The sequence below is a fragment of the Gambusia affinis genome, linkage group LG05 (genome assembly GCF_019740435.1).
Source record: "Gambusia affinis linkage group LG05, SWU_Gaff_1.0, whole genome shotgun sequence".
NCBI classification, from domain to species: Eukaryota; Metazoa; Chordata; class Actinopteri; order Cyprinodontiformes; family Poeciliidae; genus Gambusia; species Gambusia affinis.
Window position 1 is genome coordinate 31,804,472 of NC_057872.1, and position 118,372 is coordinate 31,922,843.

The 118,372-nt window shown below is 48.2% G+C and overlaps 15 protein-coding genes and 1 long non-coding RNA gene across 39 annotated transcripts in view; 10 read left to right on the forward strand and 6 right to left on the reverse strand.

Moving 5' to 3' along the window:
• The window catches only part of pi4kb (phosphatidylinositol 4-kinase, catalytic, beta), an 8,427-nt gene extending 8,366 nt beyond the window's left edge, over window positions 1-61 (forward strand). For all 3 annotated transcript variants that reach the window (XM_044116633.1, XM_044116630.1, XM_044116632.1), the window contains one exon: window positions 1-61. This exon is cut by the window's left edge and continues 433 nt beyond it. The gene's annotated coding sequence lies outside the window, so the exon portion shown is untranslated.
• A 642-nt stretch (window positions 62-703) lies between these two features.
• Window positions 704-15,022, forward strand: myo1eb (myosin IEb). 3 transcript variants are annotated; one of them, XM_044116628.1, is made up of 27 exons: window positions 705-914; window positions 2,203-2,340; window positions 2,432-2,521; window positions 3,509-3,603; window positions 3,673-3,760; window positions 4,200-4,289; window positions 4,444-4,575; window positions 4,648-4,782; window positions 4,852-4,984; window positions 5,089-5,285; window positions 5,356-5,436; window positions 8,659-8,745; window positions 8,829-8,915; window positions 8,989-9,156; window positions 9,232-9,317; window positions 9,575-9,656; window positions 9,732-9,937; window positions 10,011-10,155; window positions 10,248-10,362; window positions 10,433-10,602; window positions 10,886-11,031; window positions 11,113-11,259; window positions 11,388-11,542; window positions 11,621-11,695; window positions 11,794-11,983; window positions 12,078-12,241; window positions 14,364-15,022. In XM_044116628.1, exons 1-27 carry the CDS (start codon window positions 912-914, stop codon window positions 14,438-14,440), a joined length of 3,282 nt encoding a protein of 1,093 aa, XP_043972563.1. In that variant the 5' UTR covers window positions 705-911; the 3' UTR covers window positions 14,441-15,022. The 3 variants fall into 3 exon arrangements, 2 of the variants coding, with proteins under 2 accessions (XP_043972563.1, XP_043972564.1); XM_044116629.1 differs by having other exon boundaries at window positions 11,830-11,983; XR_006370611.1 differs by lacking the exon at window positions 14,364-15,022 and having other exon boundaries at window positions 704-914; window positions 11,834-11,983; window positions 12,078-12,216.
• Window positions 15,023-16,442: 1,420 nt separating this feature from the next.
• Window positions 16,443-19,702, forward strand: prune (prune exopolyphosphatase). Its single transcript, XM_044116642.1, has 9 exons — window positions 16,443-17,059; window positions 17,597-17,704; window positions 17,807-18,009; window positions 18,146-18,330; window positions 18,431-18,589; window positions 18,656-18,747; window positions 18,833-18,991; window positions 19,147-19,237; window positions 19,309-19,702. Exons 1-9 carry the CDS (start codon window positions 17,021-17,023, stop codon window positions 19,515-19,517), a joined length of 1,245 nt encoding a protein of 414 aa, XP_043972577.1. The 5' UTR covers window positions 16,443-17,020; the 3' UTR covers window positions 19,518-19,702.
• A 207-nt stretch (window positions 19,703-19,909) lies between these two features.
• Window positions 19,910-24,928, forward strand: bnipl (BCL2 interacting protein like). Its single transcript, XM_044116648.1, has 10 exons — window positions 19,910-20,660; window positions 21,733-21,813; window positions 22,044-22,093; window positions 22,177-22,398; window positions 22,469-22,651; window positions 22,852-22,954; window positions 23,040-23,171; window positions 23,243-23,329; window positions 23,805-23,903; window positions 24,465-24,928. The coding sequence occupies exons 1-10, from the start codon at window positions 20,617-20,619 to the stop codon at window positions 24,487-24,489; spliced, it is 1,026 nt and encodes a 341-aa protein (XP_043972583.1). The 5' UTR covers window positions 19,910-20,616; the 3' UTR covers window positions 24,490-24,928.
• A 3,740-nt stretch (window positions 24,929-28,668) lies between these two features.
• On the forward strand, window positions 28,669-30,955 carry LOC122830894 (thioredoxin-interacting protein-like). The gene is made up of 7 exons (XM_044116660.1): window positions 28,669-29,001; window positions 29,070-29,145; window positions 29,273-29,420; window positions 29,575-29,787; window positions 29,865-30,011; window positions 30,207-30,491; window positions 30,578-30,955. Exons 1-7 carry the CDS (start codon window positions 28,752-28,754, stop codon window positions 30,614-30,616), a joined length of 1,158 nt encoding a protein of 385 aa, XP_043972595.1. The 5' UTR covers window positions 28,669-28,751; the 3' UTR covers window positions 30,617-30,955.
• A 972-nt stretch (window positions 30,956-31,927) lies between these two features.
• Window positions 31,928-34,593, forward strand: LOC122830896. Its single transcript, XR_006370612.1, has 3 exons — window positions 31,928-32,225; window positions 33,037-33,127; window positions 33,369-34,593. It is a non-coding gene; the product is annotated as an uncharacterized LOC122830896 (long non-coding RNA).
• A 140-nt stretch (window positions 34,594-34,733) lies between these two features.
• On the reverse strand, window positions 34,734-43,727 carry polr3glb (RNA polymerase III subunit GL b). 2 transcript variants are annotated; one of them, XM_044116662.1, is made up of 8 exons: window positions 43,703-43,727; window positions 36,370-36,531; window positions 36,099-36,228; window positions 35,947-36,015; window positions 35,644-35,697; window positions 35,475-35,566; window positions 35,298-35,405; window positions 34,734-34,938 (listed from the first exon to the last, which is right to left on the reverse strand). In XM_044116662.1, the coding sequence occupies exons 2-8, from the start codon at window positions 36,475-36,477 to the stop codon at window positions 34,852-34,854; spliced, it is 648 nt and encodes a 215-aa protein (XP_043972597.1). In that variant the 5' UTR covers window positions 36,478-36,531; window positions 43,703-43,727; the 3' UTR covers window positions 34,734-34,851. The 2 variants fall into 2 exon arrangements, with proteins under 2 accessions (XP_043972597.1, XP_043972596.1); XM_044116661.1 differs by lacking the exon at window positions 43,703-43,727 and adding an exon at window positions 37,809-37,953.
• Window positions 38,536-52,520, forward strand: LOC122830893 (immunoglobulin superfamily DCC subclass member 3-like). Of its 2 annotated transcripts, XM_044116659.1 has the most exons (15): window positions 38,623-38,734; window positions 42,970-43,065; window positions 43,163-43,468; window positions 43,544-43,688; window positions 43,764-43,894; window positions 43,990-44,127; window positions 44,204-44,362; window positions 46,296-46,461; window positions 46,535-46,785; window positions 46,859-47,023; window positions 47,113-47,301; window positions 47,425-47,532; window positions 47,606-47,729; window positions 47,816-47,915; window positions 50,417-52,520. In XM_044116659.1, the coding sequence occupies exons 3-15, from the start codon at window positions 43,195-43,197 to the stop codon at window positions 50,489-50,491; spliced, it is 2,025 nt and encodes a 674-aa protein (XP_043972594.1). In that variant the 5' UTR covers window positions 38,623-38,734; window positions 42,970-43,065; window positions 43,163-43,194; the 3' UTR covers window positions 50,492-52,520. The 2 variants fall into 2 exon arrangements, with proteins under 2 accessions (XP_043972593.1, XP_043972594.1); XM_044116658.1 differs by lacking the exon at window positions 42,970-43,065 and having other exon boundaries at window positions 38,536-38,734.
• A 2,752-nt stretch (window positions 52,521-55,272) lies between these two features.
• Window positions 55,273-61,646, reverse strand: gnrhr3 (gonadotropin releasing hormone receptor 3). Of its 7 annotated transcripts, none has more exons than XM_044116685.1 (4): window positions 61,572-61,646; window positions 59,178-59,703; window positions 55,944-56,145; window positions 55,273-55,797 (listed from the first exon to the last, which is right to left on the reverse strand). In XM_044116685.1, the coding sequence occupies exons 1-4, from the start codon at window positions 61,634-61,636 to the stop codon at window positions 55,400-55,402; spliced, it is 1,191 nt and encodes a 396-aa protein (XP_043972620.1). In that variant the 5' UTR covers window positions 61,637-61,646; the 3' UTR covers window positions 55,273-55,399. The 7 variants fall into 7 exon arrangements, with proteins under 7 accessions (XP_043972620.1, XP_043972619.1, XP_043972621.1 ...); XM_044116684.1 differs by having other exon boundaries at window positions 55,273-55,800; XM_044116686.1 differs by lacking the exon at window positions 61,572-61,646 and adding an exon at window positions 60,653-61,091 and having other exon boundaries at window positions 55,273-55,800.
• On the reverse strand, window positions 61,585-66,973 carry LOC122830901 (tetratricopeptide repeat protein 24). Of its 5 annotated transcripts, XM_044116673.1 has the most exons (15): window positions 66,298-66,386; window positions 64,293-64,501; window positions 63,859-64,191; window positions 63,527-63,728; window positions 63,252-63,458; window positions 62,992-63,120; window positions 62,775-62,896; window positions 62,570-62,677; window positions 62,415-62,485; window positions 62,275-62,345; window positions 62,130-62,205; window positions 62,014-62,042; window positions 61,887-61,926; window positions 61,756-61,802; window positions 61,585-61,674 (listed from the first exon to the last, which is right to left on the reverse strand). In XM_044116673.1, the coding sequence occupies exons 1-15, from the start codon at window positions 66,332-66,334 to the stop codon at window positions 61,667-61,669; spliced, it is 1,689 nt and encodes a 562-aa protein (XP_043972608.1). In that variant the 5' UTR covers window positions 66,335-66,386; the 3' UTR covers window positions 61,585-61,666. The 5 variants fall into 5 exon arrangements, with proteins under 5 accessions (XP_043972608.1, XP_043972611.1, XP_043972609.1 ...); XM_044116676.1 differs by lacking the exon at window positions 66,298-66,386 and adding an exon at window positions 66,885-66,973 and having other exon boundaries at window positions 61,673-61,802; XM_044116674.1 differs by lacking the exon at window positions 66,298-66,386 and adding an exon at window positions 66,730-66,869 and having other exon boundaries at window positions 61,673-61,802.
• A 150-nt stretch (window positions 66,974-67,123) lies between these two features.
• iqgap3 (IQ motif containing GTPase activating protein 3) lies at window positions 67,124-82,660 on the forward strand. Of its 2 annotated transcripts, none has more exons than XM_044116664.1 (38): window positions 67,124-67,291; window positions 70,111-70,198; window positions 70,277-70,433; window positions 71,757-71,834; window positions 71,917-71,993; window positions 72,537-72,604; window positions 72,733-72,846; window positions 72,917-73,095; window positions 73,173-73,251; window positions 73,691-73,854; window positions 73,938-74,025; window positions 74,092-74,255; window positions 74,338-74,498; window positions 74,581-74,696; window positions 74,772-74,935; window positions 75,007-75,097; window positions 75,175-75,342; window positions 75,412-75,554; window positions 76,043-76,213; window positions 76,287-76,370; window positions 76,829-76,900; window positions 76,996-77,065; window positions 77,443-77,651; window positions 77,710-77,862; window positions 78,035-78,198; window positions 78,280-78,504; window positions 78,571-78,711; window positions 78,829-78,913; window positions 79,144-79,376; window positions 79,451-79,583; window positions 80,177-80,279; window positions 80,422-80,545; window positions 80,617-80,704; window positions 80,779-80,991; window positions 81,059-81,222; window positions 81,291-81,416; window positions 81,487-81,595; window positions 81,871-82,660. In XM_044116664.1, the coding sequence occupies exons 2-38, from the start codon at window positions 70,134-70,136 to the stop codon at window positions 81,982-81,984; spliced, it is 4,857 nt and encodes a 1,618-aa protein (XP_043972599.1). In that variant the 5' UTR covers window positions 67,124-67,291; window positions 70,111-70,133; the 3' UTR covers window positions 81,985-82,660. The 2 variants fall into 2 exon arrangements, with proteins under 2 accessions (XP_043972599.1, XP_043972598.1); XM_044116663.1 differs by having other exon boundaries at window positions 67,128-67,304.
• An 18-nt stretch (window positions 82,661-82,678) lies between these two features.
• Window positions 82,679-92,713, reverse strand: LOC122830902 (ankyrin repeat domain-containing protein 34A). 5 transcript variants are annotated; one of them, XM_044116677.1, is made up of 4 exons: window positions 92,557-92,713; window positions 92,167-92,217; window positions 92,051-92,089; window positions 82,679-86,613 (listed from the first exon to the last, which is right to left on the reverse strand). In XM_044116677.1, the coding sequence occupies exon 4, from the start codon at window positions 86,534-86,536 to the stop codon at window positions 84,941-84,943; it is 1,596 nt and encodes a 531-aa protein (XP_043972612.1). In that variant the 5' UTR covers window positions 86,537-86,613; window positions 92,051-92,089; window positions 92,167-92,217; window positions 92,557-92,713; the 3' UTR covers window positions 82,679-84,940. The 5 variants fall into 5 exon arrangements, with proteins under 5 accessions (XP_043972612.1, XP_043972616.1, XP_043972615.1 ...); XM_044116681.1 differs by lacking the exons at window positions 92,051-92,089; window positions 92,167-92,217; window positions 92,557-92,713 and adding an exon at window positions 88,803-88,823; XM_044116680.1 differs by lacking the exons at window positions 92,051-92,089; window positions 92,167-92,217; window positions 92,557-92,713 and adding an exon at window positions 87,590-87,670.
• Window positions 88,736-93,103, forward strand: pnp4b (purine nucleoside phosphorylase 4b). The gene is made up of 7 exons (XM_044116696.1): window positions 88,736-88,874; window positions 89,017-89,189; window positions 89,791-89,894; window positions 90,103-90,278; window positions 90,349-90,533; window positions 92,720-92,799; window positions 92,900-93,103. The coding sequence occupies exons 1-7, from the start codon at window positions 88,852-88,854 to the stop codon at window positions 93,035-93,037; spliced, it is 879 nt and encodes a 292-aa protein (XP_043972631.1). The 5' UTR covers window positions 88,736-88,851; the 3' UTR covers window positions 93,038-93,103.
• An 82-nt stretch (window positions 93,104-93,185) lies between these two features.
• Window positions 93,186-98,892, reverse strand: decr1 (2,4-dienoyl CoA reductase 1, mitochondrial). 2 transcript variants are annotated; one of them, XM_044116695.1, is made up of 10 exons: window positions 98,754-98,892; window positions 97,104-97,300; window positions 96,975-97,032; window positions 96,817-96,903; window positions 96,584-96,731; window positions 96,419-96,518; window positions 96,276-96,348; window positions 95,964-96,110; window positions 95,424-95,486; window positions 93,186-93,402 (listed from the first exon to the last, which is right to left on the reverse strand). In XM_044116695.1, exons 2-10 carry the CDS (start codon window positions 97,223-97,225, stop codon window positions 93,343-93,345), a joined length of 858 nt encoding a protein of 285 aa, XP_043972630.1. In that variant the 5' UTR covers window positions 97,226-97,300; window positions 98,754-98,892; the 3' UTR covers window positions 93,186-93,342. The 2 variants fall into 2 exon arrangements, with proteins under 2 accessions (XP_043972630.1, XP_043972629.1); XM_044116694.1 differs by lacking the exon at window positions 98,754-98,892 and adding an exon at window positions 98,550-98,657.
• Window positions 98,848-100,528, forward strand: pmvk (phosphomevalonate kinase). Its single transcript, XM_044116699.1, has 5 exons — window positions 98,848-99,049; window positions 99,366-99,429; window positions 99,499-99,651; window positions 99,750-99,879; window positions 99,958-100,528. The coding sequence occupies exons 1-5, from the start codon at window positions 98,955-98,957 to the stop codon at window positions 100,110-100,112; spliced, it is 597 nt and encodes a 198-aa protein (XP_043972634.1). The 5' UTR covers window positions 98,848-98,954; the 3' UTR covers window positions 100,113-100,528.
• Window positions 100,529-100,893: 365 nt separating this feature from the next.
• LOC122830909 (tropomyosin alpha-4 chain-like) lies at window positions 100,894-114,160 on the reverse strand. Of its 2 annotated transcripts, none has more exons than XM_044116698.1 (9): window positions 113,965-114,160; window positions 110,540-110,683; window positions 108,363-108,496; window positions 107,633-107,750; window positions 102,851-102,921; window positions 102,317-102,392; window positions 101,750-101,812; window positions 101,572-101,641; window positions 100,894-101,425 (listed from the first exon to the last, which is right to left on the reverse strand). In XM_044116698.1, the coding sequence occupies exons 2-9, from the start codon at window positions 110,672-110,674 to the stop codon at window positions 101,343-101,345; spliced, it is 750 nt and encodes a 249-aa protein (XP_043972633.1). In that variant the 5' UTR covers window positions 110,675-110,683; window positions 113,965-114,160; the 3' UTR covers window positions 100,894-101,342. The 2 variants fall into 2 exon arrangements, with proteins under 2 accessions (XP_043972633.1, XP_043972632.1); XM_044116697.1 differs by lacking the exon at window positions 102,317-102,392 and adding an exon at window positions 102,040-102,115 and having other exon boundaries at window positions 113,965-114,144.
• Between the last annotated feature and the right edge of the window lie 4,212 nt (window positions 114,161-118,372).

Here is a 118,372-nt window from a genome sequence, read left to right on the forward strand (position 1 = left end):
ACTGTGAAATGTGAGCAGGTGGTTTTCAGGTATGAATGTCAATAAAAGCAGCCGGTGTCCACCTGCAGCACTCCTGTGTCCTGATTCACCTGAACGCACCTGGACCAGGTGACCTCTGACCTCCAGAGTAACTGGATCAGTTCATGAATGAATCATCTGAACTGCAGAAGAGAATCAAAGCACTGAATCAGTTCACTGAGCGAACAATTCTGGTGTAGGTTCTGTTTGTAACTGGGTTAGCAAAATAAAGGTTTCCATAGCAACACATCGTTGGTGAAGACTGACCTGCAGCATGATACCATCACTACCGAACCGCCCGCAGCTGATGGACCCAAAAGGACCGGTTCTGGTTCCACGAACCCCAATCCATTGGACCGCTGGACTTCATTCTGGTTCTGGTTCTGAGTGTACCTCACTTCCTGCTCTAATCAAGTCGCAACCCGATTCTGATGTTACCCGGTGGTTAATGGATCAAGCAGAACCAGCACTCCAGGTTCTGGTGGTTCTGAATCCAGCAAATGATTCTCCATCCAGAGCCGAACTCTGAAGGTTCTGGTTCCTGCTGCTGCTCTTCCGGTTCAGACCACCGGGTGGCAGCAGAGCGCCGCCACGCAGCGCTGAGACTCAGTTACCCAGAGTTCCCCGGGGCTGGGAGGGGCGGGGCCTACCTGTCCACACCTGCAGACAATCTGAAGACTGAAGGAAGAAACGGCGAGCCGCGGGAGAAGGCGGCATGTTGAGAGGGAACTGAATCGAACCGAATCGAACCGGAGGGTTTCGACCTGCAGCGAGCCGGTCCAAGTCCTGACTGGTTCCACCGGACCCACTTGGAGCCGCCAAGATCCAGCCGGATCCTTCTGGACCCAGATTTCTCAACTCTGATCTGAAGCAGGAAGTGGAGAAGCAGAAAAATGGTGAGTTCACGGACCGCAGATAAATCCAGGAAAACAGAACCACACTGAGGTTCTGGTTCTGAGTCCAATTGGCTTGGATGAACTGATCCCTGATCAGTACCAAACAAACTTAGAGAGAACAGATTATTCTACTGGGTCTGAAAAACTGAACTAGATTCTGGGAATAAAAAATGTAATAAAAATTAAAATATAGTTGAAATGATTTACATCAGAAACTCTGGGCTGAATAAAATCTGTTTGTTTACAGTTTGAGTTGTAAATTAGTTTTGTATCCAAACCGACCAATCAGAGAGCAGCTGGCAGGCGGTGGGCGTCGGCTTATCGGCCAAGTTCAATTGGGAAGATTAAAGGAAAATGTCTGCTGCTGATTGTTCCTGTAAACATGATAGTTTACTTGGAGAGTAAACATGTAAACAATCAGGCCTCGCATTTTCTGCTTAATCTCAGCTGATCCTGGGTTATTTCACACACCCACACACACACACACACACACACACACTCTCTGACACGCAGCAGCTCTGCATGTCCTCGCAGGACTCTGGAATGCAGCAGGGATGCAGCCGCAGCCCGCGGGGCCTCAGGCGTCCTGGGGCCCCGCGGCAGGTGGGGCCGGTGACATCACGCTTTAATTACTTATAAAGCAGTCAATCAGAGAGTGATGGTTCTGGACAGGCTGTTCATCTCCATGGAAACGGGTTACAGCGACGCTACAGAGCAATAGAAACTAAAACCGAACCGGGCCATGTGACTCTCAGCCAATCAGAGTCCAGATCCTCTGGAAGCAACTGGTTTCTTATTGGTGACATCATCATAAGCCTCATGTGGGCGACAGAGTGTGGATGCCGCTGAACCCTTTGCTTGGACCGCTCAGCACCAGAACCTTTTAGCTGAGCTCCTTGTTCTCTGGATGTTTCAAACAAAGATGCACAAATATGAAATCCTGAGAGTCTGGGCATCATGGTTCAGCTCAGCGGAATAAGCATTAGCTTCAGCTAAATACCATGTTTATATATCGTATTAGCATTAGCTTCAGCTAAATACCATGTTTATATAGCGTATTAGCATTAGCTTCAGCTAAATACCATGTTTATATAGCGTATTAGCTAGCTACAGCTAAATACCAGGTTTACATAGCGTATTAGCGTTAGCTTCTGCTAAATACTGCCTTGGTATAATGCTTTAGTGTTAGCACTGTTAAAGTGTTTGATTAGCACCTCCAGGTTGGTAAAGCTAATGGCATCCTCCTTTGCATTCCTGGTAAAGTTTTGTTGACCCTTGACCCCACCAGGGCAGCAAGGAGCGGTACCACTGGCAGGCCCAGAACGTCAAGGTGAGCGGAGTGGACGACATGGTTCTGCTGTCCAAGATCAACGAGGACGCCATCACCGACAACCTGAAGAAGAGATACATGGACGACTACATCTTCGTATCCTCTGTCCACACACACACACACACACACACACACATTCACACACTCTAACAAGTTCTGGTTTAGCTCCTTGACCCAGTTGTGTCAGACTTACATCGGGCCGGTTCTGATCTCAGTGAACCCGTTCAAACAGCTGCCGTACTTCACAGAGAGAGAGGTGGAGATGTACCAGGGAGCGGTGAGACACGGAGAGACACATAGAGACTTGGAGACATAGAGAGACTTTGAGACACGGAGAGACTTGGAAACAGCGAGAGACTTGGCGACACGGAGAGACTTGGAGACATGAAGAGACTTTGAGACACGGAGAGACTTGGAGACATGAAGAGACTTTGAGACACGGAGAGACTTGGAGACAGCAAGAGACTTGGCGACACGGAGAGACTTGGAGACATGGAGAGACTTGGAGACAGTGAGAGACTTGGAGACACAGAGAGACTTGGAGACATGGAGAGACTTGGAGACAGTGAGAGACTTGGAGACAGCGAGAGACTTGGCGACACGGAGAGACTTGGAGACAGCGAGAGACTTGGCGACACGGAGAGACTTGGAGACATGGAGAGACTTGGAGACACGGAGAGACTTGGAAACAGCGAGAGACTTGGAGACAGCGAGAGACTTGGCGACACGGAGAGACTTGGAGACAGCGAGAGACTTGGCGACACGGAGAGACTTGGAGACATGGAGAGACTTGGAGACATGGAGAGACTTGGAGACACGGAGAGACTTGGAGACAGCGAGAGACTTGGAGACAGTGAGAGACTTGGAGACACGGAGAGACTTGGAAACAGCGAGAGACTTGGCGACACGGAGAGACTTGGAGACAGCGAGAGACTTGGCGACACGGAGAGACTTGGAGACACGGAGAGACTTGGAGACATGTAGAGACTTGGAGACACGGAGAGACTTGGAGACAGCGAGAGACTTGGCGACACGGAGAGACTTGGAGACAGTGAGAGACTTGGAGACATGAAGAGACTTTGAGACACGGAGAGACTTGGAGACAGCAAGAGACTTGGCGACACGGAGAGACTTGGCGACACAGAGAGACTTGGCGACACGGAGAGACTTGGAGACATGGAGAGACTTGGAAACAGTGAGAGACTTGGAGACATGGAGAGACTTGGAGACAGACAGGAAGTCTCTAACTTCCACCTGTCTGCAGGCGCAGTACGAGAACCCGCCCCACATCTACGCTCTGGCCGACTGCATGTACCGGAACATGATGATTGACAGCGAGAACCAGTGCGTCATCATCAGGTGGGCGGAGCCTCTCAGTCGTCCTCAACCAGAGACGGCTGAATGTGAAACTACTTCCTGTCTCCTCAGCGGCGAGAGCGGAGCCGGGAAAACCGTCGCTGCCAAGTACATCATGAGCTACGTGTCCAAAGTGTCCGGAGGAGGAGAGAAAGTACAGGTGTGTCCTGCTGTTGCCATGGTTACAGTCACTAGAGGCAGGTATGGAGTCCAGACCGGAACCAAGACCGAATGTTTAGAAGTTTACTTTGGTGCAGCACAAAATGCTTCATAACTCAACCAAAGCTCAGATGGTTTATTCTGGTCGTTTTTAGTTTACTGACTCTGATGATGCAGCGGCGCCAGCGGTGCCAACTGGCGCCGGTCGGCATCGCTGGCTGATTGCTGCGTTGCTTTAGCTCGGCTCGCTCTGCGTCTGAGTGACGATGAAACCGATTTAGGTTTTTATCAGTTTCTCAAAATCTTTTGAGTCTGGAATCGATGTGGACGGTCAGTCAGAGACCTGGAGGAAACAGGTGGAGGCAGGTGTGGTCTGGGTCTCCATTGCTGCTGTGGACGCAGGCAGTTACCATGGTAACCAAGTTCGCTTGTCACTGCAGCGGGTCAAAGACATCATCCTGCAGTCCAACCCCCTACTGGAGGCTTTTGGTAATGCAAAGACGGTCCGCAACAACAACTCTAGCAGATTTGTGAGTACTATACTACTACACTTTAGTAGTACTATACTTTAGTAGTACTACACTTTAGTAGTACTACACTTTAGTAGTACTACACTTTAGTAGTACTACACTTTAGTAGTACTACACTTTAGTAGTACTACCAGCAGGCCTTTTGTCTGTCCAGGGAAAGTACTTTGAGATCCAGTTCAGCCGGGGCGGAGCGCCTGACGGAGGGAAAATCTCCAACTTCCTGCTGGAGAAAAGCCGAGTCGTCTCCCAGAACCCCGGAGAGAGGAACTTCCACATCTACTACCAGGTACTAACTGGTGAGGTACTTCGGTGTACTGGGACACAGGGGGGTTTATCTGTCTCTCTGTGATGATGTCAGCTTCTGGGCGGAGCCAGCGGGGAGCAGAGGGAGAACCTGGGTGTCACGACCCCGGACTACTACTTTTACCTGAACCAGTCAGGAACTTACACGGTGGAGGACGTGGACGACAGGAAGGACTTCTCCGATACCATGGTGACCACATGGACCTCCGTCCCCAGGTCTGTCTCCCCGTCTCCAGTGTAACCGTCCCTCTGTCCACAGGCCGCCATGTCCGTCGTGGGTCTGTCTCTGGACGATCAGGACTCGGTTCTGCAGATGGTGGCAGGAATCCTTCACCTGGGGAACATCGGCTTCCGGGAGGAGAACAACTACGCCGTGGTGGAGAGCCAGGACTGTAGGAGGCCCAACACAACCAAATGGAACCAATCAGAACCCGGATTCTCCTGTCCTCAGTTTGTCCTCACATTGCCGTGCCTCTTCCCCCTCTGTCCCCTCCAGTCCTGGCGTTCCCGTCCTTCCTGCTGGGAATCTCTCAGGACGGACTCTGCAACAAGCTCACCAGCCGGGTCATGGACAGCAAGTGGGGCGGCAAGACCGAGTCCATCTCCGTCACCCTGAACACGGAGCAGGCCTCCTTCTCCAGGGATGCCCTGTCCAAAGCGCTCTACACCCGCCTCTTCGACTACCTGGTGGACGTGAGTCCCAGTGTGCGTCTCGTCCTGCGGTTGTCCCTGTCCGTCTCAGCCGGTGTCTCCTGTGTCTCAGTGCGTGAACAAGGCCATGCAGAAGGAGACGGAGGAGCTCAACGTCGGAGTCCTGGACATCTACGGCTTCGAGATCTTCCAGGTAAACCAGCGTTTCTCAGCCCGTTTTGGGACAGCGCCCCCTATCCATCATCCAGGTGCTTGTCGCCCCATCAAAGAAATTGTTGGCTACTTTGCTCTGAATATCATTTTATTATTAATATTACAGTCGCTATTGTTGATGCTTTGATTTTTAAGCTTGTTTCTGTATTTATCATCAAAAATAATTTCCCAGGGAACAAAAAATAAAAATCATTTTTACAGAAGAAAAATGCAAAGAATGAAATATTCAATTTAAAATCAGCAGCCAATCAGAGAGGAAACAATATTCTTATTCTGAGACGTTTTAGTTGTTAACCCTCCTGTTGTCCTAAAATAACATTTATTGGATCTTTGGGGAATTTTAACAGAGTGGGTCCTGGAAGAACAATTAACCCCGCGCTCCTCCAAGTCGCACAGCATCCCACACTAATGACATCGGCCATTTTTGTAGTTCTAACAGCAGAGATACCATTAGCCAGCGGTACAGAAACTTTTTATTCCCACAGTATGAAAGAACTCGTTTCACAAAAAAAGCCTCAACATAAACTGTCTGAATTCAGGGTCCGCATCCTTCGAAGGACGGATTTGTAGGCCGACGGATTTGTAGGCCGACTGCGTCGTAGCGTGGCGACAAGGCCTGACTGAATTCAAAGATTCCTCCACATGCGTCCTTCTTTTCCCAAGATTTGAACAAGTCTACCTGGCTGCAGCAAACAGGAAGTGGCGGGACGGACCGCTGTCAGCCTCAGACCTGATATGGAAATGGGACCATTGCACTCCGGAAGTGAAGGGGGCGCTGTTTCCTACATCATCTACAGTCTCCCGTTTTTATTTTCCTTTGATATCAGTAATATATCTCACGTATTTAAACTTCTCTTTTATTTACTTCAGCTCAGCTCACAGTTTTTATCAAATTCTGTAGCTTTCTGTGAACTTCTAAATCTTTTCTTTCTTTCATCTATTCTGGCCTGATACCGCCTGACTGCATTGTTAGAAAAACTGCTAGTTTTAAACACTGATATTATTCAGACAGGTAACATCAGGCTGTAAAATGTTTGGTTTACTATTGAATTCATTCCTGATCAAATCGGTTTGATGGATTCAAGTTTAGCCTTCAAACATACTAGTTTAATTGAACTGTATGGCTTATCCCAGATTTGGACAGTATGATATTTAAAAATGAATAATTTGTTCTTATTTCTTATTGGTAGAAATGTGCAACACAGGTTTGAACATTTTAGAGTCAAACTAACAGATTCATTTTTTTCTATGAACAGGTTTTACTATAGAAGGTGAAAAATAACACAGACATCAGTAAAACAATGGTGGCCGTGTGAAACCTCGCTAATCCTGATCGGGTTCTAGCTCGGTCCAAATCAGTTCTGTGTTGTGTGAATAAGGACCAGAAGACAGGATGAGATGAAACAAAGTTTATCTGTCCAGAGCAGAACATGGACTGATCAGGAATCAGGTTCATCACAGCGGCAGGCCTGTCACAATAACAAATGTTACTGAGTGATTAATTGTCTCAAAAATTATTGTGATAAACAATAATATTGTTTGAAGACCTTTTTACACTGAAATAATTTAATGGAAATGATGTAATAATGTGATTTCCTGCCAAAGATAGATACACTTTATTTTCAAAAGAACATTTTACACTGGAACTGATAAAATAAACAAAACAACCAAAAATAAAATAAAATGGATTCTCAGTCTCCATTAACAAAAATGAATAAAAACACCAAAGTGTAAATAAATACTGGATTCAACCAAAAGAGTTCAGATTATGAAGTCTGTAAACCATATTGCCCTTCAGTAATCATTAGATTTAAATAGAGAAGATGGAACATCGACTACCTGATGCAATAGTTCACACTACACGTTAGTTCACTCCTACATTTTCCCCTTAAGACAATCTGAGAACGTTGATGTTCTCAGATTGTCTCTTGTGGTTTCATAACCGATCATCCTGCATCCAGCGGACATTGGAGATGATATGTGGAAACAACATTAATGTTTATAAAACATTTGGTGTAAAGAATATAGAAATGATGAGGGGAGGAGTTGGAGACAAATTGGTACCAGTTGATGAACCCGGTAACTTTTCAGCTGTTCTTCGTTAACGTGACATAAAAAGGTTCTAATGATTTTCATTCAGTCAGGACGTTACACTGACACTAGAGACACATGCACTGCAGGTAGATTGTAGTAAAGCATTGATTAATGCCTGGTTTTAAAATGAGTTAGCTGGACTTGTAACCATTATTTTGTGCCCATTGTTGGACACCACACGGCCCGATGGAACCCGATGGAACCGTTCTACCTAGGATTTCTGTGGGCTAATGTGTGATCTCTCAGGTTTTGGAAATGGGCCGACAGCTCTAAGATGGTGTAGTGTGAACTGGACATTACACTGAGGAAATGAGGAAGGGAGGGTCAGTGGAGAGCAGCGGAGTTGAACCTTTTTTCATTCAGTGTCATCAACAGAAAGAGAAAAAGGCTGGAAGAGACGATAATTAAAATGACCTCGATAGTTTTAATTTATCGTACGAGTAATCGATTTATCGTATATCACGACAGGCCTAGTTACAGCATTTCATGTTAGCATCAAGCTAACGTAACATTTTACCAGAGCGTTAACCTCAGTGAACCTCGCGGCCATTTCTCATGAACTGATGTCTGTGTTCACTATGTTTAACACTGCCAACCACCAGGAGGGGGCGCCGGTTCACCCATTTACACATGAACCCAAACTGGGAAGTAATGACAAGTGGAAACCTGTTTACAACATTAACTGTAACATCGGCAACGTGAAGTGGGGGCGGGGCCAGCTGGAGGAGGGTCTATGTAAACAGATCCCTCCAAGGATGCAGCCGACGCTAGCAGCCGACGCTAGCAGCCGACGCTAGCAGCCGACGCTAGCAGCCGACGCTAGCAGCCGACGCTAGCAGCCGACGCTAGCAGCCGACGCTAGCAGCCGACGCTAGCAGCCGACGCTAGCAGCCGACGCTAGCAGGCAGCACGTGTTCAAAAAGAAGGAGCTGATGAGTAACAGCCGGGTCGTCGCATCGTTAGCAGCTTAGCGCTACGCTATCCCTCGATCCGTGGAGAAGGAACCGACCATTGCTCAGACTTTCTTGGTGTTAGCAGAGGCTGTTGCAGCGATCGTCCTTTAACAGAACTTTCCTCAACCAGGCGCTGCTTCTTCTTCTGCTTTCAGAAAAACGGTTTTGAGCAATTCTGCATCAACTTTGTGAACGAGAAGCTGCAGCAGATCTTCATCGAGCTGACGCTGAAGGCCGAGCAGGTGAGCTGGAGAGCCGAGCACACCCGAGCCCGGTTCCGATTCCGGTTCTGATCCCGGTTCTGGTTCTGGTTCTGGTTTTGCAGGAGGAGTACATCCAGGAGGGGATCCGTTGGACCCCCATTGAGTATTTCAACAACAAGGTGGTCTGTGACCTCATCGAGTCCAAACTGGTGAGTGAAGCTCCGCCCCCAGCTGGGGCTTGGGGGCACGTGTCACTTCCTCCGTCCATCTGGTCATTCCCAGAATCCTCCTGGGGTGATGAGCGTCCTGGACGACGTCTGCGCCACGATGCACGCCAAGGGAGAGGGGGCGGACCAGACGCTGCTGCAGAAGCTGCAGGGACAGATCGGGACGCACGAACATTTCAGCAGCTGGAACCGCGGCTTCATCATCCACCACTACGCTGGCAAGGTCTGACCCCACCTGACCCCACCTGACCTGACCCCACCTGTTGCTCGCCCATCCCTCTCTCTATCTCTCTCTCAGGTGTCGTATGATGTGGTCGGGTTCTGTGAGCGGAACCGGGACGTCCTGTTCAATGACATCATCGAGTTGATGCAGAGCAGCGAGTAGTGAGTGTTGAGCTCCATCTTTTCAGGTTTACACCATGGCGCCTCCAGATGGACAGCTGCTTTAACTGCAGGTCCAGATGGTTTGGTTCTGTTCTGCCTGGTATGAATAGATCTGACCCTCAGTCAGCTGTTAACCCTTTAATGTTTAATCAACTTCCTGTCCTCTAACCTGGTCAATGTCACTTTAACCTGTGGGGCAGGAAGTTGTGACCTTTCAGAATAAGAGGTGGTTTAATCTGTGATGTGTTCGTGGTCAGTCCGTTCATCAGAGCGCTGTTCCCGGAGAACCTGGAGGTGGAAAAACGAGGCCGGCCGACCACGGCCAGCAGCAAGATCAAGGTGAGTCGGGTCCTTAGCAGTTTGTGGTGACCAGATACCAGACCGGTCCTTGACCTTTGACCTCCACTCCTCCAGAAACAGGCCAACAGTCTGGTCCAGACCCTGATGAAGTGCACGCCCCATTACATCCGGTGCATTAAGCCCAATGAGACCAAGCGGCCCCGAGACTGGGAGGAGACCCGGGTCCGGCACCAGGTGGAGTACCTGGGCCTGCGGGAGAACATCCGGGTCCGCCGGGCCGGATACGCTTACCGCCGCGTCTTCAACAAGTTCCTGCACAGGTTCTGCATCGAGCCCCACACAACCAGAACCGGCCGCTGGCTCGGTCCCTCTAACGGGTCTGGCGGTCTGCAGGTACGCCATCCTGACCAGAGAGACCTGGCCCGAGTGGCGGGGCGAGCAGCGCCAGGGCGTCCTGCACCTGCTGCGCTCCGTCAACATGGATCAGGACCAGTTCCAGCTGGGGACAGCCAAGGTCTTCATCAAAGCTCCGGAGTCGGTAAGAGATGTTCTGGTTCTGGAGGTTCTGGTTCTGCAGCAGTACTTCCTCCTCCAACACCAGCTGAAAGGTTCTGCTCTCTGTCTGTGCAGCTCTTCCTGCTGGAGGAAATGCGTGAGAGGAAATTCAACGGCTACGCCCGCGTCATCCAGAAGGCGTGGCGCAAACACATCGCCGTGCGCAAATACGTCAGGATGAGGGAGGAAGGTCCGAAGTTCTGCCTCAAACAGAGGAGTCCTGGTCCGGTTTGAGTCCTCACAGATCCTTCTTTTTCCAGCCTCAGACATTCTGCTGAACAAGAAGGAACGCCGCAAGAACAGCATCAACAGGAACTTTGTGGGCGACTACATCGGAACCGACAACCACCCTGAGATCCGGCAGTTTGTGGGTCGTCGAGAGAGGATGGACTTTGCTGACGTGGTCGTCAAGTTCGACCGACGCTTCAAGGTACGAAACTGAAGGCTCTTCCTCTCCTACGGGGTGTCATGTCCTGTGGGGCGTCACCTGCTAGGAATAATCTTCCCTCTGTAGAGCAGTTTGGAGATGACCTTTGACCTGATGACTGCTGTCGGGTCCGTCCCACCTGGATGCTTGTGCGAGTGACGGAGGTTCTCCTCTTTTTCTCCTTAAGCTCTCAGGACTTGTGTGGTCCAGATGTGCTGGTTCTGTCCCGGTTCTGCTGTTGTAACCAGATGTTCTCCGACCCGTTTTTGTTGCTGCTGTTTTGCAGACGACGAAGTGTGACCTCATCCTGACCCCAAAGTTCCTGTATCTGATTGGCCGAGAGAAGGTGAAGCAAGGTCCGGATAAGGGTCAGATCCGTGAGGTTCTGAAGAGGAAGATCCAGCTCAACCGGATCCAGTCAGTTTCTCTCAGGTAAGTGACCAGAACCAGAGGGGGAACCACCCAAGCCCAGCATCGGTTCTGATGGCTCTGGCCCGCCCGTCTGTCCGGCAGCACGCTGCAGGACGACTTCTTCATCGTCCATGAGGAAGAGTACGACAGCGTCCTGCAGAGCGTCTTCAAGACCGAGTTCCTCAGTCTGCTGGTGAAGCGGTACCAGGAGAACACGGACCGCAAGCTGGCGTTGAAGTTCAACAACCTGTGAGTACTAGAACCCCACCTGAACCTGATCAGAACCCAAACGGAACCTGATCAGAACCCAAACGGAACCTGATCAGAACCCAAACGGAACCTGATCAGAACCCAAACGGAACCTCTCCTCCATCCAGCCTGGAGTTCAAGGTGAAGAAGGGTCGCCATCTCTTCAGCTCGTCCGGCTCCAGGCAGATCCAGTTCCAGGCGGGCCAGGGAGATGAGGTGGTTCTTAAGCCCTGTGGTAAGGTTCTGCACGTCTCCATCGGGCCGGGCCTCCCAAAGAACTCCAGTAAGTTCTGACCCAGAACGTCCCCCATGACAGAACCTTCATGTCACCTCCTGATCACTTCCTCTGTCTGACCTGCAGGACCGACCCGGAAGGATAACCGCAAGAGCCGCTACATGGGTGGCCAGGCTCCGCCCACCTACCAGAACCACTCAGGTACCAGCTGCTTTCTCTGGACCAGAACCTCTCTGAAACCGGTTCTGGAATCTCTCTGAAGGATTTTGGTTCATCACTTCTTCTATTTTCTGCTGCAGTGCCTCGCAGCAGAGGGGGCGGGGCTTCCAGAGGAGGCCCCGCCCCCTCCAGAGGGTCCACCCTAAGGCAGCAGTCCAGCATGGACCAACCCACCCTGCCTCGCCTCCAGAACCCGCACCGGCCCAGCAACCAGCCGCCCCAGAACCTGGACATGGGCTTCATGAACGTCCCTGACCAGGGAGCGGCAGGGTGAGGTCCAGAACCCTCGGCGGTCAAAGGTCACCTCCAGATAGCTGCTCTGCTGCCCCCAGCGGTGACATGTGTCGGTACTCCTGGCCCGCAGGTTCCACAGGCGCCTCTCCAAGGAGGTGAAGCCGGTTCCGGGAGTGGGTCGGCCTAAACCCAAACCTCGGTCGCCGCAGTGCAAAGCTCTGTACGCCTACGACGCCCAGGACACCGACGAGTTGAGCTTCAACGCCGACGACGTCATCGAGATCCTCACTGAAGGTACGTCTGCCATGGGCTGGGTCCAGTGGAACCGCTGGTACCAGGTCCAGGCCCGGTTCACATGGTTACCCATGGTCCTGTTGCTTCCAGCCCCCATGATGCTGTGCATGAATTATGGCTGTGACTTCAGTTGCGAACCATTTGTTTACATGCTAGCAACGCGCTAACGGCTAACAGCTAACATCTGAGGCTTTGTAATACGCCAGAACATCAGCTGCTAACTACAGGGATGATGATTTGAAGAAGTGGCTCCTACGCTAGCATCTTTAGCATCATTTCTTCAGATGGCGAAACGTCGAGTCATCAGAAAAGCCATGAAGCTCTTCAGTATCTTCATAGTAATGAGGTTTTATTCAGAGAGGCGGGACACAAGTTTGTTGAGCTTAAGGCAGAGCCTAGTCAAAGCCTTAGAACTGAGTCTGGGTTTGGGTTTCAGTGCAGGGGAAGTGAACAGCAGGAGGCTAAAGCTAACAGGAGGTTATAGCTAAAGTTGAGGGTTTAAACCGGAGCCACTAACAGCTGCTTGGTTTCTCTTTTCAAGTCTTTTTGTTGCCTCATCTGTCGGGAGGCGATGGAAACGTGGAAACGACTTCGCTCATCACAGGAACTCTTCTTTTGGTTTCGGGACTCAACTTTTACTTGATGTCGCACAATAACCAAAATCAGAGATTAACATCTACAATGAATATAAACCGCAGATTATCCAGAGCAGTTTCCACGGTAGTTGTTTCCACGGTAACCTCCCAAGGTTACCCCTACAGGGTACCTGTACTGTACCCCTACAGGTATTCTTGGTTAAGAATAAGGTGGACAATAACTGGCAGCTATGGGATGTATTTAAGTCATTGCTGCTTCTAGCACCCCTACAGGTCTCAGGGTGAACTGCAGCCAGTTGCTGTGGTTCTGCAGATTCTACATAAAGCTGTTCATGGACCCGATGGTACCGACTCTGTGGTTCTGAGCTGCCAGGTAGCCGCTCCCCTCTGCACCTTTCTTCTCTCGGTCAGCAGTGAGGACCAATCAATCTGCTCGGTCAGGGTGTCAAACTCATTTTCGTTTGGGGTCAAATCAAAGCCCTGGAGGCTCTTAAAGGGCCGGTTGTGCCAGAATGTATTGAACCTGCCCATAAACTGCTAACATATCAATTCTTAAATTTTAATTTTATTGAACATCTTTTCAGTCCCTCCTGGATTTTGTGATACTTTTAATGTTTTTACAATAAAAATCAAAGTGTTTGTGATACTAATTTGGAAATATTTGAAGTATTTGCACTTATTTATGACAACTTTTTATTACTCGCCTCCTGGATCAGGGACCACAATCTGCTGTTTAGTACAAGTAAGAAAGTTTTTGACAATTTTTGAGAAAAATCTGCAATGAATTTCTAATCATGTGAAGTGTGGCGATTTGGTGATTTTACGTCAATTTCCACGGTAATTCTTAACGAAACTGGAGGGACTTATTGACATAAATTGGCATTAAACAGATAAAACCTGCATTGACTTGATTGACAGCGTAATATTTCAGCACACTTGGAGTTTAATCGCGGGCCGGATTAGTTTAGGTCGGATTTAGAACCAGATTCTGAGGTAAAATCAACAGGAAGCCCCCCTTCTCTCCCCCCCAACAGTTTCCGGTTTGGTGTTTATTGTTGTAAAATAAATATGTAAAAAGTGAGATAAAAATGAAAACCAGAGAAACAAAAGGTTTTTTTGACTACAAACATAAAGTTTTGATAAACATGCCAAATTATTTGTGTTGAATTTTGCTATGAAAATATTTGTTATGTATTTATAATATTTTTGGAATAGAACTGGTTTATCGGGATGAAATCTGTCTGATTATTTCACTGTGGTAGTTGAAGGTGTGACGGATTGTTCCTGTCGGTCACCCTGCAGTGACCATCAGGGCTGAAAACATTCCAGTTCCTCCAGTCAGGATCCATTCAGACTCAAATTAAGGCTCATCGGTGAACCCAGTTGGAAACTTCAGCAAGACACTTTCCCCGTCAACTGCACAAGAAAACAAAACCTAACAAACTGGACAGCTGTGGTTCTGATTTAGTTCTGCAGTAAATGTGAAACTGTGGTTCCGACCCGTTCCTCTGGTTCCTGTTTCGTAGATCCGTCGGGTTGGTGGTTCGGCCGGCTGCGGGGCAAAGAGGGAATGTTCCCTGGAAACTACGTGGAGAAGATCTAGACCTGGGGCTGGGGTCAGAGGTCAACCATCAGGAGACACTTGGAGTCAAACACACGATGTTCTGGTCTGTTTCGTCGGCCTGGGTCGGTTCTGAAGGGTTCCTGCTCTTGATGAGCGGCTCTGTGAAGGAGTCGTTCCATCAATGTTGACATCAGTATTAGTAGCTAGCGCCTCCTTCAGGCCCCAAAGGGTTTATCCTCATCTCAGTTTTTCTGCCTGATTAAATCATAAATTTAACTGAACCAAGTTCTGGTTCCGGTCTGGCTGATCCAGCATCCATTTAGAAACATGTTTAACGATCAGATTTACAGTCTCCTCTGTTTCATCCTTCAGTTTCGGTCTGATTCCAGACATTAATGCAGGTGGAGGTGGCACTACATTACCCAGAGTTCCTGTTGGAAGGTGCGCTGCCTTCAAGTGCTGCTGGAAATTAGACTTCTGATCAGTCCGTAATTTTTATACACTGTCTGAATATTTCATATTAGCTCATATGTTGTAAATTAATCCTTTAAAACTCAGAATAGATTTTAGATTAGAATGCGTTTTTGTGACCAACAAATTAAATAAAATATGATAAAAATCTATCGACTCTTTTTATTTGTCTGTGAAACTAAAAAAAAAAAATATTCAGCAGAATTTACTGGACGGATGTAGTCCCTGGTGCTGCCTGCAGGGGGCGCTGTGGGTCTGCAGCAGCAGGTTTGATGGTAGTCGCAGAGTTAGCCTCACACGGAGCTCAAACACCGACGCTCCTTTTCATTGCTTAGAGATTCACGAGTCGGTTGAAAATGAAAACATCCGTCTTCCTGACACTCCTGCAGGAAAACCAAAATGTTTTCTGTTCTGTGGGAAGTAGAGGTTTCTTTGGTCGTTTTCAGGTGTTGGTATATTTGCACCGTTTCCTGGAGATTCTATCATTTGTTTTTGTTTAAAATATGCAAACTTTGTAAATTCTCTGTGGACTGAGATTTAGTGATGGCCAAATGAAGCCTCATGAAGCAATGAAGCTTCCCGGTCCTTGTTTTGCCCAAAGGTTCATCACTTGATGCTTCATTCATTTCTCTCTAGTGACACCTGCTGGTGAAACTGTGACAGCCTGTCACTCAGATAGACATATTTAAAAACAATTAGTAAATGCAACATTGTCACAAAGTTTTTGTCAAACTCACGTTTAATAACAAGAGAGTCAATTAAATCCTATTTAACTAATCTTTTTTTAGTTATTAAAATAATTTGTAGTTAATCCTGGTATATGTTGACTGTTACTGGCTGTTTTCTTTTGTCATTGCCTGATTTGACAGTAAAGACATTTGATGTTTTAGTGTTCTCGGAGTGCAGCTTGTTGGGGCAGACAGTTTTCTTTGAGTTTTGATTTGCCTCATGAAAATCTAAAATTCTTCAAAAATTCTTTTTCTTGGATTTCTATTGGCTCTCTGATCTGATTCCTTATATTTTTACTCATCAGCCAGAATTTTACTTTTCCAACAGCTTTAAGTCTGTTTCTGCTGTTAGAGACTGATATATTTTTGCAGAACAAAGAAATTGTGGAAATTTCACGAAGGTGAAAATTTTAGAGGTGAAAGGTTTAATTATTATTATTTAAGAATCTTGTGAATCATCATCTCCAGTTTTCCCCTGATGTCAGATTTTTTTTCTTCTTGCTGGCTCCTTTTCAATAAAGTTTATTTGTGTAGCACAATTCAGCTGCAATCCAGTGTCAAAATGTTTTACATAATAAAAACACATAAATATAAAGTTACAAAATTGTCTCAATAATCAACCATTGAGGAAACTGGAAACAAACATTAATTTTTTATAAGTGCCTTCATCAAAATCATTAATACACATGAACTATAAAAGGTTCCTTTTATTTCGGCCACTGCTGAAGACAAATACTCCTCTGATGCGATCAAGCAGCGGCTCATCACGCTTTTATTTTGAAAACCGACACGCAAAATGAAGCAGTCACATGACCCATGCAATGCGAAGCCTCGTTTGTTGTCGGTCACGTGGTTTTCAACAAGACGACACAAGCCTCGAAGCGGGGCTTCAGATAGACCATCACTACTGAGATTCTTATTTGAAACGTTAGGGTTTGTCTGTGTCGTTTGCTCTTGTGTCGGAGGAAAAACTCTTCAGTGATGAATTCTGTGCTATTGGCCCTGGTCTCTGGAGGAATCTAATGTTTATATGTTTGACCTCTGACCTTTTGTGTTCTGGTTCTTACAACTTTATATTTTGAACATGTTTTATCTGACAAATATTAATTTGTGTACAAATATTAATGCGAGGTGACTTCCTGTTCTGAGCAGCTGGGGGTTCTGTGTCGGTCCAGTAGTTCTCCAGAATGTTCTGGTTCCTCAGAGTAAAACTGAGTGTATCTGTTTTCCGAGCCTGGAGCGAGTCAGTGAAGCCGCCCTGACCTTTCACCCTGTTCTGTGCTAACGGTCTGTTTATCCGCTCACGTTCCGGTTCGGATCCGCCGCCAGGGGAGCCCGCGTTGCCCGTTAACGGCTCGGTTCGGTCGCTTCAGCAGAACCGGAGCGGTACCGTCTGGAAGCTAACGGCTAACTGCCGCAGATGGAGGAGTTTCTGCGGAGCTGCCGGCGGACCCTGCAGGTACCGGAACCGTGCTCCGACCCAGACCCGCTGAGGTTCGGCTGAAACTGTCCAGCAGCGGTACCGGGTCGCGGCGGCTGCTTTTGTTTGATTTATTGAAATAAACCGATAAGCTGGGGTCACTTTCAAAATAAAAGTCCCGGTCATGGTTTAAAAATGAACGGAACCGGAAACTTAATGAATCCTTGAAAATTAATTGGGTAACGATTTCCTGGAGCGGTAATAAGATTCAGAGTAATGCATAAAAATAACATTAATAGTTTTTGTCATCTTGATAGATTCTTTTATAACATTTCATTCTTTTTATTTATGTTGTAGTGAGTTCAGTGTTTCATTCTTCTTCTGTGGTTTGCACTAATAACGATAACTTTGATAAATCACCAATAAATGCGACCAATCACCTGATCGGTCCAGCTCAGCTTCAGCTGAAACTTTAGACTGCATGAAGTAGGCCAGAAGATTCTAAAACCCAGGGATCACATCCGGACCAGAACCAGATTCCGTTCTGGTTCTGACTGCTGCATCTCGGTTCTGCAGGAGAACCCGGACCGGGCCGGTCCAGATGTCCATGTGGTTCTGGGGAACGAAGCCTGTGATGTGGACTCCATGGTGTCCGCCATGGCCTTTGCCTACTTCCTGTTCAAGGTTAGGAGTCGCCCAATCAGCTGCCAGGCCTCAGTGAGCCAAGGTCACCCTGTGTGTGTGTGTGTGTGTGTGTGTGTGTGTGTGTGTGTGTGTGTGTGTCAGACTGCAGGCGGTGACTCGCTGGTTCTGCCCGTGATGAACATCCGGCAGTCAGACCTGGCGCTGCGGTCCGACAGCGTGTTCCTGCTGCGCCGCGCTGCTCTGCCGCAACACCTGCTGCTGTTCCGGGATCAGCTGGACCTACGGGCGCTGCGGCGCGCTGGCCGCCTGCGGCTCAGCCTGGTGGACCACAACGTCCTGCCCAGGTGAGCTGCAGAAGGGTCACTTGATTCTGCCCAGAGACCATGAACTCATCATGACCCCAGCAGGTGCTGCAGCCGCAGGGCCCTGAACGCCTCACTTCCCCAGCTGTGTTCTGACCATCTCTCTCCTGTCCTGCAGTTCAGACGCTGACCTGGAGGGGGCAGTAGTGGAGGTGCTTGACCACCATCAGGCTGAGAGGACACCCTCTCCTACCTGCCCCGTTACCGTGGAGATGGTGGGATCCTGCGCTACGTTGGTAACCGAACGCATCATCAAGGAAGCTCCACAGATCCTGGACCAGCAGCTCGCCTTCTTACTCTATGGTACACACCTGGATACACACACCTGGATAGAGCTGCCTGAGCAGATTCTGAGGATATATCTGATTAGCACCTGTTCTGAACTATGTGTGTGTGTGAGCAGCCACAGTGGTGCTGGACTGCATCAACATGGCTGCCGCTGCAGGTAAAGTGACTCCTAAAGACAGCTGCTACGTTGCTGAACTGGAGGCGCGATTCCCCTCTCTGCCACCAAGGGGCGCTCTGTTCCAGGAGCTGCAGAAGGCCAAGTTGGACGTCTCAGGTGAGCCTCGGTGTTAGCTAGCGCTCGCAGTGTTTGCTGGTACTTAGAGCAGCGTTCTGTCCGCAGGTCTGAACACGGAGCAGATGTTGTTAAAAGACATGAAAGCTGTTTCAGGAAGTCTCAACGTCGCCGTTCCTGTTATCTACCTCAGACTGGAGGTAACACCTGAACTGAACACACAGTACATCCATACACAGCGGCAGTACTGTGTGAGTGCCAGCAGGGGGCCCTGTTGTGTTCCAGGAGCTGCTGCAGAGGGTGGAGTTGGAGGCGGAGCTTTCAGCTTTCTGTCACAAGTCTGGATTTGATTTGCTGCTGATGATGACGATCTCCTTCACTGAGAGAGAGGAGCCAATCAGAGAGCTCGCTGTGTTCAGCCACAGCAGCACCTGCAGGGAGCAGGTACCTCACGTATTCCACCCTGGAAGTATCATAGTACTATTTTAGTACTGATATGTAGTATCACTATGGGAACCTGGTAGTTGTAGTTCTCCGTCAATACTGTTGCAGTCTCTGCTGGTTGTGGTTGCCATGCCAACCATGATGCTCTCCGCCAGGTGAGCAGCTACCTGAAGCGTGCCCAGAGCCCCGCCCTTGGCCTCAGCCCCGCCCCCTGCCTCCACCCTCTGATCTCAGCGTTCCATCAAGGTGAGGCCTTCACCTGGCTCCCCAGGCAGGGGCGGAGCTTGAGGTGTGTAACATCTGTCTGTGGTTGCCAGGTAACGCTCTGGCGTCCAGGAAGAAGCTCCTCCCCCTGGTCCAGGACTTCCTGAGGGAGTGTGATGGTGGCGGTTGCCTAGGAGACACAGAGGAGGAGCCGACAGTGCCGCCCACGCCCTCGAACAGCCTGGTGGACGGCTGCCCTCTGGACGGCGGCCTGCCGTGCATCACAGCCGAGGAGCTGCGGGGCAAGTTTGATGACCTCTGACCTCACCTTTGTTACCACGGCAATGTCTCTGGAAAATGGAGATGCAGCATCAGAACACAAATTGCGGTCAAGAACCTTTTTAAACTCGCATCAATCTGGTGGGTCCAACAGAACCTACTGCATCGTTCTGTCCCAACCTCCAGAATAAAAGCCATTATTTCATGAATTAAAGAGACTTTTCAAGATAAAAGCCTTTATTTCTTCTTTTAATAACATTTTCCATTCAAATACTACAGGAAGTTTGAGTTCACCTCAGAACTCAACAACAAACAACAACAACAAAAGTCTGTGAGATCGGTTCCTTCACAATAAAAGTCTCTGACATCAGTTCCTTCACAATAAAGTCTCTGACATCAGTTCCTTCACAATAAAAGTCTCTGACATCAGTTCCTTCACAATAAAAGTCTCTGACATCAGTTCCTTCACAATAAAAGTCTCTGAAGAGGGAAGGGGGAAAAAAAACTAAAAAAGAAAACAAAACATCGGAGAAGTCATGTAAGCTTTGCAAAATGTATGTAATATCAATGTATTGATTGATCGATTAATCAATTGATCAACCTGCAGTCCCAGAACCAGGTCCAAACCTCCAGCTGAGTCAACCCCAATCCTCCTGATCTGACTGCAGAACCTCACCAGACCCAATCCGAGTGGCTCAGAACCAGAACCAACCAGAACTGCAGCATATTGTTCCGACCCAGATCCGGTTGAGCTGCAGCAGAAACCAGAACATGTTCTGGTTCTGTCTGGTCATTGCTCTTGATGTTCTGGGTCTGGAATCCAACCAGAACCAGAACATCTGAACAGGAAGTTTCCAGACCCAGATGGAGAACGGAACCAGCGGCTTTAGGACCCTGCAGCTCCTCCTGCAGCGCCTCCTGCTGATTGGTTAATGAAGCTGCAGCTGACACCCCGCCTCACCGGTCTGCAGTGACCAGGTGAGCCTGGACCAATCAGAGAGCGGCTCTGCCCTGCGATGCAGTCGGACCTGCTGGGCGAGTCAGACAGGAGAGAGAGAGGAGGAACACACACACACACACAAACACACCGGCAGCTGGCCATACATGCAGAGCAGAACACACCGTGACATCACTGTGACATCATGAGCTCCCCCGCTGGGCAGATGGACGGGACCACCGAGGACAGGTGAGCCCGGTTCTTACCGGACCGCAGCAAAACTTCAGAGTGTGTGTGTGTGTGTGTGTGTGTGTGCTTCCTGTTCCTACTCACAGAGGAAGTCATGTTTCTGTCCGGCACCGGTTCTTCCCGTCTGTCAGCGAAGGCTTCACTGGCTCAGTTCTGATCCGGTTCTGGGTCAGAGACTGGACCGGGCTGAGGAGAGAACCGGTTCTGGTCCTCAACAGAAGAACCGGGTCGGTGTAGATGATGTCACTGTTTGGAAAGTCAGCTCCTGATTGGTTCAGGGCCGGTTTACACTGCGAGCAGAACTGTGGTTTTGGACCGGCCGCTCTGCCGCTCTAACCTGGCGCCACTCTGACCCGGGTCGTTGGTTCCTTGACTCCAGAACCTGCAGAACCTTTCCAGTCCAGTGACATCCTCCACAACCGTTCCCTCTACACATCCAGTCCAGGTCCACCTGTCCTCTGACTGTCTCAGGTGTTAAGCGTTAAGCCCCTCCCCTTAACACATGTGGGTTTTTCCCAGCCGGACCCTGAAGGCAGCGCGACGGAAACAAGAAGCAGGCTCTCACCTGGCTGGGCCTCGCAGGAACAATAGGCCCCGCCCTCCTCACCTGCTCAGGTGTGTCAGTGGGAGCGGTCGGGCCGGTTCCAGGTGAGCCAGAGAAGCTTCTCACCTGGAGAACCGGACCGGGTCGGTTCCACAGAACCATCAGGTCAGGAGTGAGTCCTGGTACCGGTGGTACCGCATTTGGGTTACCTGTTCCTCTGGGGACAAATATTCTTGATGGAAGCTGAATCGGGTCGGGTCGGTCAGTGAGCTGGGTTACTGGGTCCGGTCCAGTCCAGCTAAGGTCCAGTTACTCAGATGTTATTTCCTTCCTGGTTTCATGTCTTTGGTTTTCCGTGGTTCTGGTTCTGGGTGTACTGGACCAGCAGAACCTGCCTGGATCTCCACATGTTGACCCAATTATCCAATCAGAGAAGGGACTGGACTGTTTCTTAGGAAATGGACCAATCAGAGAGCCTTCTCCGTGACATCATCAGCTGTGTGCTAACTGTGTGTTCGGCCCCTGCAGAGCGGCTGAGGAAACCCCGCGGCCCGGCAGCATCCAGGACATGGAGCTGAGGGAGGAGTGGCTGGACGACGGCTTCCCCAGGTAAGAACCAGAACCGGCCCGTTTAGTCAGCTTCAGGCCACAAGCCGAGCAAGCATGTGGTGACAGTGGGCAGGAAGAACCTTCCAACAGAACCAGAATTCAGGACGGTTCTAAGGGTTCTAATCAGCATTATTACATCAAACCATCTAGAACCTTCACTGGTTTTACTGGTCCGGGTTCTGCTGCTGTTCTGTTATGACCGGGTGGTTCTGTTCTGACCCGGTCTTCAGGCCGCTCCCGGAGGATCCCGAGGGTCCAGCAGGAGGCGCTGCAGACTCAAGTGAGTCTCTGGTTCCGGTCCAAATGGATGCCATCGATCCATTGAACCCAACTTAATCAAACCCGATCCTGACCTCTCTTTAGCCCCGCCCACCAGCCTGGTCCCGTTGGGCGGAGGCGGGGCCAAGAAGCGGCTGACGGCGCCGGCCCTCAGCGACCCGAACAGCGACAGCTTTTCGGCGGCGGCGCTGTCCGGGACGCCGGACGACTCGCTGTCGCTGGACATCAAGGTGGAGGACCTGGAGACGCCGTCCGGCAGCGAGTCAGGAACGCTGCCGGACGGCGTGCACGACCTGGAGTGGGAAGGTGAGGCGGCGGGGAGGCGGAGCTAAAGGAGCTGCTGCTCGGATGCTGACTTCTGACCTCTTCCTGACAGACGACCTGCCTGAGATGGGGAGGAGGCGGTCAGTGGGCGCGGCGGAGCCCAGCGAGGGTCTGATGGAGCTGGACCAGGTGGACCAACATGGCCGCCGGTGGAGGCGGTTCTCCATATCCGGACAGGAGTACCAGGTCAACATGAGCGTCCTGGAGCCATACCTGCAGGTCCTGTCACATGGAGGTCAGAGGTCACACATTCACCTGCAACTCATCTGTAATACATCAAACAGAGTAACTCACCTACAGCGTCTGAAACACAGGAAATACTCAGTCACTAGAACACCTGGAACAACCATGGAACACACCTGTAGCAAGCCTTGAGCGTCAGATCGATTTCTGTGTTCACCATTACAGCAAAGTGAAATTACCTGTCATTGGCAGGTTACTATGGAGACGGGATGAACGCCATAATTCTGTTTACTTCCTGTTACCTGCCAGAGAACACAGTGGAGGACTATGAGTATGTCATGGAGAACCTGTTCAGGTGTGTTTGGGTGTGGAGTCACGGAGCAGCGCGTGACAGAAGCCCACCTGGACGGACAGGTGACCCGGCTCTCGTTCTCCTGCAGGTACATTGTGGGAACGCTGGACCTGATGGTTTCAGAGAACTACCTGCTGGTCTACCTGTGCGCCATGGCTCCCAGGAACAAGTTGCCAGCCATCAAGTGGCTCCACCAGTGCTACACCTCCATTGACAGGAGGTAGGATGGATTCCTCCAGTGGGGCGGGGCGGGCGGGTGGAGCTAGCTGCTCAGCAGGTGTTTCTGTGCAGGTTGAAGAAGGACCTGAAGGGGCTGCTGGTGGTGCATCCGGCCTGGTACATCAAGGCACTGATCACACTGGTCAAACCCTTCATCAGGTCTGCAGCACACACTGGTCCCACACACACACTGGTCCCACACACACACTGGTCCCACACACACACTGGTCCCATACACACACTGGTCCCACACACACACTGGTCCCATACACACACTGGTCCCACACACACACTGGTCAAACCCTTCATCAGGTCTGCAGCACACACACTGGTCCCACACACACACTGGTCCCACACACACACTGGTCCCACACACACACTGGTCCCACACACACACTGGTCCCATACACACACTGGTCCCACACACACACTGGTCCCACACACACACTGGTCCCACACACACACTGGTCCCACACACACACTGGTCCCACACACACACTGGTCCCACACAGACTCGCAGTAAATCAGACCAAATGCAGAGAATCTCTTCAGTGAGCCAAAATTTGTCTATTACCATCTTGAGACCATGATCAGAAAACGTTTTGTGACCTCTGACCTCACCTGTTTTCCATAGTGACAAATTTAGCAGGAAGATTCGCTTCATTCAGAACCTGGAGCAGCTGTCGCAGTTCGTCCCCACAGACAGGCTGCAGATCCCAGAGGCAATCCGACAGTAAGAGCTGAAACATTCCTGAGCTAACGCTGAGCTAACACTGAGCTAACGCTGAGCTAACACTGAGCTAACGCTGAGCTAACACTGAGCTAACACTGAGCTAACACTGAGCTAACGCTGAGCTAACACTGAGCTAACGCTGAGCTAACGCTGAGCTAACACTGAGCTAACGCTGAGCTATGGTTGAGCTAACGCTGCTGCTACTCTGTTATTCTACCGTTATTCGCTCTGCTCCTGTCCTATTTTACTCTCCTTCTGCAGATCCTGAACTGATTTTTATTATTCTGTTTGTGAGCCATGAACAGAATAGCTACACGCTACTGTTTAGTGTGTAGGTCGATTTATCTCTTCTGTATCCATACTGTCCCTGTCTGCTGTTCATGTGTTCATCTATTCCTTCATTTGCTGAAGTTTTTGCAGATCTTTCTTTTAGACGTTTTATTATTTGACCTTTTTCTCTCTGTCTGATTTTTCTCCTGATGCTTAAATCGCCGATGAATCGATTTAAACTCCATGAATGGTCTGTCTCTAGTTCTTGTCTCATGTCTCCGTCCTTCACAGGTATGACGAGAAGCTGAGAAGATGACGACCTCAGATGACCTCTGACGGATCAGACCGGGTGAATGGGGAGGCAGAAGCCTAACCCTGCTGACCTTTGACCTGCTGGTTGTACAGACTGGTTTATTTATGCTGCTTTGTTTATGTTGGGAGTTTTTAAGGAACTCTTCCTGGGTCGGTTTTCCGGCTGATCTCCATGGAATTGCGTTCAGGGCTGGTCTTCATCAGCAGCTCTTCCTCCTCCTTCACCGCCTTCTCTCTACCTAACACCAACTCACTGTTTCCATGGCAACGTTTGGTCTCAGCACCACCCATAAGTTGTAGCAACCCCAACATGTGTAGTCTGGTTGATGTGGTTGGTTCTGGTCTGGATGTAGATTGGGTTTCATGCTGCAGGGGGCGGGGCATCTGTGCTGGAGGTTCCTGATTGGTTGTTCACCTGCTGCAGTAATAAAATATTTACAAGATGCCTTCGAGTTCTGTCATGTTTTACAGTGTGAACGGTGAGTCAAGGGATTGGCAAAGTCTGGAGTGGTCTGTGTTGGACCAGTCTGTGGGAGCAGTGCTCATTCCAGCAGGGGGCGTGGCTCTGGCATACAGGGGGCGTGGCTCTGTCATACAGGGGGCGTGGTTTATTCCATGTGATGAGGTAGCATTAGGGTTACAGAGGCTAATGGAGAAGAGGAGTTATAAGCTGTTTCTCCCCTCTGTTACCATGGGCAACGTTAGATTGATGCCTAACAAGATGGATGACTTAACATCGCTCTCCAGTAGCCAGAAGGAATCCCGGGAATGTAGTTTTATGTTTTTCACGGCGACATGGCTGCACCCGGACATTCCTGATCCCAATGTTTCCATCGAGGGCTACCGGACCGTTCGGGCTGAGGGGGGTTGCACCGAGAGCGGTAAGCAGAAAAGAGGCGGGCTCGCCATTCTAGTAAACAACCGTTGGTGCAACCAACCATCCTGAATGAGAAGAGGAAGGCTTTCACAGATGGCAACAGGGATGATGTGAGAGTAATTCAGAGGTGCTTCAAGACGAAGATCAGAAGAGCTAAGGAAGATTATAAGAGGAAGCTGGAGAGGAAACTCCAACAGAAAACACCAGCGAGGTCTGAGGACGATGTACTGTACTGCTACAGACATCAGCACACACAAAAACTCTGACGAATCTGAATTAATGAGCTAAAATGACATTTAATTTTGGGATTAATAAAGTATTTTTGAATTTTGAACAGGACCAGCTGAGTTGGCCCAAGCCTCCATGGGGCCCTCAGTGAAAGGTCCTTTTGGGGCCCCCTATTCCTGCTACCAATGTGGGTTTCTGCAGTCCGATGATCAGATCCTTCATTCACCTGCTATGAACGTATTGCATCTCTAGCAGTGTTGCTTACATCATATCCTGAATGCCCGCATCATATGGACACATTTATCGGCGCTGATTTCCTGAGCTTTGGGGGATCGGAGATCGGCCGATGCTTCCATGTGAAGCCGATCTCATCCACTGATCTTATCTTCCTCTGCAAAGGGTTAAAGGTCAGCTGCTGTCCTGAGAGGTTTGACTTGATCAGGTCTGAAAGTTTTCAGGTAACATTAATCCCCCTCTGTTACCAACTCAGCAACTTTCTTGCTACATTTAAAAAATCCTCCAATCAGAATCGGCAGGTCAGGACCAGATCGGCCATGAAGCTGCGATCGGTGCAGCTATACTGCAGATGGAAAACATGCACACATATTTATGACATTCTGTGAATAAATTCTTTTCTCTCAGGTGTAATTACAAGAGATAAAAATGTCATTTATACCAGGTGAGTCTTTCTCACCTGAGAATGTGGACCGGTACCGGTACCGGGCTGATTCTGAGCCTTCAGATAATTTGAAAAGAAGTTTCACGTAACTTAGAAGTTGATGTAAAAATAATGTTTGTTTTAGACACATAAATTATCTGCAGCTTAGAGCCGCTCATGATGTATTAATGCAGCCTGATGGAAAACATCTTACAATGTCAAATATTGAGAAGTTTTAATTATTGTTATCAAACGTCATGAAGCCAAAACACCTCAGAAACATTTCGGGCCGACCGGCAGAATCAACACAAAGACGCTAGCTTAAACGTTTGGCCGTTAACCGGACCGGTCATGTCGCTGCCAAGCTACGTTTCTGTTAGCAGCTCCACGATAATCTTTCTGATAATCATTATGAAGAGAAAACAAACCTTTATCTTGACTTTTAAAGTCTTGCTCCTCCCTTTCTCTCTCCCTGAAGAATAAGTCCTTTTGTGTGACATTATTTTCTAACTTTGGAGGTTTGGATGCAGCTCATGTGACCGGGGAAGCCTGACCCACCGCGGCCACCAGGGGGAACCCAAGAACAATTTATACATGCTCAAATATAGGTTATTGTAAAAGAATAAATAAATAAAGAATTAAAACTTTATAATAAAATTGTGTGTTGTTGTTGTTAATATAATCACATTAAAATCATTACTAAAAAAGTATTAATAAAAAATAATAATTTAGTCATCTTTCCCTCCATTTAGCAGAACTTTACCCTTGGGTTTACTGGCCAGGAGGATTTATTTATTTTTGCTCCTTCAGCCTGTTCGCTAGTTTGTCCGTTTCTCTGGCTGGACGATTAAAAAGCAGTCTGATGAATTTGACTGGCAGCTGATCAGAGAGCAAGATAAACAAGTACATCAAATTTCAATTAATTATTTTAACTTTTGTTTTATAATAACGATTGAAAAATTACGGAGCCCTTAACAACATGAGATCTTGTACAGAAAGAGAAACATTAATTACTATTTCAGGATTTTGATTTTGACCACTGCAAGTTAACCAAGTAGACATCCCACTGAAGTGTGACCAAATGCAGGCATGAAGAGAGAAGGGGAGGGAGTCTGCCTTTATGCTCACACCCACTCAGGTGATTAGGTCCCAGGTGTCCTCAATCCTGGGGCAGGTTCATCCTGCTACAATTTCATCAGAATGTCTACCTGTTAAATATGAGTGGTTACATCGGTGCATCAGAAAAGCGCAGTTAGTTTCATAACACTATAATATATTAATTTCTAACAATGTTTGTAAAAATAAAAGCGTTTCAGACATCCACACAAGTTTCTATTGAAATAAAACACAGACATCTGATCCCCGCAAAAAAAAAATGTTTGCACATAAATAATTTGAATGCCATCCATAGCCGCGCAACTTAGAAATTTAAGTCTTATTAAAACCCCTTTGCTTTGGATGCAGTAGCTCGATGTTTGTCTCTTACTCTGTAGTTGCGGAGTCAGAATGTCTGGGATCATGAGCGCCCCCTGCCATGAGGCCAGAGAACTGCCTGCCTCTCCTCCCATCTGTTCTCTGGTTTCTGATGCTGCTCAGCACAGGAAACACGTCACACACAGCTGGTGACAAAAACACAGAAACTTATATACATAAGCTAAATGATGGAATATCAGTTCATATATTAAATGTTTTTTAACCATTTTATTTGCAACATACAGACAGGAGGAGCATGTTCTCATAGAATAGCAGCCAGTGCAGTTAGTGAGAGGTTGATCAATCCAGGTGAGGCTCAACTGCTGCTGCGTTTCTGAGCATTTGAATGGGAAATTAAGAAAATTCAGCAAAAAAAATAATCAGAATTGGTTAAGATAAATGAAAAATAAATTCGTTATACTACAAACCACAGGGTGAAAATAGCAATCTAAATTATTTTAACATTATGACCTATGACCTATGACCCATGTCACTGACATCCATCCATTTTCTAACACCTTGTCCCGACTGAGGTCAGGAGCTGCTGCTGCCACTCCAGATTTTTTATTTTCATTTTGGCATTTTTCCTCACATCTTGCCTCCAGGTTTCTGATGCCCCTTTAGCGTCTCCTGGGGGCCACGCCCCAGACGTTTGGTTCCGTTGGTTCAGTTTGGTTCTGATGGTTCTGATGCAGGGCAGCAGCTGTTGTTGTTGACTGTAGTTCTGTTTCTATTCTCACTCTAATGATTCTCCTGCCAGCTTCTGTCCATGCGGCCTCTCTGAGCTCTGATTGGCTGAAGGTCAGGGCTGACCAATCACAGCTCTCTGTTTGTGAAAGCTCGGTCTGAACACACACTGGGCACGTGCACCCCCCCGCCCCCCATTCCCAAATACCCCACCCCTCTTCTAACTGCCCTCACACCGGGTATAAAGCTGAGCTGCCCCAGAATCGTGCAGAAACAAACCGACCCGTCTGGTTCTGATAGTTCTTCCTCCATCTTCCTCTTCCTCACCTCAGTCCGGTCGGCCATGGTTCTGTCCCCAGTCAACAAGCTCCGGGTGTTCCGGGTCGTCTTCTCTGACCCGACCAGAACCTTCTACAGCAGCGGGGACAAAGTGTCCGGCTCGGTCCAGCTGGAGGCCAGCGCCCCCTGCAGGCTGACGCGCCTGAGGGTCACAGCGGCCGGCTGCGCCCGCGTAGAGAGCCGGCGCCGCAGCCAGGAGGTGGAGTACCTGAAGTACGAGGACGAGGTCCGACTAGACCCGGTTCTGAACACAGGTGAGGAAGCTGCTGAATGGCTGCGTCTCCGAGTGTCTCCGTCCCCTAACGTCCCTCCGTGTCCCCAGATTCTGACGGCTACTTCCTGCTTCCTGCGGGGAAAACCTTCTGCTTCCAGTTCGGCTTCGAGCTTCCTCCTCCAGGGTGAGTCTCTGACCCGGACCACTTCTCTAGTTCTGTTTGGTTCTGTTTGGTTCCAATAGATCCGTTTGGTTCCATTTGGTTTTGATGGTTCTGTTTGGTTCTGATGATTCTGATGGTTCTGTTGCAGGCGGCTGGTCTCGTCCTTTAAAGGGAAGTTTGGGTCGGTGCGGTACTACGTGAGAGCAGAGCTGCACCGGCCTTCCCAGCATGCATTGCGGTGTGAGCGAGAGTTTGAAGTGGAGGAACCGCTGGACGTGAACCGACCCGACCTGCTGGTACGACCCGCACAGAGAACCAGAACCAACAGCATCTGATCCAAACGATTAGATAGAAAACTAAAGCTGTGGTTCGTGCCTCACATCCTGACCCAGATCTTCATTTTAATCCTGATCTTTCTCCTAACGCGCTGACCTCTGACCCTTTCTCCAGGCTCCAGCGGCGGCCTCCCGGCAGAAGAAGCTCACCTGCCTGTTCATCCCCGACGGCCAGGTGTCGGTCTCGGCTCAGATCGACAGGAAAGGCTTCTGCGAGGGCGAGGACATCAACATCAACGCCAAGTTCGAGAACACCTGCTCTCGGATCGTGGTGCCGAAAGCCGCCATCGTCGCCAGACACTCCTACAGCGTCAACGGGACCGCTAAGGTGAGCGAGGCCAGGTCAGAACCGACCCAGAACCTCTGGGATTCTGCTGCCAGGCTCAACTCCGGTTTCCTTCACAGATTCTGCGCCAAAAACTGACAGCGGTCCGGGGGAACCCCATCATGTCCGGCATGTGCGACATGTGGCAGGGGCGGAGCCTCCGGGTCCCAAAGCTGAAGCCCACTCTGCTCGGCTGTGACATCATCAAGGTGGACTACGCCCTCCTGGTGAGTCATCTGTGATGTCATCAGAACAGAGGGAGGGGTTCAGAAACCAGAGAAGCCTCAGGTGTTCCTCAGGGCTCCACGTTTGGCCCCTGCTAGTACCCGTTTCTGTGACGACACAGATGAATAAGAAGTGTGGCTGAACTCAGCCGTTATACAGATGACATCACAGATTACTCACACCTGTCCGCCCCCCAGGTCTACCTGCACATCCCCGGCAGTGAGAAGCTGGTGCTGGAGCTGCCTCTGGTCATCGGTACCATCCCGTTCAGCGGCGTCGGCAGCAGAACCAGCAGCATGAGCAGCCAGGACTCCGCCCCCTCCGGCCCCCCCAGCTACAACAACATCCACCAGGACCTGATTGTGGACGGACCCCGCATGCCGCTGCTGTACGACTACGATGGCGGCGACGACGACGACGACATGGGGCTCTTCATCAGGGTTCCTGAGGGGTGCTACCCCGCTCCGCCCGCCTACAGCGAGGTGAGGAACCCGAACCCGAATGCCACCCCTTCACTGCTCAGCCTGGTGGTGAGCATGTCTGACCTTTAACCTTTTGTGGTCTTCAGGTTGATGAAGATGCCGTTCACTCTCAACAGGTCTTCTGAAGGCAGACAGAAGGAGGACACTGTCCCTTTAAGTCTGAGGACAGAGACACCAAACGGATTGAAAAGACCAAAACTGATTCATCAAGGACTCAGACATATTTATACTGACCTATTTACATGACTCAGCAGTTTATGAAGATGATGACTCGGCAGTTAAAAGATGACCTGGGTGTTCCTAATGTCAAGGCAGTGTCGACTCTTTATGAAATCATGTTTATTGTTTGTAAATATTTTGGGGGGGTTTTCTACAGTAACAGGAAGTTACAATAATGTATATTTTGTAAATAATCAGATTTTTAAAAATTTTCTATTCATTGAATAAACAATAATGACATATGAATATATTTGAATCTCAGAGTTGTTAATATCTCACTCACCTCTGGTCGGACTGTGTGATCCGGTAAGTACTATAGCCCTGTCCAGTTTGGACACAGCTGTTACTGGTGATGGTTTCACATTTAGTATCGGTGATCTCGCTCCGTTAGCATTTCCGGTAGTAATAGCTTCATTACTGTGGTGTATAGGGTCCAGTGTTGGTCCGGTAACAGCTGTTTAGGGTGGCCTTGGTCCTGTCGGATTGGTGGATTTAGTACAGCAGGAAGTATAGCTCCTGTTAGCATCTCAAAAAGCATCCAGCTCTGCCCGTCTCAGCACGGCATTTATTTTTAGCTGGTTAAGGTAACATCACCAGTTAGACTGTTTGTTAGTTTTGCTGGTATAAATGACTCAAAGTGTTGTGGACAAATGTCCAGACCTCAGATTAGGTTGTTTTCCACTCCGGCTCTGGCACTGCGCTCTCTTTGCTTTTATGTAAGAAATTATCCAGATTCCCCTCACTCCCTTTTTTTAAATTACAGCCGACAATGACAGTGTGGCATTATCTAAAATTACACCAGTTAAACGCAATATGATAAACAAAAACTCAGGTAAAGTTAGCCTTCCTGTGTTTAATGGTGACCTCCATGGGTGAAAAGTATAACAAAAGATGTAGAGTTTTTAAGTAATTATGAGTTTTGGAGTACCAAAAAGAAGCAATTTCTTAGTTAATAGGAAAATAACAACATATTTGGTCCAACAAGTTGAGCTAATCGTGGACCCTATAAAGCTGCTTTACATTCATAATTATTCACCACATTATTGAGACATTTGAATGAACCAAAATCTTCTGGTGTTTCTCTTTCAAATAGAAACATATACACTTCTGGGACTGCTGCAGTTCTAGTAGTGGCTTAGCCCCACCCAGACGCATAGCTCCGCCCATAGATGTAGAAGCCTACAGGCAGTGGCGCAAGAAAGTGGGTATGCAGTGTATGCAACGCATAGGGGCGCTGTACTAGAGGGGCCACAGAAATGATGTGGGCAAATTTTTTCAACTGTTTGTGCATGTATGGAATGATCTCCTTCACCTCCCCTCCTCTCGCTCTCTCCTACCTCACAAGCCACTTCGGCAGGCGGTCCCTCCGGAACACACTGAGTTAAATTTGAATGTAGTAGTGGACTCGTCAACAGTGAGGTAAAGATTGAGTGGCAGGAAAAAACTCTGTGGGGTACAAAACAGAAAATGGGAGAGGGATAAAGATGTTGGAGGGATGAAGAAAAGCTTTTCAAGGTAAGGAATGAACAGGAGGGTTGTAAATATTCAGGTTAGCTCAAGCTAGCCTGTCAAAAAATACACATTCATCTCGTATTTAACTGTTAAATGTTGTGCCCCGTATTGAACAGATATGGACGCGATTTGTTCCGTATTTCTATAAATAGACACGCCTATCATACACATATCTACAAGAAGTGTAACAATAACGACCAAAATAAAACACAGGATATGTTAAGGTCAGCTAAATTGTCGTGGCGGGAGCTAAAGGACCCCAGAACGGTTGCCTAGAGACGGACTTTACGCCGCCGTGGTGAGCTGCTATCAAGCCGCGTCTTTCTAAAATATCCCATGAGTGGGATAACGCACATCCCAGGCTGAACAATTTCAGTGGAGTTGAATCCGGGCAAGTTAAAATAATCAATATGCTGTATCTTTGGCTCACTTGTATTTTAAAGGATGAAACAATGCCCAGTTTTTTTTGTTTCCTTCTTTTAGGCAGCAATTTATTCACATATTTGTATATTTATTATTATTAGTATTGATATTTTAATTAAAGATGAGTTGTACAAGTTTATTAGTCCTCAGTATGACTAAAAATATTGGTGATTCTTGTTCTAAGACTTGGCAGGGAGACATTTGACTCATTCATTAAATGTCTTTACTAAATATTACTACAGTGATATTTGTGACGTATCTGACGAGTCAGAACAGATGCAGTGTCCAGTCAGTAACTGTTATCCAACAAGGTCATCATTTAAATTAAAGGTTCATTTTTTACGTACTGCTGCATTTTTAAACCGTCTTAACACAAAATTCATGTCATTAGCTGTGAGGATGGAGAGAAAGAAGATAAGATGACAGAGGAAGAATCGGGACAGACAGCAGGAGGCAGCGATCGGTCTAATGCAGGAGTTCAGGTCCAGTCCTTCAGAACCATCCTGTCATTGTTAGATGTGTAACTTGGTTGTGTTTCTCTTTTGTTATAATTACACAAAATGTCTCTTATTTTTTGTTTATTTGTATTGTTCCCTACCTGACTGAAAATCTTTATCATTGTTTTAACCGTGTTACTTTAAGTGCGGAAGCCCCTCCTTTTTATTTCTTCTTCTGTGGTATTGTCTTTAAAATGTTTGCATCCCTTCAACACTCCCCCTACAGGAGAGGACTTGGAGCCGGCAGCCTGTAACAGTTGTTTTCTGATGTTGTTCTCGTCAGAATAAATCGAAAAATCATCTTTTTAAAGACAAGCCGTGTCACGGCCTGATCACTTAAAACCAGCACAACGCAGAAAGGATCCGCTTACAGATGCATCTCAACAGATCAGAACCGGCTCTGGGCCTGGTAGCGAACCGATCACCTGATCCAGGTGTTGGAGCAGTGAAGAGTGCAGTGATTTGCTTTTGGCCTTGGAGAACTTGAAGCTTAAAGCTTCCTGGTGTTTTTCTTCTCTGGTGACTGAAATTTTACCTAAATTGTCAAATAAATCATCTTTTGCAACTGGCATCAACTGTTTAGTGATTCTTACTGTCTTTGTGTTGCACCCGGTGCAGAATTTACCCTCAGTTGTGGATGGATTATAAAATAAGTAGCAGCAGATAGTTCATTCATTCATTGGTTCACTGATTCATTAAACTTGATCAGTTTTCTTCCAGAGAACATTCCAGAACTCTGAGGTTCTGTTCTGATCCATTCGAGCCAAAACAGGAACCTCAGGTCATCACAATAAAACACTTCCTGTCTCCTTCACAGTAAGAGCTCAGCGGACGGTTTGGACATGAGGACAGCAGGATATTTTTAGCAGAGACGTCCCAGCTGTCCCCGTCTCAGGTTCAACTTCTCGGAACCAGAAAAGGACGACGGGACCGTCAGAGGTTCTGGTTGATCGACCTGCAATTAAACTGTTCTGACCCGGTTCAGCTGGAACTGGACCTCCTGTTTACAGCTGTTGCCATCAGAACCTGCAACCCAACAAAACCACAGACAGAACCAGAACCACCGAGTTCTGGGTGAGCTGGAAGTGGGGCAGAAGCTGCTGAGCTGAACCGGGTTGACCGGGTTCTTCAGAACCGACATGTGCTGCACATCCACCCTCTCCCCTTTCTGCTGACCCGACCCCCAGAACCAGAACCGCCCCAGTCAGCGTCTGATTGGCGGACTGTTTGGGTCTCTGAGTCAGCGGCTCGGGTTTCCTGCAGACCAGAACCAGGGCAAAGGTCGCACACAGCAGCAGAGGGATCGGACTGGGTCCAGGTTCTGGTTCTGTCTGAAAGCAGTAGGACGGTTCCAGTCTTTGGAACCAGAACCAAATGGGCCGAGAAATGTCCAGAACTTCAGGAAACAGTCAGAACCAGCTGGAAATCCTGTACTGGTACCGACCCAGTCTAGGCAGAACCAGAACCATTTGAAACCCACCAGAACCAGCTCTGGTTCTGGTGGGTTTCAGCAGTTGTGGTGGGCCAGCAGGAAGCTTCATGGTTGGTTCCCCTGGGTCAGAAGCAGACAGATCCAATTGGGTCAGAACCATTACAAACATCACACTGATTTATTTTCAACAGCAAAAAACAATAAAAACTGTTTTTGTACAAAAACTTTAAGAACACTCCAATAAAATGGATCAGTCGGATCGGAACCAGGACCAGTTCTAGTAGACGGCTTCGTCCATGTTGTCGTCACTGTCTCCTCCGAAGTCCTCGCCGTTATCGAAGTACGACATGATGTAGTCTGTCTCCTGACACACACACACACACACACACACACACACACACACACACACACACACACACATTAGTTCATCACAGAATGTTAATAAAGCAATAATAAAATAATTCTAAAAGTTCTTGTGTAAAGTTTATTCTACTCTAAACATCTTTCAACTAAACATTATTTTTCAGAAATAAATTTAAATTTAATTGTTTGATGTTGCAGGTGAATGAAGGCTTCTGATTGGCTGCTGGGCGTCCAATCAGGAGAGCATTTGCAGCCAGACTGGATCCGGTTCCTGCCACTCTCAATATGGCCGACACGTGGCTGTAGGTAGCATGCTAGCGCTCAGGCAGGAAGTAGCTTTGGTCACATGACCTTCCTTACCTCCTCAAACTCCTCTTCATCATACTCTTCCTCAGCCTCGGCCTCCTCCTCCTTCTGTTCCTCGCCCTCCTCCTCAGAACTCTCCTGCTGCTCCTTCTTCTCCAGGGTCTGGAGGTCAAAGGTCAAAGGTCACATGGTATGCAGCCCACCCCACCTGTTCCCAGTCCAGACACTCACCTCCAGTTTGAGCAGCACCTCTTCTTTCTCTCCAACCTTCTTCTTCTTCTTCTGTCCCGACGGCGCAGCAGCCAGGCGGCTGAGCGCCGCCCCTGTGGACAAACAGCAAACTGCAGTTGCTGTCACTGGCAGGTAATCAGATTACTTCAGATGAAATCAGAGTACTGACCGTCTCTGGGTTTCCTGATTTGGACCCGTAGCTCTTTGGGGAATCTCTTCCAGTCTGAAACAAAAGCAGCAGAACCTCAGCAGGACCTCAGCTGGTTCCACCGGGTTCTGGATGACCCGGTTCATCAGAACCAATCAGTCCTGCAGGGGGAGCTGTTGGACACACCAGGGTCCAGACTGGAATGGTCTAGCAAACAGGTTCTGCCTACTTTGAGTTTCCGAACCAAGTCTGAATCGAGTCGGGTTCAGTGGACGAGAACCGAACCGAACTGAACCAAACTGTTCCTTATTGAAGGGAACTCACCTATGATCCAGTCAGTGAGGCCGTCCATCTTGTCACTCAGGTGATATTTATCTGAGTATCGCTCCACATCTGACAGGAAGTAGAGAGAGCTTTTCAGAATAAGAGCACAGCTTGGTGAGTCAGCTGTTGAATCCTGATTGGTGGGTTCTGACCTCTGTGGGCGGCGGCCGGCTGGATGAAACATGGCTGACTCCTCATGGCCACCCTGAAGTCCTGCTTCAGCGCAGTCAGGTACTCTGACTCCTCCCCGCCTGCCAGGGGGAGGGGCTTCTGCTCCATTACCTGGGAAACCGCACAGCATCAACTACAGCTCCCAGAGTGCACTGCTGCCCTCATTCTGGTTGTTTGGAGTTGGACCCGTCCAACAGAACCAGAACCACTTAAGGACAGGAGCCAGGTCAGAGGAAAGGGGGCGGAGCTTACTGGGAACACGGGTGTGGGCTGCTGCATGGCTGGAGGCAGGGAGTCGCCTCTGCTGGTTCCGACCGGGTCCAAACCCAGAGTTCTGCGGCCGCGTCCGCGACCCGCCATCGCCACCCAGACTGCTGGATCAGAACCAGAACCTGGACCGGGAAAATCTGGATCCTGAAAACACAGAGAGACAGAGCTTCAGTACCGGATTCTGACCCGACATGGTTCTGACCCAATATGAACGCACTGACTGGTCCAATCAGAACTCAGGACCGATTCTAGACCCAGATCTGAAACCAACCGGTGTTCTGTTTGCACGCGCACATCGATGCTACGTCACTACTGCTGACTCAGCAGATTTTTTATAAATCCGTCCTACCTGGTGAAGTTTTGTTTCATGTGTTTTATTTAATCGAATATTACGGTAAACTTTATTCAATTTATTTAATTCCTGGCTTTCATTAAGCTGCTGTATTACTTCATGTTTTTACTTTACATGACAGGCAGCTTGTAAATATTTTTATAAATGGCTTTAGTTTGTCGTCTGCAAAGTCGTTACTACTGTAAACAAGTCATTGGCGGTTAATCAGGACAAAATACGTTGTTTTCTGGGCTATTGTTTCTCTAAATTTGAAAATATTTTAGTTTAATTGCACTCTTTTTTTATTATTAAACTTTGCTAAATATATGTGGAACTGAAGCTGTGTAATAGCCGTGTAATATTAGTGTATATTAATCATATCCTACCATTTTAGGAACAGTGACCTGCGCAGTTCAGTGTCACATTGTGGCTGCGCTGCATTTGATAAAGTCTGTCATATTGCGGATTAATACGGGAAAAAAAAGTTACGGTGAGCTGTTGTCTGTTTAATTTAATTCCAACAAAAACGTGTTTCCCCTATCTGATACTGATTTATTCTTACAAACACCTCTGTATTTAAAATATGCTAAATACTAAAATATTTTTAACACTTCTAGTAAAAGATTAGTGCATACATCTATAGCTTTTCATTTTAAACAGGTAGGATATTCAGATGAAGGAAGTGATCATGTACATAAATTGATCCAATGCTAAGCTAATCATAACGGCTAAACTTCCACTTCAGTCACTCTAATAATGTTATCCAATATATTTAACATTAACAAGTTGCTGTAGTTTCTGTTTGTAAACATGATGGTAACACCGACAGATAGACTTAGCCATCTATCCGTGCTACTGTAGGAAAAGCGCAGATAGTGAGAACATCGGTTCTGATCTCTTTCTGATCTCACTCTAACCGAACCGGACCCTGATCCAAACTGGAGAGTTCCGAAACTGATCATGAACTGGATCTCCGGATCAGAACCTCCGAACCTTTTAAATAAAACTACAGAAGAAGTTCTCATGTCAGAATTCGAGCGGAACCTCAGTCTAAACTCTAATGGTTCGGTTCGGTTCGGTCTGTTCTGACCTTTCAGCGGGTTCTGGTTCCGGTTATAACGGATCTGGTTCCTGCAGCCGAACCTTCATCAACTTGTCCAGAACCTTTCAGAAAAAAACCCGTCCTGTTTCAGAGGTCTACTTCCTGTTTACATCCCGCCACGCTTCTTCTTCTCCTGCTGCTGCAGCCAGAGCGGCTCTCTGCCGCCACCCAGCGGCCTGCAGAGGTTCTACACTTCCTTTCTGTTTCAGAACCAGAACCAGCTTTAGTGGCCCGGTTCGTTTGGTCCGATGTTTCTCTTATAGCTCCACATAGAAGATTCAGGTTCTGATGCTGCAGAACCAGTTCAAACCCAAAACGGTTCTGGTTCAACTGGGCCTCAGCTGGGAGGCTTCACTGCTTCCTCAGAACCAGAACAGAACCAGCAGCTAAATGGATCCGACATTAAATAAGTCAAGGTTCCTCCTGCTTGGATCAGCAGAACCGGGCTGAACCAGAACTTGTGGACTGAGAGGAAGTTGAAGGATTGGATGGACTGGTTCTGACTAGCTTTAGTTTGAACCTTTTCTAGAATCTAAAGAATCTGACAGAAGCAGAGATTGGACCCGTTGGATGGTTCTGATGATCAGAACCGGTGAAACGGGTCAGAACCTCAGTGTGGTTCTGGTTCTGTTGTTCTGATGCCATAAAATAAAAACTCCTCTTTCTCCCCCTCCTTCCTTCTGTCTGACCTTTAACCCCTCCACCCCCTTACGCCCCTCCCACATCAGCCAGGCGTCTCCGGGTTCTGGTTCAGTTGGAGCCTGACTTCAGACGGAGCAGCAGCGAGGAGGCTCTGTAGTAGAACCGGGTCAGAGCCAGAGGAGAACCGGGTTCTGTAACAGGGAAGAGAAGAATCGGGAGGCTGAAGACGATGATGAAGATGTTGATGATGCTGCTGGGACTCTGCTGTTCAGGTCAGACTGTGTTTCAGAACCAAAGGTTCTGTTCACCAACCCAATGCCAACAGAACTCTGAGGTTGTGGATCTGATTCATCTTCTGGTTTACATTCCCTCATCTTCATCATTTCCTGGTTTCTTCCTGTTTGTTCTGAAGCTTTTCTGCTTCAGCCAATCAGAGCATCACATTTTTCATCTGACCAATAAAAACACAGCACTGTGGTTTAATGAAAATCTGTTTAAAAGCTGCTGAAAGGCTGATGCTTAAATCCGATCGGATCAGAACCAGAACCATCATCATCACTGTTGTTTCTCTCTCTCTTCATCTTCCCTCCATCATTCTCTCCTTTTTCTCCATTTTCTTTTGTCTTCACTCCAGTTTCTACTTTCAGGCTCCCAGTTTGATCTGCTGCTGGTCAAACTGGGAGGAACTGGTCCAGTCTAAATCAGTGTTTTCAGGTGTTTCTCTACTGCCACACCTGGATTCACTCAGTTCTTCATGGTATCGTTTGGATCAGCTGTTCTGGAGCAGAGGCTCATCTAAAGCTGCTGACTGGGGGCCCGAGGACCGGGCAGCACTGGGCTAAAGTCACCCAGTTTAACCCGACCCGGGTGACTCACCTGAACAGGAAGTGACCCGTCCAGCAGCAGACTGAAGGACATCTGTCCAGGGGGGGTAACGGGGGGGCTGTCTGGTTCTCAGGGTGCTGAAGGATTTACCCCTGGGGGGGGGTAATTGTTGGAACCGTGAAGTTCACGTTCAGAGTCGGGGGGGCGGGGCCTGGGGGGGCGGTCTCATGACCTCCTGATCTCTGGGCCCGTCTGGTGCTCAGGGTTGGGGGATGTGCAGTCAGACCCCCCCATGATGAGCCCCTCCCCCTCAGGAAGGGGGATGATGATGATGCTGGACCTTCAGCTCCATCAGAGCCCCGTTTTAACGGCGCCAGCATGTCTTCGTAAAGCGAAGCGGGAGCTGCCAGCACCGACGGCGGCGACGTCACACAGATGGAAAAGGAAAATATCTCACAGATTTTAATATTTCCATTTATTTACGGCTCATGGAAACATTCACTGTTTAATGTTAGATTTATTAGAAATAATTTAACCTTTAGAAATTTCCCAGTTATGCTTTGATACCATGGTTATTCATCACATAATAAGTTGGAAAAAATTATAAAACTTAAATTTATTACAGAATTTTAAGAGTTTTAAAGGTTTTGGGTAAAAACTTAAATCGATTCTCCAGAAAAATAAACGACTAGTTACAAAAACATCATGAAATATCAAATCCATCACTATGGCAACAACACAGTCTGGGGTTGCTGGTTCGATTCCGCATAGAAAAACACTTTGACCCATGTTACCATGTTTTCAGGTGTTTTATTCTGCAGCGACGCTTTGTGTTTTTATCAATGTATCTGTTATTATCTGGTTCTGGTTCTGGTTCTGGTCCAGAACCAGATGTGTTCAGACCAAAACCTGGATGAGGAACGGCCAGGAGGTTCTGGTGGGTCCGACAGCTGCAGGGGGATCGTGTCTGGTCTGGTTTGTTGTTCTGATTGTTTTCTTCCATGCTGGGGGGTCAGAGGTCAGTCAGCTGGGGGAGGGGTGAGCGCGGTGGGGGTGGGGGGGGGGGGGCAGACTGCAGCTGAGTTCAAGTGCAGCTTCACAGACCAACCAATCGGATGCTCCAACGGTCTGGAAGAACTTTATGAAAGTAACTTTAGTTCATTCATTCATTCATTCATTCCAGTTGATTGGTTATTGGTGCAGTGAGCTCAGCTACTTATTATGACCAGTTTAGATGTTTCTATGGAAACCAGCAGAGCATTGTTGACCCGACCAATCTGATCAGAACCTGGTTCCGCCCAGTCAGATCCGGTCCAGCTTCTGTCTTGTTCTGCCTCCTCTAGACCATCGGTTCTGGTTGGGTTCAGTTTGAAGAACCGTACCGAAATACCAACCCAGAACCTCCGGTCCTGGAGGGCCGCCGTCCTGAACCCTTTAATGTTTCTCTGCTGCTTCACCTGGACAGAATGATCCGGTCATTGAGGTTCTGGAGAACCGATCCACACCAGGAGGAGGTCATGAATCCTGCAGGACAGCGACTGGAGGACTGGAGTTTGACACCCCTGAGTCCTGAACCAATCAGGCGCCGCTTTGAAGTGGCTCAGCCAATGAGATTGCAGACATTCAGTCACCTTTAATAACGACCTCAGCCCACAGGTGGAGCTGTGACGTCACACCAGGCGGGCTGGTCACATGACATCAGGGCTGATGCTGCGTTCACACCGACCTGAAGCGTCTGACGTGCGTTAGGATGAGTGAGAAGAACCTCGCTGCAGCTAACAGGAAGGGCGGGACGAACCGCTGTCCGTCTCAGACCCTATTTGGAAATGGGACCACTGCACTCCGGAAGTGAAGGGGGCGCTATTTCCTATATTATCTGTTTCTCCCATTTATATCTGTGATATATAAACACTAGTACCTGTACTGTCACTTTAAGAGAGCGTCTTATGACATCAACACTGTCCTACCTTCAGGTGGCGCTAGACTGCCTGAGGAAAGGGGAATTCTGACTCCAGTGGACAGAAGAGCTGCATGTTAAAGGGCATTTTTATTTCTATTGTGCAGACCTCTGGCAGCAACCTGCATTAAAGAGCAACCAGCAACTCCTGTGGTCTGAACACATGGAGGTTAACCGCCTGTATAAGACCAGGTTATCAGTAAAGAACACTAATAATATACACCGGTTACATTTGCTTATTCCCGAGCCCTAAAACCTGAACCCACGACTCATTAAGTCTGCAAGCCACTTAAAAACAAACAAGCCCAGAGATGCTGATAACAATCGGACTTGATGACCGAAACTCTAAACCAGGGGTGTCAAAGTCAAATGGACGGAGGGCCAAATAAAAAATTTAGCTACAAGCCGAGGGCCGGACTGATCGAATGTTCATTGAAATTTTTTTAAATGACGCATATAGTCTAGTGAACCTAATTGAACCTACTGAAAACCTAACAAATATATTCCAATATGATCAGATAAATAAAGCAATATTTTCTTATGGCTCTGTCAGTAATCTTTAATTTTCAACAGACACAACTGAAATATTTTTAAAATATAATTGGATTGAAATACAATAAAATAAAGTGCAAAAATCTATTAATCAAAAACAACACTTTCATCAAGGAGAAGTAACATGCAGTGAAAACAAATATTAAACTTTAACTTTTAAACTTGAACTGAGTAAAAACTCTAAATATGTGATTGCACAGTAATGTTCACTTGTTTGAGGTTGAGGGTGATACTTGGTGGTGTCCCATCTTTTCCACAAGTTCATCAATGTTCGGGGTAAGGCTCTGAGCTGAGGAAATCCCCAGTTCTCAGTGTCCACCTTCCTTTTTGCCATTTTTGATGGGTATCTGAAAGTTAATTTTACAGTTATGCTGACACTGCTGTGCTAATAACCCTTCTAGACCGGACGCGTCGCCGGCGACACATCTACATTTGCAGTACCGTAATTCCGCCACACGTAGCGCTAAGTGGAAAAATTCCAACGGTTTCTGAAAGGGGAGACGTTGCACTTTCCAGCAAGTATCGGGTTAATACGGTAACTTCAAAGCTGCAGCTGCAGAGAGTGTAATTAATCCGGGGGGCACTCGTTTAATAGACGGTATATTTCGGCAATAACTTGGTGGATATTGAAAGTTCCGGTTGTTATGAATACATGGGGAAGTACATCATCTCACAGAACATTTAAAAAACTACTTACAGTTCAAATAAGGAAGATATTTTTTTCCAGATGGGGTGCCAGCTTGCGGTCTGCGGGCCGGTTCTAATAATAAATCAAGATCATCCCAGGGGCCGTAAAAAATCTTCTCACGGGCCGGATGTGGCCCGCGGGCCTTGACTCTGACATATGTGCTCTAAACAGTTCCTGTTTTTCCAGCAACAAAATGCAGCTCTCCATTGTTTATGTTTCTGTCGGTGCTGATACTGTCGCACAGAAACGGCGGTCGCTCCCCAAGACGCCGAGAGGAAATAAAATGAAATTACAAAATGAACGCAAAGTGATTTCCATGAGTAACTGTAGTCTGATTACTAGATTTGAAATAGCAACACGTTAGATTACTGGTTGCTGTCAGTAACGCGTTACTGACGTCACTGGGTGTGAGCAGCATTAGCTCCGCCCACTCCCTCGTGTGGCGATTTAAGGAGTTTGATTTTAACCCAGAGTTTTACCTGCAGGCAAGGAATGCTGACATCATCATCCTCCTCATCATCATCACCTTCATCATCACCTTCATCAGTCTCCATGGTTCTCATTCCTCAGTAGAGCCTGCAGTGAGTTGAGTTGTGCCCTGAGTTTTGCCTGCAGGCAGGCCTTATTATCACCGTGTGCTCCAGCTGAGGCCCCGCCCCTTTCCTACCTGCCCTCCAGGTGTGCTGGGAGCCTCGGAGCTCGCCTTCCTGATGGAGCCCAGGGACGTGATCGCTGTCAGGGACCGCCCCCTGATGCTGCATTGCCAGGTAGAGGGGGAGGGCCCCGTCAGCATCACCTGGAGGCATAACGGTGTTCCCATAGCAACCGGCGACAGGGCGGCGGTGCTGGCCAACGGCACGCTGCTCATCAGGAACTTCGCCAAGAGGCGAGAGAGCAACGAGTCGGACGCCGGCGAGTATGACTGCGCGGCGGAGAACCGCTACGGGTTGCTGATCAGCCGCAAGGCGCGGGCGCAGCTGGCCTGTGAGTCACACCTGCACCATGTGACATCATGCCCTACCTGCAGCACACCTGAACTGACCTGTCTCCATCCCGCAGCGCTCCCAAAATTCCTGTCCCACCCACAGTCCCTGGTGGTGGACGAAGGGGGTGTGGCCAGACTCAGCTGCCAGGTGAACGGGATTCCTGAGGCAAACATCACCTGGCAGAAGGACCGCCTCCCTCTGAGCACCGCCGACCCCAGGTGACCCTCCTTACCTGCAGCTCCTGGCAGGCGTCCAGAGCCTCGTCATAACGTTTCCCCCGGTCGTGTCTGCAGGTACACTCTGCTCCCCAACGGCGTCCTGCAGGTGACCGCCGTCCAGCGTTCCGACGGCGGTCTGTTCCGCTGCGTCGCCTCCAACATGGCCAACACGCGCTACAGCCGCGAGGCCCGGCTGTCCGTCACCGGTAAGGGAACCAGCTGAGCTCTCTACCTGATCGCTGGTTCTGGTGTCGGCAGGTCTGGGCCGTTTTATTGATGGGTTCTGATTCTGTGGGTCCAGTTGCAGGGTCCAGAACCTACAAGGAGCCTGTCATCCTCTCTGGACCTCAGAACCTCACCATCAACATCCACCAAACCGCCATCTTGGAATGCATCGCAACAGGAAACCCGCGCCCCATTGTGTCCTGGAGTCGCCTTGGTAACGCCACCATCACCTGTCAGCTCTGCTGACCTGTCTGTCAGCTCTGCTGACCTGTCCTGTCCTCCACCACCAGACGGCCGGTCCATCGGCGTGGAGGGCGTCCAGGTCTTGGGGACGGGGAACCTGATGATCTCGGATGCATCTCTGCAGCACTCCGGGGTCTACGTCTGCTCCGCCAACCGGCCCGGCAGCCGGTCCAGAAGAACTGCGCTGGGACGCCTGGTGGTGCAAGGTACATCGGATCAAACCAAGTTTAATCTGAACAGCACATTTCAGAACAAAGTCATGCAGCACAGAATCAACAATAAACCATGATATTGAGTTCCATCTTCACATTGATTATTGATTACATTTCTAATAAAACTTTAACAGTCTGGATTTAAAGGAAGTCAGTGTTTCAGCTGTTTTACAGTTTTCTGGAAGTTTGTTCCAGATTTGTGGTGCATAGATGCTGAATGCTGCTTCTCTATGTTTGGTTCTGGTTCTGGATGCAGAGCAGAACCAGAACCAGAACTTGAGAGGTCTGGAAGGTTGATACAACAGCAGCAGATCTTTGATGTGTAGTGGTTCTGATCCGTTCAGTGATTTAGAAACTAACAGGATTTAAAGTTTATTCTCTGAGCTACAGGGATCCAGTGGAGGTTCTGGAGAACTGGGTTGATGGGCTCTAACTTCCTGGTTCTGGTCAGAACTCCAGCATCAGCGTTCTGGGTAAAGAACCGACTCTGGACCTCTGGCCTCACAGACAAACTGGGCCGATCCAGAACCAATCGGATCAGACAGATTCTGAATTTAAGTTGGTGGTTTTCAGTTCTTTGTTGGAATCGGTTCCTCTCGGAGAGAGGAGCGTAGCAGCATGACTGCAGCGAGCGCTCCGCATGACCCCAGCCAGGAAAGGTTCATCTGCACAAGCTGGTACTGTTGGATCCGCCTCCCACTCCAGCAGAACCAGCAGGCTGCAACCAAAGGGTTCTGGTTCTGGTCCAGATGAAGGTCGGTTAGCTTTGCTCAGCCTGAGGTTGGGGGGTTGTGGGTTCAGAGGTCAGGCAATTAGCATGTTGATTAGCATAAGAAGAGACGCGGCGCACAATGAGGATCTGGTTCCCACAGCGGCACCGTCTGTCTCGGCAGAACCCGACCCGGTCCGACCCGCCCTGTCGCTGAGCAGAGCCTCTGATGGACCCATTTATCCTGGTTCTGTTGGGCTGCAGCAGAACCTGAGTCAGTACCACCTTCTGTTTGTCACAGAACCAGGTCGGTTCTCTGAGGCTGTCTGAAGAAATGAGGAAGATGAAGAATGCAGCATCTGGACCAGAACCAGAACCTGGACAAAACTGAACCAGTTTTCCCAGTTTGGGTCTTTATCGGAACCATCATCATCATCATCTTCATCCCTATGTGTGTGTGTGTGCGCGTGTGTGTGTCTCCATGCTTCATAGAGCATCTTTATTTCTCTGCTAGTGAACCCCCCACCCCCACAATCTGCCCTTTGACCCCTGACCCCATCCCCACCCCTTTCTTTGCATTTAAAGCCAAAGGGGCGGGGCTTCAGAACTTGTGAGTGGGGTCTCTGGGTTACCGTGACGACAGGCGGCCAGAGGCAAGACAGCACCTGTCTGTCTGCGGGGGTGCAGGGGTCAAAGGTCAAAGTGTAGTTTAAACACAGACACAAAGAAGTTCAAGTTCAGAAAGAGAGATGAGTTCACTGACGGGACGACAGCGTGGGAAATCCCAGAGAGCGGCCCCCTGATGGAGCAAAGAGGCGACTGCAGCTGCTGCTCTTCATCATCATCATCATCATCTCAGTCCCACAAAGAAAAAACTTTATATAGCAGAAAGACAGACATTTGTTTATTGTATTGCTATGGCAACCATCTCCAGTTTTATTGTCCTAACAAGCTGCAGCTCTGGAGAAACTCCTGCATCACAATCCTCTCGAAGCTGCAGGGACCCTGTTTCCAGCATACGTTTTCCTTCCACCTGACTTTCCCTCCATGCAGAAGGCGATTAAATATTCAGATGTTCTCATTATACTTATAATATTTAGTTTTTTTTCATCAGAATTTCACAGTTTGAATGAATCCTGAGGTTTCAATGAGTGGCTTGCCCTGTTACCCGCGCCCCTGCAGGAGGCTTCCTGCTAACGCTGCCGTGTCGCTCTGCAGCTCCTCCAGAGTTCGTTCAGTGGCCGCAGTCCGTCTCCCGGCCAGCAGGGGGCAGCGCCGTCTTCAGCTGCACCGCCACCGGCGTCCCCCAGCCGCACCTAATCTGGCTGAAGAACGGCAAGCTGCTGGCACCCAGCGCCAACGTCAAGCTCACCAACGCCAACACGTAAGGCTGCTGGGGCCTGAGACCGGGCCGGAACCGGGCCGGAACGGTTTCTGACCCACTCTGCCCCCTGCAGGACGCTGGCCATCACGCGCATCTCCGCAGAGGATGAGGCGATCTACCAGTGCATCGCGGAGAGCGGCGCCGGTACCAACCAAGCCAGCGCCCGGCTGGCGGTGGCCCCGGGGCCGGCGCTGCCTGAGGCGCCCACCGGGCTGCGCGCCGCCACCCTGAGCGCCACAGGTTTACGGCTCACCTGGGACCGGCCCGACCCGCTGGACGCTCGGCGGGTCATCGGATACGTGCTGCACATCCGCAGGCTGGGGGGTAAGAGCCGGGCCGGGTCAGAACCGGGCCGGACGCTTCTGTCTAGCAGGTTCTGACTCTGCTGCGTCCCCAGAACACGACGGCGCCGAGCTGCAGGAGGCCGTGGACCAGAACACCTTCAGCCACGACGTCCAGAACCTGGAGGCCGCCACCAGCTACCGTGTCTACCTGAAGGCGTATTCTGCTGAGGGCGGCAGCCCGCCGTCCGCCACCGTCACCGCCACCACACTGGGCGGAGGTACTCACCTGAGACTCACCTGAGACTCACCTGAGACCCCCCCCCCTCACCCCTGTGTTGCTTAATGTCGTTCTCTGTCTGTTCCACAGTTCCCAGTACTCCCAGTTTCTTCACCAAGGTGCTGAACCAGACAGCCATGCAGGTGTACTGGGAGCTGCCCAGTAAGCCAGGGAAGGTGGAGGGCTTCAGGCTGCAGTATCATGGGGTCTCCAACCCCGACATCCAGGGGCAGGAAGTCTTCCCAGGACACATCAACACTCACACCATCTCCAACCTGGGTGAGCAGCAGCTAATGCTACAGAGCCAGGTGTAGAAGTGGAGGCCCCGCCCCCTGATCACCTGGCCAGGGGGCCCAGGCTAACCTGCTGTGTGTGTGTGTGTGTGTGTGGGTGTGTGTGTAGAACCAGCAGCGGTTTATGAGATCCAGCTGGTGGCGTTCAATGGGAACGGAGACAGTTCGTCCGCTCGACGCCTGGTGTCTCTGGCAGAGGGCGGAGCCTCAGCAGCAGGTAGGTGGAGCCTCCAAGGCTGAAACCAGTTTGCCCAGTTTAGAAGTTAACCTGACAGCTTTGTTGCCCCCAGCTGGTGCGAGCTGTAACTGCGACCAGTCTGACCCGTCCAAGTCGACGCTGCTGGTCGGCGTCCACAGCGGCCTGGCCTGCGTCCTCTGCTGCCTGCTCTTCATCCTGCTGGCGTACAGACGCAGGTACATCATCATCATCATCATCATCATCATCATCATCTGTCTGCTTCCTCTGTCATTATGACCTGCAACTTTCTGTTTCTGTTCAGTTTTATCTGCAGAAAGGAGAGGAGCTGGGAGACTCCAGCCACCCTGGCTGCAGTGAGAGGGGCTAAAGGTCAAAGGGCGGAGAGCGTTGAGCTGAGCCAGGTGAGGAGAACACCTGAACAATTAGCTTCAGACCTGGTCACAATTATTCAGCTGAATCCAACCAGCCAATCACAACCCAGCTCTGGCACAAACATTAGCATGCGCTAATCTTCATATTTCCCATCAGCCAATAGCTGGCTTTCAGTCACGCCCCGGAAGACGCGTGAAATTCAGAGAGCAGAACCTGGCTGCAGCAAACAGGAAGGGCGGGACGGACCGGTGTCAGTCTCAGACCTCATTTGGAAATGGGACTATTGCACTCCGGAAGAGAAGGGGGCGCTATTTCGCGCTATTGCCTCCCCTTTTTATTTTCTTTTGAAATCTGTGATATATCTTTACGTTTAGGAAGGAGTTTCACTCTCAGCATGTATTTGAACAATTTGAGAATAGAACAAAACAGTTAGTAACCTACAGGTAAATGTTATCATTTAGTTTGGTTAAGAATAATTATTGCACTGTCAATAAATGATTTCTAATAGATGATCTTAGTTCCCAGAGTAACAGTAACACCTTCATGAACTCAGAGGGTCACACTGAAAAAAAAAAACAAGATGGCTGCTCTCTGCTCAAATATTTCTGCCATCTTTCATGTTATTTCATTAAACAGTTGAGACAGAGCAGTTTTTGGTTTTTACCTGTTATTGAAAGTTTTCTTAAAAGATTGTCTGTTATTCTGCAGCTCATGTGACCAAACCAGCCGAGGAGATGAAAAGTTAAAACTCAAGTTAGAACGTTAAGTTTTAACATTTTAACTCAACAACCTCTGGTTAGGTAACCCAAAGATCTCTGGGTCTCCTAAAAGAAAGAGTCTCTGAGAACAGTTCTTAAAGGTATAGCCAGTGTTTCCAGCAAAGTGGAGCTGACTGTCCAGGAACGACACAAGGAAATTAAAATTAGCCTCAGTTTCAACAGGTTGGCCATCAAGTGAAACTGGGATGACTTTCAGGTTTTGTTTATGTCATTTAATTAGCTCTACTTCCTTTAGAAAATGAAAAGGTATGTTCTTTTGTGAGGGAATTTATGTTTTATGGTTCCAGTAATGTAGTAGTAGTTTCAGGTTGGGTCAAATTTAGGATCAAAAGAAGCATTACATGGCTGTCGACTTGTTTCTGCCAGGTGAGTTGTGCTATTTTAAGTAATTAGTCTATGCTAACGATGCTACTGCTAACAACAAGCTAAGCCAGGTTATCTCTATGAGCTCGGATCTCCTGGTAAATAACTTATTGAGCTTCTAAACCAAATTCATGCTGGAGTTGTACGTTAATGTTGAGTCGTTGCTGGATTCAGGTCCAATGCAGGTCAACGATTCGCTCCAATATACAGAACCCCCCTGTAGTTCGTCTCCACACACGGGGGAACGCTTTCTGGATAGGTTGTATTTAATGTATTTAGCTTTTTTAGCACTAAAGTCCCATTGAATTAGAGTGACCAGATTTGGGTTTCTGACGGGGGGTACTTGATAACCTCCCCTCCCCCCAAAAAGATAATAATAATAATATTGTGTCTCGTTACTGACCTTATACAGTATGGAAAGCAGAGCTGCCTTCTGCTGCAGTGACGGCTGCTCTGTCTGACTTTGTCACAAAGAAATCTGTGACTTTAGCCGAAGAGCTTTCGCCTCTGGCTGCTTTCACGTGTTTTGCTGAATTCACTGCACTTGCAGGTTGTTGGCACCTTTATTTGCCACAGACACATTAGTACCTGCCTTACACGTCAAACACTCCGCCTCATAGGGATCACGACGAAAGCACGGGAATCTTTTCTTTAATTCCTTCGTAAACACTTTCGTTTAGGCATTTTTGCCGTAGAATCGGCGGACACACATGTTCTACCGCCTGTCACACTTAAGGTTTAACTAGTCTAGCGGCCGGTGTACAAGTCAACTCAGCTATCTTTACTTTTCCCACACAAACTCACACACATAATGCAACGTGATTGGATTTGGGGAGAAGGATGTGACTAATTTACCATACAAAGAAACCTGGAATGGAGTAGTGGAACGGAGTGGCAATGTAATCACAATGCACTGTAAGCTCTGTAATGTGTTTTGAGGCAGTTGACCAAAATCCCGGACAATTTTTAAATTCCCCCCGGACATTTTTTTAGGCCTGAAAAGTTGGACATGTCCGGGAAAAAGAGGACGTCTGGTCACCCTACAATGAATAAACATTATATTTTCTGTCTGGGAGTCGGCATTGAGCTAGCTGCTAACAACGTTAGTACTCTGAGTACAACCAAGCTAGGGCATAATAATCTAAAAATAACATATCTACCTCACATCTGAATGCTTTTTAAATGATATTTAAACGATGTGATTCTTGCCTGTTAGAAACTCGGCGCTGCAAACTCTGGCATTGTTAGTTTCTGTGCCGCCTGTTTTTAACCGTAGATTGTTGATCCACTCTCCTTTAGCATTAGCTTCAGCTATAATATGTGTGTTTGGTTCTGATCAGAACCATCAGCAGAACCAAGCTGATCATCACCTTTTGCTCCACCTGCAGAGATGTGACTCCGCCTCTCCTCCAGTGACCGTCATGGTCCAGTCGAGTCGATCTGCTGAATCTGGACCTGGATAACCCCCCCACCTGGACCCCCCCACCTGGATAACCCCCCCACCTGGATAACCCCCCTCCCCCACATGTACCCCCCCCCTCCGACAGCCACCTTTAAATGATGAGGCTGCAGAGACTGACCGCTCTGTTCACTACTTCTCTCACATTGAGCCAAAGCTGAGCCCCTCTGACCCGGTACCATGATGACCTGGTCACATTGACCCTGACCCCTGACCCCTGACCCGGACCGTCCTCTGGGATCAGAGTCACTTCCTGCTCAAACCAAAACCTTTTTTCTTTAGTTTGGTGTCGTTTCCGTTTGATCACCAACTGTGCCAAGTTCCCGCTGATCTGACCAGAACCAGGCCTCAGAACCACCTGAGCAGGTAGCGGACCTGCTGGGCCTCTGGGGCCAGAACCAAAGGGATTACCACGTTCTGGCCAGCAGGTGGCAGTAGAGTTCACTCTAGGTCAGAAAGTGGAGGAAGAGCTGCCCCCTCCACACCTACACCACTACCTCAGGCTTTGACCTCTGACCTCCTGCTGATCAGGCCAAGCTACCTCACAACCAAAAGCTCCATGATTGCCCCTTGACCTCTGAACTCTGAGCTGCTGCAGAGGTGAAGCAGGACAGTTTGGACACGGTGGACACGTCTCTGTGGGACGTCCTCACCGTCTCTTTATGAACACATAAAGGCGGGCGTGGCCACTTCCTGTCGGCCATGTTTCAGCGTACTTGTGCCGTGCTGGAGCCAAATATTAACACGCTGAACGGCATCCAAAGAGGAAGTTCTGACCCAGATTCAGTTTGTTTTCGCTCTGAAGAACAAAGGAACCAAAATGACGAGTTTCTATTGGACGACGAGTCCAAACAACCAAATGAGAGACAGATGGCGACACCTGCAGCTCCACCTTCACCTCTGACCTCCGAGGTTCATATGTAGAACCACAGAGGGCCTGGGAGTTCACAGAGTTAGGTTACATGTCTGTACGGTGACCCCTGACCTCCGACCCTCTATCCTCGGGGTCACATGTCCGCTCTGCCAGGAGCTTCTTGCTGCCTTGGTGTCGGTTCTGGAGTGACCCGGTTTCATGCAGAGCGAAGCCTTTAATGTCGCTAATTATTCTGGTTTTCTAGAACTTTCTTCCGTCAGCTGAGTCCAAGTTTCAGTCGCCGCCATCGGCGGCGGACAGGAAGCTCTGCCAAATTCTGCTGATGAGAAAACAATTCCCGTAGGTCCAGAACCCGACCCGTTTTTACTCTGTTTGTAGATGAAAACTGCTTCCAGCTGGAGGAGATGGACCGGAACCAGGCCCAGAACTGGAACCAGAACCTTCCAGCTGGAGCAGCTCTAGAAGTTGTAGATCATAGAGATGTGAGGCTAGAACCAATGATGAAATGCTTTAATGGTTTTCTAGTGAAGCGCGGAGCTTTAACTGATTCTGATGGAGATTTTTGTCTGTTTTGAATGAATTTTCTGGAATGTTTGAATATTTTTCTTGCTGTTGGAACAAGCAGCCATTTTTCTCTCTGTTGTTTAGACGCCAAATAAAAGTTATTCATGTAGAAACTGGACTGAAGTTCTGCTTCTTTTCACTCTGAGCCCTGTTCTGGTCGGGTCCACGTTGGCAGGATCTAATCAGATGATCTATAATAAGTAAAGTGAACATTTTTAAAACCTGAACGGACAGATCGACGTCCATAAAGAGCTTAGGTCAGGGGTCACCGACCTCTTAGAGACTGGGAGCTGCTTCCCGGGTCCAGAGGGGCAACTGGTTTGATTCAGACATAAATATTGTTGTCTCAGCCTTTATAACAATATTACATATATGTATATATGATTATATTAATGTTAGGGAATACTGACAATAGTTATCAGTAATAATTTATCATGGCAGATATGGTTCATTACCATCATGTGAGGATAGTAATGAACTACAGGAACTACAGGAGGATCAGAAGTTCTTAGTTCAGAGTTGTGAGTTTGATTCCCTGTTGGAGATTTTCTGTCTGATTCTAAATTGTCCAAAGTGACTGAGAGTCTGGATTGTTGCAGCTGCAGCTGAACATCTGGAGGCACTGAGAGATTTTCCTTTAGATACAGACAGAAAAGTTATTATTATTTTATTATCCAACCCTCTTTACTATTAACTAAACTGTGGAGAAAAAAAGTTCTTTTGTGCCAAAACATTTTGTATGTAGCACATCAGTGTGAGTCTGTGGGGGTCAAAGGTCAGCCAGAGCCTGAATCTGTTTGGTCAGATTATTTTTACTGTGAACTAAAAATGATGAGTGGAGTTTGAATCTCCTGTTGTTCTAAGATCCTGAGTTTTTTACAGTGTGCGGTTCTGTTGGGTCGCCGGTTTATTATTATTTTTTTGTGGTTTCGTGAACTGAACAGCTGACGGGTCGCCTGTTGAATAAAAATGTCCGACAGATCAGAAGGTAAAACTATCACTGACCTGCAGGAGAACAACCAGATCTCCATCATGTGAGTGTTGAACAAAAGCAGCACAAAACTAAACCACTGAAGCAGAACACACTTTGTTTTATTTTAACACAAACGATGTTAAATAATAAAGACATGGAAGTGAAGCCTATAAACCCAGTAGATCCACGTCCAGAGGAGGATGTAGATTCCAGGTCCAGGTGGTGTCAGAGTCCAGAGGAGCAGAAGGTGAAGCAACAATGTTTGATTCATTGGGGAACGTTTCCACTAGATTAAATGGTTTAACCCTCAGTTTTAGCTCCACGCTCAGGAAGAGCAGCAGAGGTCAGTTAACTGGTGACCCATCAGCTCTGCAGGTCAGGAAACATCAAAGAAACTCATAAACCGGCGACCCAACAGAACCGACCCGGTAAAAAGCTCCACCGGGATCCAAACGGCTCTTAGAACTACAGGAGGTTCAAACTCTGATCATTCAGTTTTATCTTACAGAAAAAACACCAAATAAACAAAAGCAAACTGACCAATCAGATTTAGGGTTAGGCATGACCTTTGACCCCCACAGACTCAGACGTGAGCTACGTACAAGATGTTTTGACACATAATATCTTATTTCTCCACAATTGTGTTAATTGTAAAGAGGATTCATAATAAAAATGTCAGAAATTATTATTTTCTTTTTTTACTTGAAGGAAAATGTTAAAGTAGGCAGAGAGGGAGCAGCCTGCAGGCGCCGCCGCCCTCCGATAAAACCCTGCAGGCGCCGCCGCCCTCCGATAAAACCCTGCAGGCGCCGCCGCCCTCCGATAAAACCCTGCAGGCGCCGCCGCCCTCCGATAAAACCCTGCAGGCGCCGCCGCCCTCCGATAAAACCCTGCAGGCGCCGCCGCCCTCCGATAAAACCCTGCAGGCGCCGCCGCCCTCCGATAAAACCCTGCAGGCGTGTGACTGGTTCTGAACTTTAACCATGGAAAAGAGTTTTATGCATAAAGCAATTTATTTAAAAAAATGTTATAATTTACTTTTTAAAATAATCTAAATATAAACAAATGTTATTAATTCAATGTAAAAACATTAAATTCAATAATTTCTTTGGCAGTGCTCCCCAATGACAACGGCTACTTTTAGAACTTGCTCTGCGGGCGTCCAGGGGCCCGCGGGCCCCGTGTTGGTGGCCCCTGGACTACAGACATTTGCTGTTTCTGACTCTGCGTCTCCACCTAGTGGTTGGAAGCGAAGCGTCATTCAGGTGAAATGTTTGCTACGTCAGAGCTGCGGTCTGTTTTTCTGAAGAGCTGGAAACACTTGAAGCGTTTGACAGATTGATTTTATATTTAGTATTTTCCTTAAAGGTAACCCTGACCCTTTCTAATGCGATGCTTCTAAATATGAATAAATAAAACGCTGATGGAAACATGGCTGCCGGTTAAAAACAGACATATATAAAGAATAGACGTCTCGTAGCCGATTGTCGCTGACGAGATTTAGGGCGGCCATCTTGGAGCGGTCATCCCTCCTACTTGGCTAAACCAAAACTGAGATCACATAGCAAGTAGCGCCCCCTTCAGTTCCGGAGTGCAATAGTCCCATTTCCAAATAAGGTATGAGACCGTCCCGCCCTTCCTGTTTGCTGCAGCGAGGTGAACTTGTCTTTAGTTACAAACTGCAGCAGCCCAGGTGGATAATGGGTAATGTAGTCATCACCTGCTTTACCACATCGCTGTCAGCCAATCAGAGCCTAGGGGAGGAGCCTAACCTCTACCTGATCAGAACCTGCAGGTTCTGTTTGTTCACCTCTTGTTGCAGCATTTCAACAGATTATTGATTGTTAATTACGGAGCCCCTCAGGGGATATGGAGATTTTTTCTTTTGCGTTCCCTTTGCGCACCAGAGTTAAGAAACACTGGTTTTCTTTAAATGTGTGTAACAGTTGAAATTCTAAATTGACATTTGTGACTGTATACAGAACAGACCTGCAAAGTTTATTACAATGGATGCGCGTTATAAGGATCGACACCGATGCAAGACGTAACCGACAGCATCCGGTTCAGGATTTTCAAAATAAAGGCTCCTCCAGACTCAATACAGAGAACGGACATATTTAATTATTTCTGGTCCGCGGCCCGGTACCAATTGGTCCATGGACCGGTACCGGGCCGCGGACCGGTGGTTGGTTAGTAACTATAGACTATTTACTAACTTCCTGCTCATCATGGCTCAGGGTTCATGACCAGAGCTCCCGGACAGCAGATGGCGCTGCTGGACTGCATGCCGGGTTCTCACTTCCAATTCAAAGCATCTGGCTCGTGGTTATCCGCCAATCAGAGCACAGGATTAAAGTTCAAATATTGTGACCAATCAGAATCAGAAAGACATTTTATTCAGATTCAATCTGCTGCAGAGAAACTGAGAAACCTCCAAACACGAAGGAATAAAACCAGAGAAGCAGAAAACGTCCCGTGGTTCAATTCTGGCCTGTGATTGGTCAGCGAGGCGCCGCCTGGTTTCCCTGGTGGGCGGGGCCAGGCTGCGCCTTGTCCTCTCCGCTGTGCGGACCCGGCCTGACGGATGGCGAGCGCGGCTTAGTGTGGCTCCTCGTCCGGCGGCAGAAGGCGGCCAGGTCGGCGCGGAACGATGGCGTGTAGAAGCCGTAGATGACGGGGTCGCAGCAGGTGTTCAGGTTCCCGAACACGAATAGGGCGTGGTGGACGTACTCGGGCGTGACCCGCAACATGTCGGGCTGGAACCAGTACCAGATCCCCAGCAGGTAGTACGGTGTCCAGCACACGACGAAGGACAGCACAATCACCACCGTCATCTTCAGTGTCTTCATCCGCGCCTTGGGGATGAGGTCGGTGCCGCTGCGCCGCAGGGGCGACTCACCTGCTGGCGGGGGGAGGAGCTACGTCAGGTACAATCTGTTGACAAGTGTTGCTAACGCATCTACAGGTGCATCACATTCCAGGTGTGTTTCAAAGCCATGACACCTGACGTCTCGTTGTGCTGCAGGTGGATGACAGGTGGTGTACCTTTGTGCTGCAGGTGTTGCTGGTTAATGTGCAGCAGGATGCGGCTGTAGCAGCAGCTCATCAGCAGCAGCGGCACAACGTACAGCGTGACGAAGTGGAACATGTTGTAGAGCGTTTCCTGCCAGCGGTGAGCGAAGCTGCCGTGGGACGCGCACTGCGTGAAGTCGGCCGCGTCCAGACGGATGGTTCTGAAGAGGAAGAGCTGCAGCACAAAGGGCAGAGGGAGAGATGGCTGCAGCACAAAGGGCAGAGGGAGAGAGGGCTGCAGCACAAAAAGCAGAGGGAGAGAGGGCTGCAGCACAAAAAGCAGAGGGAGAGATGGCTGCAGCACAAAGGGTAGAGGGAGAGAGGGCTGCAGCACAAAAAGCAGAGGGAGAGAGGGCTGCAGCACAAAAAGCAGAGGGAGAGAGGGCTGCAGCACAAAGGGTAGAGGAGAGAGGGCTGCAGCAGAAAAAGCAGAGGGAGAGATGGCTGCAGCACAAAAAGCAGAGGGAGAGAGGGCTGCAGCACAAAGAGCATAGGGAGAGAGGGCTGCAGCACAAAGGGCAGAGGGAGAGAGAGCTGCAGCACAAAGAGCATAGGGAGAGAAGGCTGCAGCACAAAAAGCAGAGGGAGAGAGGGCTGCAGCACAAAGGGCAGAGGGAGAGAGGGCTGCAGCACAAAGGGCAGAGGGAGAGAGAGCTGCAGCACAAAGAGCATAGGGAGAGAAGGCTGCAGCACAAAAAGCAGAGGGAGAGAGGGCTGCAGCACAAAGGGCAGAGGGAGAGAGGGCTGCAGCACAAAGGGCAGAGGGAGAGAGGGCTGCAGCACAAAAAGCAGAGGGAGAGAGGGCTGCAGCACAAAGGGCAGAGGGAGAGAGAGCTGCAGCACAAAGGGCAGAGGGAGAGAGGGCTGCAGCACAAAAAGCAGAGGGAGAGAGGGCTGCAGCACAAAGGGCTGGCTCAGCGTTTTCTGCCAGGAACCAGCAGTGAGTTTCTTTAATCCTCTGAACATTCCTGCAGGGATTTTCCGCTGCATGATTTGCTGCAGCAGCTCCCACTGCAGATCATGTGACTCACTCATCATATATTCATGTGCAGCCAATGTTCCCTCCGATCGTCTCTGCAAACACAGCCTCCCTGGCTGTGTGTTCCTCAGTGTTCTCAACAAATCTGAGAACACCGAGGAACAGTGAGAGCAGCATCACATGTTGGCGCTGCAGCCACACAGCTACTATAAATGTGGGCTTGTAGCACATGGCTTATTTATTACTTTGCTTTTATATAAGTGATCTGCCCGACTTCAAATGAAAAAAATAAAACCGTTTCTGTTCAAGAGAGTTCTGCTTTAGCCAGGTGAAAAATGAGATGTTTCACCTTTCAGACATTAAAATATTCACATTTGAACTGCCATTGTGGACTAAAACCACACTTGACATTTGAAACATAGTGCAAATTTCTTTCAAGCTACCAAAAGTTTTATCAGTATTAACAAGCATTGGACATATTAAATCCTTCACACCCAATCTCTTGGACAAAAATGTTTCTAAATGGGTTGAACAGGGGCTTACATTTCTTCATCAGTTGATCAACAGGAACAACCTTATGTCGTTTGAAGAGTTATGTAGGAATTTTCATCTCCAGAAAAGTGATTTCTTTAGATATTTACAGCTGCGCTCTGGGAAAAAGTACTAAACCCAACACCATTAGAAAACCTTCTAATCCATTACCAGAAAGGGGGAGGAGATAAAACATTAATAACAAAGTTATATAGTGTATTTCTGTCAATGAACCTTAACAAAACCACTTGGACCAAACAAAGATGGGAGGCAGAGACGATCAAAATAATCTCTGACGAGGCTGGGAGGGAGTCTGGACTGAGGCTCAGAGGTACAAACTCAAATATGTGGCGGGAATAGAAATGGAAAATTATTAGCAGATATTTCAGGATCCCAGATGTGGTTGCCAAGATGGATCCTAAAGTACCAAGCTTGTGTTGGTCCCCAATCAGACACAGATTGTTTGGTCATGCCCCAAACTTCAAAACTTTAGGTTGAGGTGTACAGAACTATAAATCATATCTTCCCAGGAGTTACACCAAAGGATGTTGCAGTTGCGTTACTTGGTATTTTACCAGATGGTTTGTAAGGACGAGCCAAAGCATTTCTGTTAAATGTCCTTTTTACAGCAGCCCTGAAATGCATCACAATCAGGTGGATGCAGCTGGAGCCTCTTTCCTACGACTTATGGGTTCAAAAAGTAAGGGAATTGTATAAAATGGAAAAGATAACCTACTCATTAAGACTTCAAAAAAACACTTTTATCCTGCGCTGGGGGCCAGCAGAGACTCTGTGGACGTAAATAAACCCAACAAGTTTGTCTCTTGGCATTTGGTGTTTAGCTATCCGCCCAAAGTGTTTCCTTATTCTGGGGTTGTATGACGATGAACCTACAATTGTGACTAAGATGTTTATTTTATGAAAAACTTCATATTGTCAACATTTGTGTCATGTACCTTTAATGCATGGTTGTATCATTGCTCTGCAAAAATAATAAAAGTCTAAGTTCTAAAAAAAAAAATTCACATTTTGCACAATGAAATGTGCGCTGCACCATTTGATGCAGTATAAATTCTTGTAAAATATTGAATTACATTTTTTCACGTCTGTCCAGGTTGATGGCCGAAATGGGTTTTCTCCGTAGGGTGGCTGGGCTCTCCCTTAGAGAGAGAAGCTCAGTCATCCAGGAGGGACTCAGAGTAGAGCCGCTGCTCCTTCACATTGAGAGGAGCCAGTTGAGGAGCATCTGGTCAGGATGCCTCCTGGTGAGGCGTTCATGTCCCACCAGGAGGAGGGGAAACCCAGGACACGCTGGAGGGACGATGTCTCTCTGCTGGCCTGGGAACGCCTTGGGATTCCCGTTCGCTTAGACATGATAAGCTGTTAGCTTTTGCATCTCTTAACGCCGCCACACTATTCTTATCTAGCTAACCTGCACGGTGCAAAATTAATGATGTTGGATTTTATTTTACACACTGCATTGAATTTCTTGTGTGCTGAGAAGGTGTGAGCAGCGCGTGTGCAAACGCGCAGCTTAGAGGGAACATGTAAGACTTCAGTCGCTACAGCGCAACAAATCTGAATCTGAAGACCAGAGCCATGCTGCAAATGAGTTTCCTGTCCAGGTGAGACAAAATGACTGCAGGTGGACGGCTACCTAAGACTAAACCTAACCCTGTCACACAGGTGCATCCTACCTGTGGGGAAGCCAGCAGCAGGCTCAGACTCCAGGCCAGCAGCAGCATACAGCGGTTCCTGTGGTGTGCGCTCAGGGCGTCCAGAGGGTGCAGGATGGCGTAATGGCGGTCCAAGCTGATGACGACCAGGATAAAAGCGGCGGCGTGCATGGCGAACAGTTTCAGGAAGCAGAGCAGCTTGCAGAGCGCCTCTCCGCCGTACCACTGCACTGTGATGTTCCACGCCGCATCCAGAGGCATCACCACAAACGTCATCATCAGGTCCGCCACCGCCAGGCTCAGCATCAAAGGCCGCAGGTGAGACGACAGCCGGCGGCCGCGGCCGCACCACACGCTGGCCAGCAGCGCCAGGTTGCTGCAGGCGGCGAACAGGAAGAGCACTGAGGTGGCGCCGACCCGGAACTGAGCAGCTCGCGTGAAACTGGGAGGCTCCCAGTCGGTGAGGAGAGGATACTGGGAGACGTTGAGAGGAGGTGGCGGTGACGCACTGGTGGGTGGAGCCAGAGATGACACGTTTCCTGACATCCTGAGGAGGAGGGGAAGAAGAGCGATGTCAGCGGATCTGGCTCAGCCCTGAACTGTGTCTGACAGGCTCAGACAGCGGGTCCACGTCGGGTTCCAGCGGTTCTGATTCGGGCGCCTGTTCTGATGGAGGCCCAATCACCTGCTGAGCTGTGATTGGACACGTTAGAGCACCTGTCCTCTGTCATCTTATCCATCAGAACCTTTTGTCCACTTCCTGTCCTCAAAGAACGCTGGCAGGCTTCCTTTTCGAAGGCGGCAGGGAACCTGAGGGTTTCCATGGTAACACCTTCTCACCTCTGAGGAGAAGTCAGGTGATGATGATGATGATGATGATGGCAGCAGAACCTTGACTACAGCCTGGTTCTGAAGATGGAGCAGGTCCAGGATCCATTCATCTCCTGCTGGGTAATCTGGTGGTGATCTGTCACCGGTCCGACCCAAATGCATCCAGATCAGACGAAGCAAAGGCGCCTCCGTCTCCACAATCAGATCGGCTTTCAGCAGCCTGATGCTATTTTTAGCTGCGGCCGCTCTGAGTTCACCATGTCGTCGTGGCAACCTGGTCACTGCATAGCAGTCGCCAACTTCTCTGACTGACTCTGGATCCGCCTCCGGGTTGGAAACGGACAGAGACAACATTTTAATCCAGATGTTTGCTTCATTCCCTCCACTTTTACCAACAGAACCGTCAGAACTCCTCGACCCGTCTGTGTGAGCCAAACTCTGAAGAATCAAACTTGATGCTTGAAGAATCAGCAGAACCTGCTGGTTCTGCTGATTCTTAGATCCGTCTCAAACTAACTGCTTAGACATCTGAGAGACAACACAGAACATCAACCTGGTGGTTCTGTTCATCTGGTGAGCAGAACCACCAGAACCAGCTGAATTCCATCACTCAGAAATTCAGCATCATCTGCATGCTTTTATTGTGAAGGAGTTGGTGTTTTTACCTGCTCAGCAGTTCTGAGTCGGTTCTGCTCCTCAGGCCCAGGTCCGGTGTTCTGCTCCTCTCCTCCTCATGTTCCCCCAGAAATCCAACCCAAACAGAACCAGCAGAACCAGGTCCGGTCCAGATAACGATCCACAGCAAGTGATTCGAAACAAAGCAGGAAAACTGGAGAGACCCGGAGACTGCAAGGGGGCGGAGCCTGAAGCTGCTGCGAGGGGGGGTCAGTGTGTGTGTGTGTGTGTGTGTGCGCGCGTTGGTGTGAGAGTGTGTAGATCTGAATCTTTAAAAACAGTCAGGTGAGACGCAGCAGGAAGAATTTGTTGATGAAGATCAATCTGTCCTCTTCCTCGTCGTCTTCCATCAGGTGTGAATGAATTAAACATCAGAACCTTCTGGGTCCAGGAAGCTGCTGACGCCTCCAGACTGTCAGCCTGAATCACTGTAAGTCACTCTGGATCAGAACCGGAACCTGGATAACAGGTTGAATTGTGAAACCAGAACCTGGTTCCGGTTCTGATCCAGATCAGATTGGATTTGAAGTGTTTATTATGAATAGTTAGTCCAGATTTAGCGTGAAACAAACCAAAATGAAATGTTTTCAGCTCAAATTGCTGCTGCTGTTATAAAATATTAACTGAAACAGGAAGTTCCTAAAAAGGTTCAATGATCTGCGCTGATTGTAAGCACAGGTAGGTGGCGCTGTCTCCAGTGGAGACAGTGGTGTATTGCAGCTGCTCCAGCCTTTAATGGGGAAAACATTCTGACAACAACACAGCGCCCCCTGGTGGCTGACCTGCTTCTAGTTTTTAGAAAATCCTTGGGGAATTAGAAAATGTAATATTTACAATAAGTCATGTCACGATACAATATTTTTATCTGACACCCAGATTCAAACCCAAGTTACCTGGTAACCTGGTTACCTGGGTGTCAGGAGATCAATCTGCAGCAGGAAGCCAAGATGGATGCAGAGCTGCATGAAGGTCATGTGAAGGTCAGTCCTGATGGTCTGACATCATCAGTCCACTGTCCAATCAGAAGACTACATCAGAGAACAGAGGCGGGACCTCCAACTGGCCTCAGGTGAACCAGACTTCCTGAGATCACCTGAACTGGAGGGGGGGGGCTCCGCCTGCTCAGGTGAAGAAGCTTCACTGAAACACAAAGTTTGTTTCATTAACTGAAAAACTTTATTGTCCTTATAAAAACTAAAAGAACAATCAGCAGATGTCAGTTACCTGTCCGTATGAGGGTTGGCTCTGTCCAACCACAGCTCACCTGGAAACACAAACCGGTAGCTCACACCTTCAGCTCCAGTCGACCTGCTCTCAGGTGTCGCAGGTGTGTAAAGTCCAGGTAACTCACCTTGCTGCAGCTCCTCTGCTGGTTCTGAGCTGAAACACAGACACAGACTTTGTGGTCACACCTGGTTTTCTACACCTGGACTTCTCAGATGAACCAATGAAACGTTGTTATCTTACAGGTGTCGTCCAGGTGTGACTCCGCCCTCTGGATCAGCCGCTGCCTGTCTACTTGAGCTCTTCTCACCTTCTGCTCCTGAGCACAATCAGGTGTAACCATAGCAACAAAAGAAAGAAAATAATAAAGGTAAAACTTTTATTTTACCTTTATTAGACTCCGCCCATTGCTCATCTAAATGCTGATTGGCTGCCAGATGTTGTGTTACGTCAAGCTTCCTGAGTTCAGAAATGAGACAGAATGAGACGCGGCGCTGAGCTCTGGGTTCCTCTGATCCAGACACTCACCTGACGTCCTGGTGACCAGGTGAGCTGTGGGGCTGGGGCGGATGTGGGTGTGGCCTGTGGGGGCGTGGCCTCTGAGGAGAGGAGAAGGGAAAACATTTACTGATTTCTAACAATATCAGAGTCAGGATGAGTGGTGCTGCAGGTGAGTTCCTCACCTGCGTCGCAGTCAGACTGAGCTGCAGAGCCGCAGTCAGACGCTCCACCAGCCGGTCCTGAACACCTTCAGCCTCCTGAGAACAACACCACCGATTGGTCACGACGATCTGCGGGCCGATCTCTGATTGGCTCAACTTCTCTCATTCAGCACATAGCTCAGATCTCAGGGTGACCTTTCACCTCCAGGTGTGACAGGTTTTCTACCTTGCAGTGAGAGAGCGCGCTCAGAGCCTGTTTGTAGAGCTCAACGGCTTTCTGCAGTTTCTTCTGCCTCAGGTAACACTCAGCCAGATGCTCACACACCTGGGCCTCAGCCAGGCGGTCGCCTGCACAGGTGGAGACACACAGGTAGCACACCTGGTCCTTCTTAACAAGCACAGGTTACACATGTATCCTTTGTTAGCACACCTCCTCTTGGTACCTGTGTCTCTGAATCCCTGTAGAGCCAGGATGAAGCTCTCTGCTGCCTCCTGCTCATCCCCCAGGTGACTGCAGGCGATGGCCAAGTTACTGAAACATCGAGCCTGATCACCACGGCAACCTTGAGAGCCTGCAGGTACACACTCCTGAACGTCACACTGAGAACAGGTAAAGGTCTATTGAGAGGTCAACTCTCAGCAGGTTAAGCTTCAAGTGTTTCACAGGAACACCTGAGTTGAATGTTTCCATGGAAACGCCCACCATAGAGCCGCGCGGCCAGCCGGTGGTGCGCCACCGCTGAACTGAAGTCGCCCGCCGCGTTAAGCGCCGCTCCCAGGTTATGCTGCACTTTGGCCAGCAGGCGGGGGCGATGAGCTGCCGGCTCCAAGGCTCGCCGGAGGCAGCTCACCGCCTCCTGGAAGCACCTGATGCGGCAGTAGGCCACGCCCACCGACAGGTACAGCTCACCTGGACAACATGAGGAGAGTTATTGATCGGCTGCTGCAGGACGTCTCTGGGTCAGGAAAGTTGATTACCCAGAATGCTCGAGTCGCTGACGCTGCTGCTCAAACTCAGACACTCTGTCAGCACCCTGCTGATGTCATCATGGTTGGACAGATCTGATTGGACCAAGTGACTTCCTGCCTCTTTAAGGGCGGCGGCTGCAGAATCCAACATGGAGGCCATTTTATAACTCTCTGCTGCGCGGAGGAAACTCTGCACCGCCTGAGGCCAGTCCTGCAGCAGACAAGACACAAAACACCTGGAAAAACACCTGGACAATACCTGGAAAAACCACAGCAACCTAATTTACAAGAAAATTGACACAAAATAGATTTTTCATCAAGTTCTGGGTTCTGGTTCTCACCCAGTCCTGGTACTCAGGTGGTTCTGTCCCAGTTCTGACCTGGGTTCTGCTGCAGCAGCGGCCCAGCTCCATGCAGGCGTCGCCCTCGCTGCCTCCGTCTCCCTGCGACCGATAAAGCTGAGCCGCCCGCAGGAAGTGGGCGGCGGCCTCCTGGTACTGCCCCAGTGCATTGTGGGCCAGCGCCGTGTTGAACTGCAGGTCCGGGAGCCGCTCAGCTTTTGGACCGGGCCGGTTCCGGCGCAGAAGGTCTAGTCCTGTCCCAGGTCGGCCCGCCTCCACGTAGGCGGCGCCCAGGTTGAAGGAGCAGGCGCGTAAAACCCGCGAGTCCTGCAGCTGGAGGCACAGGGGCAGGATGGGAAATGGAGTTCTCACATCACCAAAGGACTACAAACCGCTACACACCACCAGCCAATGGGCCAGCAGTGGAATCTCACCTGACTCACCTGTGTAGCAGCCTGCAGGGCCTGCTTGAAGTAGCGCAGGGCGTCCTGCGGCCGCCCGGCCTGCAGCGCTCTGTGGCCGGCCCACGTCCGGTCCTCCACCTCTCCTGTCTTCTTCTGCTGCCTCCTGCTGCTCCTCTTCACCTGCTCACCTGGAGGAGACGCCTCAGAAGCCATGTTGGATCTGCAGCAGGTGGGCTCACCTGGATGAGAGGAACAGATGTTTCATTCGTGGAATCTGATTCAGAACCAGAACCCAACTCAGGGCCGGCTCCAGCCTCCATGGGGCCCTGAGCCAAATCTGGTTCTGGGCCCCTCTAGCTCTGCTAACAATGTGGACCGGCTGCAGTCAGCAGTCCGATTATTAGATCATTCACACACCTGCTGTAAACTGATTGCCTCTCTGGCTGTTTACATTATATTCATTTTTAATAGGAAACATTTATTGGCCAACTGGTGGATAAACCAGTTGGTTTCTGGGAGCCGATTTCCTTCATTTTGGGGCATCGTGATCGGCTGATACTTCCATGTGAAGCTGATCTGATCTTCATCAGTAAAGGTTTATAGATCATCTCTGTCCTCTTCTGCTCTGAGGTTTGACTGACAGATCAGGTCTGAATGTTTACAGTTAACAATATTAACTTCATTGTTACCAACTCACTGACTTTATTTCTACATTTAGCAACATTTAAAAATTCATATCAGCCTAAATCCAAACCAGCAGGTCAGGCTGTTTAAAGATGGTAACCAGACAGAAACCTGCAATCGGTGCAGCTCTACACATATTCATCACATTCTTTGGTTAAATTCATTTCTCTTAAGGTAAAACAGCTAAAAATGTCATTTATACCAGGTGAGTCTTTCTCCCCTGAGAATGTGGACCGGTACCGGTACCGGACTGATTCTGAGCCTTCAAAGGATTTTAACAGAAGTTTCTCATAATTTAGAAGTTGATGTAAAAATAATGTTTGTTTTATCCACTAAATGATTTAGTTCAGCAGCAAACAACAAATCCCAACTGCAGCTCGTCATATAGCAGCTAATCATGTAGCAGCTAATCATGTAGCACCTCGTCATATAGCAGCTAATCATGTAGCACCTCGTCATGAAGCAGCTAATCATGTAGCAGCTCGTCATGTAGCAGCTAATCATGTAGCAGCTAATCATGTAGCAGCTAATCATGTAGCACCTCGTCATATAGCAGCTAATCATGTAGCAGCTAATCATGTAGCACCTCGTCATGAAGCAGCTAATCATGTAGCAGCTCGTCATGTAGCAGCTAATCATGTAGCAGCTAATCATGTAGCAGCTCTGTATCCTGACGCAAAAACATTTTACTAGACACTGTCAAACATTGACAGGTTTTAATTATTCTTATCAAACCTTATCAAACACGATTTGAAGCCAAAATACCTCAGAAACATCCAGAAAATCAACTCATTTAAAGTTTAAACTGAGTTTCACACAAACACAAAGACCCTAACATAAATGTCTGTCTGTTGAACTGGACCGGTCCAGGTGGTATGGATTAACTGGTGGCTAAATTAACTGGTTGAAACCGGTGCGCACCGCAGATGTATCTAAATTGTAGGTGGCTGTGTTGATGCCTGTTGAAAAATGCTACTTGTGTGACAAAACGGTCTTCAAAACTTTACTATAAATCCCATTTGAAGCAGATATGTTTAATGTTGCACGTGAAAATTATGTTTCACGTTGGGATGTTCTGCTCGGCAGCTCGTTACCGGCAAAGCGTGCAGTACCTACCGCGACCACCAGAGGGGCCCCAAGAGCAATTTATTTGTTTTGACCCAACTTGATGAGTCACAGCTCTAAGTGACGCGCCACAGGTGTTCACCAGGTATGAAGTTTAGCTGGCTTATATCACACTAAGGGCCAGGATGAGCTAGAAACGTCTCTGAAACACATGGCGCGCGTGGTCCAGGTGCTCCAGGTGTCACCTGTCCAGCGAAGTTATTCTCTCCCGCTGAGCTGAGCTTACCCAGTGAACGTTTGAGCCGTATTTGGGCATGCAGCATTTCTAACTGCAGCAGCCATGTTGTGCCTGGAAGACACGTACCGCCCCTTTAATGCCACCAGTCGATTTTAATCTCCTTTTATTTGTTTGTTTTCTTTGGCCTTGGATTATGCTAAACTGGATAATTATTGCTTTTATTATTTCTTTTATTTTGTCTTTGTGTTTTTATTTCTCGTATTTTACTGTTTTTTGCTAATCTATTGTTTGTGATAATAGTGCTATAAAAATAAAGATTGAATGATTGACGCAGTGCTGCTCTGATAACTGCGAACGGATTCAAAAAAGTTTTTAAAAGTATAACATTTTGTTCCTAAACACAGACATTTCCAGCCATAATAACTAACCACAGATTACCACCTGGTTAACCAGGTAACCAGATGATCACCAGAAACTCACCTGCTACTGGAGGTTAAACTTCTCACCTGGTTACAAATCGAAACTTCTTGAAATAAAGTACATCGTAAACAGCTAGCTGACATTCTATCAACACTATTAGTTTGGTTCGGTTGCTATGGTAACCGAGAAGCGTAGACATCGAAAAATTTAATTACCATTTGATCTGAGTCATTTTACGGAAAAAGAAAGGTTCTGTTTCCTGTTCTGGGGATTAATGAGGCTTTAAAATAAGTTTAAAATTCGCTTTGACAGACAACACAGAACTACACAGACCAGAATCCAACGCGGCAACCTGGTGGCCAATAGCAGAAGCGATACTATCTCTGATTGGCCCACTATGATTGGGCCAATCAGAGAGCGGCGGGAGCTTTCAAACCTCAGACAGGAAGTAGCTAGAAGCAGCAGAACCAGTGTGTGAACCAGCTCTGAGTACTGGAGCTTGTTTTTCTGATTTAAGGCTTTGCAAACACATTCGGGTCCAGTTTTATCTTCTGACCGAACCGGGAGGCGGTTTTTCACCTGCCAGAGGACAAAGAACCGGGACAACATGTCGGAACCAGCAGTAAGGAGCCGCTGTGAGTCTCTAAAAACCAGTTTTATTAATTTCTCGTCGTTCGTGCTTTATTGTTCTGTTCAAAATGTGGTTTTAGTGTTCATGGAATAACTTTATAGTTAGTCAGAGGAGGCAGAACCGAATTAATGTAGTACAATTAAAACCCAGAATCGCTGAAACACCAAGAATTAACTAAAACAGAGGGTTCTGGTCGTTCGGTTCTGGTTCTGGTTGTGGACTCATGCTGAATAGGAGCCTCTCGGACCACTGTAGTTCTATTCAAATCATGTTCTGTTGACTCATGTGTGTTCTTGATGGTGGACTGGTTCTGCTGCGTATCTGACCGCCGGTCTGGGTTGTTTAGTGTTGGAAAGTTCGGTTGTTTTCAGAGAGCCGACTCTTTTGGCACGGATCCCGATGAAGAGCCGGTTCTTTCGGCTCCCAAACGTCTCACATTTTATCATCATCTGCCTCATATTTTAGCTTTACTGGGCAAATATAAATGTTTTTTTTATGTATATAAATACATCTTTTTTGCACTCTACGTTTTATGAAAAGCTGTTTTTGACTAATTTGATGTTAGTTCTGAAAACAATCTTGCTTTTGTGTAACATTAATCTAACTATGGTTGTTGTAAACGAATATTTTATTACTCCTACAATCCATTGATTATTCTTACGATTAATCGAGTAATCAGGTAAAAATTTTGATAAAATAATATATTGGTATATTGTTGACTTCAGAAGGTCTTGACTGAAGCACACACACCACTCCTCATTAACGACAAAGTAGTGGAGGTCATTAGCAGCACTAAGTTCCTGGGGGTTCAGATTACAAACAACCTCAGCTGGACAACCCGCATCACTTCACTGGTGAAACAGGCACAGCAGCGCCTGCACTTTCTGAGACGAATGAGAAGAGCTTCCCTCCCGCCTCCCATCCTCTCCACCTTCCACAGAGGAACCATTGAGAGCTTGCTGACCAGCAGTGTGTCCATCTGGTCTGGGAGCTGCAAGTAGCTACCCTCAGACTGGAAGTCTCTGTGAAGAGTGGTGAAGACAGCTGAGAGGATCATTGGGACTCCACTCCCCCTTATCCATACCACTGCACGCAGACGCTGCTTAGACAGAGCAATCCAGATCCTCTCTGATTCTGGTTGTTCATCCAGGATCTGAACAGCCAGACTCAGAAATAACTGTCTCCCACTGGCCATCAGATTGCTCATCAAACCCATCACAAAACTGTCTGAGACTGCTTGAAAATACTAGCAATACATTATTATTTGTTTATTATGTAATTATAGGCACTCTTGTGTTTCTGTGTGTGCTCCGGTGGCCAAACGATGACATTTCATTGGCAGTTTTACTTATGTTTCATTGAGCAATTACAATAAAATAAGTCCAAGTTTATTGGGAAGGCTGTTGTGGGAGGCAGCGCTTGACACAAGGTGTTACTATCAGATATCAATATCAGTCCAATTTTTCATATTTGAGTTTCCCTAACAGTTACTTTTCTGTAATTTAGAAAATTAACCAGTAACAACAATAGCTCACTTTCTAGGTTAACCAGAAGAAAAGTTATACAAAAACCTGAAATTCAATTCAATTTAACAATAAAGAGGCAGGTTCACAAATGCGCTTATAAAAAATGTCTGTGCTCCAGCTTGTAGTTTATGTATTCATCTTCAGTCAGTTTAATAGATGAATTCTCACCTTGCCCCATACCTGTCGAGCTTTGGGTTTGAGAAAACGGGAAATGTGGAGTTGGGGCCTCGGGGCAGGCGAGCGAGCGAACATAAGAGGGGAGGAAACAAACCAGAGGACAGAAGAACGTAACAACCGGGGGAGCGATACGGGATATTTACGGCACCTTGGTGCCTCACACTCAGAAACTCATCTACAGCCACGAACCGCCACCAGGCTCATCACACCGGGATCATATGAACTTATTGTGCGGTAAAGCTGCACTTCCACTGTAACCATCAGCTGCTCGGCCGCCCGCCGTGTTCAGTCCATCAGCTCACCTGTGTAAATACCTGCAGCTCTGAACCAGCAGCTCTGGAGGAGAAAGGCTGCCGTTCTCCAGGCATGGAGCCGGTCAGTGTAAAGATGCTTATTGGTCCCCAAAAACCATGAAACCCCGAACATTATCAATAAAATCCCCACAGGCCGAATTGGAAAATTGAACGTTATGATGATAAGTTTGTTTTCGTCAACAACTCATAGGCGGAAGTGACAGCGCTGTGCAACTCAAGTAATGGGTGCGCTAAATAATAAAACATAAATTAACAAAGCTTTGAGGCAGATACATTTTCCTCAAGGAATTTTAATAATCATTCGAGGAAAACTCTGCAAACAAAAGCGTGCAGAGTATTGCACAACCATAATAATAATTCATTATGTAATACCTTTATTATATAATGAATTATTATGAAATAATAATTAAAACTTTATATGTTAAGTTTGATGTGATTTTTGTGAAGCATTTTGTGATTTTTATGAGTGAAATGTGCTGTACAAATACATTTTACTGAACTACTATAAACTGCAGCCAGACGCTGCTTTATTTAAAGGTGTCTGTCAGATTTCGGGTTTCCTCCTCACTGCTTTCTACTGACTGTGGGGATGGACTCACCTGGCCCCCCCTCTTTTCACAAAAGGTATGATGCCAAATCCTCACATGATTGGCCACAAGGCTGCTGTGCTGCCAATCAAAGCTTAGCTCTGCTGTGAGCGAGGTAGAGCCACTGAGAGTGAGAGCTGAGCATCAAAAGGAAAAAATGTCTTCTCCACTAGTCTCAGGTGTGTTTTGTTCCCTTCTCCTCCCAGATGAGCGTCTCACAGCAGAACAGATGGACGAGCAGAGGATCCAGAACGTAGCCTATCAGTACCTTTGCAGGCTGGAGGAGGCTAAAAGGTCTGTGGTCAGAACCAGAACTGGGTCTGGTGCCTCCATGCAGGGGTTTTCTCACTGGGACCTGTGTTTCCTGCCCAGGTGGATGGAGGCGTGTCTGGGGGAGGAGCTTCCTGCCCCGCTCCAGTTGGAGGAAGCGCTACGTAATGGAGTCATTCTGGCCAAACTCGGTCAGCACTTCGCCCCCACCGCCGTGCCACTGAAGAAGATCTACGACCCAGAACAGTTCCGATACCAGGTTCGGTACTGGTTTTGTTCTGGTCCGGTCCAGAGACCACAACATGATGATCTGAGGTTTTTGTGTTAATAGTTCAGCATTTTACTGTGAATGTCTTTCAACTGTGGATACAAGCATTAGCATGCTAATCCCTCAGGTCGCACACTTTTCATATTTCCCATCAGCCACTTGGATTTCAGGATGACAGCCATTTTTCAGCATGGCAGATAGCTTAGCCCTTTTATTGCCATAAAATGTTTCCCATTTTCATGGATGAACTTTATGTCACATCCTGTTTTGGTCATCCGGTTCATGAAACATTAAAGTGATAAAATGCAGCAGAATCAGAACTGGAGGACTGTTAGCTGTTAGCAAGTCTCAGACCAGGAAGGAGAAGAAGAAGAGCGACTGACATGTTAGCATTAGCCTCTGCTAAGTTTTTTAAATGTTTAGTGGCGTTAGCTACTGGTAACTTTTTATGTGTTTAGCAGTTTAGCATTAGACAAGGTAAGATTCTTGTTTGCTGATCAGTGAACTTAATTATTATTTTTTTGCCACAACTAGGTTAATTAACTTAACTTAGCCACAGCTAGCAGTAGTTGTGGCTACTGAAAGTTTTAGTGCAAACATATATTTTCCATTGCAACCATGAGAAAAGTCCACCGGAAAAATAAAAAAAATCAAGAAAATGTGTTATTTCTAAAATGTGTAGGCTATGATTTAACACCGAATGCATATATCCAAGTTTCCCCCAGAAAACCTGCTCAAGTTCTCCAGAGAAACATGATTCCTCACAGGGGTTGATGTAAAGACCCATACAGGTCATCCTGTATGGGTCATCCATACAGGAGTCCAGTTCCAGTGAAAGGAGGAGATCAACTTCAGAGATCCAGCTGCTGCAGAGGCTCCAGCCACGTGATTGGTCCGCTCTCCTGGCCCTAAATGCATAAACTATAAACTTATAAATGTATCTTTTAGGAATAACTCTGCTCAGAGCAACAGAGACGCTTGTGATCCGGCTTTAACCCTTAGTCTGCCGGAGGGGCTAGTAAAGAATGGCTGGCCGCCAAACTTAGGGTACACTGTGGGAAGCCTGTTCATCCAGTTAGCGATTTTAATGCAAAAAGTACATTTTCATGATAATGTGGCCATCTTGAATGTTTCAGTGGCTAGCTGTTTTTCATGTTTGCTAACCCCTGAGCCAGGCCAGGTGAAACATTGATCAGAAAACCCGGCTGTCATGCAGCCTCGGGTTTCTAACAAGTTCTTTGTTTCCGAATATCGGTTCCGTTCCAGAAACCGATCAGAACCGATTCCTCTAATCAATAACAATGATCTGTGCAGGCTGTGGGTCTCCAGTTTCGTCACACTGACAACATAAACCACTGGAGGAACGCCATGACGACCCTGGGCTTGCCGGCGGTCAGACAACCTTCACAGGATTGGTCGCTGCTTGGTCAGCTGATCAGCTTCACAACTCATGATTGGCTGTTCATGTTTCCAGATCTTCCATCCTGAAACTACAGACGTTTACGACAAGAAGAACATGCCCAGAGCAGTTTACTGCATCCACGCCCTCAGGTACATCTGTCTGTCTGCTCACCTGTCTGTCTGTCTGCTCACCTGTCTGTCTGTCTGCTCACCTGTCTGTCTGTCTGCTCACCTGTCTGTCTGTCTGCTCACATGTCTGTCTGTCTGCTCACCTGTCTGTCTGTCTGCTCACCTGTCTGTCTGCTCACCTGTCTGTCTGTCTGCTCACCTGTCTGTCTGTCTGCTCACCTGTCTGTCTGTCTGCTCACATGTCTGTCTGTCTGCTCACCTGTCTGTCTGTCTGCTCACCTGTCTGTCTGCTCACCTGTCTGTCTGCTCACCTGTCTGTCTGTCTGCTCACCTGTCTGTCTGTCTGCTCACATGTCTGTCTGTCTGCTCACCTGTCTGTCTGTCTGCTCACATGTCTGTCTGTCTGCTCACCTGTCTGTCTGTCTGCTCACCTGTCTGTCTGCTCACCTGTCTGTCTGCTCACCTGTCTGTCTGTCTGCTCACCTGTCTGTCTGCTCACCTGTCTGTCTGTCTGCTCACCTGTCTGTCTGTCTGCTCACCTGTCTGTCTCTCGTGTCTCTGCAGCCTCTACCTGCACAGACTCGGCTTGGCTCCTCCCATTTATGACCTCTATGGAAAAGTAAAGTTCACAGGTAAATGTTGACAGACAGGTGAGTGTTAGACTCAGGTGTGTTTTCCAGGTAGCATCAGCAGCCAGCTTGAGTCTTGGTGTATATTTGGACCAATCAGAGAGCAACGTTGGTAACATGTGACTCTGCAGATGAGGAGATCAGCAACATGGAGCTGGAGCTGGATAAATACGGGATCCAGATGCCGGCCTTCAGTAAGATCGGAGGCATCCTGGCCAACGAGCTGTCTGTGGACGAAGCCACAGGTAGGAGCGCTCCCATTGGCTGGCAGCTCTGGGGTAGAGGTACGTGTCTGACGCTGTGCTCCGCCCTCAGTGCACGCGGCCGTGGCGGCCATTAATGAGGCGGTGGCCCAGGGGGAGGTGAGCGGCACTGCGGCGGCTCTGAGGAACCCCGCGGCGCTGCTCTGCGACCTGCAGGAGGCGCTGATGGCCGCCTACCAGGAGGCGCTGTGGGAGGCCAGGAGGAGGAAGGCGCAGCAAGCGGCTCACCAGGTCAGCCGTGGTTGGTCGAAGATGAAACGCTGCCGTCCAATCGGCCGCCGGTTCTGACCTGCGTGTGTGTGTGACAGGGAGGCCGGGAGGACAGAGACATGTATGAGGAGTTCCTGAGCCGCCGGGAGATCCAGGAGCTCATCGGCGGCGTCAACGGTGAGAACATGGCAGACTGACCCGGACCGCCGTGACGGCAGGAGAGAAACAGGAAATAAAGATAACTTTGTGAAAATAAGACGATCAGGAAATTTTCAGAAAATGACAAAATCTGATATGAATAAAAACCAAGACAATTAATTTAATCTGCAGCGATTCCCCGAAAAAACAGAATCAGTGAAGCACCAACATCCACCTCCTTGTTTTTACTGCGACTTACAGCAAACAGCTGTTGACCCTTTTCTGATTTTAACTGGTTTGAATTCTTAGGGTATTTATATGAATAATTAATTACAATTAATTTAATTCAGTTCTAATTTCTGGAGTTACAAACTGGAATTAAGATTCAACTCAATAAAATCACAAAACATTTGAATTGGTCCCAACGGGGCCCCGTTGGTCCCGCAGGGCCCTCACTGGTCCTCCCTGTGTGTGGCAGTGCGGTGTGCGGTGCAGCAGGTGGACGAGGCTCTGGACGCTGCCAATGAACTCTCTCTGCTTGCTGCGCTGCAGCAGCCATGTTTGGCCCTCAGGGGCCTTCGTGGCTCCAACTGTACCTGGTACTTGGATCAGCTGCTGGAGGACCGCCAGCAGAAGGCGCTGGTATAAAACGCACTCAGACGTTCTGGGTCCAGATGTTTTGCTTACCTGTGGCTCACCGCTCTGACCTCTGACCCTTGACCTAGGACCTGGGCTCCTCGGATCCTTTGGAGCCAGCTGAGCTGCAGGAGAGCATCGCTGCTGCCAACCAGGAAGCTCAGAGCACCGCGAGACGTAAGTCCTGTTGTTGCTGGAGGAAATACCTGTCTCACCTGTCTCACCTGTCCACCTCTCTCACAGTTCTCCTGGCGGTGCAGAGCGTCAACTCGTCGCTGCGGGGAAGTGATCCCAGGCGCACCGTCAGCAGCTTGATGAACTCTGACCTCCAGCTGCCTGAAGTGTTTCCAGCTGCGGCGGCACTTTACCACCGGGAGCTGCAGCTGCTGCAGAGACGCACCACTCAGGTAGACACACCTGGATCCCACCTGGTCCAGTAGGAAGCTGCTTGGTTCTGTTGGTCCTGTAGCTTCCTGTTCTGTCCTCCAGGGGGAGTTGCACCAGGAAGAGCTGTTTGTTGCTGTGGAGATGCTGTCAGCAGTTGCTCTGACCAATCAGAGCCTAGAGGCGGGACATCTGCAGCAGTTCAGCTCCTCATTGGTCAGTCCGTCTGCAGGACTCTGTGATGTGGATAGCGCCCTCATGGACAGGTGAGAGCAGGTCGTCTACCTGCAGTGCTTCACAGCACCTGGTGATGATGATGATGATGAAGAAGAGGTCTGTGCTGGCCAGGTACATGCAGCACCTGGCAGGTGTGAAGCAGCAGGAGGGCGGAGCCATGCTCACCTGGAATCAGTTGCAGGAAGGAATAAACAGCGTGAACAGCTGCGCCGAGGACCAACACCAGCGTACGACACACACACACACACACCATGTTGATGCACCAGGGGACTTGTGTTTACCTGTGTTTACCTGTGTGACAGAGCTCCAGGCGGTCAGCCTGATAAACGAGGCGCTGATGAGAGGAGACGTCCAGCAGCTGCTGTCTGCTCTGCTGCTGCCCTCTGGTGGCCTGGAGGACGTCGTACCTGCCAACGCTTGCAGGTACCTGGCGCTGCTAACCAGCTGCAGGCACGACAAAGCCCAGGTGAGCGCACAGGTAACAGGAAACCAGTGCTTTACTGAGGGGTCCTCATCATTCTCCTTCTGTCCAATCAGATCAGCAGAGACCCAGGAGCTGAGCTGTGGTTGGCTGATATCCAGGAAGTAGTGAAGCAAGCCAATCAGCAGAGCCAGAACGCCCTGAAGCGTGAGTCCGATCAGAACCGCTCCCTCATGGCCCAGAACCTGTTGACCCACCTGTGTGGTTCTGACCCGTTCCTGCAGTGTGCCTGGCGGTGGCGGCCGCCAACCAGGCGGTGAAGGAGAACCGGGCCCAGCAGACGCTGCGGGTTCTGTCTCTGCCGGACCTGCAGCTGCGCGGCGTTCTGCCAGACTGCGCCGCGGCGTACCAGCAGGAACTAAGCAGCCGGCTGGCGGACCGGACCCGTCCAGGTGAGGCCCGTCCGGGTGAAGCCCGTCCAGGTGAGGCGTGGACTCTAGTGAAGGTTCTGCCATGTCCAGGTGCAGAGCGGAGTCCATGGGTCCAGGTCCAGCTGGACGACGGGTCGTGTTATTACTTCCACCTGAGCCGGCTGGAGGGAAGCTGGGAGGTACCTGACGGCTTCCAGAACCGCGGCCGCTTCTTGACCCGGCAGGACATGCAGGTGAAGGGGCAGGGCCTGTAGCTGCACCTGGTCAGAATAAACACCTGGACTGAGCAGGAACCAGCCCAACCCAGACAGCATGTCGCTCCACAGGGAGCTAACCCTCAAATAGGTACTAAAGTCTGAGAACAGCCGGCCGGATCTGCTGATGGAAAAGAGGCGGACCGGATCGCAGCGGTTGGACGTGTGCCATCCGGTCCGATCCGCTAGAGGGGCCAACACGATTCATGTCTAGTTTCAGAGGCTCTGAGTGGCTGGACCACCCTATCACTACTTCATTTCAGTTATGAATAATTATTGGTTCGTTCTCTGTATTGGTGAATAAGCTGATTCTACCCAGCTAGCTTAGCTGGCCTCTGCCTCCCAGAATGCTGTGCGCTTCACTAAAATTATTGAATATTCTGGATACTGATATTGATCATGTCTGATAGTTTTTGGTTTATTGCAAGGTGATTGGCTGGAGCCTGACTTGTTGTCGCCCCCTGCAGGAAGTAGTGAGCAGCGTTTCAGCATCCTACAACCGCAGCATCTTGTGGCGCAGCAGCGCCGCCCTGGTGGTCGGCCTGCAGGCGCGCTGTCGGGGCTTCCTGGTCAGGCAGCAGCTGGAGGGTCGCCGGCGCTACCTTATTGGTCAGAGCGCTGCTGTGGTCATCATCCAGGTAAGAGCTGCTGCCACTCCCATTACTATCATCTTCATCATCATCATCATCATCGCCTCTCTCTGTTCTTCAGTCTCATTGGAGGAGGTTCATCCAGCAGAGGGCGTACCGCCGCCGGCTGCAGCTCCTCTATAGGAACTGGAGGTCCGTCGTCAAGGTAACTGATGGTTTTACCACTCTGGGCCGTCACAACAGCTTCACTCAGAGACGCTCAGGTGCGACTGGGACTCACCTGGTCAGGGTTTCCTCCAGTGTATTGTAGGCCTGGCAGCCCGCCATGCTTTACTAGCCCCACCGCCAGGCTGAGCCTTTGTGTTTTTAGGAAAATAATAAAAAAATAACAACACTTTGTTTTTTGTTTTTCTAAAGCCGGATTGTTGCCCTGTTGTTCTGAGCGTTTCACTGGCAGAGCAGATTTATTTCTACAAGATAAGTTTATAGAAGATAGGTTTATAGTTTATGCATTTAAAGGTGGAGAACGGACCAATCACACTGCTGGCAACGCTTCTGGGTGTTAGCATGCGCACTGGACGCTAACGTTAGCGTGGGCTGCAAATGTTAGCGTGGGCCGCTAACTGCGCTGGACGCTAACGTTATGTGGACGCTCCTGTGCAGATCCAGGCGGTGGTGAGGATGTGGCTCGCCAGGAGGAGATTTCTGACCCGTCTCCGATTCTTCAGGCAGAATGTGAGTTTCTGACTGATACCAAACTGGTTCTGATCCAAACCTGGTGTCCAGGTGCGTGTAACGTCTCCATGGTAATGATGTGATACCTCCGACAGGTGGACTCTGTGGTGAAGATCCAGGCGTTCTTCCGGGCAAGCCGGGCCCGGAACCAGTACCGCCTGTTGGGTAGGGGTTGAACGACTTCACATTTCTTAAGGTCGATTACAACATGATAAAAGTCGAGTCGCGGTGACGTCATAACGCTTCACAACAACTTGGAGGCTTTATCAGCTAAATCCACGGCAGAATGACGCTGATCAGTTGGATGGATAGGGAGAGAGAGCCTATGCTGACATTTTCAGTTTCTCTTTGGTAAATTATTTACATTTTTATACAATTTGAGCTGTCTGATGAACTCATCTAGTTCAAATAAATTTTCTTGGAAAAATCAGTTTTGTCATGAGTTTGTGACTAGTTGATGCCACTCCTACTGCTGGCTGAGTTTACGGTGCCCGATTGGTGGAGCCGCTGACCATCACTAACTAGCTCCACCCCCTCCCCAGTGCATTCGGACACGCCCCCCCTGTCTGTGATCAGGAGGTTCCTGCGCCTGCTCGACCTTGGAGACGATGACATCAGAGAGGAGGCGGAGCTTCTGCGGGTGCGGCAGGAAGTAGTGCGGAGCATCCGTGCTAACCGGCGGCTGGAGGCCGACCTCGACCTGATGGACCTGAAGATCGGCCTGCTGGTCCGGAACCGGGCCACGCTGCAGGTGGGAGCTGTTACAGGTTCCGTCCCGCTTTGCTGGTTCTGACTCGTGCCTCCAACAGGAAGTGGTGTCCCACTGCAAGAAGCTGACCGGGAAGAACAAGGAGCACCTGTCGGACCTGATGGACATGGAGAGAAGCAAAGGGCTGAAGGCTCTGAGCCGCGACCGCAGGGAGAAACTGGAGGCCTACCAGCACCTGTTCTACCTGCTCCAGGTGAGTCCGGCCTGCTCCGCCTGCCGCAGGTGAGTCCGGCCTGCTCCGCCTGCCGCAGGTGAGTCCGGCCTGCTCCGCCTGCCGCAGGTGAGTCCGGCCTGCTCCGCCTGCCGCAGGTGAGTCCGGCCTGCTCCGCCTGCCGCAGGTGTAACGGCGTGTTGCTCTGCTCCAGACGCAGCCCCTCTACCTGGCCCATGTGATCTTCCTGATGCCGCAGAGCCGCTCCACCTGCTTCGTGGAGATGTTGGTCTTCAGCCTGTTCAACTACGGCTCCGACCGCAGAGACGCCTTCCTGCTGCTGCAGCTCTTTACTGAAGCACTCCGATATGAGATCAGGTAACCTCCTATGATGTCATCTAGCACCCGTCTTAAGGCTGTGATGTCACTCTGCACCTGAACACACCTGTGTGTTGTCAGACTGAAGGTGGAGCAGCCGCAGGAAGTGATTACCGGGAATCCCACTGTCATCAAGATGCTGGTGAACTTTTACCGGCAGGTTCGCGGTCAGAACGCTTTGCGGGATTCCCTGGGTCCGGCGCTGCAGGACGTCCTGTTGGACCAAACCCTCAGCATCAGAACCGACCCGCTGGAGGTCTACAAGACCTGGATCAATCAGACCGAGACCCAGACCGGACACAAGAGGTGAGACACCGAGTATAAGGTCATTAGGTCATAGAGGGGCTCACCTGACCGGCTCCGTCCCTTCAGCTCTCTACCCTACGAGGTTTCTGCGGAGGATGCCCTGTCCCACCCGGAAGTCCAGCGAAGAATCGACATCGCCATCATCAACCTGAAGAACTTGACGGACCGCGTCCTCAAAGCCATCACCTCCAACCTCAACAAACTCCCGTAGGTCCCCAACTTCCTGCTCTCTCCTGTCGGCGTCCACCCACAGCCTGACGTCCTGTTACTTATTGTTCTATTCAAACTGTCCGGCGATCAATCAGCAAAAGTTTCTGATGGCAGGTATGGCCTACGTTACACAGCCAAGGTTCTCCGAGACGCCTTGAAGACAAAGTTCCCTGCAGTCAGTGAGGCTGAGCTCTACAAGGTGAGTCGTACTGGAATGTTCCCAGTTTGACTGGACCCTGACTGTGCCTCTTTGGATTTAAACTGTTCAGAACTAAATAATCAAACATTCAGAACAAAATCTGGATGTTCAGCTCAGGTTGGTCTGGATTGAACCAGGCCAGAAGAATCTCAGGACACCGCTGAATTTCTAGAACAGATTTCTAGTTCTACTGTCCGTCAGTCTGAGTCTCTCCTCTAACCGGGATGCAGATTGTGGGAAACCTGGTGTACTATCGCTACATGAATCCGGCCATCGTGGCTCCGGACGGCTTCGACGTGGTGGACCGGTCGGCCGGATCCGCCCTGCGGCCGGAGCAGCGCCACATCCTGGGATCCATAGCCCGCATGCTGCAGCACGCCGCCGCCAACAAGCACTTCCATGGAGACGGCTACCACGTTCACGCCCTGAACCAGTACATCACCCAGACTCACAGCAGGTTCAGGTACAGACGCCGGCAGCCTTGGGTCAAAGGTCAGGGGAAGCGTTGCTGATTGCCGCTCATGTTCTGTTGGACAGGAAGTTCCTGCTCAGCGTCTGTGACGTTCCCGAACCAGAGGAGCGGTTCAGCATGGACGAGTTCTCTGAGCAGCTGATCGTCAACAAACCGATCGTCTACATCTCCGTCAGCGAGTTGCTCAACACTCACAAGGTGAGCCGCAGCAGAACCAAGACTCTTTGGGTCCAGAAGGTCCCTGTGGTTCCGGGGAGGCGCCATTGAGCTGACGCTAGCCTAGCCGCGGCTAGAAGGGCAGAGTGCTAGCTAGCTTTGGTGTTGCTAGTTTTCTGTGTTTGACTTTGTTCGTTTCATCTCAACGTGTTCTTGCTGCTGCCTTTCTTAAAGGGGCAGTATCATGTTTCGGACTGGGAGTGTTGCTTCGTTTTGTTTTTTCATTCATGTCGAGAAACCCTTTGGTCTCCGTGGCAACCATTTGGGTCGCCATGGAGACCATGCCTAAACACTTAGACTTAGCCTCTGAGCTGCAGTTTCCAGTCAGTCCAGGTGCAAACGGCATCATGGAGAAACATTGTTGTGATGACTTCCTGAAGGCGAAGCGTCAGAAAGAGTAGCAGCTTCTTAAAGAGACAGAGGCCCAATTTCAAGACCTTAAACTATGAAGTTGAATTTCTTTTAAAGCATGTCTTGTTTATTACACACTGGCTATAAAATGGCTCCTGGAGGATCCATACGTACCGTCGCTTTAAGACATTAAACTCCTGGACCTTCTGCCTCCGTCTCTGCAGCTGCTGCTGGAGCACCAGGAGGTTCTGTGTCCCGACCCGTTGGACCCACTGAGGCTAATCCTCAATGACCTCGGACCGGTTCCCTCCCTGCAGGAGCTCAACGGTACCGTTACCTGCTGCTGCTGTTTGGGTCTGGGTCGGGTCAGGCGGCAGCATAGTACTGTACAGTTAACCGGTCCTCCTGGGTTTGGACGTTGGACCCAGGTGTCCAGGTGTGACGAGTTTTTGGGGTTTTTGATCCTCAGGTGAGGCGTCGGCTGATCCAGGGTCAGAGTTCAGTAAGATGGAAGTTTCTCTGACTCTCACCAATAAATTTGATGTTTTTGACGACTCTTCAGACCGACCGGACGTCCGAGGACTGCTGCTCAGGTAGCTCTGCCTCACCTGTCCTGTAGGTCAGCACGTTGTTCTGTTCTGCTCACTTGTGGTTCTGGTTTCAGCACCAAGCAGCTGATCATCGACGTCATCAGGACTCAGCCAGGCGACTCTCTGAGGGACATCCTGAAAACAAAGACCTCACCTGACCAGGTGACGCTCGACTGACCGGGCGACGCTCGACTGACCGGGCGACGCTCGACTGACTGGGTTCTCTTTCCAAACAGGAAGTGTGTCACGGTTGGCTGGTGCAGCGCCGGGCGCGGCAGGACGCCCTGACGCCTGAGAAGATGAAGAGGAACCCGTCTTTGGTCGCCAACGGCAACCTGAGCCTGGAGGAGAAAAAGAGGAAGATCATACGCAGCCTCCGCCGCCTGGAGGCGCTCGGCGTTCTGCGGCCGCCGCGGGCCGAGGAGCAGCTCCTGCAGATGGTTGCCAAGGTAACAGCCTGACCAGAACCAGCCCAATCCGGTTTTGGCCCGGACTGAACCTGATCTGTCCCTCCAGGACATCCGGCAGCAGCGGGTGCGTCGCCAGCGGCGGGGGGCGGAGCTTCACAAGCTGCAGCAGACTCTGAGCCGCCTGCAGGAGAAGAGCAGCTTCCACCGCCAGCAGGTTGACTTCTACAGGCATTACATCACTTCCTGTCTGGACTACTTGACCACCGGCAGGTGAGACGACCCGCTGCGTTTCCAGAGACCCGATTGGTTCAGTGGCGTCATCGGTTGTTCTGTTGCAGCAAAGGGACCAATAGGAACGCAGCAGAGAGCCGAGGGAAGAAGAAGCTTCCTGCTCTGAGCTACAGCGCCGCCCGGCTGCAGGAGAAGGGAGTGCTGCTGGAGATCGAGGACCTGCCGGTCACACAGTGAGGCGGGACGGGGGAACGTGACATCACCATGACATCACCACCACTCTGACCTTCTGACCTCTTGCAGGTTTAGGAACGTCGTCTTCGACATCACACCTGGTCCAGAGACGGGAAGCTTCAGCATCAGCGCCCGCTTCCTGGGCGTCCAGATGGAGGACTTCCTGCTCCGATACCAGGTACCACCAGAACCGGGTCAGAACCAGAACACAGGCCAGGTCTCCCTGACATTAGGAAAACATCTCAGACACGACGATGTTTGCTCTGAATCTCTTTACGAGTTTCAACAACTATATTAACCTGAATATAGAAAACCTGAATAGCCGTTTCTGAAATATTAACTTTCGTTGTGGGATTCTTGTTGTGGGATGGTAGCAACCCAGTGCTGGTCTGCCTGGTCCTGGTTCTAGTTCATTGGGCCTACCTTGCTCCAGCTGCTGTGTTTTGTGCCCAGGACCTGCTGCAGCTGCAGTACGAGGGCGTGGCGGTGATGAAGATGTTCGATAAAGCCAAAGTCAACGTCAATCTGCTCATCTTCCTTCTCAACAAGAAGTTCTTCAAAAAATAAACCAACCAACGCTCTCTCTTCTCACTCCTATCTTTGTCTGGTGTCTCACTGCTTGTTGTCTGGAGTGAGACATCTGTTCTGCACTACTATGTTGTTTTAAATGTGCCTCAGTATGTATCAGAGTGAGGCTTCTTTTTTTACTCCTATCTCTATTATTGATGTTTGATCAGAGTGAGATGTCTGTTCTACACTATCTCTGTTTAAAATGGACCTCAGTACAGGGCTCTGTTTTACTCCAATCTATTTAAGTGTTATTTTTTTAACACTCCGTATTAGTAAACTTTAAGCAGAGTAAGTCATCTGCCCAAACACATATCTTTGTTTTAGATCATACTATATTATTTTGATCCATAGTAATACATCCCACTTTCACTGATCTTTGCACTTTAAAGTTTCCACTGGTGCTTCTGAGGACTTGATTAGAGTGAGTCATCTCCTCTTTCGTGCCTATCTGTGTAAGCTACGAGACGCTAACACTGGGTGCAAGCTGAAGCTTTATTTTGAAAATCTGATCCAGTTCCTGCACAACTGTGTGGGCGGAGCTTAGTTCAGTTGGACTGATTTCATTGGTCACTTTAGTGATGTTTACGCTTTTGAATGGTGATCTGTAACTATGATGTCACTTCCTGTCTAAAGGACCATTTTAATCTTTAATAAACGTCTTTATGTTTCTTGGTTTGTGTCTCAGCAAGTTTCTGACCCGGTGGTTGGGTTTGGGTCATTGGACTGCGATGTTCTGAAAACATTCTGTCGGTTTCCAACCCGACCCAGAAATTAGCACTTAGTTGGATGAAAGTTTTATTTTCTAATTGTTGATGTGGAAGAACCGGGTCTCTGTCCATCAGAATCTCGGTGCGTCAGGATGTCGTATTGTCAGCTTCCTGTCCTTCATCGGCCAGACAGCAACAGGAGCTCCTCTTCAGAGAACATGGAGGAGAATCAAAGTTACACCAAACATTTACAGAACCACAGCGATCAGAACCAGTACCAAGTCCTGCTGGGACAGCCAATCAGAAAACATCATTTTTTTTCTTCCATTTTTTTCTAAGTTTCTGCAGCGCTAGTGGCTCATATTTTTGCAACAGTAGGCAGACAGGAAGGAATCGAACCCGCAACGTCCGCGTCGAAGACTAAGGCCTCCTAACGCGGGGCTTGGTAACCCCCTGTGCTACCACAGCACGTCCCCAGAAAACTCAAAGCTTCTCGTACAATTTGGTCCTCACACTTTTTCCTTCCACTCAGTATTTCATCCATTACAGAAAAGTTCTGGATTAAAGTACTTTATTTATTGGTCTGATCTGATTTTCTCAGAACCTGAACTTCCGGTTTCAACTAAACCAGAACATCTACATCACAGGTATCAAACTCCAGTCGCTGTCCTGCAGGTTTTAGACGAGCCAGGAACAAAACTCTGGAATGAAATAGTTTAATGACCTCCTCCTCGTGTAGATCAGTTCTCAGAGCTCATTATTCTATTCCGGTGGTGCAGCAGAGGCTCATCTAACGGTTGCAGGACAGCGACCCTCCAGGACAGGAGTTTGACACCCTGATGCAATTTAACTGAAGCACTTCAAATATAGATTTGATATCAATCTGGAATAAGTCTGTAAAATAACAGTTAAATTTAAATTCAGTTGAATCATTAAAATACATGTCAGATTTAGTTATAGCTTAACCCAAGCTGCAGATGAAAACTGACTTGAGATCCGTGAACCTGCCAGAGACCTGTTGCTGAATCTGCTGTGACCACCAGGGGTCAGTCTTTACACATCAGCAAACTGTTAAAATGAGATCTGAGCATTTAGTTTGTGAAGCGCAGTAGGACAAAAGCGCCACCTTCAGGCTGATTTAAAGTGTAATTAACAGAAAGCAAAGCTCTGCCCCCTGACAAATTTATAAAAAAAAAAACCCCACCAAGGTGGGTGGAGCCAAGTGTGGGGATGAGGGAGGGGTTAGCATTAATACCCGCTGAGTGACATAAAGCTGGAACCAACAGGAAAAATCAACTGCAGTAGCCACCCTTCAACCTAATGAGGGCAGCACCGAGATGGTTTTAGACAAAAAATCTTGCAATTAAACAAGTTTGCATGAAAATGTCTGTACAAAAAAATAAAGACAGAACTCTTAAGAACCGGTTATAGGGAGTATTTTGGGGTTTAGTTACTCTGTCTTGGTTCGAGGTTGTTCAAGAAAAAGTTCTTGCAGAGTTTGGTTCTGTGCCAGAAGTGCATCTGGTCCTCAGAGGTCAGGGTTCACCTCGCCTGCATCAGACTCTCCTCAGGTTCTTACTGAGATCTGCTGGAAACATGGACCATAGTTCTGGTTCTGAGCGGTTCAGCACCTTCCCTGCAGTCATGCAGCCTTTGATTCTGGTTGGAGAGGTCCTGAAGATCATCCACCTCAGAGAAATTGACCCAGTTACATTGCAGGACCAGTTCTGATCCAGAATACAGTGATGTGAGGAGGTTCATTCGGTTCTCTTTAGAGGACCATCCCTAGCTCTCTGAGATGCCCCCACACTTCAGCAGAGATACCACCAGAACCCATGGTTGACCACTGGCTGGATCTTGGAGGGTTTGGTCTGAAAGGTTCTGGTCCTGTGGGAGCCACTGTGTGGCTCCAGTCAGAACCTCCCCTTCCCTGTGACCAACCTGGAGGTTCAGGATCCGCCTGGTTGTCGAGTCTCCAGCACCAACATGTCGTCATACAGGACCTTCTCTGAATCAAACGCACCTCCAAGTTGATGTTTTAGATTGGGAAAAGTTCTGATTCTCCAAACTGGTACCATTCTGACGGCTGCAGGGAACATCCCATTTGATCAGAACCATCCCTTCGATCCAAACCTCAGTGAAGACAACTGATCCACTCAGGTGGTGTCAAACAAAGCTCACCTCAGTCACCAGGACCTGGTCTTAGGACTCAGCAGCTACCCATCCTGCTTTGTTGCCTCCTGTCTTCAGTCCCCATTGGACTCAACCACCTTCTCAGCCAGGATCTCCTGGAAGGTGGAGAGCTGCTTCATCTGCTCTGTCTGCATGGAGTGCCTCCTCATCAGCTTCTTCTTCATTTTGAATTCGGGGCCCCGCTTGGGAGATATCGGGGCCATGGGGACCAGGATCTTGTGTCCGCTGTGAACAGGGGAGGTGGGTTTTCCATTGGCTCGAATGTCAGGAATGGGTCGGTGGGGGTTGATGTTGAGAGGAGGCAGGAAGCCGGGCCTAGTGTGGGAGATGTGGTCCAGCAGCAGCGTCCCGGACCCGCGGCGCTCCAGCAGACCTGGGGGCCGACGGCGCATGGTGATGGGCGACACAGAGTTGGGAATGTTCTCCAGAGACTCCCTGGATGAGCTGGTCACCAGGGACAATGGGGAGGCGTTATATCGTCGCCGTTCCACTGACACCCGCCCGGAGTCTGGCGATCCAGGGATGGACTCTGGACAAAGGTGAGTGTCGGACTCATAGTGCTCCATGCGGCTCAGTTTAGGGTGCACCAGGAGCCGGATAGCCCCAGACCCCCCAGTGTTCTCCTGGGGCTCAGGGGCAGTGTTTCTCCTGTACAGGATCTGGTGCTGCTGCACCTTGTCGGCCCAGGACGTAGCAGAGAGGCCGGTGCAGTCCTCAGAGCAGGAACGGTCGATTGGTTTGGGAGAGCAGGGGTCGTGTGTCTCGATGCTGTGTCGTCGTGACAACCGAGTCCGGACTGGCTCCGAGATGGATAGACCGTTCATCTCAGCGGTGGCTCTGCTCAGATCACTACTGCCCTCTTCCTCCAGACCCGGGTCCAGCCGGTCTGGAGGAACTCCGCTCAGCACCGAGGGTGCCACCAGGCCCCAGGGCTCTGAGTTCAGCCTCTTCAGGAACTTCCGAGGTGGGGGCCGCTTCTCACCTGGAGGCCGAGCCGAAGGCAGTGGTAAGGCCGAGGTGAGCGCGAAGCTGAAGATGCCCTCCTCACCATTGGTCCTGTCCCCTGCAGGTGACGCAGTGCCAATCTCCACTTCTGAAGGAGACATGCAAGCAGGGGACAGTTTGTCCACGATGCTGGGTGATGGTGGCGAGTTCAGGTACTGCTTGGTCTTCTTGGTGCCCGATGGAGATGTGTCAGTGGTGATAATGATCACCTCCTTGCCCTTGGCCTTGCAGGCGTCCAGCAGTACCTGCAGTGTGTCGCGGTCTCCCCTGTTGATAGCGTGGACCAGGGCGGAGGCACCGGCATAGTCTCTGAGGCTGGGGTCTGCCCCGTTCTCCAGCAGCAGGGTCACCACCTCTCGCCCTGCCCGCTCGGCGCAGGCATGCATCAGCGCCGTGCGGCCGCTCTTGTCTGGGATGTTGGGGTCAGCACCTTTCTCCAACAGGTAGCGGACCATCCTCTGGCGGGTCTGCGGGTCGTCATAGCTCCCCAGGCAGGCGGCAGAGATGGGTGTCTCTCCCCGCTCGTTGCCTTCGTTGATGTAGGCTCCGCCTTCCAGCAGCAGCCGGGCAAGCCGCAGCTTTCCCTGGAACACAGCTTTGAGGAGAGCATTCCCCTCCGTCTGCAGGGGCCCTCCATCTCCCATGATCCTTTGACTCTCCTACACCTGCTGTCCACTGGAAGCTCGCTCAAGACTGGACATTCTCTCTGAAGTCACATGACCTGCAAGAGACAGTCAAGGCACTTAGACATGAACATCTGAAGAGACAGAGAAGACTGCTGCCGTCTAATTGGTTGGAATGATCTGTGACATCATCAGATGGTGATGCAGAAGTATCCCAGCTGTTCTGCTGGTCCATCATCATCATCATCATCACGAGATGATGGTCCTGAATGTCTGAGCAGCTGATCTCATTTGATACAAGTCATGAACTTCCCACTTGGGCCACAGAGGGCGCTCTGTCAATTAACACTTTACAGCAGAATTTCTTCTTCTGCTTATTACAGAACAAAGTTAGTCCATCCATCCAACATTCATCCAATAAACTATCCATCGTTCATTCATCCAACGGGTGTTGCTATGGTAACTGTCTTTATCAATCGTGACTGGTCTCTTACTGGTCAGACTGGGAGTTGCATTATTGATCCGGGTCAACAGGCGCCCTGTCCTACTTGTGTTCATCAGTCACCAGATGATGATGATGACGATGATGATGACGATGAAGCTGTGAAGGAATGCGGCGTCACCGTTGCTACGTCACCGCGCCACTCTGACGCATCGCTTTCTATATTTACTCAGCTCCTGCACGAGCGTGTGCGCGTGAATTGACCGCAGCAGCGCGCGCACTCACACGCATGCAGGGAGGAGATGGACGGTGTTTCTTCATCACCATTTCAACATTTGCACGAGCAGAACTACGGGCACGCGCCCACTGTTGCAGCTGATGATGAAGATGAGGAGGGTGATGAAGATGAAGAAGGACGGTGGGATGAAGAGGAGGAAGGCCAGTCTTACCGCAGCTGAAGAAGCGGCTTCCTTCTCTTCCTCAGCTGGTTCCGACCGACTGACGGAGCCGCTGCGCGACTCTTCCTCCTCCTCCTCTTCCTTCTCTTCCTCCCAGCCCTAATTAACCCTTAGAGCTCAGTCAGATCTGAGCTGATCAGGAAGCAGCCTTACTGTCTCCATAGCAACACTCACTTCCTGGTGCCTGCCGAAGACTTCTGGTCCAGGCGCGGAAACATCCAGAACCAGAACTCAGCAGAACTGCAGTTCCCTCTGCATCCAGCAGGGGGCGGCGCAGGGAACGAGTGGCAGCAGCAGAACCACCTGATTATCGACACGCGACCAAACGGATCGTCGGTCTCGTTTGGAGCTGGGCCTCCAGGTGGCAGCAGAGAGCAGCGATTGGCCAGACTGAGGTCTTCCTGGATCCAATTCTGGTTCTGATCCGGGTTCTGATACTCAGCCTGAAGAACTGAGGAGTTAAACACCTGCTGTAGACCCAGGAGTCCTGTGGCAGAGCCAGAACCAGAACCTGGAGCCGGCAACACCAGCAGAGTTTCTGTCAGGTTCTGCAAAGACCACAGCGATGGAGAGGCGCCCCCTGCTGGTGGGGAGTCAGATTCCAGCTGCCTTCAGACGGGATGCTGAATCCTGGAGGGATAGTTCTGGTCCAGATCCAATCAGTTGGAAGGAGGATCAGGACTTGGAGGTCACCTGGAGGTCACCTGGACAACACGGGTCATGGATCACCTGGTGATGTCACAAAGCGCTGGAGCCCTCGGACTGATGGAGTGTCAACCTGATCACTGAGCTGCTGAAGTTAAAAATAAAATACTGCAGAACACACACACACAAACACACAAACACACTGTTGCTATTGTAGAATCCCAGTTTCTATGGCAACCACAGCTAAATTCCTGCAAAAGTTTCCCACAGTGACAAACCCTGCTGGTCTGCAGCCGCAGAGGAGAAACTGCTCCTAACAGACTGGAGACAGACTGGGGACAGACTGAGTTTTTTGTAAATGTTTGAAAATGAAGTCAAAATATGAAAATATTTTCTATTTTTTAGTTTCTCGGTTTGTAAATAAACATCTGAACAAATCAAACAAACTTGATTCAACAAATGAAACATTTTCATCCTAAAGTGAACTAATATTCTTATGGTTCTGACGGGTCCGGTTGGTTCCGTCCCTGCAGAGCCACTTCTGACCCGGCTTCATTGGACCCGTACCGACCTGTGCTGTGTCAGAACCAGAACCAGGTCTGCTGTGGGCCAGCTGACCTCACCTGATTGGTTGTTCTGGCTGAACAAACTGTAGAGGTCAAAGGGCAAAGTCACATGGAGTCAATGCACCACAGAGTGTTTGTGGGGCTGAAATCAGCCAATCAGAGGAGAGGACTCTGACCTCCTCTTCCTCTTCCTCCTCTTCCTCCTGGTGACTCCACAGCCTGACGATGCTCAGCAAAGGAAGCTCCTGGTGAGGCCCGCTCTAGACAGGTTCTGTTGGTTCTGTTTGGTTCTGTAGACCAGGTGGTCCAGGCTGAACAGGTTCTGCAGCTGGTCCAATTAACGCTGACTGCAGAACAGAACCTGATTCTGTTCGTCTGACCCACTTCCAGCTGCTGCTCCTTTGATGACTACAAGCTGACCACCGAATGGCTCCAGAACCAGACCCAGCACCGGCCCAAAGTGGCCGTGATCTGCGGGTCCGGACTCGGCCTGCTGGCTGAAGCCGCCACCGACAAGCAGACCTTCAGGTACCAGGACATCCCCAACTTCCCTGTCAGCACAGGTGAGTGGGCGGGGTCATGTTGCGAATGGGCGGGGTCAGAGTCTGAGTGGGCGGGGTCAGATTCTGAGTGGGCGGGGTCATCTGATCCTGGAATCTGATTCATTTAGCTGCTTAGTGACTCAGTGGTTGTTTATTCTTGTGAATTGCTGGTTAGCATTAGCCCAATATGTTAGCGCCACCTTCTGGTGAGGAATGAGGACCAAATGTCTCCATTGGCTCTCATCCAGAACGTGACGGTTAACAGCAGAATCTGTCCTGGTAGTTTAATCTTCACGAGTCTCTCAGCAGGTCTCGCCTTCGCTCTGATTGGTTGCTACACCAAACCCAGTAAACCCAATAAACCCAGTCCCTCCAGTGGTCAGCTGGTAAAAATGAACTGATCACTGAATCTAAACTGGATTCATGATGAAACTAAATTAAATGAATTTATGAAGCAAAGCCTTTTGTCCTCCATCTTCCCTCCTCCCAGAAACCCTGCCCCTTTTCTCCAACCTTTCATCCCGTCTGGCTAATCTCACTGCTTCCCTCAACCTAGCTCCGTCCTGGATGATGATGACGTGTCTGAGCTGTTGCCATGGTAACCACTGTCTCTGCTTTCTAGTCCCAGGCCATGAAGGGTGCCTGGTGTTTGGGACGATCGAGGAGACGCCCTGTGTCTTCATGAAGGGACACTTCCACCTGTACGAAGGTTACTCCCTCTGCCAGGTGAGTCGTCCTCATTGCTACCCAGCATGCACTGGGGCGGGAGGGTGCCTACGGCTAATTCTACCTCTGTGTCCAAAGAAAGTATTGCTAGTTGAGAGTTTGTCTTTGTGTTAACGTCTCCCAACACCCTCTCCCGTTCCCCCCCTCCGGTTCCTCCTTTGGTCCTCCCACCTTTCCCCTTCTCCTCCTCCCCCTTCCTCACCTCAAGGTGACCTTCCCAGTTCGGATCTTCAAGCTGCTGGGTGTGGACTCTGTCCTGGTGACTAACGCCTCGGGGGGGATCTGTCCGGACTTCAAGGTCGGGGACATCATGGTGATCCGGGATCACATCAACCTGCCAGGTTTCGCCGGCCAGCACCCTCTCTGCGGACCCAACGACGAGCGGTGAGGCCCAACGACCGGAAGTGCCAAGCCTTTTCCGTCACGGTAAACCTGCCCTCCGTCCCCCATCCAGGTTCGGGACGCGGTTTCCCTGCATGTCGGACGCCTACAGCAAAGAACTGCGGACGCTGGCGCTGGACGTGGCCTCTGACCTCGGCTGCAGCGTCCGCACCGGCGTCTACTGCATGGTGAGCGGACCCAACTTTGAGACCATTGCCGAGGCCCGCATGCTGCTGACGCTGGGCTGCGACTGCGTGGGTAAGACGGGGCTGAGGGGCGACATGAAGACAGGAGCAGCATGGTTCTGGACATGATGTCCTGGTTAGATTGTCCTTCAACTTGTCCATGTTTGTGATTGATGTCTTCATGGTTAGGGTTCTCTGTCCTCCCACATCTCTCCGATGTCTAAACCGGCGTGCGCTCAAAAACTGTGCACCTCATATGTTACTGAAGTCGGCAGGTATAAAAATGAAAGTTTGCATAAATATACACAAACTTTTGACCTGCAGTGAAAATGTTCAGCAGCATCCAACTTTTTCTGTGGACAATAATAAACTACAAAGAGTCAAAACAAAATCCACTGAAATCTGATTCAGTTATTTAGAGCAGGAAGCATCAAACCCCAGGATTTATGATTTTAATATTTTATCATTTAAACGATGAAACTGAACCCGTTTATCCTCAGACAATAAGCCAACAGAAAATACAGAAAATAGAAATAAAGGATGTGAAAACCTCAGTCCAACGTCAACAATCATGTTGCTCAGTTTGAGTCTCATAAAGATGAAACTCCTGGTCTGAATGAATCTATTTATTGTCCCTAAAGAGAAACCAGGGCTGATCAGACAGTTTGATTATTGATCAGGTGTGGAGACAATCACAGGTCCATCAGTAGCTGCATCCAGGTGAGCCGCTACCTGAGGAGAACATGGAGCCATTGATCAGAGATCAGATTGATCAGATTGATCTGCTGGTTTATCAGCGTTTAGATTCATCCAGACTGATCATCCTGGAGCTCTGAGCAGAACTTACAGCTGGACCGGTACCGGTACCGGACAGAAATCATCTGGACTCTGTAAATGTAACTTGTGCTCCTGATTCCTGGGTTCAGGATGAAGATTTAAATCCCGGCTGAACGCTCTGCTGCTCTGGAAGATCTTTAGGATTCTTTCTTTCATTGTTATTTTTGTGAGGTGACCTTATGTGACCTTATATAAATAAACTATATTATTATTATTATTATAGATACTTATTCTGCTACAAACAAGGACGTTGCCATGGACCGTTGCTGCTTAACGTGGCGGCAGACTTCCTGGTATCTATACCAGTTTACATCAATATGTATTTCTGGAGGCGACAGGCGGAGCAGCAGCTGCTCTGTTTCCCCAAATCAGGAAGAATAAAAGAAAGGTGAGCAGCTCTGATCGCAGCACGGCTTCAAACATCTGGAGCTTTTTAAATTTGTCCTACGCCAAGTTTTAGTGTGAAGACCGCACAGTGTTTTATACAAGAGACCCCTGGACATTTCTGGGACAGTTTCAGGAAATCCTCATCAAGGCTTTCTCAAAAAATGTCATCAGTTCTTTTTCCCCTGAATCTGCATCAAAACTCCTCTGATCATGTTTCTTCTCACTGTCTGTGACTCAACTTTCTTGAATTATTCTTTTCATTAGAACAATAAGAATTTATAAAAGATCCCACTCCGGTGGGTTAGGGGTTAGGCCCGCTTCAGCGGCCCGCTTCAGCTTACAAGTAGAGAGACAGGCTGGGTTTACCTTGGACAGGTTTGGAGCCGGCAGGGTCCAGTTGAGACTCTACAAACAGAAAGACAGATCAATATGCTGGTTCTGCTCAGCTGGTTCTGCTCAGCTGGTTCTGATCCAGTACCTACCTGTCCCTGCTGAACAGCCTGCTTCAGTCTGGACCGGGTCATCTTGGTCTCCTAGGGGAAAAGAACCATAAACAACAATCAGAACCAGAACTGAGGTTGAGATTCAGGATTTACTGCAGAATGTTCTGGATCCTTCAACAGAAGTGAATCTAGACTGGGTTCTGATCCGATTTACCAACATAATTTACTGAAGGTTTGGATCATCTCCATCCAACCGCTGCAGAACCATTCCTTTCAGAAACGGTTCCGTTCGGCTAGAGTCACAGACGGACCATGAATTCAGGAACCCGTTCCCCTGCTTTCTCAGAACCAGAACCCTCTGCTGTAATCTCTTGAGTGTAAACCACTGGGTCTGATGACCCCACAGCCTGTCAGCCAATCAGAACTCACAAACATGGGCAGGTCCTGGGTGTCTCTGATGGTAGCCTTCATCATGGCGACCACGTGTTCGTGTGTTATCACCTCCTGTAGAAGATCAAGCCGTGTTACACCATTGGTTGGATGTTGGTTGGATGTTGGTTGGATGCCATAGTGACGTTCGCTTGTCTGCCAGGAATGTCGATGGTCCCTGAAGTCACCGTGGCGAAGCACTGCGGACTCAAAGTTCTGGGTTTGACCCTCGTCACCAACAAGGTCTCTGACAGGACGCACTGTCCTCTCCTCACCCGTCTCTCTTCCTCTCCTCACCCGTCTCTCTTCCTCTCCTCACCCGTCTCTTCCTGTCCTTCTGCAGGTGTCTCTGGACTACAGCCGTGAGGAAAAGGTGAACCATGATGAGGTTCTGGAGATCTGCAAGATGAGGGCGGAGCTTCTGCAGAAGCTGGTCTCCACTCTGATTGGCCGCTGCCAGCAGAACATCAACACACACTGAGACACACACCTGTAGCTGCTCCTGGTTTCCAGTTGATTTCTGTCCACAATAAAAGTGAAGAACCTTCTTTGGTCTCCAGGTCTCTTTAGAACCTCCAGAACCTCCAGAACTTTCTGACCCAGCAGTTTGCCAGTGAATGAAACATGAAGCCTCTCATTTCATCTTTTATTATCAAATAAGGTTCACACTGAGCGTGTGCAAACAGTCACATGACTGCACCACATTAGTTATAATTATTAACCAATCAGATGTAGAGATATCAGCAGGGGGCGGGGCCTCTGTGGCCCAATCAGCTGTCAGCATTCCTACGACCCTTTAGTACCTCTGATCATGGCTTCCAACGTCTTCCACTGATCCGGAGTCACCTGGAGGACAGGTGAGACACCAGCAGTGACGTTAGTGACGCTCTACAGTCAGACTACAGTTACTCATCGAAACATCTGTGTGTTACTATTTTCTTTTGTTATTTAATTGTATTTCCTCTACACGTTTTGTCGAGCGATTGCTGTTTCCATGCGACAGTATCCATAGCGACAGAAATGTAAACAATGGAGGGAGATGCTCGTTTTGTTGGTGGTAAAACAGAAACTATTTAGAGTTTCCGTTGCCAAGTCCGATTATTATAAGCGGCTTTGGGCTTGTTTCTTTTTTTTTAATCACTGTCTTTTTATTGAGTTTTTTCCTTTAATACATACAGTTTGTGAATACAGAGAAGTGTATCTAGTTAAAGTGTATCTAACACATACTTAAAATAATACACACAGAGAAAATAATCCTTCCAAAGTAATCCCATTAACCCACCCTGGTCACTGCCCAGTAGGTCCACCCACTGCATTCCTATCCCTGACAGAAACAGAACACATTTTAATAAAATTTATTAACTTCATTAATCTGGAGCATTATTTTATGTTTTGAAATGAATCAAGAAAGGCTCCCCATGATTTTTCAAATTTACCAGTTGCATGTTGAAGAGAACATCTAATACTTTCCAGTTTCAAACACGACATGAGGTCACAAAGCCACTGCTTGTGAGTTGGAGGAGCAGCAGCTTCCACCTGGTCAGAACTGAGCACCTCGATATCAGTGAGCAAAATGCCAGGGCCCGTCGTTTAGAGGCTGGGAAAGGCAACACTGAACCACTGAACCACTGAACCCAAAGAGAGTCAAGAAAGGACCAGGTGTTACTGCTGGCCAACCTGGACATTGTAGGAAAAACATCTGTCCAGAACTGACCCAAAGCGGGCAGGACCAGTACATACGGACCAGTACATACGGACCAGTACATACGGACCAGTACATACGGACCAGTACATATGAGCTAGTGTGGCTACAGCAGTTTTGCATTTGTCGCAGTGTGGGGTGAGGAAAGAGAAAAGAGAGAGTTTGCATTTGGAGCGATGGGCTTTATTCACTATTTTGAACTGAATGAGACAATGGTGCACAGAGAGACGTTGTATTCACCAGTTTAAGTAAAGAGTCCCAGGTCTCATCCAGTGTAGAGATATTCAAGTCTTCTTCCCATGAAGTTTTAAGTTCAGGTGAGGAGGTCTTGGGCTTGTTTCTTTTTAAAGTCATTTGCAAATGTAATGAGTGGCTGGTTTCGCCTTTTTGGGCTGTTTTTGAATGTGAAGTTTGGAAATAAGCAGAGACATAATAAACGCCAGAATTACTATAGTTTTAGTCCATCATTTCCCGGATGATCCGTCCCGCTGTGTCTTTGTTAACGTCAAGTTAACATATGACCCGTGAACGACGAGGAGCTTCGCATTGCGCTCCAGAAAACTGCAAACGTGGAGAATAATATGAACAGCAATAAACGTGAAAACAGCCACGAAGGAACGAGTCGGTAAAGTTGGGCAGCTAAACGCCGTTATAATTATTAATATTAAGATAAGGGTCACTAATCTGTGCAGCCAGCTGAGTTGTGGAGCTGCAGGAGATCTGTGTGACACCAAACACAGGGCCGTAACACAAAACCTGGAGGCTGGGGCCAAAGGGGGCTTTAAAATCCTATTTATAGTTTTCTAGACAATAGAAACACAAAAACAAACACAAATTACTAAAGTTTTTTTGTTCTGTTGTAACCATTAAACAATCTCCCCTTCAGTTCCACCTCATCAGTGGAGACACATTGTTGATGTTACATTATAAAATAACTAACAATTAAGTATTGGCAAAGATCAATGAGATTTTCACAGGAGGTGAAGCGTTGTTAGCAGCTTCTGATAGCAACTAAAACAGTTACTTTTAATGTAACTTAGTTACTTTCCAAATCAAGTAGCCAGTAATCTAAGTTACTTTTTCAAGGAGTAATCAGTAATTTAGTTAATTTTTCAAAGTAACTATGCCGTCACTAGACATGAGACAGGTGAGCGCCTCCACTCACCTTGCGCAGCTCGTTAAACTCTCCGGCCATCGATACGTACTCCCCTCCATCGAAACGGATCACCTGTGAATGCAGACGGGTTCAGGTCACATTTCGTTCTCATGTGACGTCAAACGTCTGGCAATTTTGTAGCTGACGGCCATCTTGGTAGGTATTCAAAACTAACTGCCATGACAGCTTGCATGGTGTTGCTATGGCAACAATACGGGTGATCTTGGCAGCAGCCATTTTGTTCATGTATTTTTCTCTTCGTCGGTCAAGAAGGTCTATATTTAGTTCATATATGCTTTGTGTTGCGTTTGCCTGTCAAGATGGCCGTTCAGAGAAATCGTGATGAAAACATTTTCTTTGTCCAATCAGAGCAGGGCATGACCTATGACCTCATCATGGAGGCAGCGGTGAGGTCCAGAACCAGTTGGTCTGGTTCTGGACAGGTTCTGTGGTTCAACTGCTCAGAATTGTCAACCTGCTCCAGTTGGTTATGATGGAAAACGGGTCAGGACTCTGGTCGGTTCCAGTCAGAAACGGGTCAGAACTCACGGCTCCAGACATCCAGCTGGCGAAATCGCTGCTCAGGTACGCCGCCAGGTTGGCGAGCTCAGCTGGTTTTCCGAGCCGACCCGTCGGAATCCGATCGATCATCGACTTCTCAAAGGTTCCAGTCGGGTCCAGACGGCTGAAGGCTCCCTGAGCAGGACCAGAACCCAGGTTCTAACACGGGTCGATCGGTTTCATCTAGCAGAAACTCAGCAATAAATCGAGTCATATTACAACAAAGGGCTTGAAAGGTCAAAGTTCAAGGCCTGGGCACCATGACACCAGCCCAGGGAAAGGACAGGAAGTGGGCGGTACCTTGGTCTTGATTGGTCCAGGCTGGATGATGTTGAACCTGTGGCCGTAGCGCCCCCACTCTGCAGCCAGAGACCTGCGGGTGAGAGCCACACAGTTACCATGGCAACGACAGGGCCACGGCGACGCGTCGGGCTCCGACTGACTTGTAGAGCGCCTCGACTCCGGCCTTGGCTGCCGCACTCGGAACCACAAAACCAGAACCAGACTCGGCGTAGATGGTGGTGATGGCGAGGAACGAGGCGCCTGAGACACAAGAAGATGGTTAGAACAGCTTGGGTTCTGGTTGCGGTTCTGGTTCTGGTTCTGACCTTTCTGGGCCTGGATCAGCCTCTTGCCCAGCTCCAGCGTGACGAACGCCGTCCCGTTCAGGACGATGTCGGTGACGCTCCGCCAGCCATTGGGCGTCAGTCGCTCCGTCGGACAGATGAAATTCCCTGCGGCGTTGTTGATGATCACCTGGACCAATGGGGACACAGGACAGAGTGATGTCATCACCAACGCTCTGAACACACGACAACAACAGGTTCTGGTTCTGGTTTACATCAGGAAGTCCGCTTAGCGCCACCATCTGGTCCACGCAGCGCGCCACAGCCTGAGGGTCTCTGACGTCACACTGGAGGGCGTGGACCTGAGCACAGACACGGACTGGGTCAGACGCTGGGTTCTGGACCCGTTCTGGTTCCGGGATGACCCGGTTACCTGGTTCCCGGTCTGGTTGCTGATCTCACTGGCCGTCTCCTGCAGGACATCCAGCTTTCTGAACCAGACAAGCAGAAGTTCAGGAACGGTTCCTGAAGGGGTCATGTGACCTCTGATGTGACCTCTGACCTGCTGGCGATGACACAGCGGGCTCCCAGCTGGGACAGAACCACGGTCATGGCCCGGCCCAGGCCAGTGCCGCCTCCGGTGATGAAGGCCAGCCGGTCTCTGAAGCTTCCTGCCGGCAGCATGGTGCCTTCGGACGGAGCGAAGAACCCGGACGGACGGGCCGATCTGGACCGGACCGGCGGCCTGGGGAACCGGGTCTGAGACACACAAAGTTGTGGCCCGGTTAGAACCCAGTTCAATTAAAGTGATTGAACATGAGAACAATTACAATCAATCAATCAATTAACAGATTCCTTGATTAATCGATTAGTTGACAGGTCGTCCTGCCATGCAGGTGTTCAGGTGGGCGTGGCTGCTGCAATGGGCACCTGCAGCCTGTTACCATGGTGATACATGGGGGGGCAGTCCAGTCCTTCCTCCTCATGCAGCGTATATATGCTGCATATTTGTCCTTAATTTGATTTTTGTTAGCATTTTAGCTCCACTTTATATCAAGCTAACTGTAAGCCACATAAAATAAATGTGTTTTTAAGTAACAGCTGATTATGCAATGATTTCTATAACTAGTCAATTTGCAGGGGAATTGCCATTAAGACAGTTAAATGTTTTTGCAATATTAAAAGTGTTTAATGTGCATTATTTGACAAATCATCATACAATAAAAAATTGTCTTGGAAATATTGCATTGTTCACAGAGAAAGCTGTATTTGTTTAAAAAAATAAAAACTGTTTTCAAATGTAGAGAATTGAAATTATTTTTGTCACTGAACCTGTGAAGAAATAAATGCATGGTTAGCAGTCCTCCGGTCAGAAGGGGGCGCTGCGTCCTGTAACATGCACGCTCTGGAGCAAGTGAGAGACAGCGAGTGGCAGTTAGGAAAAGTTTGTTAAGCTCTTGATCTCTTCAGCACCTCAGTGGTTCATGTTCTTTGCCTCGTTACGGACAAGTGAGGGAGTTCACCCCGAAGACGAGACCTGGAGGAAATGTCTCCGCTGGGTTTTTAATCTACCATCAGAAGACCGAACCAGGACCAGTTAACAGAACTATACATATAGTTATTCATACATTTAATGTGTTTGTGATTCTGAACACTGTATAATCCCCTGGTTATGTGTCAGTCATCTGCCACAGGCAGAGCCAGAGGGGCAGTGTGGGGGTGTTTGTGACATTCTGACGTCACAAACACCGTAAAAAACACAAATAAATGTCAAACTTTCTAGTTAGAAACACTAGAACCCACAAAAGACCCCCTGGAGGGGGAAAGAAAGTCAAACCTGTGGCCCCCTGGTGCTGACAACGTGAACTACAGCTGGTCGGGGTCTTTTCGATGTAAGAGGGAACGGGGTGAAAGGTCAACACGGACTTAAAACTTTAACGTTCCTTCTGTCCGACACATGACGCTTCATACGCTACTCTCTGACGTCACAGATGCTGCTTGATCTCACCTGCAGAAGTTTCCTTCCTGAGCTCATCATGACGGCCGCCATCTTGGTTTTAGCTGATGACGTATGAGGGGCCGTACCACCATGACGACGTGAAAGGGGAGGGGCAGCACTTAACTTTTTATTTTAATACTTTACTCAATAAAAATGGGCAACATTTGCTTTTATTATTTTTAGCTTCAATAGTTTAATGAACACAGAACAAACCTTGGCATTTCCTTGGAACCAGAACCTGTTGGTTCTGATCTGGTTCCGGTTTCGTCCCCCATTTATGGTTCGGTCTGGATCAGATGACAGTCACGTATTTCGAACAGCTCTGTCCCCGGTTCCAGCAGAATCTCCTGTAAAAGCTTCCCGGTGCGGTTCCGGTTCTTATCCGGTCCAACAGCGTCTCAGGTGGACTGACAGATGGAGAACCGAGCGTCTGGACCCGAGCTGGTTCTGGTCTTCAGCGGAAAGCGGAAGTCTGGGAAAGATTACATAACGGACGTGATCCAGGATCGGTAAGGTTCGGTTGCGATAAAAGCAGGAGCTCGGTTTGTTTACATCGGAGTCACGTGGCTGTTCCCTTTATGTATGAAGCATCAGAACCACTGCGGTCTTGGTTCTGGTTTTGGGTCTGGTTCTTGTTCTGGTCCTGGTCTTTGTTCTGTTCTGGTATTGGTTCTAATCTTTGTTCAGGTTCTGGTCTTGGTTTTGGTCTTGGTTCTTGTTTTGGTTCTAGAGGTTTCTTCCTGTTTGTCTCTCTTAGGAGGCGGGACCTGTCGTGTGGTGGACCAATCAGCTTGCTCCGTCTAACATTTTCTTCTTCTTCTGCAGTCTTGGCCCAGAGGTGTGCGCTGTGCTGCGTCTGTCCGGGCCTCTGAAGCAGCAGTACGCTCAGGTGAGACCGCGCTGTGCACTGCACCTCGTCGCCATGGTAACTCCCACCTGACCTGTGCCGGTCCCTCAGGAGCGCGGCCTGGACCTGGATCGGCTGCTAGGTTCCGGACCGTACAAGGAGCGGTACCGGGCCGATATGATCCGCTGGGGGGAGGACCGCCGGAACCGGGACCCGGGCTTCTTCTGTCGCTTAGCAACCAGAGGAGCCCAGCAACCTGTGTGGGTGAGGGCTGTGATTGGTCAGCACTGCTCTCCGATTGGTCAGGATGGCTCTCTACTTTCTGATTGGTCAGGATGGCTCTCTGCTCTCTGATTGGTCAGGTGGTGAGCGATGCCAGGCGGCCGTCGGACCTGCAGTGGTTCCGGTCCGAGTTTCCCCGTCAGACCCGCAGCGTCAGAGTCCAGTGCTCGGAGGAGACCCGGGGGCGGAGGGGGTGGAGCTTCACGCCAGGTACGCTGGCCCACCTTTCTCTCTCTCTGTGTGTGTCGCGCAGTCGTCTACCTACTCAGGAGTTCACCTGTCCCTCAGGTGTGGACGATGCTGAGTCGGAGTGCGGGCTGGACCGCGGCGTGGAGTTTGACTGGATCATCAGGAACGAGGCCGACGCCCCCTCCCTGGACCAGCAGCTGCAGCCCATCCTGAGGGCGGCGCAGGAAGCGGCGGTGCTCCGACATAATCCATAAAGTTATTATTGATTAGCTTCAATTTTAATCAGTTATTTAGAAAGAAATGATTTAAACTAATGACATTACAGACTGCTACTGAGCATGTGCAGCATGCACCACTTCACCTGCGGGCAGCTACCTGGTGAAGCACCTGACCTCAGATCCGCATTCTGATTGGCTGAGAGGGGTCAGCCAGTGTTTCAGGAAGCTGAACAAAGAACTCTGCTGTGTGCCACCGGGGGGCGCTGCAGTTCCCCACTGGAGTGCTTGCCCTTCAGTGTTCAGGAGGAACTGGGGGTTCTGTTTGGATCAGAACTGGACCGGCTGCTTAATACCATCAGCAGGAACGACGAAGAATGAAAATATTTAAATCTGATTTTTTTTTTCCATGATTTTTCTGGATCCTCTTAGAAATAAACAGAATTTAAATATTTCATCTTGTAGTTTTCATTCTGGCCAGTGGAGGCCGCTGCTGAACGATCTGAACCCAAGCAGATCGGACCAGGCCGGTTCTGATCTGCACCGGTTCTAGTTCTGGTTTCTGCCTCAGGACCTCAATACAAATGATGCAATACGTGGGTTTCCATGGTTACAGAGTTGATCAGGTTTGACGGTTCTGAAGACAGGGACCGTTCTGCGGGTCCGGGCCCAGTCTAACCAGTCTACTTGGAACCAGGTTTCCATGGAAACGGAGCTGTCCCTGGTCCTCTACCAGATATTAACTTATTAATATTCAAACTCGCTGCAGTAGAACAATTTCAATAATTGCCATCTTGTCAGTGATCAATGAGCCAGTCGATCAGTTTTACATGCGGTGCTTTTATTTTATAAAATCTTTGCTTTGGGTCATTAGAATGAACTGTGACATCATCACAGTGATGACATCACCAGGTAAAAACACTCTGAGCACTGATTGGCCCCTGGGTCACCATATTTGGCAGTGGAATGTCTTTCCATGATTGGCTGATCACACACTGAAGCCACGCCCCTTCAACGTTATTGGCTGAAATAATATTTGGCCCTAATTAACAAATCAATTATCAAAGGAAACTGAACATTCAGAGAAAACACTGAATTAGTCAAAACAAGGGGGAGTGGTTAGTGACAGGGATGGGGTCAAAGGTGACAGATGGAATGTGTGACATCAGGATTTATCCAGACAGGAGGCCACGCCCCCCTGCCCACCTCCACCTGTCCCCTGGGAGGAGAAGGAGGAGCTTCCTGTCAGGCGACACGGTGGGAGGAGCTTCAGCAGGAGTTGAGCTCCTCCATGGTCTGGTTCAGCGTCGCCTGCAGCTCCATGTTGGCGTTTCTAGCTGAGGTCAGTGCGTCTGGAACAGGAAGAGGGGGGGCAGTTATTGATTACCCATCAATTAATGATTACCGTTACTTATCAATTAGGAATTAATGATTAAGAATCAATTAGTTACTTCATTTGATTTGATTGATTGTTGATTAGTTATTAGACCAGTCTCACCTTCCAGGCCATCAACAGTTTTCTCTAGTTTGGCCACCGTACGCTCGGCATACTCAGCTCTGGTCTCTGCCTGGAATACAGGAAGTGCTGAGGAGGCTAACAGGAAATGCTAACAGGAAGTGCTGAGGAGGCTAACTGACTAAGCTAACAGGAAGATAACTGCTGAAATGTGGCTCACCTCCTTCAGCTTGTTGCTGAGATTCTTGATCTCTTCCTCGTAGCGGTCCTCCTTGTTGGAGTACTGTGAGACAGAGACAACATTTAAATCAGAACTCACCTGTTCAGGTGTCGGAGCTCAGGTGAGTCAGCGGATCAGTTTAACCTCTACTTCCAGCAACTCTATCCGTCATTAGTGTTAGCTGGAGACTGAAACGTCTGACTTTCTGGCCGCCACTGAACACACCTCCACCTCCTCCAGGTGAAGTTATCGATGAACTGATCAGTGATCAGGCTCCTCCCCCCTCCTACCTTCTCCGCCTGTGCCTCCAGAGACTTGGCGCTGGTGAACACGGTTTTCAGCTCCTCCTCCACCAGCCGACACTTACTGCAGAGAACACATGGCGTCAAACACGTGTGGGCGGGGCCTGCCGCAAGGCGTGTGTGTGTGTGTGTGTTAGAGCGCGCAGTGGGTGGAGGAGGGGCTGAAGCGCAGGTAAAGGTCAGAGGTCATGGAGGCAACAGGAGGCGAGGAGGAGGAGCTTCACCGCTCTGACCGACAGGTGAGAGGTCACATGACCTGCAGTACCTTGTCTTCAGACGCCTGCAGGCTCTTCAGTGATTGGTCGAAACCCCTCAGCTGCTCCTCCAGCCTCCAAACCTTACTGAGAGATGGGCGAGAGAGAAAGCGAGATGGGCGAGCGAGAGACAGGTAATGTGGTGAGACAGGTGAGGACAAATGGAGAGATGGTTGCCAGAGCAAAGAGGAGGAGTCAGTCAGACAAACAGGTGGGGATGCAGCAACACATGCAATGGTTTCCATGGAAACAAACAGGTAAAAATACATGGACAATGTTAGTCTGAGTGACATCATCATCAGTGTGACATCAAAGATCAAGGACGGAGCTTCATGTAGCAGTCCAGACCATCAGAACCAGCAGAACCCTCTGAGCTGCTCTGATTGGCTACTTTCAGCTCAGTATGACAAGGCCTGTTCCTATTGGCTCAATCTGCTGCACCACACTGACATCAAAGATCAGATCTACTCAGCACAGCATTTGGACCCTGGTGTGGTTCTGAGTCGTTGGTCTGGACTGATGGTTCTGGTTGTGAGCGGGTTCACCTGTCCGCCTGCTCGGCCCGGTCCTCGGCCCGCTCCAGTTCTCCCTCCACCATCACCAGCTTGCGAGCGACCTGTGGTTACAGGTAAAATGGCCGACTGAGTAAATACATAAATACTGTTAAAACATCAGCAGTAAATATGTTCACAGAGTAGATAATAGATGGAAAAGCTGCATTTCGACAGGATTGCTGGTAAACATTATTATTATGTAATGTGAAAGGATGATAGCATTAGCCTATTAGCCTAAGTGTCACCATACCTAGCCAGTTCTGCACTTGTGATGGAGACAGGAAGTGACATCAAAGCAGCACTACTTGAACTATAAATCTGAAGTGCAAATATCTCACTCAGTGATTTGACAGTCAAACACTAGATAGCAATCCAAATGTTTCTTTAATCAGCTAGCTTTCATGCTAATGCTTTTAGCTGTTGCTAATGTAAGACAAATTCTTAATTTACTCAAAGATTTTGAATGATAAAAGAGGCTATTTTTATTGTGAAATTGTTTTATGTTAAGGATCAACCATGAGGCAGTGATTCTGCTGAATGCTAAGGTCAGATTTTTATGCATTTCAGTAATTCCACCAGGGGGCGGTAGAGGGATCTCAGGAAAGTTGGAGGAAAAATAAGAAGAAAAAAAAGTAAATTGTTTATATATTTTTAACATCATAAGGGTTTATACAGGAATCCCAGAGTTGAATTTACTACTTTTTACTACATTTTTTACTACCTGTACAATATTTTTACTATCAACACAAAATTGAGCCAATTTCGCGCCAATTTCCTCAATTTTAGGAGATCGGAGATGGGTGGATATTTAGGTGAATCTCTTCCTCTGATCTAGTCAGTGAAGGTCTATAAATCATCTCTGTCCTGCTGCTCTGCAGTGGGAGGTTTGACTGACCGACCCACCGGGTCGGGTCTCCAAGCTTGTAGTTACCAATAGTGACCCCACCGTTACCAACTCACAGACTTTCTTTCTACATTTAGCAACATTTCAGTCAAAAACATGGCACTGGCTGAAATCTAAATGGACAGATCAAACTTTTTCTAGCTTGATAATCTGTGAGAATCTGCAGTCGGCTCACTGACCCATGATAGACGACGACTCATGGAAACTTTATCCCACTAACTTGAAGGTCTAACTGTGACTTTAACTTGACCAAAACCTCACATGTTAGAAACAGGAAGTATTTTTAGTGCTTATCCTGACTCCATAAGACATTAGGATATTTGTTTTTAAAGAATATCAGTAACTGCAATGATATTCCAATTTCACAAGCTGCTGTTTTATTCTCAGAATATTAGCTTGCTGCTAATCGCCACCACTAGAACAACTCCATGACCAGGTTCAAGGTGTCATATTTCACAGGTCAGTGAACAGACCGACACACCGACTCTGTCAGATCATGGTCACAATGAGAGCAGCTGTTTAAATCAACCAGCGCCGAGTTCAGATGATGGTTAGAATCCCAAATAAACATCCAGCCTGAATCATGGAACTGCTGAGGACTCAATCTGCTGCCCTTTGTGTGGGAAACCTTTGCTGGGTTTTATGTAATTATTTTTTTATTTAGAAAGACAGATTTCCTTCACATTCGTTAATTACAGCTATACCCATTTAAGATCATACATGAGTACACAACCAGAGAGTCCAAGTGATTTTGTCCATACTGCCTTTCTGGTATTTTCTTTTACAGACTATTACTAATTATTGTTATAAACAATAACAGAAATGAACAGAGTTGAACAATAATGAAGATTGCACCATCTCAAGCAATAAAAACCACAAGAACATACAAGGGCAGGCCACATAATTCACAAGGACAATCAAATGAATTCTGATCTAACTGGTTTTACATACTCAGTCCATTTGGTCCAAATCTTATAAAACTTTCCTTTTTCAACTTGGAGGGAAAATGAAATCTTTTTTCTCCAAAAAGTTTCTGCGATGTTAGTGGCTCGTATTTTTGTGACAGTAGGCAGACAGGAAGGCGAGGAGAGGGGGGGGCAAAGGTCGTCGGGACCGGGAGTCGAACCCGCAACGTCCGCGTCGAGGACTGAGGCCTCCAAACATGCTAACCTGCTGCGCCACCACAGCACGCCCCGGAAAAAGAAATCTTTTCCATAACATAAATCTGGTAAACAATTTCAATTCATTCATCGATAGTGTGATGGATCTGGTTTTAGCTTGTGATGGATTTCTTACTGGCTGCCAGTATAACCAGCAGTTTTTTTTCTTTATTGGTCCATGTGTCCAAATGTAAGTTAGGGTATATATTTGACAGACTCCGCCTCCCAATTCCAGTTGTAGACAGTTTTAATTGAAGATGGTGGATGATAGTTAAATGTTAATATTGAATTTTATTTATATTCATTTTGTAACCAGAGATTAAACTAAACTCTTCTAGTAACTTCATCAGTTTTGGGATGTCTTTGTGACCTCTGACCTCTGCCTGATCAGTCGACCCAGGGGCTCAATAAACAACACCCCGTCTCGTTCCTCTTTCCAAAGTCAATGAGTTGGTCAAATCTCCATTCATTTGAATTCCAACTGTTGCTTTAATATACAACGATGCAAATGTGTCAATTATTGAAATCACTTTATTTAAAGACTCCCCACCGAATCAAACGCTTCCTAAACTTCATATCAGCGCCCCTAGTTTCTGCTGAGTGACTTCTCTCATAATGTGTTTTCCTAATGTTGTCTTTGCCTGTCTGGTCTTTATGTATTAAAGCTGGTAATATAATAACTTCTATTCTTTTAGACAATGTGGAGGTGAAAAGTTTACAGTCATTGTTTAGAAGACTTACAGGACGATGGATCCCACTGCCCAGTTTGTCTTTTCCTTCCTTCAATATGACTGAATTCACTGCTTCTCTCCATGAAGGGGGAATATTTTTATTTTCTAAAACCCAGTTGAAGGTTTTCTCAAATGTTGGGATTAGTTGGTTTTGTATCATTTTGTACCATTCTGTAGTGAATCCATCTGTTCCTGGAGATTTTCCCTTTTTAGTTCTCTTGATTGCTGATTGAATTTCCTCTTTTGTAATTTTGGGTATTAATTTTTTTATTCAGTTCATCAGTGACCGTTGGAAGATTGATCTTTTCCAGAAGGCATCGGTCTGATTGTTCTGCTTGTCTGTGGTTGGGAATAAAGGGTTTTATAGTATTTTTGAAAGCAGTTTTTGATTTTCTCTGGATTAGTTTCTATTTCCTTTGTTACATTGTTTCTTATTTTATGTGCAGTTCTGCAGGCTTGTTGTTTTCTGAACCCATATGATAAAAGCTTCAGGGATTTCACACCTATCTCATGTTATTGCTGTTTTATAAAAATACGGTTTTTTTTTGGATTTCCTGAATGTTTATTTCTTCTATTTCTTTTTTTAAGTTTTATAATCTTATGTTTGGTGTCGTCATCTTTGCATGTTCTCTCTGTAATCTTTTCAAATCCTCTTCTAAATCCTGGAGTTTTTGCTCTGATTTTCTTCTCATATGAGGTTATGGATATAATTTTACCCCTAATCACTGTTTTTACCGTGTCCCAGATTATAGGAGGAGTCACTTCCTCATTATTGTTATTTTCTAAATATAAATTGATTTCATGTTTTAGTTTGTCTCTAATTTGTCCAAAATGTTAGAGTTCAGTCTCCACAGAGTGGACCTCCTCTTATTATTCTGACGGATTGAGATGTAAGTGATCTGAAAGAGTATTGGGTCCATTTCACTGCTGTCTGCCCTACAAAGATCTGTGTAAACGCTCTGAGCTTGTGAGGAGTGGGAATAATCTCCACTCTTTGGGTTTCTTTCTCTCCAAACGTCCACGACCTCCACCTCACTCATCCAGGTATTTAATCTACTGCTAATGTTTTTTGCATCAAGTTTCCCATTTGACAAAATGTGAAACCAATCCGCGCAGGAATCCGCTGCTGATGAATGCTGGACGCTCCGCTCGGTCCGATTTGATCTCCGTCACGTCGTTCCAGGTCAAATTTAGAGTTTTTCCTCCATACTTTACAAAATGCCTTTCGGTCATTCCTAGTCTTTGAATCTCGGATCATGGAGACAAAGTTGTGAAAACTTAGATTTTCCCACGGCGAAGAGCAAAATGACTGGCTCGTCTCAACACGTTAGGCGGTTCCAACTCTACGCATGAGCACAGCAGCTTGGAGTCCATCTGGGACGGCCCAGGTCCTGCCAGTACCGGAGTTATCATTTTTATACAGATTCTAGTAAAACAAACTTTAAACAACAAGTGAGCATCAATGGAAAACTACAAATATTTATGAAGGGATGATGAAAAATTTACTACCTTTTACTACTGCACAGAAACCCTGATCATAATATATAATTTTACTTTAAATTATTGTTATAAAGACATATTAAAATAAATTTATTGAAATGTGATTTACATTTTCATCTTTCTGATTCACTGCCTGTCAATTTCATCAATCTGCTTTTTAATCCCCCAGCTAGTGTAGCGAGAGAGAAACGGAGAAACAGAACCGTCCAGCAGCGCTGGAGAATGCTGCAACATTTATGCTAAATGGACAGAATAATTATTCTTTAGTGAGCAAAAAGAGAAAAAAACCTTCTAAAAGTTTATTCTGGTTTATATATGTTGTGTAAGTGGATTAGTGAAGGGAAGTCCTGAACAGAAACTAATGCTGTTGGAAAAGGGTTGAGATGGGTTAGCCCTGATCTACTCTGGGTTAACTTGTCTGGGTTTGATGTGATGATGTCACCATGTGGGTGTGACTACCAGCCGACCAATCAGGTACCTCCTCATATTTACGGTCGGCCTCCTCAGCGATCAGCTTGGCCTCCCTCAGCTGGACCTCCAGGTGCTCCATCTTCTCCTCGTCCTTCAGAGCCCGGTTCTCGATCACCTTCATGCCTCTGTGGGGAGTCACACAGGTGGGGGGTCATAAAGACATTGCTCAGGAGTTTCTGTCAGAAAGAGGCAGGGCTAGGCGATATAGCTGATACAATCATTTCATACCAGTCAATACCGATAAATATTGATTTTTGTTTCCTTTTAAATATCTGAAAACCAGCTAAACTGGTGTCATGACCTTTCCAGTTGTTTTACTTCTAAGCAGTTATGGGGCTCAGTGACAAAACCTGAAACTGCTACTGCGCAAGTTACTCAACTGTTTGTTGCTAGGCAACTTAAGAGTGAGATAGCTGATGCCACAAAGCTAGCTTAGCTGGCTAGCTTAGCTGGCTAGCTTTGCTAACCGTAAGAGGTTGAGCTAAAGCCTTTCCTCTGCCTACATTTCCCAGAATGCTGTGAGGTTCTGGATCAGAGTTAAGAAAAATGATTAAATATGTATTATCTCACAGTCAACCTCAGATGTATTATCTATTGATATTGATCACATGCCTATTGTGATAGATTTTGTTATTGATTTATTGGCCGGCCCTCGGTGAGAATGACAGCAACAGGTGATGAAGATGAGCTCCTCCTCCTCTCCATCCCCTGCTGCAGGTGGACCTGGGGTCACTGACCTTTCGCTCTCATCAGCGACCTTCTCCACCTCGTCCAGCTTGCGCAGTGCGGCGGCCAAACGCTCCTGGACCCGGTCCAGGTTCTCCTCACTAAGCTGCAGCCGCCGGCTCAGAGACGTCACCTCTCCCTCTGCCTGCAAGACAGAGAGCAGGATAAGAAGTTGGAGCCCAGGGTCAAGGGTCAGGGCCTGGTTCTAATCAGGTCCTTCCAGAAACTCTGGGGAGGTCCTCACTGTCCCCTTTGACCTCCTCTAGTGGGTGGCAGGGTGTAAGTGGTCCTCTAGACACAGGAATACAAGTACACACACACACACACACAGCCTGGTGGAGGAGCTGGACAGGTACGCCAGTCAACCTGATGAGGTCAGAATCTCCAGGTTCCAACAGAACCACTTAGAAAGGTTCACTAGTCTAGAAGCACCAGTAAGACCAGTGGGACCAGTGGGACTAACCCGACCTGAACTCAGCTCCACGTCGACCAGTTTATTCAATCAGATGAATTGTTCATAATTTCAGGTTTTATCTCCTGTTGTTCAGATTGTTGAATATTAACTAAACTGAATAAAATAAAACACTACTGAACATATTATCATGTTATTAACATAATTTATTATCACTGACAAGTCATAACATATTGTGAATGGAAGGATCAGAAACCATCAGTCAAAATGGTGGACATGGAGAAACTGGCGCTCCTCAGACAGCTGGATGTTCGGGGCTGAATAAAACACATGGGTCAATGCTGCACACAATGCTGGACTCTTGGAGAAAGGTCATTGAAATTTGTAAATTGGGTAACCAGATAAAAATCCTCAGATCCTTTGATTCAGCTTTTAAACCAAACAAGATTGATGGGAGATTTAGAGGATGGATCCAAAAACTATACATTTAGCCAGAAGGGGCTGTTTCAGAGCTTTGAGGAGCTTCAGAGATCTAATGGGTTGGAGAAGGACGACTTCTTTACATATCTACAGGTGAGGGTTTACTTTAATCAAAATATATGAGACAACTGGGAAACAGCCAAACCTGGACTTTTTAAGGTGTTTTGTCTTTGTTAAAATCTGGTTCATGCAAGAAACTTGTTTCCATTTTGTACAATGACATTCTATCCTCCACACAAGGTGACACAAACTACATAAGAAATAAGTGGGTAAAAGAAGGAAACCTGTCAATCTCATCTGAAGTCTGGGAACAGATTAATAAACTACACTGGATGACCTCCAGCTCCAACACATGGACACAGTTCTCCTGGAAAAACACTGTTTGATTTTTTGTAACTCCAGTTCAGAATAAATTTGGGGGCAGCGGAGACGCATGCTGGAGACTCTGTGGAAGAAACGGCGCAAATCATCATCACATCTTCTAGGGTCATTGGGAGCAAATGTGTTCCCACCTAAATAACATCTTGACTGAAAGAATCCCATGTAAATGTGAATCCTTATACTTAGGAAACATTTCATTTGACAACTGGACTCTGGATGATAAAAAATTGCAGTTAATGCTTCTGGCAGCGAGCAAAAAGACAATCACCAGGAAATGGTTAAAGCCTGAAGCAGCTACAGTTGAGGACTGGGTCAATATTGTCCAGGACATTTACATTATGGAGAAGTTTTCTTTTTCTGTTCAAGGTCAAAGGGAATCATTCTTCAGGATCTGGTCTAAATGGACAAACTATGGAAAACTAAATATGTTTATTACATGTTTATTGCAAAGACTGTTGTGCTGAGTACTGAATCCTGGTTCAGGATTATGGCCAAATTATCCTCTTGATTGTGTCTTTTCCCTAACATAAGGAAAATCAGACCAGACCCTCCTGTACCCCCCCCTCACTCTTCTGTTCTACACAAACCCTGGATGGTTCATGTTATTCCTTCTCTTACTTCCATTGTGGTGGAAGCTGGATCGTACAAACTAATTGTAACTTGCCTTTCCAAATAAAACATTAATTAAAGGATTTTTGGCTCTGCCCCCACAGCCACTCAACCAATTAGTGACTGGCTTCAAACTCACCTGCCTGGTCCAACGGAACCACTCTGGGTTCTAGAGAGTGATTCGGACTGGGCCGACTCTAAACCCCGGCCGGGTTCAGATTACCTCCTTCATCTGAAAGCCATCCTAGGTCAGAGCTCTGAGCCATTCGAACCAGGTCAGAACCGGATCAGAACCAGAGCACGTACCTCCTCCCTGGTCCTCTTCTCCTTCTCCACCTCCCGTTGCAGCTGCTCCGCCCGCTCCTCCGCCTCCTCCGCCTGGTCCTGCAGAACCTTGATCTTCTTCTTCACTGCATCGATGCTGTTCATCCCGCCACTCATCTTCCACTCCTGCAGAGACACAGCAGCCGATTGGTCCAGAGGAAACAGCACCAATGACTGAACCTGTTCATTGTGAACAGTTCCCAGTCTGGTTCAGATGAACTAGTTTCCAGAATCAACCAGACTGGCAACTATTCAAAGAAGTGGATCAGCTCCATGATTTTCTTCTGTATGTAAACTTCTGATCCTGAAGACATTAATAATAATAATAATCTCTGAGATTATTTTTGTCATCACTGAGGTTTTCAGTAAACAACAATGATTCTGGTGATTCTAACCCAAAACCAGAGTGAGGGTTCTGGTGGAATGTCAGACAGGTGTATGTAAACTTCTGGCTCCAGCTGGAACTTCAGTCTGTGGTTTGTTTGGTGCTGATGGTGCAGGTTCTTCTCAGGTACATGCAGAGGAAATGCCCCTTGTATCCTAGAGGCCCTCAGTGCTGTTTTTGTTTTATGTTTTCTATTTCTTAATTGATTTTGTATCTGTGTTTCAGGCTGTGACCCTCAACACTGACTTAGCTGAATAAATGAGTCTGGCTGCCCTCGGTCAAACAGTGACCTTCATGTTCAGACTCCGGGTCCATGGTGAGGAGGAGGGGGGCGGATCTGCACCTTCTATCAAACTATGGGCAAGAATATTTATTTTTTTCAACATAAACTTGCTTGTGAATAAAAAAGTGGATCTGATGTTGAAGTTAGAAAAAACATGTCTATTTATTTTTGTAATTATCCTCACAATAGGGGAAAAACCTCCTTACCTCTAAACACAGAAATGATTTTGCTGCAGAGAAAACTTCTGGTTTTAACTTCATCATTCTGCCCCAGAGCTGGACTAAATGCCTGGTCCACTACAGCAGCCTGTACCGCTGTGGGTCAGAACCAGATATCCTGATGTAAAGAAATGGTACCACTGATGTTACTGGACCTCCAAAGCCCCGGTACCAGCTGGTACCACCTGCTCACTGTTCGCTCTGCTTCACCCCAGCAGTACCACCAGGCAGGTTAAAGCCGCTGCTGACGGGATTTGGACTGGAGGTTCACGGCTGTGAATAGAAATTACTGCAGAACCTCAACTGCTTAAAGAAGATTCGGCCCAGAACATTTAGAAATATTACATAAACATCAGTAAAATGTTTGGGGGGCCTGTAGAAGCCTAAATTCAGTTTGAGTTTATTTAGACCTTTAGGATTAATTATGTTTATATTACTTATGATAATTTGTTTATTTGGATGAAAACGATTACTAGTTAAATCTGTATGGCATAGTAATTGGTTATATTGGACTATATTAAAGCCTTCTTGTAAATTTGCATATCTAATTGCAGTTAAGGACTTTAGGGTGTGGCTAGAGAGAGTTAGCTGGGCAGTTGAATGGAGCCACAGTTTTTTAAAACTCTCTCTCTCTTTAGACTCTCATTCATCTCTTTGTTCACTCTTTATTATTTTTGTGGAAAAGTAACATTTGTGCCGTTTTTATTTTTGAGGTAAACCGTTAAACTTGATCAAAAGGGGGCGTGCTCCGGTGGTGTAGAGGTCAGCGCGCCCCACGTTTGGAGGCCCTCAGTCCTCGACGCGGCCGTTGCGGGTTCGATTCCCGGACCCGACGACATTTACCGCATATCTTCTCCCCTCTCCTTCCCCCTTTCCTGTCAGCCTGCTGTTGTATAAGGGACACCAGAGCCACAAAAAGACCCCCTGGTGGGGAGGAAAAAAAAAACTTGATCAAAAGGATCCAGTCTGGTTTTTGTTTTTGGTCGTTTCGTCATCAAATGGACCGATGAGGAACGATGGAGAGCGTCAAGCTTATGGCTTCATTATTTAGGAACCTACAGGCCCATAATCTGAACCGCAGCATAAAACCATCCATATTCTTTTGCTTATCTGGGGTCAGGTCGTGGGGTCAGCAGCTTCAGAAGGGAGGCCCAGACTTCACTCCCCAGCCACTTGGTCCAGTTCCTCCAGGGGAATCCCAAGGTGTTCCCAGGTTAAAATCAATCACTGATTATTGGTTATTATTTCCTGTGATGTATTTGTGAACAAACCAGCTCAAACACAAAGACTACGCCATATTGTAGCCATGGTAACAACAATCAGACTATCAAGATGATTCTTTGCATTTTTACAAACTAAACATCCTAATTAAATCCCAAATGTACTATTTTTATTCATTTATTTTTTCTGCTGAACGCATTAAATAAAATTCTGTAACACTGTCAATAAATGAATGCATCAGGTTTAGAGCTTTTTTCCCCACCAGAGGGTCTTTTTGTGGGCTCTAGTGTCCCTTATTCAACAGTCAGCTGACAGGAAAGGGGGAAGACATGCAAGCGCATGTCGTCAGGTCCGGGAATCGAACCCGCGACGGCCACGTCGAGGATTGAGGGCCTCCAAGTGTGGGCCGCGCTAACCTCTACACCACCGGAGCACGCCCCTATGCAACAGGGTTAGATCTATGGTCTGTTACAATTCAAGCATTTCTAGAGGCCCCTGAATGGCCCCTACCAGCAGCTACTGAGTTTTCTTTGCCTTGATATCTCAGTCATATAATTCTAGATCTCTGAGGTGCCAACATAGAAAACTGACATAGAGTTAATCCCTCTGAGCCTTTCATCTTTAAAACAGCCTGCAGCCAATGGAGTTAAACAGATATTATTAGGGTTTATTCAATAAAATAGCAGCAAATTAGGTTATTTCATAACTTCATAACCTTTGACCTTCTCTCCTCTGGTTTGTTTCACAGCTCCAGTCTCAGATTAACTCAGCAGAACCAGAAACATTATATCAGGGAAATATGGACTATATTAGCTCTGCATTGTCTCCACATGATGACAGTTATACAGAATAATCTGATTAAATATTAGATTATTGATTAATATGGGTTGTTGTGCCGTGTTTGAAGATATTGTTCAATGTGCCGTTTTTTTTTACTTTGAGCCCCTCCAAATGTCTCTGCACGGCTCAAGTTCTTCTGGACCAGCAGAACCAATCAGTCATTCATCAGAACCGGTGAACAGCTCAGAATACGCTTCGGATCAGCTCCTGGATGTCTGGTTGGGCCCCTGAAACACCTTCAGACATTCGGGGGCCCCTGAGGATCTAAACCAGCTGCGATCAAAACTTTAAAGAGAGAACCGTTAAGCTGACGTAACTTCCTGTCCCGTCGGATCCGACTCCTTTGGGTTCTGATCCAGTGATCGGTCCCTGGTTGGGTCAGACAGCTGGTTCTGGTCCAGAGGCCTCAACAGAACCTCCAGAACTTCACCCCACTCCGCTCCGCTCCCTCCGAACTTACCGGAATGTTAGCTGTTAGCGGCTAGCAGAGCGCTCCGGATCAAACTGCGGCTGCGTAGATTGCTATAGTGTCCCAGGTCGCAGTTCCGGTCCAACTCCGAGTCTGGGTCAAGATGCAGCTCAGGATTCGGGTCTGGTCCTCGTTCTGGTTCTTCCTCTCCTTCAGCCAACACCCTTTTCCGGGTTGAGTTCCCTCCGCTGGAAATGACGTTAGCTGCTCTTCTTTTCTAAGGAAGAGGAAGAAGCAGTCAAACCACTGCCCCCTGCTGGACGCCAAAGAAACTTCAGCCTGAACCACAAACATTTCGGGTCAGAGTGCTATACATAAAAAACACAACAAACTACAGAAATACGTTATATTTGTTCTGAAGACCATGTTGTAGTTCCTAGCTTTAACGTAGCCTAACCGTTTGTGAGTAGTATTTCTTTTTCATACCAAAACATTGTTTGAGAAGCCGTGCTGGTCAGCGGACGTGGTATTTGAGGGTGGTTTTGAGATTTCGTTCGAGTGTGCGTCCATATGAATGGTAGGCTGCAGTGTATTTATGTTTGAGTGGCTTTATATGTGTATTTTAGTACTTCAAATATTTTCTGTTAGATTTTCTTTAGAATAAGCAAAAGGCTAGGCTAAGCTAATTTCTATTCTGGTAAACCATATTATCTTTAGTTGCTTTCTTTTGCCTTATTTAACTTTAATATTAATGAAACAGACAAATAATATGGTTATAATATGTTTGTAAATGAGTATCTGCATTCATGGTGGATTGTACTTTGTATTTATTCATTTTCTTTGTAGAACCACACACACACACACAGACACGCACACACACACACACACACACACACACACACACACACACACACACACACACACCTTTACAGTGACGTATTCATGAACATAACACAATTCCATAATTCAATGTGCATTTGCTATTTCAAGATATGAATTAAAAAAACGTAACGTAAAGGCAGTGGGTCCACCTTGTACAGTAAAACTGTTGAAACTCGTCACTTTCAAGATGGCGGTGACGTAAGTAGGATCCAGCGTATACATATTGTCCAATCAGCGATTTCTCAGGTATCCAACTGGGACAAGCCCTTTCCGTTTTGGTTAATGTTGTTGTGTTTTTAAATTTGTAATTGTGCCTAGTTAATTTTGTGTTTTGCACCCCAGGGCCACCGTAGAGATGATATGTGGAAACAATATTAATGTTTATTCAACATTTCGTGTAAAGAATACAGAAATGACGAGGGGAGGATTTGGAGCGAAATTGTTACTACAGTTGATTCCGGTAATTTTTGAGCTGTTCATCGTTAACGTGACATAAATATGTTATAACAATAAGGTTATTCATTCAGTCAGGACTTGACGCTTACAGAATGTAATTGTCTCTCTAACACATTGGTTAATGCCTGGTTTTAAAATTAGTTAACTGGACTTGTAGCCATTATTTTGTGCATATTGTTCTCAATGTAATTGTAACATTAAAACAGCAATACTAATTAACCGATGAAACTTAAAGAAACGACAGAACAGAAAATAATCTAAACACACAAATTGTATAGACGAAAAGAACATAACTGTTAAAAAAATAGAGCCGCCGTGTGGCCCGTCTCCACGCTTTTATCCAATGCCTTTTGTCTATAAGATGTTTCTTATAATTTATGTAGATTAAAATAATTTGTTTGATATAACAGTGAACCTGAAGTGGACTGAAAGTTCATTAATCCAGAGACCAGCGCAGAGCAGGGCCGTGCAGAGACCTATGGAGGAGCAGGGGCTCAAATTTAAAACAAAGGGGCACATTGAACAAAAACTCAGTACAACAACACAGCAACAACCAATATTAATCAAGAATCTAACTGGATCCTACTATATCATTGCCGTCATCCAGGGAAATGCAAAGCAAATATAATTTATATTTTCCCCAACAGGTATAAAGTTCCTGTTTCTGCTGCTGACAGTCCTGGAAGGCTGAGTTGATCTGAGACTGTAACTGTTAAACAGATCAGAGAAAGTCTCTGGTTATAAAGTTATGAAATAAGACAATTTGCTGCCATTTTACTAATTAAGCCCTAATAATATCTATTTAACCTCTAGAACGGCGGTTTTCAAAGTGTGAGGCGCGCCTCCCCTGGGGGGCGCCAGAGCACTTTAGGGGAGGCGCGGTGCGAGGGAAAAAATAAACCGGAAAAGCTATCTGCTTGCCGTCTACTGATGTGAGAGAAACGTCTTTTACGCTCAAGATCAACTCTGTGGATTTAGGAAAAAGTTGGAACTGTGGGGTGCGCGTGTGGAGCGGGGATCAGTGGAAATGTTTCCCACCTTAGAGGATGTTTTGGCCAGTGATGTCAGTAACGTTACTGACGTCGGACCACTTTTTTTCCTGCAACGAGTAATCTAACGCGTTGCTATTTCAAATCCAGTAGTCAGACTACAGTTACTTATCAAAATTATTTTTGCGTTACTGTCTTCTTTTGTTACTTAATCATATTTCCTCGACGCGTCTTGTCGAGTGACCGACGTCACAGAAATGGAGGGAGATGCGCATTTTGTTGGTGGAAAAACTGGAACTATTTTGAGTTTCTGTCGACAAGTCCGATTATTATAAGCGGCTTTGGGCTTCATTTTTTTAAAGTCGCTTGAAAATTTAACGAGTTGCTGGTTGCGCCTTTTTGGGCTCGTTTTTGAACGTGAAGTTGCTCATTTGGGCTTGGAAATAAGCAGAGACTCATAATAAATCCCAGAATTTGTCCGTCATTAAAGTAGTTTTAGTCAGTCTCTCTCTGTCCATCATTTCCAGGATGATCCGTCCCGCTGTGTCTTTGTTAATGTCAAGTTAATATATTACCTCTGAATGACGTCGAGCTTCGCGTTGCGCTCCAGAAAACTGCAAACATCGAGACTAATATGAACAGCGCAATAAACATGAAAACAGCCACGAATAAACTGTCCGTAGTTGGCAATAGTTATAATGGCAACTTAACGCCATTATAATTATTAATATTACTGTAAGTGTCACAAATCTGTGCAGCCATCTGAGCTGTGGAGCTGCAGGAGGAGCTCTGTGCTGTGACACCAAACGCAGGACCGTGACGCAGAACCTGGAGGCTGGGGGGGGGGGGGGGGGCTTTAAAATCCTTCTTAGAGTTTTCCAGACAACAGTGGACCACAAATTACTCACGTTTTTATTTTTTTGTACAATCTCCTCTTCAGTTCAACCTTATCAGTGGAGACACATTGTTGATGTTACCATTATAAAATAGCTGATAATTAAGTATTGGCAAAGATCAATGAACTGAACTGTGACATGAGCTCCATGGGGAAGGGGGGGGGGGGCGGGGGGGGGAAGACAGCAGGCATTGTGCTCTTTGGAGGGGGGCTCACCCTTTCATACTTTGAAAACCCCTGCTCTAGAACAACCTGGATACAGAATGATTTATAGATCCAAAAAGCTCAAAGGGGTTTGATGTTAGCAACTCTGACCTACAATTATAAGACTGGAATATCAACGCAAAGAAAACTCAGTAGCTGCTGGTAGGGGCCATTTAGGGGCCTCCAGACATCCAGGGGCCCCTAGAAATTGTAAGACAGGCCATAGATCTAAACCTGTAGCATCATTTATAGAGAATGACAATGTTACTAAATTTTATTTAATGCATTCAGCTGAGAAAAATAAATAGTACATTTAGGATTTAATTAGGACGTTTACTTTGTAAAAGTTTAAAGAATCATCTTGATAGTTTGATTGTTGTTACCATGGCTACAATATGATGTAATCTTTGTCTTTGAATTAGGTTTGTTCACAAATACATCACAGCAAATAACCAATAATCAGTGATTGATTTTAAACTGGGCCAATAAACCTGGTCTCACAGATTCACCTTATCAATATTTAAACATGTTAGTGATGCTGAGGTTCTTAAGGGTTCCGGAGGGAGGGGTGGTTCTGTCTAAGGCCCCATATTACCTTGGATCGGTTCTGCATGAACAGCTGCTGCGATGCACATCTCTGGAATCTACCTGGAATCTACCTGGAATCCCCCGGTGGCCCCTGTCAGTCCGCTGATGCTTTGGAGACATTTTGATTCATTTCATTGTGGCATGTTTGGCTTTTTGCTGCGATTCTATTTATTGCCGCAATATTTTCTCTGGTGTTTATTTTGTGAATTCAGCCCAGAGATTTGGCCCAAATGCTCTGGGCTGAATCTGTGTTTAGGGGCGAGGCGGATTTTGTCCCGCTATTGCAAGGACGATTATAAAAATATCCTGTTGTTTTAACATCAACATCAGACCTACGTCTTTATCCACAAACCAATGTATAAAAAATATTCTTGCCCATAATTTGATAGTTAAAGGACACAGATCCGCCCCCCTCCTCCTCACCATGGAGCCGGTGTGTGAACAA

Bases quoted from the DNA above. Each gene is read 5' to 3' on its own strand.
- iqgap3 (XM_044116663.1), top strand. From the start codon at position 67,277: ATGTCGGAACCAGCAGTAAGGAGCCGCT. The intron at 73,096-73,172 runs GTCAGCCGTGGT...TGTGTGTGACAG, and splicing joins CGCAGCAAGCGGCTCACCAG to GGAGGCCGGGAGGACAGAGA. The intron at 78,914-79,143 runs GTGAGTCGTACT...ACCGGGATGCAG, and splicing joins GTGAGGCTGAGCTCTACAAG to ATTGTGGGAAACCTGGTGTA.
- polr3glb (XM_044116662.1), bottom strand. From the start codon at position 36,477: ATGGCGGGTCGCGGACGCGGCCGCAGAACTCTGGGTTTGGACCCGGTC. The intron at 35,698-35,946 runs GTGAGTTCCCTT...CTTTTGTTTCAG, and splicing joins CCTCACTGACTGGATCATAG to ACTGGAAGAGATTCCCCAAA. The intron at 35,406-35,474 runs GTGAGTGTCTGG...TTTGACCTCCAG, and splicing joins AGGTGCTGCTCAAACTGGAG to ACCCTGGAGAAGAAGGAGCA.
- decr1 (XM_044116694.1), bottom strand. From the start codon at position 98,591: ATGGCGGCCGTCATGATGAGCTCAGGAAGGAAACTTCTGCAG. The intron at 96,732-96,816 runs GTAAACCAGAAC...CCATTGGTCCAG, and splicing joins CGCTAAGCGGACTTCCTGAT to GTGATCATCAACAACGCCGC. The intron at 96,111-96,275 runs GTACCGCCCACT...GGTCCTGCTCAG, and splicing joins CTGGACCAATCAAGACCAAG to GGAGCCTTCAGCCGTCTGGA.
- LOC122830901 (XM_044116672.1), bottom strand. From the start codon at position 66,334: ATGCTGCATGCCCAAATACGGCTCAAACGTTCACTGG. The intron at 64,192-64,292 runs GTGAGATTCCAC...CTGTGCCTCCAG, and splicing joins CTGCTACACAGGTGAGTCAG to CTGCAGGACTCGCGGGTTTT. The intron at 62,206-62,274 runs GTAAAATAAAAG...GATTGTGCTCAG, and splicing joins ATGGGCGGAGTCTAATAAAG to GAGCAGAAGGTGAGAAGAGC.
- bnipl (XM_044116648.1), top strand. From the start codon at position 20,617: ATGAGCTCCCCCGCTGGGCAGATGGACGGGACCACCGAGGACAG. The intron at 22,652-22,851 runs GTCAGAGGTCAC...TGTCATTGGCAG, and splicing joins GCAGGTCCTGTCACATGGAG to GTTACTATGGAGACGGGATG. The intron at 23,330-23,804 runs GTCTGCAGCACA...TGTTTTCCATAG, and splicing joins CTGGTCAAACCCTTCATCAG to TGACAAATTTAGCAGGAAGA.
- LOC122830909 (XM_044116698.1), bottom strand. From the start codon at position 110,674: ATGAGTGGCGGGATGAACAGCATCGATGCAGTGAAGAAGAAGATCAAG. The intron at 102,393-102,850 runs GTGAACCCGCTC...CCCATCTCTCAG, and splicing joins CGGGCCGAGCAGGCGGACAG to TAAGGTTTGGAGGCTGGAGG. The intron at 101,642-101,749 runs GTGAGCCACATT...CCTGTATTCCAG, and splicing joins TCAGCAACAAGCTGAAGGAG to GCAGAGACCAGAGCTGAGTA.
- gnrhr3 (XM_044116682.1), bottom strand. From the start codon at position 60,341: ATGTTGTCTCTGTCCGTTTCCAACCCGGAGGCGGATCCAGAGTCAGTC. The intron at 59,704-59,996 runs GTGAGAAGGTGT...CCTCCTCCTCAG, and splicing joins CACCTGACTTCTCCTCAGAG to GATGTCAGGAAACGTGTCAT. The intron at 55,801-59,177 runs GTAGGATGCACC...TCCCCCCGCCAG, and splicing joins TGCTGCTGGCTTCCCCACAG to CAGGTGAGTCGCCCCTGCGG.
- LOC122830902 (XM_044116677.1), bottom strand. From the start codon at position 86,536: ATGGGAGATGGAGGGCCCCTGCAGACGGAGGGGAATGCTCTCCTCAAA.
- LOC122830893 (XM_044116658.1), top strand. From the start codon at position 38,692: ATGATGAAGATGTTGATGATGCTGCTGGGACTCTGCTGTTCAG. The intron at 46,462-46,534 runs GTAAGGCTGCTG...TGCCCCCTGCAG, and splicing joins AAGCTCACCAACGCCAACAC to GACGCTGGCCATCACGCGCA. The intron at 47,916-50,416 runs GTGAGGAGAACA...CTCCACCTGCAG, and splicing joins AGAGCGTTGAGCTGAGCCAG to AGATGTGACTCCGCCTCTCC.
- pmvk (XM_044116699.1), top strand. From the start codon at position 98,955: ATGGAGAACCGAGCGTCTGGACCCGAGCTGGTTCTGGTCTTCAGCGGA. The intron at 99,430-99,498 runs GTGAGACCGCGC...CCGGTCCCTCAG, and splicing joins TGAAGCAGCAGTACGCTCAG to GAGCGCGGCCTGGACCTGGA. The intron at 99,880-99,957 runs GTACGCTGGCCC...CCTGTCCCTCAG, and splicing joins GGGGTGGAGCTTCACGCCAG to GTGTGGACGATGCTGAGTCG.
- pnp4b (XM_044116696.1), top strand. From the start codon at position 88,852: ATGCTCAGCAAAGGAAGCTCCTG. The intron at 90,279-90,348 runs GTGAGGCCCAAC...TCCCCCATCCAG, and splicing joins TGCGGACCCAACGACGAGCG to GTTCGGGACGCGGTTTCCCT. The intron at 92,800-92,899 runs GTCTCTGACAGG...GTCCTTCTGCAG, and splicing joins TGACCCTCGTCACCAACAAG to GTGTCTCTGGACTACAGCCG.
- myo1eb (XM_044116628.1), top strand. The intron at 4,290-4,443 runs GTGAGTACTATA...TTGTCTGTCCAG, and splicing joins ACAACAACTCTAGCAGATTT to GGAAAGTACTTTGAGATCCA. The intron at 11,260-11,387 runs GTGAGTACTAGA...TCCTCCATCCAG, and splicing joins GCGTTGAAGTTCAACAACCT to CCTGGAGTTCAAGGTGAAGA.
- LOC122830894 (XM_044116660.1), top strand. From the start codon at position 28,752: ATGGTTCTGTCCCCAGTCAACAAGCTCCGGGTGTTCCGGGTCGTCTTC. The intron at 29,788-29,864 runs GTGAGCGAGGCC...TTTCCTTCACAG, and splicing joins GCGTCAACGGGACCGCTAAG to ATTCTGCGCCAAAAACTGAC. The intron at 30,492-30,577 runs GTGAGGAACCCG...TGTGGTCTTCAG, and splicing joins CTCCGCCCGCCTACAGCGAG to GTTGATGAAGATGCCGTTCA.
- prune (XM_044116642.1), top strand. From the start codon at position 17,021: ATGGAGGAGTTTCTGCGGAGCTGCCGGCGGACCCTGCAG. The intron at 18,331-18,430 runs GTACACACCTGG...GTGTGTGAGCAG, and splicing joins GCTCGCCTTCTTACTCTATG to CCACAGTGGTGCTGGACTGC. The intron at 18,992-19,146 runs GTACCTCACGTA...GCTCTCCGCCAG, and splicing joins GCAGCACCTGCAGGGAGCAG to GTGAGCAGCTACCTGAAGCG.